Source organism: Haliotis asinina, chromosome 4 (genome assembly GCF_037392515.1).
Source record: "Haliotis asinina isolate JCU_RB_2024 chromosome 4, JCU_Hal_asi_v2, whole genome shotgun sequence".
Taxonomy (NCBI): Eukaryota; Metazoa; Mollusca; class Gastropoda; order Lepetellida; family Haliotidae; genus Haliotis; species Haliotis asinina.
Window position 1 is genome coordinate 7,565,988 of NC_090283.1, and position 144,179 is coordinate 7,710,166.

A 144,179-nucleotide genomic window follows, 5' to 3' on the forward strand; every position below is an offset into this window, starting at 1 on the left:
AAGCCGCACCTCGGGGCGTCTGTGTCCTCGTAGTGCCAGTGTGGTGGAGTGCAAGTTGACGGAGTAGTCTCCCTTGCGTCATTCATCATGTTTTGTTATGTTATTATGATATTGGATATTTATATAACGCATATACCCATGCAACTAGTGCTTGCTCAAGACGCTAATATTTGATGTTTGATCAACATTTTCAACATACATTGACAGTGTTTCTGTAACTGTTCAACTGTTTTTTCAAGGTACACTAACAGTGCACTGTCAGTAGTTAGTGTGGTATACTACAGCGTTCGCGTTAACGCAGAAACCTGCATTTTTCACGCAAACATTATTTTCTTCAAACAATATCTTGCGCGTGTGTCTTTCACGCATAGATTCTGAAAAAGTCCATTGAACTGTAGCATATCCTGATCGCCAAACGCAGGTCTCAGTGTTATCTTGAGAAATGAAATTAATCACTGTTGCATGGCTTACAGCCGACATACCTGCACTTGACTGTGGGCAGTAGGTCAGTCTAAGGTGATCCTATTCTACAGGCTGAAGAGGAACGTCATAATAATTCAGCTGATCAATCGTGTTTAACGAAGTTCAAACATAACGTGAGTAAGTTGGGTTTTACACTGCATTTAGCGGGTTGTCAGTCCAGATTTGAGGAGGTCATCATGCGACGATGTCGTATTGGCCATACAATATATACACATAAGTATTTGCTTAAAGGTGAGGATCCTCCGTTTTGTATCACCTGTGATGGAAGAATCACAGTCAAGCATATCCTGCTTGACTGTGTCGAGTATTCCATCACAAGGGATCAGTATTTTAATTCACGAACTCTGAAGGATCTTTTTAATATCACAAGCTCTCATTTAATTATTGCATTTTTAAAAGAATTAGATTTATTAAATGAATTGTAAATAGATAAATATTTTATTATTGGAAGTTTTAAATTCAGAACTGTGCTTGTTAGTGGCTTTATCCTCAAAGGGGGTTGAAGTACTGTAAAACTATTGTCCCCCTGAGAGGGTACGTAAGTCCACAAACATTCAAAGTAAATTCAAACTTTCACGTTTTTAATCGTAGCATAAGTGTGTTTTTATTTGCATGGCTAGATTTCCCACATTGCTGACGGCTGAGGAGATGATGTAAATCCAGCTAGGGTCCATGCAGGTAGCAAAGGTACAGTAAGTCCCCATGGTCCCTAGTATGGTGATCTACTTTCAGTTGTTGGCAATCTATAGCCCATTTTTATCTTGTATTGTCCTCTATAGATAAATTGTTTTAGGTATAGTTACTAGTTTTATATTCTCATCTGTGATATTCTAGTTGTCTTACTGTCCCTCGTTGACAGGTTTTATAATAGATATATATACTTCATTTCAGTATTAAATGTTCTCGTCACGATATGGCTGAGATATTGCCGATGTGACGTTAAATATTACCTCACTCACTCACTGCATTTAGCAATAGCCCAGCAAAGCCGGGCCACTGGGAATGGGCTTCACTCATTTCATGTATGTAGGGGATCGAACCCGTGCCTTTGCATGTACGCTCCTCAGATATAAGGCTCTGTGACAATAATGGTACTTATATAAATAAGTAACACTTGTGGTGGGCAGTGAATCAATTGTTCGTTGCATTTACCCTCTGACTACAATGCATCTTGAACAAGGACACCGGACACTATTCCTTCCCACCACATGCTGGAGATAGCAAATTAAAACATGTTGGAGTGAGCGATATATTTCAGCCATATCGTGACGGGAACAAAACACTGAAATGGAATACATGTGTATTATAAAGACCTGTCAACAAAGGACAGTAAAACAACTAGAATATCACAGAAAAGAATGTAAAACTAGTAACTATACCTAAACCAATTTATCTGCAGAGGACATTACAATATAAAAATGGGCTATAGATTGCTAACAACTGAAGGTAGATCATTATACTAGGGGCCATGAGGCTTGCAGTACTTTGGCGTCCTACATGGACTGAAACATGTTGAAGAAACGGCAATCTTTTTTTAGTTTAAGTAGCTGATACATATTTCATTTGTGTGTGTGTGTGTGTTTGTGTGTGTGTCTGTGTGTGTGTCTGTGTGTCTGTGTGTGTGTCTGTGTGTCTGTGTGTGTGTCTCTGTCTGTGTGTGTCTGTGTGTGTGTCTGTGTGTGTCTGTGTGTGTGTCTGTGTGTCTGTGTGTGTGTCTGTCTGTGTGTCTGTGTGTGTGTCTGTGTGTCTGTGTGTGTGTCTGTGTCTGTGTGTGTGTGTACGTGGGATGCTAATAATATGCAGTATAATTCAGTTCAAATGAGGATGATTACTACTTAAATCATTCCCAGTATTGATGCGTGCACAAAACATAAATAAGACACATGTCTTGAAACCTATGTACCAAGCAGGATCTGGGATTTGTGTGTGGGTGTGAGTGGAAATAACATTTACCTATTTCGGTGCCAAGTATCCGATGAATCACAATGTGCGAGTTATAGAGATCACACCCTTCATAAGAGGGTGTCTTCTTCACGGTAAAGCACGACGTTTCTGGGCTACATATTGACACTTCTTCTGGTGATTAAAGACCGGAGTACAAAACATATTATTACATACCAGAATTTACAAGAAGCCAGAGACGTACATAACAGAAGTATAAATAACAAACCTCACTCACTCCATTGACTTGCGACCCACTAGTCAATCTTGGCTACCAATGTACACGAATCGCGTAAACGAAATAATAGACGCAATGAACCCAAGAGATTAATAGAGATCAAAGTGTATACCTCTCTAGAGCCTGTCACAATTTCATCATTGTTTGTATCCACTGTCTCCACTATTATCATCGTTTCATCGGCCTATTGTGATTCATTGAATCTATACTCTTCTACACAAAGAAACGCACAATGAAAATTGCAATTTCACGTAGCAATGAATAGAAAAGTGATTCATTTTACGAAAGGTTTTGCTCTGTTTATGAGTCCCATGATGTTTATGTCTTGAAACATCACAACAAAACGCACCATCAAACGCATTTAACAGCATGATTTTAAATTTCGGCGTGTGGTGTCACAGAATACACAATTCACATGTAATGCACGTGAAAGGGATCAAATAGTGTCAATGATGGGTATGAAAGATTAACTGTTGTCTGTCGATTATTCACTGTATCTGGATTACTGTTGACGAACGCAAAATGCTGCGTCTAAGTGAAGCCAGCCTTCATATCACCATTGGTAAAATTAACTGGACATCAAAACTGAAAAATTTATAGTATACAATGGGTTTTGGGTACGTATCGGAAACTCAATTCATACCCAATGTAAACCTTTTTGTTTCACAGCTAGAGCCCGAAACATATATTTACAGGAATGACATTTCTCGCTGTCTACTGGCCCTAAAACCCTTTTATATTCTCAATCAATTTAAACCACTTTTCGGTATATATCTGCGTTTTTATAGCTGTCAATAAATTCCGTATTCCTTTAGCTAAATTCAGGTGCAGTTCACACCAACTGAATATAGAAATGGGTAGATATACAAAAACATCAAAAAGCATAAGATTGTGTGAAACGTGTTCCTGTAACAAAGTGGAAAATGAGTATCATTTCTTGCTTACATGCACTGCTTACGATGACCTACATAACCGTTTTATTCCCGCTGATGTTTTCACTCATCCAACCGTGTGTAAATTCAACCGACTAATGTATAATGGTACTCCCATGGTCTTACGAAATCTTGCCATGTTTATATTTGACGCTAATGATCGGCGTCACCGCAGCTTGAAGGCTGCAAACTTATCTGTATCATGGGCCGATGGCCAAGATTCACATGAATAAAGAAAGAAAGGGATAAATATTTCAATGTCAAAACTCTTAAGGATCTTTTAACCCCTGTTAGTACTCATTAATTTTTGTTTTATTTTAAAAAAAAATGATTTCATGAATGAATTTTGATTGACATGGTATGTAGATAGATGTATTTTTATGATTGGTAGTTTAGATTAGTAACTTGAATTGTTAGTGGCTATACCCTCAAAGGGGGTTGAAGTATTGTAAAAATATTTTCCTCCTGAGCGGTTACGTAAGTCCCAAAACGTTCAAAGTCAATGTAAACTTACCAGGATTTTTAAGCGTAGTATTGTTGCTATTTTAGTTTTGGCTAAAATTTCTTACAATCGTTGAGGGGATGGTGTAAATCCAAATAGGGTCCATGCAGGTAGCAAAGGTACTGTAAGTCCCCAGGGTCCTAGTGTGGTGATCTACCTTCTGTTGTTGGCGATGTATAGCCTGTTTTTATATTGTAATGTCCATATAATGATATCGGTTTTAACTTTCCACGCTAGTTTTAATGCTAATTGTGATATTCTAGTTGTTTTACTGTCCTTCGTCGACAGGTTTTATAATATACATATAGTCGTTTTCAGTTTTGAATGTGCTCATCACGGTATTGCTGGAATATTGCCGATGTGACGTTAAACATTAACTCAATCACTCATTCTTTCCCTAGTTTTTGCCTGGTCCTTGTTATGGTTGCCCAATAAACCGCATGGTTTTGTGAGGTCGGTGTTGTGTTCTGGCGCTGTTTGAACTTTTTGTCTGTATGCCACGATATGTCGCGTATGTCACGATATGTCGCATTGAGCGTTATAGTGACACTCTTAGTTCTATTATTTCTGAGAATATATCATTTTAGTAATGACACCTAGTGTATATTGGCACTTGAAAAGATTATCAGTGCTAAATCATTAGTGTCTTGTAGCACATTACGTAATCACGCATTTTGAGTTTGCTTAGTGCTGCATTCACCAGTTTCCGCCCCACTTCACCATTTGTAACTACTGATAATACACTATTAGACCTCACAAATGACCCCGTACATACGTGGGAACACCCTGCCGAGCCTTTCGTTTTATAAATGAGGGAAACCAGTTATTGTCTACAACTTTAAATTTCCTCATGCGAATCCTATTTTCATTGAGATATCATTACGTCTGACGATGCACTGGAAAGACCAGTAGCGCGGCTGCGTTTTCAAAATAGCGTGTACTCGTCTTTTCCATATGAATGATTACATTATAGGCTAAAACCCCTGTCCCCAACATGGACGTGCTGAATTTATTAAACTCTTCGAACGTTTAACAATTGACTCGTGTCGAGAAGGTGTTTTGATGGACACGATCGCTCTATGACACCTATGTTAAACATGCGGTTTTACTTCACGTCACGGTCAGTATGTTTTGCACTCAGATCTACCTGCAACAACCAGGGATAATCTACATCAGGGATAGGTCACTCGCTCGCTTTTGTACCAATTAACGGGAGCTCCAGCGCCCACAGTCACCTGGTTCGTTCTATTTAACAGAACTTCAGCCAGTTTATTGTATCGTTCGGAATTTTACAGACCCGTGAAGGTCCCGGAGTAGAATAGGCCATGCTTGCCATCAAAGGCGATTATGCTTGTCGTAAGACGCGACTAACAGGATCGGAGGGTCAGGCTCGCTGACATGTTTGACACATGTCATCGGGTCCCAAATGAGCAGACCGACGCTCATGTTGTTGATCACTGGATCATATGGATGGAATATTGCTGGGTAAGACGTAAAAATAAACTCACTCACTCACGGAATTTTACGATGAATAAATTATAGTACGAATTAACAGCAAGTATGATGTGTGAATGAAAGAAAGAAAAAATGAAAGAAAGAAGTATATATGTGAATGAATGAAAGAATAAATGATTCTCCACGTCGATCTAAAAAACTAAGCGTTGTAAACACCTTTCCAGTTTTGTCAAATCATAAGATCAACACACTTCATATACACCCTAACATTTCTTTCAACTAAAGGTATGTTTTCCTTCTAAAGATTAAACGATTGCGTGAAAGAAATTTACATTGAAACAAAGTAGTCTATCTTCGCGGTGAATCGAGAATGGAAGCCAGTGGGCTATAACATATACACCGAAATTTACTACAGATCTACTGTACTAATACTGACAGTAATAATGAAATAATTAGACTTAAACTGAAGTGCTGAACTGAGCTGAGTTTGCTTCTCTTCCACATGTAGGTTTTCAGTTGTCATAATAAACCGGGCTCAATGTTAGATACTACGCGTCCGCTATATTGACTACACTGGTTACGTAATGACCCGCTTCATACGTTCAAGGGCGTTTCGGAGAGTTTCTTCTTCCTTTGTATATTATATAGTCTCTCTGCAACAATTCATCTCATCGTCTCATCTTATCGCACTCTTCTTAATGCAAGTGCTAACTTTACATAACGTGAGCCCACCTGCTGTGATTTTTATCCAGAAACAAATTGTGCACCATCATTTAATACCATAGTAAATACGTTCACCAACTTTTAAGTGCTTTTCACGGGAGTGATGCATCACTGCGGATCGCTGAGGCGTTCCAGTCGCAAAGCAGATTGTAAATACATTAGTTGTACAAAGCCAGTTTTTAACCAACATGGCAAAGAGAGGCTTGATATTAGCACAGTCAACGGTGACGCTACGGATGTGAACAGAAACTGTCCATGTTGAAGTGAAACTTAGGTAAGCAGGCTTATGCTATTAGTTTTCATATTGAAACCAACGAAATCGGCAATTATATGACTTATGATACTTATGAAACGTCTACTATAACACTAGCCGGTTGCACTGCACAAAAGGTCTACAGTTACAACCTTGGTTGATGGCATATTGGTCTGTGCTAAGCTGTCAGTTTTTATGAGGATCATTACAGACACACAACTGTAACTCTCTAGCCTATGACTACCTAGAGAATAACTGTACTTGATGTTATCTGTATAAATTTACACATATTGAAAGTATTATATTTATGCAATAGTCAATATCTATGACGTCAAATCTCCCACTTCATGTTCTACATTATGTTGCGTGGGGCGGTGTTAACATAAGCAGTAATACTTGTTCTCCAATCCAAATTCACTTTAATGGGTAACAATACGTTTAAACCAATGAGAAACCTCACATATTATGACATGGAAAACAGACTGAACTTAACACTATTCCAATATGGCAATGTTTTTCAAGATGATTTAGATAGTGATTCTCATCAAATAAGCTCTTTTCGTCCAAATAGAATTCATTAATTACGGATATTCTGTGTGCATGCGCATACACTCACGTATAATATCCAACTTGATAGGCATTGAAAGTCAGGCCATTTGTAACCGTAATGACAATATCTGTTGGACGACTAAAAGAATGAAAATAAGTTCACTCTTTAAAAAGAATAAACCTGGAACAGTAGCATTTTCCAAGTTATCATATTAGCTTCCACAACCCTAATGAAATAAATGCTGTGTGATGAAATGGATCAGAGAACATTTTAATGACATAAATTCTGCTTCAATGACTCATGTAATGGTAAACATTTACGTGCTGCACACAAATAGTCAGGGTTATTGTCAAATTTGGAATAATCATCTATCTATATACTGACACACTAATAAAATATCAATCGTAAATATACCAATATCCGAAACTTATTTTGACCAGTATATAATCAGTATGTTAGATAACCCATGCCCAAACACGTCAAACTGGTACCGGTAGATTGTTTACCTAACATGTAAAAGATCATCATTTCTTAGTACTTAGTAGGATTACAACAAATTCAAGTGATATGTTTTAATCTCAAATCAATTTGTTAGGTAACAGTAGAATTTGAATCAGCTTCAAACGATTGGTCATTTGCAAACCGAAGCACTTATCTCTCGTGAACAGCATGGGTGGAACATAACGATACATACCACTTTCTATGCTAACAACTCCCTCTGCATTGTATAGGGCGGCAGTTTGATGGGCATCGTTCAGGGTAAACAAGCTCATTGAATGTTGATTGATTCCATCACTTGGAAAATGGAGTGTGTTTCGACTTTGTCATTGTGGAGTTGATTTATAGATAGAATCTGTAAATTAGCTGTCCTATCAGCCTGTTTACAATTTGTTCACCTTGCGCTTCTGTTGGCCCCATCCGACGATGTGCTTCTTGTTAATTTTACCTGTTGTTAATTTGCTGTGTGATACTATGCATATATACGTCCTTTCACCTGGTTGTAGTAACATTACCTTGATACCTTCATTGGAATAAGCATGGAAAGTCCCCTCTATGCATCAAGGAGAAATCGGAATTTGTAAAATTGTACTGTAAAAATGCAGGCAAAAGAGCATTGGATTGCGACTGGCTTTGCATTTTCAATGTAGGTTTTAACATTTTCTAAATAAACAAAAGTCGCAGGTGTCACGACAGAGACATATTTAACACCAGTATATCAAAAGATGAACACACAGATGTCACTTCAAGAATAGCATTAAACAGCAGGCAACTGCAGTTTTGAACATATTTTTCAAACGGTTAAATCAAATACAAGGAAGTGCAGGAATTATCATCTAAGAAACAAAAAGAAGCATAGGTCAACGGAATAAACGATAACACGCTGACTGATTAATTACTGTTATCTTCCAGAGTGGACTTGTCAGAAGGTAGTGTTTATGTGTGTAGATTTACTAATCTACACTGACTACACCCTGTCATAAAGTACCTGTGTAAAAACAACATTTTTCCTCAAACAGGTAACCGACAATGCGTTGATTGACTGCTCATTATTGGCTAACTAAATTACTTTTAAAAGAACGGTGGATGTCATGCAACTGGTTGGCAGGTGTGTGATCTTGGGTGACCAATGAGATTATACACCAATGTGAAACGATATTGAAATGAAATTGAAACGATAGATTTCTTTTCGCATATTAGACTGTTAAAAGACACTTGACATGGACCTTTGACGTTCCTTTACGTGGATATTGATAGATACATACCTCGAACAATGTAATAGCCGGACATTGTTGCAGAAGTTAATCGGTATTATTTGTAATAAATGAGTTTTGTTTTTATTCATTTGTGGCAGTTTCAACATATTGTTTTAGGTTCTTTTTCACAGTAAAGTGTAATGAGACAGACAACATGCACTTAGGGCATGTGTCATGTTATATATTCACTACAAGTATAATGAGATCGTGTACTTTTTATAAAGCTTCAAAATGCATAAAAATGGAATAAACTGAAACGAATTATAAGACAAAATATAAATATGGACATTTATTGTTTTATTCATAACATGTTCTACCACTGGCTGAAGGTTCAACTTTAAAATGTTTTGGTTGTTATCATAAACATGAAGACGGAAATATTATCAAGTGACAAAGATTTCAATCTATACCTTTACTATCAGTTGCGCATGCGGGGGTGCAGCAGAGGTCACGAACCAGTCAAGAATGCTGTTGAAATCATCCCAGAGAAAAAACAATAGCAAAATCAGTCCATTGAAATTGCTCAGGAATAGTGCTCCTTTCAGTGTGTTCTCCATGTGGTTATTTTAGTTTGCCAATCTTGTAGTTTCATGTCACAGGAGATGAGTTATGTGCTAAAGCAGCACACAAACTTCAAAGCGCACTGCTTGTTGACGTCCTGAGCCAAAAAAAAACTTTGGAAAGGTTGGCTTTCTGAGCTGACACATTCTCAAACTACTCAAACTATTGTCATATAAGTGGTAGTAATTCATGAGCATTAAGGGTCAGATTGGTTTTACTTATTTGTGAATTCGGTGCTTTTCATAAACTACAATCTTATTAAGTATTTGTCTCTGGAGGCATCTGTGTTATCAACTTTTCTACTGATTTCTCTATAGATTGTTCAAACCGATCTAAAATGAATAATGTATTGAACATTTAGTCACCTATTATTGTAAAGGACCAAATTACTTAGCTACATTATGAAGTTTTAAAGAAAGAATTCATTTGGGTTGTTGTTTGCCTCAGTCCGCCCTAGTGTGGACAACTTAACCAATTATCTACTAACAAGTTCATGATATTTCGTGAATACACGATGCCGTGGGTGTCGCAATGGCAAGGCTAAAATTTATTCCCTGTCTTATTTGCTCTCTACTTTAATGACCTTGAAACCCTTTTTATGTGAACACATGTAGATGTAATTGGTACTGTATATCGTTTTATTGAGGAACAGCTTAGCATTTACATAAAAGTATTAGGACTATTTTATACAGATGACATTGTTTCGTTACCGGAATGTGCTGAAGAATTACACTTAGCATTGTTTCGTCGTAACTATTCTTTGACATCATATGTTGTCGTCAACGGGTGAGTAATAATGGCTATTATAATACAGAAATAAATCTTTTAGCTTGTGTAAATAACTTTACATTTTTATATGTACTCAAATATGGTGTCCATGTTAAACCTGTTTTCTTTGTTGCTTGTCTCTGAGTCTGGCGCACCGTGTTCGTTCAGCCATAACATTGCATTGCAAGTTTGCAAGTACCAGGAAGGCTACGCTCATTGAACTGAGAAACGTCACGATTTCTAGCCTTCCCTGTCTCTGAACACAAACCCAAATGGGTTGTCTCTCTATTTGTCTACATCTGAATTTACCCGCAGTCTTAAACAACATTTGACTGTTGATTACGCAATGAAAAAACACCTAAATGGTCCATCCCTTAGTTACGAATGAAAAGGCACCAATTACAGAATATATTCAACAACAAGTAGACTATATCTCCATGGAAAGGGTTCACTTTTATGACAAGTAATAAACCCTAGACCTGTCCTCTAAGTCAGTGTGTCCGGTCAACTTTTATTTAATCCACGGTGTAATGTAGGTTTATGTACGTTGTGTTTATTCAAACCGTGACGGGAAAAATATTTGCGCTTCTGTGGATAATACGCACAGCATACGCTTAAAATAGTATTTGGAAAATACTAGGGTCAAATACGTGTATAACAGTCAATGTTAATTGTTGACACTTAGGACAAGAAGGGTGCAGATGAGTGAAGTTATGCTAATGTCAACGGGTTCATATATGGTTGGTGCGTCGACTTCGGATCGGCTCATGGATAGAATGACTGGAGAATTACATACATGCAATACTTTGACGAAGACAAATGATGAATACGTTGAAGAGACGAAGGCATAGTTTAGTTGTTCAGACTTCTTTAGTTGGTTTCACAAGACATGACAAACAAGTATACATGAATGAGGTGAGCGGACTTCCAGCTCAACCCCAGTGATCTCACCTGCGAGCGGCATAATCCTGCTCGCGGTCGTCCCTACAAAGACAGTCGGAATGCTGGCCTCCACACTCACATCTCACTTCTCATCTCTCACGTCCAGTATAGATGTGAGCATACATATATATAGTTTTTAACAACAATAGACAGGCAAAGATTCAACAATGGACAGATAGAGAAGCTAATAGCACTTCCTTCTACAGCTGATGTGATGACAGACACAGCCAAGGGGGATGACCAATAAAGGCCATAAATGTCATATACAGTAATTAATGAAAGTCACAAAGAGGAACAAGGTAGCTGACAAAACAATGTACTCTGCGGTAGTGATAAAGATCAAGATTGCAGAATAATAATAATAACTTAATATCATATAGCCTGGCTACATAGTTTTTGGTCTGTAGAAATATTTGGACATGGCTGTCCTGAAGTAGACACTATAACACTAATATACATACCGATTCCTAGTTGATCGAACAAGGCGACAAACAGGAAACGCTTGTATGTACTTTAAACATGATCCCAACTTCACACATCATATGTAGTAACATTAATTTAAATCACAAATGCATACTATCAAAATACGGCCTATTCCCACACTTCTCATGAATAAGTATGACGTGTTTCACCAGTTCGGCAGGATAGGCTCACTTTTTCACGAACATCTGGTATCAATACGATCTCATAGGAATTCATTGTATTTATAATAGCAGGCACCCGTGGCGAGCCACCTCCTCGTGGTGGGTGCTGGGTAACGCTAATTGTTCGCTGACACACCCGTTGTGGACCCGAGGGAATATTTGGTCCACCAACCCGCTTGCCGTGGGTTGCGGCCCTGTGTCGGTGGAGGAGGGGATCCTGGTGGTTGAGGGCATGGGACCAGGACCAGTGTTCCTATTGCTCAGCACACCACTTCGACCCCAACTTTACCTAGACGGGTGGTTGAATGGGCCCGGTTCAACCAATCGGCTGGTCACGCCAAGCCCTGAGCATTACTTTATGTAATATTTAAAAAAATGTTGATGTTATATTATTTGATGTATATTATTAGGTCTTGGCCGAGTTTTTGACTTTCTGAATTTCAATTTTACAAATTCATGCTTTTGCCTAGAGTCGTATGCCCAGAAGGCGGTGGCTCATGGGCCAATCTGGTGGAATTATTAATCTTTTAATTCTTCTGCTGGAGTATGTCATGCGGGTATCCTTGGTGCTGTAAGCTGGAGGCCCCCTTACTTTAGCATTGTCCTTGTGATACTCCGTGGTGGTTGGGGAGCTCAGATGATGAACCAAATTAAACTATCCATAGCTTATGAAATTCCACCCAAGAAAACAAAATGTTTACTTGAAACTGACCCTGATAATACTGACCACAGGCCGTGTGCATCGACTGAATATTGGTCCGGTTTCCTTGTGATTGAGACTCCTGACAAGACACCTTTATATTTGAACCCCTTTGCTGTATCCAAAGGTATTCAAGTCATTGCTGTGGATGTGAAAAACATTAGACGCCTGCGTTCGGGTGCACTGTTAGTTGAGTGCGAGAAAAAATAGCAATCAACTAACCTGATGAACATGAAATCTTTCGTGGGCATTCCGGTCACGGTCTCTGTTCACAAAACCCTGAACACAAGTAAAGATATTGTCAGAGATCGTGATCGACTGTCTGTTGATATGTCAGAACTTCACATAGCATCTGAAATGAAAGATCAAGGAGTGCTTTATGTCAAGTGTTTTTCAACCCGGAAAAATAATGAAACTATCAAACATGTATCTGTTTTCCTTCTCGTCTCCAAATGCTTAAGCTTCTAAGTCAGTAAAGGCAGGTTACTGTAACACCCAAGTTGAGACATGCATTCCTGATCCGCTCAGATGTTTTAAATGCAGGAAATACGGACACGGTGAATCTACCTGTACATTGTCTGTTGTGTGTGCTCACTGTGGAGAGAAGACACACACAACAGAAGAGTGTGACAGCGATTTAAAGAAACAACACGAACTGCTCAAGCGACCATTCATCTTCGAAACAGTGTCCAATTTGGAAAGAGCAAATGGCAATAAACAGAATAAAGTTTACTCAAATTATCTCCGTTTCTGAGGCAAAAAATGGTGAAGAGATCTGACCTTACAGAAAGTTATGCTACAATAGCAAACACCTCACCTGTGTACAACTCTAAAATAACGAATACCCTGCTATGTCATCAGAGACTGAGGAATCACTTCCTAGTACATCAAAGTCTTCTTCTGATCACAAATCATCATCTCAGTCACACCCAAAGTCTCAATCAACAGCTGATAGTCAGCAAACCGTTACAAGTAAACCTAAGCCTAAGCCTGATGCTTCAAAACACCAAAGTGGCAGAGTCCCTAAAGGGTAATATAATAAAATTCAAATGTTTAATACACGTGAGTCTCTTGAAGAGATGGACGTTTCTGAAAACATCCATTCCAGCGCACATAGCTTGTCGCCCTCCAAAAGAGTGCTGAGTAGATCCCCAATAAATCCACCCCAAAGATAGTTTATTCCAATAGTATTGTGCAGTGGAACTGCAAAGGATTGAGGACTAATTTACATTAATTACAGCTATCAGTCCAAGATTTTACACCTTCAGCAATATGTCTTCTGTAAGGTCAGTCTCCAAGAGACTTATTTAAACAAACAGATACACATGACCTTCGTGATTTTAATGCATATCATTGTTTTTCACCTCCGGGTGATAGGGCCACTGGCGGATCATCCATTCTAATCAGACAAAACGTTATTCAAAGCCATGTTGCACTTATTACTAATATGCAGGCTGTTGCAATGAGAATTACTTTACATGTAGCATTTACGCTATGCTCTCTCTATATTTCGCCGTCTTTGACGTTTGCCAAAACTGATCTTCAAGTTCTATATGACCAACTCTCGAAGTCCTGTATTATAATGGGAGATTCAAATGGGCATAGCCCACTCTGGGGTAGTGTAAGTACAAACGCTAAAGGTAAATTGTTGGAGGACGTTTGCCCTGACAATGACTTATGTATTTATAATGATGGCTCCAGCACATATTTACACCCTGGTAAAGGGACCTATTCTGCTCTTGACTTGTCATTGACAAATTCCGAACTATTAAATGAATTCGAATGGTCAGTCCACGATGACCTCTGTGGAAGTGACCGTTTTCCTACTATATTAAAAGCTGTAACTCCATCTGATGTTCCTCCATCATCAAGACGAAATTTTAAAACGGCTAACTGGGCTTTATATGAAACACTGTGTGCTGAAAAACTTAAACCTGAACGTTTTGTTGACATTCCTCATGCTGTTAAATGTTTTGTCTGATGAACTGAATCCATAGCTGTTGAGTGTATACCAAATTCCTCTGCAGCTCCACATATTCGAAAACCATGGTTCAGCGATGAATGCAAACAAGCTAGGAAGGCAAGGAAAAAAGCAGAACATTATTTGGTGCATAATTTAAATAAATTTAAAATTTTAAATGCTAAAGCGCGGCGTACTTTTAAACAGAGCAAACGCCAATCTTGACAAAATTATGTATTCAAGATAAATTCGAGGACACCCACGTCCAAGGTATTAAACATGGTCCAGAAAATTAAAGGTAAAGGTACTCAGTCTAGTGTTCGTCATCTTAAAAATGGAGATAAATTCCTTATGGATAAATCAGATATCGCAAATAAACTGGGTGAAACCCTCGCTAAACATTCTTCCTCTTGTAATTATACACCTAAATTCCAGCAGTATCAAAATTAACAAGAAAGAAGAACTATTAATTTCAATTCAGATAATGGGGAACATTATAATGAAACGTTTTCTATTCATGAACTCCATACTGCTCTTCATCAAGCTCATGACACAGCTACAGGAGCTGACAGCATACATTTTAGACTTTTGAAGCACTTACCAGAATCCTCAGAAACGCTCTTATATATTTTTGATGATATTTGGACTTCCGGGAAATTTCCTTCTACATGGCGTGACGCTATAGTAGTACCAATACCTAAACCTGGACGTGATCATGCCGATCCGTCCAATTATCGACCTGTTTGACTACCCCTCTGTGTTTGCAAAACCATGGAACGCATGATAAATAATCAACTTGTTTGGTACTTGGAAACTAATAACCTTATAACAGATATACAATGTGGTTTCTGTAAAAACAGAAGTAATGTCGATCACTTAGTGCGTTTAGAATCATTTGTGAAAAATGTGCTGATTAATAAACAACATGCTGTGTCTATCTTTTTTGATCTTGAGGAGGCATATGACACAACCTGGAAATATGGCATCTTTAGAGATTTACATGATTTCGGTTTGCGAGGTCGTTTGCGTGAATTCATAGGTGTCCCACAAGGCGGTATTTTGTCTGTCACACCTTTTAGTATAAAGATAAATAGTTTATCAAACGTTTTAAAGGATTCAATTGATGGATCGTTGTTTGTGGGTGATTTTAATATTTCTTCCCGTGGGAAAATTATGCATACTATTGAATGGCAACTGCAGCTGTGTTTAAACAAAATAAATAAATGGTGTCTTGAAAACGGCTTTACATTTTCTAGATCCAAAACAAATTGTATCCAAGTTTTTAGAAAACATAAGCCACATAAGGACCCAGAACTATCTCTAGATGAGACTCCATCAGAGTGTGCTAAAGAGGCCACGTTCTTGGGCCTAATCTTTGACTCCCACTTAACATTTCTGCGTCATATTAAGTTCCTTAAAACTAAATGCCTGAAGGCTCTTGACTTGTTGAAAGTTGTTTCCAACTCAGTGGGGAGGGGATCAAGAGACCCTCTTACGCCTATATCGATCACTGGTCTGTTCAAAAGTCAAATGTGTGAATTGTTCGGGTTCACACCTATCTTCCTCTAAGGAGTGCATGGTTTGGAAATTTGAAATGGTCATCCAACGCATCAAAACAGAAAAGAATGTCAGTTTTTCAGAAGCAAGAAAGTTAGCTGCTTCAGTTACACCATCTAGCAACACTCCACTACAGGGTAAGTCAACATATGTTGAAGCGCTGAAGCCCTCTACTCGTTCCGTTGATTGTCAAATTGACTTAACCTGGATGACTACACAGACACCTATGTGCGTTAATGATCTCACTTTTGTCGCAAGTGCTGTTGGATGACTTTGCACGTTGTCTTCACTTTATGTTCTCTTTACATTCCACCATCATTCTGTGTTAAGCAATCAGATCCGCAAGAGTTATATGATCAACTACCTAAACCTTGTGCTATCACCGGTGACCTGAACGGCCACAATCCACTTTGGGGTGGTACAGTTACAGACACAAAAGGAAAAGTCCTTGAGGATTTCATCTTGAATAATGATTTATGTATATTCAATGATAATTCTCCTGCTTACCTCCTTCCTGGAACCTTTAAGTTATTCTTCAATAGATCTTTCGGTTACAGACTCAAACTTATTAAATGAATTTGAATGGTCTAAGGTGTGGAATATGGTCCAAAGAATAAAAGGCAAAGGTTCCAAATCCTCTGTTAAACATCTTAAAGAAGGTGATACATTGATAACTGGTAAGGGTGATATTGCTAATAAAATCGGTGAAACTCTTTCCAGAAATTCATCATCATCAAATTATATACCTGAATTTCAGAAATATAAAAGTCGACAAGAAAAACAAAGAATTAATTTTGACTCTAATAACGGTGAAGATTATAATGAAGTATTTTCATTACATGAGCTGCATACTGCTCTCGAGCAAGCTCATGACACTGCCGCTGGTGATGACAACATTCATTACCAATTACTGAAACATTTACCTGAGACATGTCTTTTAACACTTTTGGAAATATTTGACCATATTTGGATTTCAGGAAACTTTCCTCAATCGTGGCACAATGCCATTGTAATCAACATACCAAAGCCTGGCCGGGATCGTACAGATCCATCAAATTACCGCCCTATATCGTTAACCAGTTGCGTTTGTAAAACCATGGAACAAATGGTAAACAATAGATTAGTCTGGTATTTGGAAACGAATAATCTTATCACAGATATTCAATGTGATTTCCGGAAAAACCGAAGTACTATTGATCATTTGGTACGATTAGAATTCTATGTTAAAAATGTTATTGCAAATAAAGAACACGTTGTATCAATTTTCTTCTATCTGGAGAAAGCATATGGAAGTATGGCATTTTGAAGGATTTACATGATTTTGGTTTGAGAGGTCGTTTACCTCATTTTATGTAACAATTTTTAAAAGACAGGCAGTTTCAAGTCCGAGTAGGTTCAACTCTGTCTGACCATTACGATCAGGATCAGGGTGTCCCACAAGGGAGTATTTAGTCTGTTACTTTATTTAGTATTAAAATAAATAGTCTTTCTAAAGTTTTAAATGACGCAGTTAATGGATCACTTTTTGTGGATGATTTTAATGTTTCTTGTCGTGGCAAAAATATGCATGCCATAGAGAGGCAGTTACAATTATGCCTAAAATAAAATCTATAAATGGTGTCTTGAAAAAAGTCCAAAACAAACTGTATACATTTCTGTAGAAAATATAAACCGCATAGAGACCCAGAAGTATGTTTAAATGGCACACCCATCAAAGTTGTAAAGGAAGGCAAGTTCTTGTGACTTATTTTTTACTCTCATCTGACTTTCCTACTACACATTACGTACTTAAAAAATAAATGCCTGAAGGCACTTGACTTACTGAAAGTAGTTTCGAATTCTAAGAGGGGAGGAGACCAAACTACACTCTTACACTTATACAGATCTCTCGTCCGCTCGAAACTTGATTATGGCTCCATTGTATATGGTGGAGCATGTAACAGCAATCTCAAACTATTAGATATTGTCCACCACCAAGGTCTAAGACTTTGTCTTGGAACTTTCAGAACTTCCCCAGTTGACAGTCTCTAAGTCGAGGCCGATGAGCCATCTCTTACCCAACGACGTATCAAATTATCTTTACAGTATCTCACTAAACTATATTCCAATAAGTCCAACCCTGCATTTAACTGTGTTTCTAATACTCTTTATGCGGCTCTATACAATAAAAAGTGTTCTCTTGTTCCGCCGCTTGGTATAAGAATGAAACCTTTCCTCTCTGCTGCTGGAATTGAGCTGGAAAATATATCTCCCTCCCGTCTGATTTCGTCTCCTCCTTGGCAGTTAGTGAGACAAGATGTTGACCTAACACTGACAGCATTTAAAAAATCAGAAACAAATGAATTACAATATAAACAAGAATATAATCAATTAAAAAGTAAATAGTCCAGTTACAAATCCTTATGTACAGATGGGTCCAAGGATGGTGGCGCCGTGGCTTCTGCCACCGTCATTGGATCCAGAATTACTATCGTCCCGATTACCCGACAATAGCTCTATTTTTACTGCAGAAGCAAACGCAATACCAACGGCTCTAAAATATATTCAAAAACACCTTAGACATCAACAATATATAATCTATTCAGACTCTCTTTCTTGCCTTCAGGCGATTAAAAACGTATCATGTAAACATCCACTTTTAATATAAATTATTGAGTTATATAATGATCTTGCTACTGGCCAATACGACATCGTCTTTTGTTGGTTACCCAGTCACGTTGGTATTACCGGGAACAAAATGGCCGATCGTGCTGCGAAGGCAGCACTCAACAAATCTGTGACACCACTTCTTATTCCCTGTTTTGATTATAAAGCTGTTATCAGATCTTACATCCGGGATATAATCCAGAAGAGCTGGGACATTCAAGTAGGTATCAATAAATTACATGAAATAACATCCAATATTGGTAACATCTACTTGGGTTGTCAGTCCAGATTTGAGGAGGTCATCTTACGACGATGCCGTATTGGCCACACCAGGTATACACATCAATATCTATTGATAGGTGAAGATCCTCCTTGTTGTATCCCTTGTGATGAACGAATCACACTCAAGCATGTCTTGCTTGACTGTGTAGAATATTCCATCACAAGGGATAAATATATAATTCACGAACTTTGAAGGATCTTTTTTTAAATAATAGTTCTCATTTAATTATTGCTTTTTAAAAATATTTAGATTTGTTGTCTGAGTTGTAAATAGATAGATATTTTACGAATGGAAGTTTCAATTAGTAACTGACATTGTTAGTGGCAGTATCCTCGAGGGGGGTTAAAGTACAGTGAAATTATTGTCCTCCCGAGTCCCATAACATTCTAAGTAAATTAAAGCTTTCCACTGTTTTACTCGTAGCATACGTGTAGTTTTAATATATGGTTAGATATGACGAAATTGGTAACGGCTGAAGGGATGATGTAAATCCAGCTAGGGTCCATGTAGGTAGCGAAAGTACTGTAAGTCCTATGGTCCCTAGTATGGCGATCTACCTTCAGTTGTTGGTAATCTATAGCCCGTTTTTATATTGTATTGTCCTCAGTAATGACACTGTTTTAGATATCATAACTAGTGTTAAATGAATGCCTGTGATATTTTAGTGATTTTGCTGTTCTTTGTCAACAGTTTTTAGATTGTTCCAAGTATTATTGATATATATCATGGATTTTTTTGTATTGTTCTCGTCACGATATGGCTGCGATATTGCCGATGTGACGATAATTATTAACTCACTCACTCCCTCACCTAACGTTACCGATCCAATTCAAACATTTTCTGATGAACTTAATACTATTGCTGACAAATGTATTTCCAAATCCAGCAATGAGAGAAAGAAGTCAGAAAAGTATTTTTCCGTCGACGTCCATAATTTGAACCATTTTAAAATTTCAAATTCCAAGGCTCGTCGCACTTTCAAGCAACATAAACGACAGTCATGGCAAAATTATGTTTCTAAAATCAACTCACGAACACCAATTTCTAAGGTTTGGATTATGGTGAAGATAATTAAAGGTAGGGGATCCAAATGTAGTGCCCACCATCTAAAGGAGGGTGATACTCTTCTAACTGAAACTTCTGTTATTGCAGATAAAATTGGTGAAACGTTTGCTAAACATTTCTCCTCATCTAACTATTTGCCGGCATTTAAGAAATTTAAAGACCAAGAAGAAAAAAAGAAAATTAATTTTAATTCAGACAATGAGGAGGATTATAATGATTTTTTTTTCCATTCATGAACTCCATACTGCCCTTGGGCAAGCTCATGACACTGCTTCAGGGCCCGATAATATACATTATCAGCTATTTAAATATTTACCTGAATCATCTTCAGAAACACTATTGACTATCTTTGACAACATATGGACTTCTGGCCATTTCCCATCATCATGGAGAAATGCTATTGTCATTCCTATCCCTAAAGCTGGCTGGGATCATACTGATACCGACCAATATCACTTACTAGCTGTGTTTGCAAGACTCTGGAACGCATGATTAATAACCGTTTAGTTTGGTACCTGGAAACCAACAACCTCATCACTAACATTCAGTGTGGTTTTCGCAAAAACCGAAGTACCATCGATCATTTGGTGCGTTTGGAATCTTTTATTAAAAATTCCATCTTGAATAAACAGCATGCTGTATCATTTTTTTTCGACCTTGAAAAGGCATATGATACGACATGGAAGTATGGCATTCTAAAAGATCTCCGTGACTTCGGTATGAGGGGTCATTTACCCCAATTTATATCTCAGTTTTAGAAGACAGACAATTTGAAGTAAGAGTAGGCTCTACCCTGTCTGACCATTACAATCAGGATCAGTGTGTCCCACGAGGAAGTAATTTATCTGTTACCTTGTTTAGCATTAAAGTCAATAGTTTATCAAAAGTCTTAAATGATTCAATCGATGGATCACTCTTTGTGGATGATTTTAACATTTCTTGTCGCGGTAAAAACATGCATACTATTGAAAGGCAGTTGCAGTTATGTTTGAATAAGATGATGAAAGAATCACAGTCAAGCATATCTTACTTGACTGTGTTGAGTATTCCATCACAAGGGACAACTATTTCAAATCAAGAACTATGAAGGATCTTTTTAGCAATAATAGTTCTCATTTAATTATTGCATTTTAAAAAGAATTAGATCTGTTAACTGATTTGTAAGTAGATAGGTATTTTATGATTGGAAGTTTAAATTAGTAACTCAATTTGTTAGTGGCCGTACTCTCAAAGGGGGTTAAAGTACTGTAAAATTATTGTCCTCCTGAGAGGGTATATAAGTCCCGCAATACTTGATGCAAGTTTAAGTTTTCCGGGTTTTTTAATCGTAGTATTTTTGTCATTTTAATGTATGGCGAATTCTCCGCATAAAACTAATGGCTGAAGGGATGGTGTAAATCCAACCAAGATCCATGTAGGTAGCAAAAGTAATGCAAGTCCCCATGGTCCTTAGTAGGGTGATCTACCTTCAATTGCTGGCAATCTATAAGCCATTTTTATATTGTATTGTCCTCTGTAATTGAAATGTTTTACACCTAAACACTAGTTTTACATCTTCTGTGATATTCTAGTTGGTTTTGCTGTCCTTCGTTGACAGGTTTTTATAATGTGCCATTGATTAATGTGTAGTTTTGTAATTAATTGTTCTCGTCACGATATGGCTGGAATATTGCCGATGTGAATTTAAATGTAAATGTAAATTTTAACTCACTCACTCACTCATAGCCTAGTCTTTTCCAAATTATAAATAGCTATCTGTTTCGCTGCGATTAAATAGAGGGTAAAATTCCTGCAACTCTCCATTCCTGAAACAAATAATGGAGCCCACGCCATTGAGGCCACATTAGTCTTAAGGAATGGAGAGTTGCGAGGATATTACCCCACGCAAATTACATTCAAAGTATTGGTAATTTCATAAGCCAAATGTAAGGTAATGGTGTCACAGAAGTGGTACATACTCCATTCATGAAAATTAATGGAGTGAACAAACAACGGGGTGACGTCACAAATGTAATTTAACACCAGTACCTCGTGAACATCCAGGTTTCAATTGGTCTTCCCTGTGAAGATCCAGGTTTGAATTGGTCTTCAGCAACCCATGCATGTAAGAAGCAACTAACAGGATCGGGTGGTTGACACACGACGTCCTTATCCTCATTGCGTCATATGGCCGGATTATTGCTGAGGTATTATACAAGAAACCAGCCAACCATACAACACATTTGCGCGGAAGAGTTGTGTCCCTTGTATAGATAGGCAGACAGACAGATTTATTCAATAAAAAAGGCAATAGGTCCATGATTTACACATATGTGTAACTACTATGAATACTTCTGTCATGATATATATCCCAAACAGACCCGGTATGAAAACAGATTAATAGTGGTGGGCCAGTGTTTGCATACTTAATATAAATACATGAACAGAAATTTGCCATGCAAGGTAGAGGCATTACTGTGAGTCAGAGGTAACTTTAAAAGCTAAGTGCTTATAAATTTATAGTGATTACCCTCAGTATCCACCCGTGTCCTGTCTCTGTCACATTATGTAATTAGACAGGAGTGATACCTGTACACATGAAATGTTTTTATGTCTCTTGGTTGCAAACAAACTACATCCATTTTTCTCGGATGACTGGATCCGAAGAAAACTGGGGCAAACTCTTGTCTGTTTCAAGTAATGCTTTGCACTTGGATGATCTTTCCAACCACGCAGTAGTTCACCATCTCTACTGGACCGAGAACATATATTTACAAAACCCAACATCTCCATATACATTCTTTATGGATAACAACTTCTTCTACTGTACTTGATGCGTCGTTTCAGTATGGATTCACATACCGTTGTCAAACAAAATCATATACATTTAAGGCCGGGCGGGACAACTTAGGAATTGCCAGCGAGTCCTAACTTGACACACAGAAGGGAGCAAGCTACAAAGATATATTTTATATCACTGGAAAGATCTGGAGGAGATGAACACGAAAAGTTCATTTGCCAGTGTGTTCACGTGTTAATAAGCTCACAGATTGGCTCTGAAAATGCATTTCTGCAGAAATTTCTGGCAGAATGTTTTTCTGCAGGAATTCCTAGCAGAAATCTTTTTTCCCGCAGAATTTTTTTCCTGCAGAAATTTCTGGCAGAAATATTTTATGTCACTACCAGAATTATCATATTAACATATTAGAGAGTATAAGTAATGATACTGCTGCGTGAGTGGTAGTTTCATGTTTATTCCAAGTAATAAGCACTTTGCGTGATAAACGGATCTGATATTTTTGTTTCGCTACCAGAATTATCTTAGTTGAATAAGATTAACACAATCGTTAAATAATTTAATATAGACCTTCTTTAAATGATGTCGTTTTCCCTGTTTAAAGCCTATTAGTACCAGTACCAGTTTTGGGATGCATTTTCTAATCCCAATAAGCCTACATTGTTTTTGTATGCGACTTGGGTTGAAGGCGAATAGAGACGAAACCGGACATATACTACATACATACAATAATAACAATGTACGACGTGTGAGCCATAATTTAAATTCATCAACATGCCCTTTTCGGGTATTCAAATTATGGCTCACACGTAAACAGATCTGTATGACCAACTTCCGAAGCACTCTATTATAATGGGAGATTTAAATGGGCTACAAACACTAAAGGTAAATTGTTGGAGGACTTTTGTTCTGACAATGATTTATGTGTTTATAATGATGGTTCCAACACATATATACACCCTGGTACAGGGACTTACTCTGCTCTTGACGTGTCACTCACAAATTCAGAACTACTAAATGAATTTGAATGGTCAGTCCACGATGATCTCTGTGGAAGTGACCATTTTCCTACTGTATTGAAAGCTGTAACTCCATCTGATGTTCCTCCATCATCAAGACGAAATTTTAAAAAGGTTAACTGGGCTTTAGATGAAACACTGTGTGCTGAAAAACTTAAACCTGAACATTTTATTGACGTTCCTGATGCTGTTAAATGCTTTTCTGATCACCTGAACTCCATAGCTGATGAGTGTATACCAAATTCCTCTGCAGTTCCACACATAAGAAAACCATGGTTCAGCGATGAATACAAACAAGCTAGGAAGGCAAGGAAAAAGGCAGAATATTATTTCCGTCGCCATCCCATGGTGCCAAATTTAAATAAATTTAACATTTTAAATGCTAAAGTGTGGCGTACTTTTAAACAGAACAAACGCCAATCTTGACAAAATTATGTATCCAAAATAAATTCTCGGACACCCATGTCTAAGGTATGGAACATGGTCCAGAAAATCAAAGGTAAAGGTACTAAACCTACTGTCCATCATCTTAAACATGGAGATCAATTGCTTACTGATAAATCAGATATTGCTAATAAACTGGGTGAAACCCTTACTAAACACTCTTACTCTTCTAATTATGTACCAAAATTCCAGCAATATCAAAAACAAAAAGGAAAGAAAACTATTAATTTTAATTCTGATAATGGGGAAGATTATAATGAAACGTTTTCTATTCATGAACTGATAACATACATTATCAACTCCTGAAGCACTTACCAGAATCCTGCCTAGAAACTTTCCTAAATATTTCTGATGATATTTGGACATCGGGCAACTTTCCTCCATCATGGCGTGACGCCATAGTAGTACCAATACCTAAACCTGGACGTGATCATACCGATTCATCCAATTATTGTCCGATTTCATTAACAAACTGTGTTTGCAAGACCATGGAACGCATGATAAATAATCGACTTGTTTGGTACTTGGAAACAAATAACCTTATAATTGATATACAGTGTGGTTTCCGCAAAAACAGAAGTACTGACGATCATTTAGTGCGTTTAAAATCATTTGTGAAAAATGCACTAATTAATAAACAACATACTGTGTCTATCTTTTTTGATCTCGAAAAAGCATATGACTCAACCTGGAAATATGGTATTTTAAGAGGCTTACATGACTTCGGCTTGCGAGGTCGTTTACCTCAATTTATAGCCAACTTTTTAAATGATAGACAGTTTCAAGTACGAGTGGGTTCTACCCTGTCTGATCATTACAATCAGGATCAGGGTGTTCCACAAGTCAGTATTTTGTCTGTCACACTTTTTAGCATAAAGATAAATAGTTTATCAAAAGTTTTAAAGGATTCAATTGATGGATCGTTATTTGTGGATGATTTTAATATTTCTTGTCGTGGTAAAATATGCATACAATTGAGCGGCAACTGCAGCTGTGTTTAAACAAAATAAATAAATGGTGTCTTGAAAACGGCTTTAAATTTTCTAAATCCAAAACTAATTGTATACATTTTTGCACAAAATATAAACCACATAAGGACCCAGAACTATCTCTAGATGGCACTCCCATCAAAGTTGTAAAGGACGCCAAGTTCTTGGGCCTAATCTTTGACTCCCATTTAACATTTCTGCCTCATATCAAGTCCCTTAAAACTAAATGCCTGAAGGCTCTTGACTTGTTGAAAGTTGTTTCCAACTCAAAGTGGGGAGGGGATCAAGCGACCCTCTTACACCTATAACGATGACTGGTCCGTTCGAAACTCGATTATGGCGCTTCTTGATTCTGTCCACCATCAAGGCTTAAGACTTTGCCTTGGGTCTTTCAGAACTTCACCTATTGATAGTCTTTACGTTGAGGCTGATGAACCATCTCTTACTCAACGTCGTATAAAATTGTCTTTACAATACATTACTAAATCATATTCTAATGAATCTAACCCTGCATATAACTGTGTGTTCAATCCCCTTTATGAGGATTTGTATAACAAAAAGTCTTCTCTTGTTCCACCTCTTGGTCATAGAATTAAACCATTTCTTTCTTCTGCCGGTATTGAGCTTGAGAGTATATCACCTTCCTGTCTTCTTTCTTCTCCTCCTTGGCAATTGGTTAGACCACAAGTTGACCTAACATTAACATCATTTAAAAAATCAGAAACAAATGACTTGATGGATCCAAGGACGGTGGCACAGTGGCTTGTGCTTGTGTCATTGGATCCAGAACAATATCTTCTAGATTACCAGATAATAGTTCTATTTTTACAGCAGAAGCTAACGCCATATTAACAGTTATCAAATATATTCAAATACACCCTAAACGTAAGCAATATATAATCTATTCCGATTCTTTTTCTTGCCTTCAGGCTATTAAAATATTTCTTGCAAACATCCACTTTTAATAGAAATTATTGAATTGTATAATGATCTTGCGAGTGACTGGGACACCCAAGTAGGCATAAATAAATTACATGAAATAAAACCGTATACTGGTTATACCTACTTGGGTTGTCAGTCCAGATTTGAAGAGGTCATCATGTGACGATGTCGCATTGGCCACACGAATATATACTGAAAGGTGAGGATCCTCCGTTTTGTATCCCTTGTGATGAGACAGTCACGGTCAAGCATATCCTGCTTGACTGTGTTGAATTCTCCGTCACAAGGGATAAATGTCAAAACATTAAGGACCTTTTTACCACTGTTAGTTGTCATTTAATCATTGTTTTTTTTTAAAGGAAATCGATTTCATGGTTGAATTTTGAACAATATGTTTCTGTAGATAGATATATTTTAATTATTGGTTGTTTAGATTAGTAACTAGAATTGTTAGTGGCTGTACCCTCAAAGGAAGTTGAAGCATTGTAAAATTATTGTCCTCCTGAGAGGGTACGTAAGTCCAAAAACATTTGATGTAAATTTAAGTCTACCAGGTTTTTAATTGTAGTATTCGTGTTATTTTAATTTTGACTAGCATTTCATACACTCTCCAGCGGCCGAAGGGATTATGTAAATCCAACTAGGGTCCATGCAGGTAACCAAGGTACTGTAAGTACCCATGGTCCCTAGTATGGTGATCCAGTCGTTGGATATCTATAGTCTGTTTTTATATTGTTTTGTCTAGATAGTGCTATTAGTTTTAACTTTCCACACTAGTTTTAAATTGTAATCGTGATATTCTAGTTGTTTTACTGTCCTTTGACGACAGGTTTATTTATGAAATACATATCTTCCATTTCAGTGTTAAATGTTCTCGTCACGATATGGCTGAAATATTGCCGATGCGACGTTAAGTATTCACTCACTCACTCACTCACTGACTAGTAGAAAGTAGTTTTCATTGTCTAACTTGATGAAAACAAACCATAATCTAAATAATTTTAACGGACTTAACCCATGACAAAAACATTTCAGTATTTAATTGCGAGGCCTGAGTCAGTATAACATTACTTCGACCACAATCTCGCTTCCGAGGAAGAAATTGTTAGTTCATGCAAAATACTTTTGGTCAGCAATGTATAGTAAGTAGACTTGATTTTATAACCCGATGAAAACAAGTCTAAATAGCATTTTCTATCCTGGAAGCGAGGTACGGGCGAACCATCCGATTTAGTATATACCACAGGCTTCCACAACGCTCGCTTCGCACACAGAAACAATCCATTAAGCACAAACAGGGTCCGGTGGAAATGTGTGCATAGCGACACCGTCACCCGACCCCAAGGTATTGACGGTAACACAACAATTCGTTATGTCTTTGTTGACGTCGGAAAATCAGGAAAATGACGAGCTTCATACACGTTTTCTATACAACCAATTGATAATCGCTCCTCCCATGACGTCACTGCAGCGCTCTTGCGGCAGAGTTACGGAAACTGTCTCTGGTTCCGTTGGCGGGCAAGAGGGTTCATGACCGAGAAGGCTAAAATTGTAACGGTTTTCGGTTCAGTGAGCGTAGCCCTCGCCGTACTTCCAATGCAATGTTATGACTGAATGAACACAGCGCGCCCCACTCGAAGGTTCTGATATATTACAACGAAAACAGGATTAACGTGGACGCTCTTCAATTTGAGCACATATGAAAATGGCAAGTTGAAAATAAAGTTGTTTACATGTCGTCATTATCCGTGGTATCACATTCACTGAATGTAAAAAGTTCAGAGACGTAGTCTGTGTAGGCGATGTCCCCGATTATGTTGTTTACATTATTGTCCATCAGGGTTTAGAGTCCTGAATCAATGTTCATGGAGCACCTTTTCCTGGGTAGGCTCGCAACAGTTGCATCTTCCTCCTCTTCCTTCCGGCACCAGTGGCGAGCCACCTCCTCGTAGTGGGTGCTGGGTAATGCCAAGAGCTCGCCGACACCCCCGTAGTGGACCCGGGGGGATATTTGGTCCACCAACCCGTTTGCCGTGGGTTGCGGCCCGTGTCGGCGGAGGAGGGGATCCTGGTGGTTGAGGGCAATAGGGGCCTGCAATCGTGTTCCTGTTGCTCAATACACCACTTTGGCCCTGATTTCGCCTAGACGGGTGGTCGAATGGGCCCGGTTCGACCAATCGGCTGGTCATGCCAAGCCCTGTGCGTGGATTATGTAAATGTACAAATTTGATTTTATATTGTTTCAATTTAGGTCTTGGCTTTTCACTCATATAACACTTGTAAATTTGCAAAGTGATGTTATTAACTTTACCTAGAGTCTTATGCCCAGAAGGCGGTGGCTCATGGGCCAATCTGGTAGATCGATTAATTTTCTATTAATCTTCTGCTGGAGTATACCATTTCAGTATCCTTGGTGCTACCAGTCAGAGACCCACTGGTGTATAGCATTGTCCATATGATACTCGGTGGAGGGTGGGGAGCTGGGATGGTGAACTTTCTATTATTAACCATGGCTCAACCAAAAAAACATAAACGAGCACTAGATGAGTGTTTGTCCTCTGATGAGGAAAATATCACAAACAGATATCCAGATACATGGAGTAGATTCTTGGTTGTATCTTCGACTGATGGTGAACCACTCAAGCTAAATCCGTTTGCCACATCAAAAGCAATTTATGGACTTGTGGGTGATGTCCAAGCTGTCAGAAAAATTAGATCAGGGTTTCTCCTCATAGAGTGTAAAACAGCAAAACAATCAGCTGCCCTCATAGCCACAAAACAGCTTGCAAATACTGAAGTTTCAGTTTCTCTTCACAAGTCTCTGAACAGTAGCAAAGGCATCTTGAGGGACAGGGACCGCTGGCTTGCCCACATGAGTGAAAAGGAAATAGTTACTGAACTGCAACACCAAGGAGTCACTCATGTTAAAAGATTCACGTTTAAGAAAAATGGAGAAACTTTGAATACCAACACCTACTTAATTTCTTTTTCTCAACCCCAACACCCAAAGTACATAAAAGCTGGATATTGTAACATCGAAGTGGAACAGTATATTCCAAACCCACTTCGTTGTTACAAGTGTCAAAAGTTTGGTCACGGTGCCCAATCCTGCAGAAATCGTGCAACATGCTATAGATGTGGTAAAGATGATCATGAAGGTTCTGACTGTTTGTCTTCTCCAAAATGTGTCAATTGTCTTGGAGATCATATGTCTTCGTCAAAGTCATGCCATGTTTGGAAACGTGAATATGAAATTGTCAAAATCAAAATCCAAAAGAATGTCACATATCATGAGGCAAAACGTTTAGTTAATGTAGCCTCCCCTCAGTCATCAGGTGTACCATATTCTACAGTTGTTGCTCGCCCCAATACTAAGTCTGTTCTGTCAGTTGCATGTCAGACAGATATCACCTGGGTTGAAGCTGACAAACACACTTTAATTGCATCAGATTCTACTGTTGATAAACACCATGCAACATCAGTTTCCCAGACTGAATCACAAACAATATCTCCTATTGTGACAAATCCTTGTCAAAAAGTGGATTACAGACAAAAAACTGATCGAGTACCAAAGGGATCACGTGATCCTGTTCAAATCTATAACAAGTTTCAACTTTTAGAAGACATGGACGTCTCTCCTCATCCCCGTGCGCGAAATAGAAGCAGTTCGCCTCGGAAGGGGAAAAGTCGGTCCCCAGTACTACCACCTGCTATAAAATGAACAATAACTCCTTAATCCAGTGGAATTGCAGAGGACTTAGGACCAATTAGGACAGGATTATAAACCATCAGCATTTAGTTTTCAAGAAACGTACCTGAAACAAAATGATAAGTTCGAATTGCGCAAATACCATTCTTATCATTCTTTTTCACCCCCTGGTGACAAAGCCACTGGTGGATCTTCCATATTGGTGAGACATGGTATAATTCATAGCCCTGTTCCTCTTTAAACCAATCTTCAGGCTGTTGCTGTTCGTCTTACTTTACATATAACCCTTACTCTTTGTTCCTTGTATATCTCCCCTTCTTCCATTCTCCATCAGAATGATCTCCAAGATTTGTATGACCAATTACCAAAACCCTGTATCATAATGGGTGATCTCAATGGTCATAACCCATTATGGGGAAGTCCTGATACCAACAGTAAAGGGAAAGTTCTTGAAGAGTTTATATCTGATAATAATTTATGTATACTCAATGATGGCTCTGACACATATTTACATCCTGGAACGGGAAAATATTCTTCCTTAGACCTGTCACTCACTGATTCAAACGTTTATAATGAGTTTGAATGGTCAGTCCATAATGATCTTTGTGGTAGTGACCATTTTCCAACAGTACTTACAGCAATTAACCCTACCGATGATCCGCCTGTAACAAGATGGAATTTTTCAAAGGCCAATTGGCCATTATTTCAGGTCACCTCCCTTAAGGAACTTAAACCAGACCTTTTCATGGATGTACCTGATCCAATTAAAATGTTCTCAGACAAACTGAAACATATAGCTGATGAAACTATTCCTAAGTCCTCTGTAAATCCGCACATCCGTAAACCATGGTTTAATGATGAATGCAAACAGGCTAGGAAAAACAGGAAGAAAGCAGAGAAATATTTTCGTCTTCATCCCACTGTTCATAACTTAAATAATGTAAAAATCAGTTACGCTAAAGCTCGACGAACGTTTAAACACATTAAACGTCATACTTGGAAAAATTTCGTTTCCAAAATAAATTCCCGTACTCCTATGTCAAGGGTATGGAATATGATCCAAAAAATTAAAGGCAAGGGTTCCAAATCCAGTAGTATTCAGCATCTCAAAAATGATAATAACATACTAACTGAAAAATCTGATATTGCAAACAAGTTGGGTGAAACTTTGGCTCAACATTCGTCCTCCTCAAATTATCATCCACAATTCCAGACTTATCAAACACACCAAGAGAAGAAACCAGTGAATTTTAAATCTGATAATGGTGAAGATTATAATGAGGTATTTTCATTACATGAACTTCATACTGCGCTATCACAGGCTCACGACACTGCAACAGGACCTGATGATATCCATTACCAACTCTTAAAACACTTGCCTGAATCCTGTCTCGAAACGTTACTTGGCATTTTTGACTATATTTGGACAACTCAACATTTTCCTTCTTCATGGCGAAAAGCCACAGTTGTTCCTATTCCAAAGCCTGGGAGGGATCATACAGATCCATCAAATTACCGACCTATTTCCTTAACTAGCTGCGTTTGCAAAACCATGGAGCGAATGGTAAATAATCGCTTAGTCTGGTTTTTGAAACCAACAATCTGATTACTGATATACATTGTGGTTTTCGTAAAAACCGATGCACAATTGACCACTTGGTTCGTTTGGAATCATTTGTTAAAAATTCTTTCATTAAAAAGCAACATGCAGTATCAATCTTTTTTGATCTTGAAAAAGCATATGATACTACTTGGAAGCATGGTATTTTGAAAGATTTACATTCTTTTGGGTTGAGAGGTCGCTTGCCTCAGTTTATATCTAATTTTTTAAATGACAGACAGTTTCAAGTACGTGTGGGAACAACCCTCTCAGACTACTTTCATCAAGATCAGGGTGTTCCACAAGGCAGTATTTTGTCTGTGACTTTATTTAGTATTAAAATCAATAGTCTTTCTAAGGTTTTAAGTGATTCAGTAGATGGATCACTATTTGTGGATGATTTTAATGTTTCTTGTAGAGGTAGAAATCTGCATACAATAGAGAGGCAATTACAAATTTGTCTCAATAAAATTGAAAAATGGTCACTTGAAAACGGGTTTAAATTTTCGATAACAAAAACAAATTGCTTGCATTTCTGCAGAAAGTATAAACCGCATAAAGATCCAGAACTATTTTTAAATGGCACCCCCATCAAAGTAGTAAAGGAGGCCAGGTTCTTGGGTCTTATTTTCGACTCACATCTAACTTTTCTACCCCACATTAAATCCCTTAAAACTAAATGCCTGAAGGCACTTGATCTGTTAAAAGTTGTTTCCAATTCAAAGTGGGGAGGAGACCAAACTACCCTACTCCATTTATACAGATCTCTCATCCGTTCGAAACTTGATTACGGCTCCATCGTTTATGGTGGAGCCTGTAAAAGCAACCTCAAAATACTTGATTCTATCCACCATCAAAGTCTAAGACTATGTCTTGGGTCATTTAGAACTTCTGCTATTGACAGTCTTTACGTCGAGGCCGATGAGCCATCTCTTACTCAACGGCGTATAAAACTCTCCTTACAGTATATAACAAAACTATATTCTAATGAGACCAATCCTGCATTTAATTGTGTTTTTAATCCTCTTTATGAGGATCTATACAATAAAAAGTCTTCTCTTGTTCCACCTCTGGGACTTAGAGTAAAGCCTTTTCTGTCTGCTTGCGCCATTGAGCTAGCCAATATATCTCCTTCCCGTCTACTTTCGTCTCCACCTTGGCAGTTAGTTAGACCCGAAGTTGACCTAACACTGACGAGGTTTAAAAAGTCAGAAACAAATGAATTACAATATAAACAAGAATATAATCAATTAAAAAGTAACTATAATACATACAAATCTTTATTTACAGATGGGTCCAAGGATGGTGGCGCAGTGGCTTGTGCCACTGTCATTGGATCCAGAACAATATCTTACAGATTACCAGATAATAGTTCTATTTTCACAGCAGAAGCAAACGCTATATTAACGGCTCTTAAATATATTGAAAGACATCCTAGACATAAACAGTATATTATCTATTCCGATTCTCTTTCTTGCCTCCAGGCAATTAAAAACCTGTCATGTGAACATCCACTTTTAATAGAAATAATTGAATTATTTAATAATCTTGCAACTGGCCAATACGACATCGTCTTTTGTTGGTTACCCAGCCATGTGGGCATTTCTGGCAATACTATGGCCGATCTTGCTGCCAAGGCAGCACTCAACAAATCTGTGACTCCACTTCTTATCCCATACTCTGATTATAAAACTACAATTAGATCGTATATCCGAGATCTGATGCAAAAGAGGTGGGACACCCAAGTGGGTGTAAATAAATTACATTCAATTAAACCTTATATTGGTTATACCCACTTGGGTTGTCAGTCCAGATTTGAGGAGGTCATTATGAGGCGATGTCGTATTGGCCATACGAGATATACTCATGAATACCTTTTGAAAGGTGAGGATCCTCCATTCTGCATCCCTTGTGATGAAAGAATCACAGTCAAGCATATCTTGCTTGACTGTGTTGAGTATTCCATCACAAGGGATCAGTATTTTAATTCACAAACTATGAAGGATCTTTTTAGCAATATTAGCCCTCATGTAATTATTGCATTTTTAAAGGAATTAGATTTGTTAATTGAACTGTAAATAGATAAATATTTTAAAATTGGAAGATTAAATTAGTAACTCAAATCGTTAGTGGCTGTACCCTCAAAGGGGGTTGAAGTACCGTAAAATAATTGTCCTCCTGAGAGGGTATATAAGTCCAAAAACATTTGAAGTAAATTTAAGATTTCCATCTTTTTAATCGTAGAATAAGTGTGTTTTTACTTTATGGCTAGATTTGTATAAATTGCTAACAGCTGAGGGGATGATGTAAATCCAACTAGGGTCCATGCAGGAAGCAAATGTACTGTAAGTCCCCATGGTCCTTAGTATGGTGATCTGCCTTCAGTTGTTGGCAACCTATAGCCCATTTTTATATTGTACTGTCCTCTGTAGATGCATTGTTTTAGGTCTATTCACTAGTTTTACATTCTACTCTGTGATATTCTAGTTATTTTTACTGTCCTTCGTCGACAGGGATTTACAATGTATGTGCTATTAATTCATTTGTATTATCATAATTACTTGTTCTCGTCGCGATATGGCTGCAATATTGCCGATGTGACGTTAAATATTAACTCACTCACTCACTCCTCTTCCTTCCTCCTCAATGAAGTGAATTCTGACTGTGCATCAGCCACCATGAATATGTGCATGACAGCTCGGCTTATGTTTGCGATGATAGGACAATAGGCCCACAAGGACATAACACCCTCAGACAAAACACCCCTAGACTAAACGCCCCCAGAACAAAAAGTCCTCAAATCTTTCTTGCAGCACATGCTCTTGTACTCTGTCAAAAGCCAAAGCTCCTGAATCTTCCTCCATGTTGACTGGGTAAGATAAAAAAAGAACATCATTGGATGGACACATGGGTACCAAACACAGATCTCAGTGCATTCTTTGGACCTATTTCAAAACCCAAGATCAGGGTGTTCCACAAGGCAGTATTTTGTCTGTGACTTTATTTAGTATTAAAATCAATAGTCTTTCTAAGGTTTTAAGTGATTCAGTAGATGGATCACTATTTGTGGATGATTTTAATGTTTCTTGTAGAGGTAGAAATCTGCATACAATAGAGAGGCAATTACAAATTTGTCTCAATAAAATTGAAAAATGGTCACTTGAAAACGGGTTTAAATTTTCGATAACAAAAACAAATTGCTTGCATTTCTGCAGAAAGTATAAACCGCATAAAGATCCAGAACTATTTTTAAATGGCACCCCCATCAAAGTAGTAAAGGAGGCCAGGTTCTTGGGTCTTATTTTCGACTCACATCTAACTTTTCTACCCCACATTAAATCCCTTAAAACTAAATGCCTGAAGGCACTTGATCTGTTAAAAGTTGTTTCCAATTCAAAGTGGGGAGGAGACCAAACTACCCTACTCCATTTATACAGATCTCTCATCCGTTCGAAACTTGATTACGGCTCCATCGTTTATGGTGGAGCCTGTAAAAGCAACCTCAAAATACTTGATTCTATCCACCATCAAAGTCTAAGACTATGTCTTGGGTCATTTAGAACTTCTGCTATTGACAGTCTTTACGTCGAGGCCGATGAGCCATCTCTTACTCAACGGCGTATAAAACTCTCCTTACAGTATATAACAAAACTATATTCTAATGAGACCAATCCTGCATTTAATTGTGTTTTTAATCCTCTTTATGAGGATCTATACAATAAAAAGTCTTCTCTTGTTCCACCTCTGGGACTTAGAGTAAAGCCTTTTCTGTCTGCTTGCGCCATTGAGCTAGCCAATATATCTCCTTCCCGTCTACTTTCGTCTCCACCTTGGCAGTTAGTTAGACCCGAAGTTGACCTAACACTGACGAGGTTTAAAAAGTCAGAAACAAATGAATTACAATATAAACAAGAATATAATCAATTAAAAAGTAACTATAATACATACAAATCTTTATTTACAGATGGGTCCAAGGATGGTGGCGCAGTGGCTTGTGCCACTGTCATTGGATCCAGAACAATATCTTACAGATTACCAGATAATAGTTCTATTTTCACAGCAGAAGCAAACGCTATATTAACGGCTCTTAAATATATTGAAAGACATCCTAGACATAAACAGTATATTATCTATTCCGATTCTCTTTCTTGCCTCCAGGCAATTAAAAACCTGTCATGTGAACATCCACTTTTAATAGAAATAATTGAATTATTTAATAATCTTGCAACTGGCCAATACGACATCGTCTTTTGTTGGTTACCCAGCCATGTGGGCATTTCTGGCAATACTATGGCCGATCTTGCTGCCAAGGCAGCACTCAACAAATCTGTGACTCCACTTCTTATCCCATACTCTGATTATAAAACTACAATTAGATCGTATATCCGAGATCTGATGCAAAAGAGGTGGGACACCCAAGTGGGTGTAAATAAATTACATTCAATTAAACCTTATATTGGTTATACCCACTTGGGTTGTCAGTCCAGATTTGAGGAGGTCATTATGAGGCGATGTCGTATTGGCCATACGAGATATACTCATGAATACCTTTTGAAAGGTGAGGATCCTCCATTCTGCATCCCTTGTGATGAAAGAATCACAGTCAAGCATATCTTGCTTGACTGTGTTGAGTATTCCATCACAAGGGATCAGTATTTTAATTCACAAACTATGAAGGATCTTTTTAGCAATATTAGCCCTCATGTAATTATTGCATTTTTAAAGGAATTAGATTTGTTAATTGAACTGTAAATAGATAAATATTTTAAAATTGGAAGATTAAATTAGTAACTCAAATCGTTAGTGGCTGTACCCTCAAAGGGGGTTGAAGTACCGTAAAATAATTGTCCTCCTGAGAGGGTATATAAGTCCAAAAACATTTGAAGTAAATTTAAGATTTCCATCTTTTTAATCGTAGAATAAGTGTGTTTTTACTTTATGGCTAGATTTGTATAAATTGCTAACAGCTGAGGGGATGATGTAAATCCAACTAGGGTCCATGCAGGAAGCAAATGTACTGTAAGTCCCCATGGTCCTTAGTATGGTGATCTGCCTTCAGTTGTTGGCAACCTATAGCCCATTTTTATATTGTACTGTCCTCTGTAGATGCATTGTTTTAGGTCTATTCACTAGTTTTACATTCTACTCTGTGATATTCTAGTTATTTTTACTGTCCTTCGTCGACAGGGATTTACAATGTATGTGCTATTAATTCATTTGTATTATCATAATTACTTGTTCTCGTCGCGATATGGCTGCAATATTGCCGATGTGACGTTAAATATTAACTCACTCACTCACTCCTCTTCCTTCCTCCTCAATGAAGTGAATTCTGACTGTGCATCAGCCACCATGAATATGTGCATGACAGCTCGGCTTATGTTTGCGATGATAGGACAATAGGCCCACAAGGACATAACACCCTCAGACAAAACACCCCTAGACTAAACGCCCCCAGAACAAAAAGTCCTCAAATCTTTCTTGCAGCACATGCTCTTGTACTCTGTCAAAAGCCAAAGCTCCTGAATCTTCCTCCATGTTGACTGGGTAAGATAAAAAAAGAACATCATTGGATGGACACATGGGTACCAAACACAGATCTCAGTGCATTCTTTGGACCTATTTCAAAACCCAAGATCAGGGTGTTCCACAAGGCAGTATTTTGTCTGTGACTTTATTTAGTATTAAAATCAATAGTCTTTCTAAGGTTTTAAGTGATTCAGTAGATGGATCACTATTTGTGGATGATTTTAATGTTTCTTGTAGAGGTAGAAATCTGCATACAATAGAGAGGCAATTACAAATTTGTCTCAATAAAATTGAAAAATGGTCACTTGAAAACGGGTTTAAATTTTCGATAACAAAAACAAATTGCTTGCATTTCTGCAGAAAGTATAAACCGCATAAAGATCCAGAACTATTTTTAAATGGCACCCCCATCAAAGTAGTAAAGGAGGCCAGGTTCTTGGGTCTTATTTTCGACTCACATCTAACTTTTCTACCCCACATTAAATCCCTTAAAACTAAATGCCTGAAGGCACTTGATCTGTTAAAAGTTGTTTCCAATTCAAAGTGGGGAGGAGACCAAACTACCCTACTCCATTTATACAGATCTCTCATCCGTTCGAAACTTGATTACGGCTCCATCGTTTATGGTGGAGCCTGTAAAAGCAACCTCAAAATACTTGATTCTATCCACCATCAAAGTCTAAGACTATGTCTTGGGTCATTTAGAACTTCTGCTATTGACAGTCTTTACGTCGAGGCCGATGAGCCATCTCTTACTCAACGGCGTATAAAACTCTCCTTACAGTATATAACAAAACTATATTCTAATGAGACCAATCCTGCATTTAATTGTGTTTTTAATCCTCTTTATGAGGATCTATACAATAAAAAGTCTTCTCTTGTTCCACCTCTGGGACTTAGAGTAAAGCCTTTTCTGTCTGCTTGCGCCATTGAGCTAGCCAATATATCTCCTTCCCGTCTACTTTCGTCTCCACCTTGGCAGTTAGTTAGACCCGAAGTTGACCTAACACTGACGAGGTTTAAAAAGTCAGAAACAAATGAATTACAATATAAACAAGAATATAATCAATTAAAAAGTAACTATAATACATACAAATCTTTATTTACAGATGGGTCCAAGGATGGTGGCGCAGTGGCTTGTGCCACTGTCATTGGATCCAGAACAATATCTTACAGATTACCAGATAATAGTTCTATTTTCACAGCAGAAGCAAACGCTATATTAACGGCTCTTAAATATATTGAAAGACATCCTAGACATAAACAGTATATTATCTATTCCGATTCTCTTTCTTGCCTCCAGGCAATTAAAAACCTGTCATGTGAACATCCACTTTTAATAGAAATAATTGAATTATTTAATAATCTTGCAACTGGCCAATACGACATCGTCTTTTGTTGGTTACCCAGCCATGTGGGCATTTCTGGCAATACTATGGCCGATCTTGCTGCCAAGGCAGCACTCAACAAATCTGTGACTCCACTTCTTATCCCATACTCTGATTATAAAACTACAATTAGATCGTATATCCGAGATCTGATGCAAAAGAGGTGGGACACCCAAGTGGGTGTAAATAAATTACATTCAATTAAACCTTATATTGGTTATACCCACTTGGGTTGTCAGTCCAGATTTGAGGAGGTCATTATGAGGCGATGTCGTATTGGCCATACGAGATATACTCATGAATACCTTTTGAAAGGTGAGGATCCTCCATTCTGCATCCCTTGTGATGAAAGAATCACAGTCAAGCATATCTTGCTTGACTGTGTTGAGTATTCCATCACAAGGGATCAGTATTTTAATTCACAAACTATGAAGGATCTTTTTAGCAATATTAGCCCTCATGTAAGTATTGCATTTTTAAAGGAATTAGATTTGTTAATTGAACTGTAAATAGATAAATATTTTAAAATTGGAAGATTAAATTAGTAACTCAAATCGTTAGTGGCTGTACCCTCAAAGGGGGTTGAAGTACCGTAAAATAATTGTCCTCCTGAGAGGGTATATAAGTCCAAAAACATTTGAAGTAAATTTAAGATTTCCATCTTTTTAATCGTAGAATAAGTGTGTTTTTACTTTATGGCTAGATTTGTATAAATTGCTAACAGCTGAGGGGATGATGTAAATCCAACTAGGGTCCATGCAGGAAGCAAATGTACTGTAAGTCCCCATGGTCCTTAGTATGGTGATCTGCCTTCAGTTGTTGGCAACCTATAGCCCATTTTTATATTGTACTGTCCTCTGTAGATGCATTGTTTTAGGTCTATTCACTAGTTTTACATTCTACTCTGTGACATTCTAGTTATTTTTACTGTCCTTCGTCGACAGGGTTTTACAATGTATGTGCTATTAATTCATTTGTATTATCATAATTACTTGTTCTCGTCACGATATGGCTGCAATATTGCCGATGTGACGTTAAATATTAACTCACTCACTCACTCCTCTTCCTTCCTCCTCAATGAAGTGAATTCTGACTGTGCATCAGCCACCATGAATATGTGCATGACAGCTCGGCTTATGTTTGCGATGATAGGACAATAGGCCCACAAGGACATAACACCCTCAGACAAAACACCCCTAGACTAAACGCCCCCAGAACAAAAAGTCCTCAAATCTTTCTTGCAGCACATGCTCTTGTACTCTGTCAAAAGCCAAAGCTCCTGAATCTTCCTCCATGTTGACTGGGTAAGATAAAAAAAGAACATCATTGGATGGACACATGGGTACCAAACACAGATCTCAGTGCATTCTTTGGACCTATTTCAAAACCCAAGATCAGGGTGTTCCACAAGGCAGTATTTTGTCTGTGACTTTATTTAGTATTAAAATCAATAGTCTTTCTAAGGTTTTAAGTGATTCAGTAGATGGATCACTATTTGTGGATGATTTTAATGTTTCTTGTAGAGGTAGAAATATGCATACAATAGAGAGGCAATTACAAATTTGTCTCAATAAAATTGAAAAATGGTCACTTGAAAACGGGTTTAAATTTTCGATAACAAAAACAAATTGCTTGCATTTCTGCAGAAAGTATAAACCGCATAAAGATCCAGAACTATTTTTAAATGGCACCCCCATCAAAGTAGTAAAGGAGGCCAGGTTCTTGGGTCTTATTTTCGACTCACATCTAACTTTTCTACCCCACATTAAATCCCTTAAAACTAAATGCCTGAAGGCACTTGATCTGTTAAAAGTTGTTTCCAATTCAAAGTGGGGAGGAGACCAAACTACCCTACTCCATTTATACAGATCTCTCATCCGTTCGAAACTTGATTACGGCTCCATCGTTTATGGTGGAGCCTGTAAAAGCAACCTCAAAATACTTGATTCTATCAACCATCAAAGTCTAAGACTATGTCTTGGGTCATTTAGAACTTCTGCTATTGACAGTCTTTACGTCGAGGCCGATGAGTAATCTCTTACTCAACGGCGTATAAAACTCTCCTTACAGTATATAACAAAACTATATTCTAATGAGACCAATCCTGCATTTAATTGTGTTTTTAATCCTCTTTATGAGGATCTATACAATAAAAAGTCTTCTCTTGTTCCACCTCTGGGACTTAGAGTAAAGCCTTTTCTGTCTGCTTGCGCCATTGAGCTAGCCAATATATCTCCTTCCCGTCTACTTTCGTCTCCACCTTGGCAGTTAGTTAGACCCGAAGTTGACCTAACACTGACGAGGTTTAAAAAGTCAGAAACAAATGAATTACAATACAAACAAGAATATAATCAATTAAAAAGTAACTATAATACATACAAATCTTTATTTACAGATGGGTCCAAGGATGGTGGCGCAGTGGCTTGTGCCACTGTCATTGGATCCAGAACAATATCTTACAGATTACCAGATAATAGTTCTATTTTCACAGCAGAAGCAAACGCTATATTAACGGCTCTTAAATATATTGAAAGACATCCTAGACATAAACAGTATATTATCTATTCCGATTCTCTTTCTTGCCTCCAGGCAATTAAAAACCTGTCATGTGAACATCCACTTTTAATAGAAATAATTGAATTATTTAATAATCTTGCAACTGGCCAATACGACATCGTCTTTTGTTGGTTACCCAGCCATGTGGGCATTTCTGGCAATACTATGGCCGATCTTGCTGCCAAGGCAGCACTCAACAAATCTGTGACTCCACTTCTTATCCCATACTCTGATTATAAAACTACAATTAGATCGTATATCCGAGATCTGATGCAAAAGAGGTGGGACACCCAAGTGGGTGTAAATAAATTACATTCAATTAAACCTTATATTGGTTATACCCACTTGGGTTGTCAGTCCAGATTTGAGGAGGTCATTATGAGGCGATGTCGTATTGGCCATACGAGATATACTCATGAATACCTTTTGAAAGGTGAGGATCCTCCATTCTGCATCCCTTGTGATGAAAGAATCACAGTCAAGCATATCTTGCTTGACTGTGTTGAGTATTCCATCACAAGGGATCAGTATTTTAATTCACAAACTATGAAGGATCTTTTTAGCAATATTAGCCCTCATGTAAGTATTGCATTTTTAAAGGAATTAGATTTGTTAATTGAACTGTAAATAGATAAATATTTTAAAATTGGAAGATTAAATTAGTAACTCAAATCGTTAGTGGCTGTACCCTCAAAGGGGGTTGAAGTACCGTAAAATAATTGTCCTCCTGAGAGGGTATATAAGTCCAAAAACATTTGAAGTAAATTTAAGATTTCCATTTTTTTAATCGTAGAATAAGTGTGTTTTTACTTTATGGCTAGATTTGTATAAATTGCTAACAGCTGAGGGGATGATGTAAATCCAACTAGGGTCCATGCAGGAAGCAAATGTACTGTAAGTCCCCATGGTCCTTAGTATGGTGATCTGCCTTCAGTTGTTGGCAACCTATAGCCCATTTTTATATTGTACTGTCCTCTGTAGATGCATTGTTTTAGGTCTATTCACTAGTTTTACATTCTACTCTGTGATATTCTAGTTATTTTTACTGTCCTTCGTCGACAGGGTTTTACAATGTATGTGCTATTAATTCATTTGTATTATCATAATTACTTGTTCTCGTCACGATATGGCTGCAATATTGCCGATGTGACGTTAAATATTAACTCACTCACTCACTCCTCTTCCTTCCTCCTCAATGAAGTGAATTCTGACTGTGCATCAGCCACCATGAATATGTGCATGACAGCTCGGCTTATGTTTGCGATGATAGGACAATAGGCCCACAAGGACATAACACCCTCAGACAAAACACCCCTAGACTAAACGCCCCCAGAACAAAAAGTCCTCAAATCTTTCTTGCAGCACATGCTCTTGTACTCTGTCAAAAGCCAAAGCTCCTGAATCTTCCTCCATGTTGACTGGGTAAGATAAAAAAGAACATCATTGGATGGACACATGGGTACCAAACACAGATCTCAGTGCATTCTTTGGACCTATTTCAAAACCCATGATTGCTTTCGTGGGATCTGCACTATATCCTAATTCCTCACACATGCTCTCTATCACGTGGAACAGTTGCTCATACATGTTCTGTGTCTTTTTGGAGAGAAGGGCATAGACACAGGTGACATGTGCGTCAGACACTTCAGCTCGAATGACGTAAATTTGGCTGTAAAACGTGGGATAAGGAGAAGCAAACATTCATATACCTTGTTGATGATGCAGGAAGAACTCTTAGTGTTTCTGCGGTGGCAAAGATGCTAATCCTCTGCTTTCCAGATTCAGCAGTGGTGTCATAGGTGATGAAGGGTCTGGGGACACTGCCACCTGTGGTATTACAGGGCTCTTCAAACTTCAGGTCCACCAGGGATTGGGGCTCTGGGAGATAAGATGCAGATTTGTGGTGGCGGATATTTCTATTCAGACTGTCAAGTCGACCAACTTTTGCTTTTACTTCATTTGATGCTGAGTGTAGAGCATTTGCAAATATCTTCCCAGACTTAGCAATAGCTACTGGAACACTATAAAACAGTTCATTCTTGAACTTGGTGATGTAGACGTTGGTACTGTCAGATGGATGATTGTGTCCCTTTGTCACAATCGGTTCTTCCATATTCAGGTTTGTGTGGAAATACCTGGACAATCAAATTTTGATCTATTTGAACATTGCCACCTTGTACAACTTCCATTTGAACTCGTCATGGTGTACATATACCCATCTAGCGCTTGTTTGACACCACCTTTATTGTTCCTAATAACCTCCATGATGCAGTGTGATATACTAGACTTTACAGTCTTAATGCCTTATGTGCAGACGGTTGTTACTGTTACGAATTTGCCGTGGCAGGCGATGTAAGAAACTCCTTGTGAACCAGCAAAGCAGAACAAAGACAAGTGTAAAACATTCAAATACTGTATTATTAATAATTAGAGAGCACGTTATACAAAGTCACATGTCAATTTCACAATATCGTTTTCAAATACAATACAAGTGAGACAAAATGTAAGGCTGTGGGTCACAAAATATAATATAACAAACTTACCAAAGTCTTAGTGTGAGAGAGAAACAATTATGCAGAATGTAACACGGCGAGCGGTCTGACAGCAGTTTCAGGCGTTTACAGATGTAGAAAGATATTACTCAAGTTAAACTCTGTGTCTCCCCGTCTCAATATGGCAACTCGCCTTTATATATGTATTCAGTCCTTTCCCGAAAGCCCAGGCCCACACGACCATCGCCAACACTGCAGAAATCTTTAGCAGTCTCCCGGAAGTAACAAACAGAAAACCAAGGTCAGATAATTTCCGGACAGCCTGCTACCAATATCTTAAAAATGCTGACCATCCATCATGCCCAATAATATGATAATTACCCAATTAATAACGAAATATGCAGAAACTACACACTCGTAACAAGGTATGGAAGGTTGATTTCATATTGCATCATTAACTGATGAGCTGCTCCGAACTTTAAAGAAGGGAGCAGGATCTCAGGAAGCACTTAATTAAGTAATAATGGTGCTGACCATCTTAACATGTCACGATGAGCACATTTAGCCGACTTCATTCCATAGTTAAAATAACAACATCATCACTGAGGAGCCCGTAACAGCTGTCAGCAGTGGGAGGAATTGTTCAGCAAACATCATGCTAAGACCGGTCAACTCAAAATAAACACAGAGGGTGTTTTATCCTATGGGTGTTAATTTGCAAGGGCTTTTTTCCTGGGTTGTTTAGCCTAGGGGTGTTTTAGCCTATTGGTGTTATGTCCTTGTAGGCTTATTGTCTGCCCACCCGGTTTGCAACTTAATAATAGCATGGATTTATCTTCCTCCAATGTTTTTTTTATAATTTTTATTATTATTATTATTATTTCTAATTAAATACATTTAAAATGCGAAGACGATTCATGTTTTAAAAGATAGTTCTCTTTAGTGAGTTAATATTTAACGTCACATCGGCAATATCTCCGCCATATTGTGACGAGAACGTTTAATACTGAAGTGAAATATATGGATACTATAAAAACCTGTCAACGAGGGACAGTAAAACAACTAGAATATCACAAATATGATTAAAACTAGTGTGGAAAGTTAAAACGTATATCACTATTCGGACAATACAACATAAAATCAGGTTATAGATTGCCAACACCTGAGGGTAGATCACCATCCTAGAGACCATGGGGACTTACAGTACCTTTGCTACCTGCATGGACCCTAGTTGTATTTACATCATCCCCCCAGCTGTTAGCAGTTTAGTCATATCTAGCCAAAAATTAAAAATACACATATACTACGACTAAAAACAGTGGAAGTCTAAACGTACAGGAAATGTTTTGGGACTTACGTACCCTCTCAGGAGGACAATAATTTTACGGTACTTCAACCCCCTTTGAGGGTACAGCCACTAACAATTCTAGTTACTAATCTAAACTACCATGAATTAAAATACAGCTATCTACAGAACATAATAATCAAAATTCAAAGATGAAATCAATTTCTTTTAAAAATCCAAGAATTAAATGAGAACTTTCGGTGTTGAAAAGATCCTTAATTGTTTTTACATTGAAATATTTATCCCTTATGATGGAGAATTCAACACAGTCAAGAAAGATATGCTTGACCGTGGTTCTCTCATCACAAGGGATGCAAAACGGAGGATCCTCACCTTTCAATAGGTAGGAATGAGTATATCTAGTATGGCCAATACGACATCGCCGCATGATTGCCTCTTCAAATCTGGACTGACAACCCAAGTAGGAATTAGGACATTGTAAACGCAAAAGTAAACCAAAGGGTTTTAGTGTCTGTCCTCGTTTACATCGAACACGGATACAGCAGTGAAGTGTCATCAGCTGGCCGTTTCAGCTGGTTCCCATGGTAGCATCTGGAGTTGCTCATTTGTGACGTCGTTCTAACTTTACGTCATAATATGATTTGAATGACGTCACCACTGTTGATGACACAACAAAACAATTGTTTACGTGTCAATACGCGGTGAATAGTCTTTCAGTTTCCGGGAATCTAACACCATTTAATCATGTTTCAACCAAACAGATTACAGAACACCGGGACTTTTGGTTTACAATAACCAATATACGGTTCTATTTCATGTAATTTATTTATACCTACTTGGGTGTCCCACTTCTTCTGCATTAGATCACGGATATACGTTCTAATGCTAGATTTATAAACGCTGTATGGAATAAGAAGTGGTGTCACAGATTTGTTGAGTGCTGCCTTGGCAGCAAGATCGGCCATTGCGTTACCGGAAATGCCAACGTGGCTGGGTAACCAACAAAAGACGATGTCGTATTTGCCAGTGGCAAGATTAATATACAATTCAATAATTTCAATTAAAAGTGGATGTTTCCAAGAAATATTTTTAATAGCCTGAAGACAAGAAAGAGAGTCGGAATATATTATATACTGTTTACGTTTAGGGTGTCTTTGAATATATTTAAGAGCTGTTAGTATGGCGTTAGCTTCTGCTGTAAAAATAGAACTGTTATCAGGTAAACTAGACGATATTGTTCTGGATCCAACGATAGTGGCACAAGCCACAGCGCCACCATCCTTGGACCCATCTGTAAATAAGGATTTATAATTGCTGTAGTTATGTTTCAGTTGATTATATTCTTGTTTATATTGTAATTCATTTGTTTCTGATTTTTTAAATGTAGTTAGTGTTAGGTCAACTTGTGGCCTAACCAATTGCCATGGGGGAGAGGAAAGAAGACGGAAAGGAGCTATATTGTTCAGCTCAATACCAGCAGCAGCAATAAACGGCTTTATTCTGAGTCCAAGAGGTGGAACAAGAGAAGACTTTTTGCTATACAAATCCTCATAAAGGGGATTGAAGACACAGTTATATGCAGGGTTTGATTCGTTAGAGTATAGTTTTGTGATATATTGTAAAGATAATTTGATACGGCGTTGTACAAGAGATGGTTCATCGGCCTCAACGTAAAGACTGTCAATAGGTGAAGTTTTGGAGGACCCAAGACAAAGTCTTCGACCTTGGTGATGGACAGGATCAAGAAGTTTAAGATTGCTTTTGCAGGCTCCACCATAGACGATGGAGCCATACTCAAGCTTAGAACGAACGAGTGATCGATATAGATGGAGAAGGGTAGCTTGATAGCCTCCCCATTTTGAATTTGAAACCACTTTCAACAAGTCAAGAGCTTTCAGGCATTTAGTTTTAAGTGATTTAATATGTGGTAAAAACGTTAAGTGTGAATCAAAGATTAGACCCAAGAATTTGGCTTCTTTAACAACTTTAATGGGCGTCCCATCTAGAGACAGTTCAGGGTCTTTATGTGGTTTGTATTTAGGACAAAAATGTATGCAGTTAGTTTTCAATTTAGAAAATTTAAAGCCGTTTTCAAGACACCATTTATTAATCTTGTTTAAACACAAGTGCAATTGCCGTTCAATGGTGTGCATATTTTTACCACGACAAGAAATATTAAAATCATCCACAAATAACGATCCATCAATTGAATCATTTAAAACTTTTGATAAACTGTTGATCTTGATGCTAAAAGAGTGACTGTCAAAATACTGCCTTGTGGAACACCCTGATCCTGATTGTAATGATCAGACAGGGTAGAACCCACACGGACCTGGAATTGTCTGTTATTTAAAAACTTGGCTATAAATTGAGGCAAACGACCTCGCAACCCAAAGTCATGTAAATCTCTTAAAATGCCATATTTTCAAGTAGTGTCATATGCTTTTTCAAGATCAAAAAAGATAGACACAGCGTGTTGCTTGTTAATTAGTGCGTTTTTTACAAATGATTCTAAACGCACTAAGTGATCGACAGTACTTCTGTTTTTCCGGAAACCACATTGTATATCTGTGATAAGGTTATTAGTTTCCAAATACCAAACAAGTCGATTATTTATCATGCGTTCCATCGTCTTGCAAACACAGCTAGTTAATGAAATCGGACGATAATTGGACGGATCAGTATGATCACGTCCAGGTTTAGGTATTGGTTTTCAAATTTTTTTTTTATATATACAGAAATAAATGATCACTCACAGAGCTGTCTCTCATTACTTTCACAAATTTGTGAAGATTACTACTTATGCTAATGCTTGGCAAAAACTTATTTATTTATGTAAGTAACATAGAATTATTAGGTGAGCTTCATCCTTAACAACATTAAGCATTTTTCCAAAAATATATATCCATCATTAAACATTCAAGTCAAACATTAACAATAATATATACAATGAAAGCGAGTGGAGTGCTCCTTGTGTATGGTTATGGCATCAAGTAATACAGATCAAACCATATTGGCAGTACAGTTTACAGTGATCATTGAGATCTGATGATAGTAAATGAAGCGCTCATAAATTCCCTTTAAATAATTTTGTCTTTACACACTGAGATAGGCTTGTCTTTTCAGGAGACATTTCATGATGTACAAGGATAAATGTTCACACACAGAGCTATCTTTCATTACTTTTACAAATTTGTCAACATTGCAAAGGCTACTTGTGCTAATGCTTGGCAAAAACATATTTCTCAAATTATTATACAAGTGACATGAAGTAATAAAGTGAACTTCGTCCTCAACGACCATAACATTCAGATTATCATAACAATATTTACAAACTCTCTCTTCTCTCGAAATTCCTCTCCATCGCCCTGTCTCAACTGCTAGTTTGTGATTACCACATCTAAATCTGCTAAGAGCAATTCGTAAACTTCTACTTTTAATATCATACAAATACCTTTCAGGCTCTAACAGCGATTTAATGAGGGAGTAATTTGTGAGTTTACTGGTTTCACTCACAGACAGTGCCCATGTTTGCCTCCAACAATCCTGCAGCCTTTCTTTGACATTTCTAAGGAAAAGATAGGAATCTCCAACACCTTGCTCCAACCATACAACTCCAAAACCTAACATATTCAATAGATGTTTACTTCTTGAGGCCCATGTGGGTCTTCCAGCCTCATCCAACTGATGCAACATCAAGTAACAAGCCTTAGGATATCTGTTGCTGGGCATATACAAGATCTTAAGCCAGTATTTAATGGAGTTGAACATAGTGGTGACATGTAATGGATACCTTCCCAGCTCCCCATACAAGGCTGCTGCTGGAGTGTTAGAGTTAACATAGAGAAGTTTCCTGAGAAACTTACATTGAACATTTTCTATCGCCTTTATGCTTTCAAAACCCCAGACACTTGAGGCATAGCACAAGGTTGGAGAAACCATCCTGTCAAATAAAAACAGAGATTCTTTAATGTTAATCCTTGCCCTTTTTAAAAAGCCAAACAAGACGTAAAGTGCCTTTTCTCCTTGTTGTGCTAAGGTATTCCTTGCTAAGCCCCATGAGAGTTTAGGGGTAAAGAACACACCAAGATACTTATAAGCTGACACTGTTTCTAATGGCGAACCATTATAGTACCACTGTTCCTTTGTTGTCACTACACCACCCCTTCTAAACACCATAACCTTGGTCTTATCCAAATTTACCTTCATCCCATATTGACTACAAAATCTACTTAGGGTGTCTATTTGATGCTGCAGTCTTCTAACGGAGTCTCCAACACTGGCAATGTCATCTGCAAACATTAACAAAGAGATGTTATCTGCCTGCTCATTTACAAATATACCCGTGCAGTCATCAAGTCTATCAGTATCTACTAGCTCATTCATAAAAAGAGTGAATAAAAGGGGACTAATCATACACCCCTGCCTGGTGCCCACCGTGCAATCAAAGTACTCAGACAGTGAAAACTTATGAACGACCACACATGACTTAAGCTGGCTGTACATAGATGAGATAACTGTGAAAAATTTACCTTTCACACCTCGCTGTAATAAAACATATTTCATGAGGTGATGCTGAACGCTATCGAAAGCCTTTGAAAAGTCTATGAATAAACAATAGCAGCGTCCTCTTGACTTGGACAAATATTTCTGAATGAGTGATTGCAGAATAAATATATTGTCAACAGTGCTATAACCATGTCTGTAGCCAGCTTGTTCCTCATACAGCTTCGCTTCATTCTCACACCAGTTAACAAGTCTGTTATTCAATATTTTGGTAAAGGCTTTTCCTATAACCGACAACAAGGAGATTCCCTTATAATTATTCGGTTCTGCTTTTTCTCCCTTCTTGTGGATAGGGAATATTATTGCTTCTGCCCATTGTGATGGGTACACACCGACATCTAGTATCTTATTAAACAACATGTGGATATATGGCATAAGTACATGACAAACAGCTTTCAAATGTTCATTCAAAATTCCATCGGGACCCGGGGCCTTTCCATTTGGCAGATTATAAATCACTGAACAGATTTCCTCAACAGTCACAGTTTTGTCTAACTCTCGAACACTTTCAGTATTAGCACTAAAGTCTGAGTGCTCCTCAACATGCTCATAATCACTGACAAATTTATGTACATAATCACTAAAGTCTGTGTCAGTTTCAAAATTATTGCTGTTGAGTAAAGCTGAAAAATGTTCATACCACTCATCAGGTGTGATTGATTCACTGCCCGACTTTCCTTGTCTGTTATAACGTTTAATGTATTTCCACAAGTCCTGTGTAGTCACACCTCCCTTTCTAAACACTTCCATCACATCCGCTTTGTCCACATTGTTATATCTATCCTTCTTTCCTTTGCATGCATTCTTAAACATGTTTCTAGAAAGTGTATAATTATCTAAATCAATGTCAGAACCAGATATTCTAAACTTGTCTAAACACTTATATTTCTCACTTTTGAGAAATACTTTAGGTATTGGTACTACTATGGCGTCACGCCATGACGGAGGAAAGTTACCCGATGTCCAAATATCATCAAAAGTATTTAGGAGAGTTTCTAGGCAGGATTCTGGTAAGTGCTTCAGGAGTTGATAATGTATGTTATCAGCTCCAGTAGCAGTATCATGAGCTTGATCAAGAGCAGTATGAAGTTCATGAATAGAAAACGTTTCATTATAATCTTCCCCATTATCAGAATTGAAATTAATAGTTTTCTTTTCTTGTTGTTTTTGATACTGCTGGAATTTAGGTAAATAATTAGAAGAGGAAGAGTGTTTAGCAAGGGTTTCGCCCAGTTTATTTGCGATATCTGATTTATCAGTAAGTAACTGATCTCCATGTTTAAGATGATGGACAGTAGATTTAGTGCCTTTACCTTTAATTTTTTGGACCATGTTCCATACCTTGGACATGGGTGTCTGAGAATTTATTTTAGATACATAATTTTGCCAAGATTGGCGTTGGTTCTGTTTAAAAGTACGCCTTGCTTTAGCATTTAAAATTTTAAATTTATTTAAATTATGCACCATACGATGGCGACGGAAATAATGTTCTGCTTTTTTCCTTGCCTTCCTAGCTTGTTTGCACTCATCGTTGAACCATGGTTTTCTTAAGTGTGGAACTACAGAGGACTTTGGTATACACTCATCAGCTATGGAATTCAGTTCATCAGAAAAGCATTTAATAGCATCGGGAACGTCAATAAAACGCCCAGGTTGAAGGTTTTCAGCACACAGTGTTTCATATAAAGCCCAGTTAGCCTTTTTAAAATTCCGCCTTGATGATGGAGGAACATCAGATGGAGTTACAGATTTGAGAATAGTAGGAAAATGGTCACTTCCACAGAGGTCATCGTGGACTGACCATTCGAATTCATTTAGGAGTTCAGAATTTGTGAGTGACAGGTCAAGAGCAGAATAGGTCACTGACCCAGGGTGTAAATATGTGCTGGAACCATCATTATGAATACATAAATCATTGTCAGAACAAAAGTCCTCCAACAATTTACCTTTAGTGTTTATTGTTACACTACCCCAGAGTGGGTTGTGCCCATTTAAATCTCCCATTATAATACAGGGCTTCGGGAGTTGGTCATACAGGGCTTGAAGATCAGTTTTGGCAAACGTTGAAGACGGCGAAATATAGAGAGAGCATAACGTAAACGCTACATGTAAAGTAATTCTCACTGCAACAGCCTGCATATTAGTATTAAGTGAAACAGGGCTTTGAATAACGTTTTGTCTGACTAGAACGGATGACCTGCCAGTGGCTCTATCAACCGGAGGTGAAAAACAATGATATGCATTAAAATGACGAAGGTCAAATGTATCTGTTTGTTTTAAATATATCTCCTGGAGACATATCGCCGAAGGTGTAAAATCTTGGACTAATAGCTGTAATTCATGTAAATTAGTCCTCAATCCTCTGCAGTTCCACTGTACAATATTATTGGAATAAACTATCTTTTGGGGGGGGATTTATTGGGGATCTACCCCGCACTCTTTTGGAGGGCGACAAGCTATGTGCCCTAGAATGGACGTTTTCAGAAACGTCCATGCCTTCAAGAGACCCGTATTTATTGAACAATTGAATTTTATTTTGTGATACTTTTGGAGCTCTACCACTTTGTTGTTTTGAAGCATCAGACTTTGGCTTCGGTTTACTTTTCACTGTTTGTTGACTATCAGCTTTGGATTGAGACTTTGAGTGTGACTGAGATGATGATTTGTGATCAGAAGACCTTGAGGTACTAGGAAGTGATTCCTCCGTCTGTGATGATATAGCAGTGTACAAATGCTGTGGAGAATCGCAATTTACCCAAGTCAAGGTAGTTTGGCAGCCTGTGGTTGACGTTGTTTTAGAGCTAGAACCCGATGATGTTTTTGCTACTGATGCATAACTTTCTATAAGATCAGATCTCTTTACCAGTTTTTTGGCTTCCGAAAAAGAGATGTTTTGAGTGAATTTTATTTTATTGATCTCCATTTGCTCTTTCCAAATAGGACACTGTTTAGAAAAGGACGAATGGTCGCCTGAGCAATTGGTGCATCTTTTATAATCGCTGTCACAATCTTCTGTTGTGTGTGTCTTCTCACCACACTGAGCACACACAACAGACAATGTGCAAGTATTCACACCGTGTCCACATTTCTGGCATTTAAAACATCTTAGCGGGTTGGGGATGTAGGTATCAACTTGTACGTTGCAGTAGCCTGCCTTCACTGATTTCGGAGCATTAGGGCATGAGAAAGTAAATAGATTCGTATTTGTTTTGACGGTTTCATTGTTTCTGCGAGTTGAAAAGCGCTTGACATACAGTACACCTTGATCCTTCATTTGAGATCCTATGTCAAGTTCCGACATGTCATCAAACAATCGATCTCTATCTCTCATGATACCTTTACTTGTATTCAAGGTTTTCTGTGCAGAAACCGTGACGGGAATGCCCACGAAAGATATAATATTTATCAGATTTGTTGCTTGCTGCTTTTTCCCGCACTCGACTAGCAGGGCACCCGAACTTAAGCGTCTTATGTTCTTCACATCCCCAGCAATGCCTTGAATACCTTTGGATACAGCAATGGGGTTCAACTTTAAAGGTGTCTTGTCAGGAGTCTCAATCACAATGAAACGTGGCCAATACTCAATTGATGTAGACGGTCTATGGTCAGTATCAACAGGGTCAATATCAAGTGGACGTTTTGTCTTTTTTTGTTGGAGTTTCATAAGCCATGGTTAGTGTAATACGGTTCATCATCCGAGCTCCCCACCCCCCAATGGAGTATCACAAGGACAATGCTAAAGTAAGCGGGCCTCCAGCTTACAGCACCAAGGATACCCGGATGATATACTCCAGCAGAAGAATTAGAAATAATTAATCTTCCAGATTGGCCCATGAGCCACCGCCTTCTGGGCATAAGACTCTAGGCAAAAGTTCAGAACTTCAAAAATGCAATTTAAAATTCGAAAAGCTCAATGAACAAATAGGCCAAGGCCGAAAGTAAAAATCCAAATAAAATTTGTGCAATGATATATATACTCCATGCACAGGGCTTGGCATGACCAGCCGATTGGTCGAACCGGGCCCATTCGACCACCAGTCTAGGTTAAGTCAGGGCCAAAGTGGTGTGTTGGGCAATGGAAAGCAGTTAAAAGCCCCAGTGCCCTCAACCACCAGGATCCCGTCCTCCACCGACACGGGACGCAACCCACGGCAAACGGGTTGGTGGACCAAATATCCCCCCGGGTCCACTACGGGGGTGTCGGCGAGCTCTTGGCGTTACCCAGCACCCACCACGAGGAGGTGGCTCGCCACGGGTGCCTTCAAAATAAGTGAAGAAGATTATAATAATGTTTTGAAAAGAAATCTCTCTACACTCGACATGGTTTATGCTTCCTGGTACCGTATCTTTAGCTTTGGCGGTACTCCCCTAATTAGCTCTCCTTGGAAAACAGAAGTTTACATTTTAGCCTTCCCGGGACTTCTGAAAAATAGATTTTAGCCTTCCGCGTACTGCACTGGCATTAGTGAAGCAGACGGCCTTTTGACAATTTTTAATCGTTCGGTATGAACTGACCACAGGTTTTTATGAATCAGCTTGGTGTTCAGCTTACGAGTAACCACAAGTCTTTCATATGTGATGGTTAAAAGAGTACAAAAAATGAGTTTATTCGTTCTTTAAGTGCTTATGGATTAGTGGGGTTGGTTCTAAAATTCCACAATTCATAGAAATATAAACATATGCTATGCAAGGTAGAAACATTGCGTGATGTCAATAGATTCACCATATCTTGCGACGCATAGTGTGATTTGACGTAAGGTATAAGCCAATACATATTTTTCTTTCTAAGATTATCATACGTTTCACCAAAAAGCAGTGCATGTAGTTCATCATCAATAAAATATTTTCCCTTACATTTACAAAATAAACAAACCCTGTCCTTAAGTGCTTTCTTTTTTAATCTACCAGTTGCAATAGCAAGACCATAATTTTGGCATCTAAATCTAATCACTGAAGATCGTAAGCAAGAAGGAATATCATCTGACAAACATAATTCTACATTTAAAAGTGATTTGAACTGTCTATAGTAGTTACATTGGAAGGAAGTGTTTAAACTTGAAGTCCATGACTGTTGCAGATTATTTGATAATATTTGTCTGAACAAAGAGATGAAATTGACATCATGGCTTTGTTTGCTTGTGAGCGAAAAATTGTGCCTTTCTCCAGGATAATTTTGGAGTGAATACTTGTCCTAAATATCTACATGAAGAAACACTATCTACTCGTTTTTCTTTAAAATACCATTTTTCATATGATCGAAGTCTACCACCTTTGCAAAATACCATTATTTTGGTTTTATCCGAATTTACCCATATTCCAGTTTGATCACACAATGTTTCTAAAGCATAGATCTTACGGTGCAATTTCACTCAAGAGATGGTTAATGGAAACAAATCACCTGCAAACATGAGAAGACATAGGTTGTAATATGTTTGGGAAGTAAACACACCTCTCCCGCCGGATTCTTGCATTATTTTTATTTCTAATTTGTTAATACAGATTATGAAGATCTATGGACTTACTCACACATGCACAAAGTTTTGAATACATTAACAAAATTATATGGAGATTGTTGCCACCAGTGCCAACTTGGGACAGACTTATATAACTCACCGTCGTCTCACATTTGATATTCTTGAGTTGTAAATTCGTAGAGTTACCATAAACTTGTCCTTAGGCGAAACAGAATCCAAACATATTTCTTGTTACAAACATAGTTTGTTATAAGTTATCGTTGCAAGCTCGTTCCTTTGTTCTCAGCAACAGGCACCCGTGGCGAGCCACCTCTTCATGGTGAGTGCTGGGTAATGCTAAGAGCTCGCCGACACCCCCGTTGTGGACCCGGGGGGATATTTGGTCCACCAACCCGTTTGCCATGGGTTGCGGCCCTGTGTCGGCGGAGGAAGGGATCCTGGTGGTTGAGGGCAATAGGGGCTTGCAAACGTGTTCCTGTTGCTCAATACACCACTTTGGCCCTGACTTCGCCTAGACTGGTGGTTGAATGGGCTCAGTTCGACCAATTGGCTGGTCATGCAGAGCCCTGTGCATGGAGTATATATATCATTGCACAAATTTTATTTGGATTTTCACTTTCGGTCTTGGCCTATTTGTTCATTGAAATTTTCTGATTTTAAAATGCATTTTTGAAGTTCTGAACTTTTGCCTAGAGTCTTATGCCCAGAAATCGGTTCCTCATGGACCAATCTGGTAGATTAATTATTTCAAATTCATCTGCTGGAGTATATCATTCGGGTATCCTTGGTGCTGCAAGCTGGAGGCCTGCTTGCTTTAGTATTGTCCTTGTGATACTCCGTGGTGGGTGGGGAGCTCGGATGATGAACCATATTACACTAACCATGGATATGGCTTATGAAACACCAACAAAAAAAACCGAAACGTCCACTTGATATTGACCCTGTTGATACTGACCATAGACCGTCTTTATCGATTGAGTATTGGCCAGGCTTCATTGTGATTGAGACTCCTGACAAGACACCTTTAAAGTTGAACCTCGTTGCTGTATCCAAAGGTATTCAAGGCATTGCTGGGGATGTGAAGAACATAAGACGCTTACGTTCGGGTGCCCTGCTAGTCGAGTGCGGGAAAAAGCAGCAAGCAACAAATCTGATGAATATTAAATCTTTCGTGGGCATTCCCGTCACGGTTTCTGCACACAAAACCTTGAATACAAGTAAAGGTATCATGAGATAGAGATAGAGATCGATTGTTTGATGACATGTCGGACCTCGATATAGGATCAAGGTGTACTATATTTCAAACGCTTTTCAACTCGCAGAAACAACGAAACCATCAAAACAAATACGTATCTGTTTACTTTCCCATGTTCAAATGCTCCGAAATCAGTGAAGGCAGGCTACTGCAACATACAAGTTGAAACCTACATCCCCAACCCGCTCAGGTGTTTTAAATGCCAGAAATGTGGACACGGTGTGAATACTTGCACATTGTCTGTTGTGTGTGCTCACTGTAGTGAGAAAACACACACAACAGAAGATTGTGACAGTGAATTTAAAAAATGCACCAATTGCTCAGGCAACCATTCTTCATTTTCCAAACAGTGTCCTATTTGGAAAGAGCAAATGGAGATCAATAAAATAAAATTCACTCAAAATATATCTTTTTCTGAGTCCAAAACACTGGTAAAGAGATCTGGTCTTCCAGAAAGTTATGCTACAGTAGCAAAAACATCATCGGGTTCTAGCTCTAAAACAACGTCAACCACAGGCTGCCAAACTACCTTGACTTGGGTAAATTGCAATTCTCCACAGCTTTTGTACCTTGCTATTTCATCACAGACGGAGGAATCACTTCCTAGTACCTCAAAGTCGTCTTCTGATCACAAATCATCATCTCAGTCACATTTAAAGTCTCAATCCAAAGCTGATAGTCAACAAACAGTGAAAAGTAAACCGAAGCCAAAGTCTGATGCTTCAAAACAACAAAGTGGTAGAGCTCCAAAAGGATCACAAAATAAAATTCAATTGTTCAATAAATACGGGTCTCTTGAAGGCATGGACGTTTCTGAAAACGTCCATTCTAGGGCACATAGCTTGTCGCCCTCCAAAAGAGTGCGGGGTAGATCCCCAATAAATCCCCCCAAAAGATGGTTTATTCCAATAATATTGTACAGTGGAACTGCAGAGGATTGAGGACTAATTTACATGAGTTACAGCTATTAGTCCAAGATTTTACACCTTCAGCGATATGTCTCCAAGAGACATATTTAAAACAAACAGATACTTTTGATCTTCGTCAATTCAATGCATATCATTGTTTTTCACCTCCGGGTGATAGGGCCACTGGCGGATCATCCATTCTAGTCAGACAATACGTTATTCAAAGCCTTGTTTCACTCAATACTAATATGCAGGCTGTTGCAGTGAGAATTACTTTACATGTAGCGTTTAAACTGTGCTATCTTTATATTTCACCATCTTCGACGTTTGCCAAAACTGATCTTCAAGCTCTGTATGACCAGCTCCCGAAGCCCTGTATTATAATGGGAGATTTAAATAGGCACAACCCACTCTGGGGTAGTGTAACTACAAACACTAAAGGTACGTTGTTGGAGGACTTTTGTTCTGACAATGATTTATGTATTTATAATGATGGTTCCAACACATATTTACACCCTGGTACAGGGACCTATTCTGCTCTCGACTCGTCCCTCACAACTTCAGAACTACTAAATGAATTCGAATGGTCAGTCCACGATGGCCTCTGTGGAAGTGACCATTTTCCTACTGTATTAAAAGCTGTAACTCCATCCGATGTTCCTCCATCATCAAGACGAAATTTTAAAACGGCTAACTGGGCTTTATATGAAACACTGTGTGCTGAAAAACGATTCAATTGATGGATCGTTATTTGTGGATGATTTTGATATTTCTTGTCAAATATTGCATGCCATTGAACGGCAATTGCAGTTGTGTTTAAACAAGATTAACAAATGGTGTCTTGAAAACGGCTTTAAATTTTCTAAATCAAAAACTAACTGCATACATTTTTGTCGTAAATACAAACCACATAAAGACCCTGAACTGTCTCTAGATGGGACGCCCATTAAAGTTGTTAAAGAAGCCAAATTCTTGGGTCTAATCTTTGACTCACACTTAACGTTTTTACTCACTTAAAACTAAATGCCTGAAAGCACTTGACTTGTTGAAAGTGGTGTCAAAGTCTAAATGGGGAGGGGATCAAGCTACCCTTATCCATCTCTATCGATCACTCGTACATTTTAAAATTGATTATGGCTCCATCGTATATGGTGGAGCCTGCAAAAGCAGCCTTAAACTTCTTGATTCTGTCCACCACCAAGGTCGAAGACTTTGTCTTCGGTATTTCCGAACTTCACCTATTGACAGTCTTTACGTTGAGGCCGATGAACCATCTCTTGCACAACGCCGTATCAGATCATCTTTACAATATATCACAAAACTATACTCTAACGAATGTAACCCAGCCTATAACTGTGTCTTCAATCCTCTTTATGAGGATTTGTATAGCAAAAAGTCTTCTCTTGTTCCATCTCTTGGTCTCAGAATAAAGCTGTTTATTGCTGCTGCTGGTATTGAGCTGGACAACATAGTTTCTTTCCGTCTGCTTTCCTCTCCTCCTTGGCAGTTGGTTAGGCCACAGGTTGACCTAACATTAACTACATTAAAACAATCAGAAACGAATGAATTACAGTATAAACAAGAATATAATCAACTGAAACATAAATATAACAATTACAAATCCTTATTTACAGATGGGTCCAAGGACGGTGGCGCAGTGGCTTGTGCTACTGTCATTGGATCCAGAACAATATCAGATATCTTCTACATTACCAGACAATAGTTCTATTTTTACGGCAGAAGCTAACTCCATATTAACAGCTCCTAAATATATTGAAAGACACCCGAAACGTAAACAGTATATAATATATTCCGACACACTTTCTTGCCTTCAGGCTATTAAAAATATTTCTTGCAAACATCCACTTTTAATTGAAATTGTTGAACTGTGTAATATTCTTGCTACTGGCCAATACGACATCGTCTTTTGTTGGTTACCCAGTCACGTAGGTATTTCTGGGAATGTGATAGCCGATCTTGTTGCAAAAGCAGCACTCAACAAATCTGTGACACCACTTCTTATTCCATATTCAGATTACAAAGCTTGCATTAGAACGTATATCCGTGATCTGATACAGAAGAAGTGGGACACTCAAGTAGGTATCAATAAATTACATGAAATTAAACCGTATATTGGTTACACTTACTTGGGTTGTCAGTCCAGATTTGAGGAGGTCATCATGCGACGATGTCGTATTGGCCACACAAGATATACATATAAATATTTGCTTAAAGGTGAGGATCTTCCGTTTTGTATCCGTTGTGGTGGAAGAATCACAGTCAAGCATATCGTGCTTGACTGTGTTGAGTATTCCATCACAAGGGATCAGTATTTTAATTCACGAACTCTGAAGGATCTTTTAATAACTCAAGCTCTCATTTAATCATTGCACTTTTAAAAGAATTAGATTTATTGACTGAATTGTAAATAGATAAATATTTTATTATTGGAAGTTTAAATTCATAATTGTGCTTGTTAGTGGCTGTATCCTCAAAGGGGGTTGAAGTACTGTAAAACTATTGTCAGCCTGAGAGGGTACGTAAGTCAAACAAACATTTAAAGTAAATTCAAACTTTCCACGTTTGTAATCGTAGCATAAGTGTCATTTTATTTGCATGGCGAGATTTACCAAATTGCTGACGGCTGAGGGGATGATGTAGATCCAGCTAGGGTCCATGCAGGTAGCAAAGGTACTGTAAGTCCTCATCGTCCCTAGTATGGTGATCTACCTTCAGTTGTTAGCAATCTATAGCCCATTTGTATCTTGTATTGTCCTCTATAGATAAATTGTTTTAGGTACAATTACTAGTTTTGTATTCTCATCTGTGATATTCCAGTTGTTTCACTGTCCTGCGTTGACAGGTTTTATAATAGACATATGTTTCATTTCAGTATTAAATGTTCTCGTCACGATATGGCTGAGATATTGTGACGTTAAATATTAACTCAGTCACTCACTCTCAGCAACATTACTTAAGCATCACCCCAAATACGAAACACTGATGACAAGCGTCAGGCTCATATTCCCTGCACCTCTGCCGATAATGACACTCGTCACTATCCCATTCACAACACTTCCCTTGTGACCATATTCCCTGCACATTCTGCTGCTGATGACATTCCCTATGACCATATTCCTAACACGTCTACTCATAAATGTACTCGTCCTGACAATATTTCCAGCACTTCTGTCGATGATAACACTCGTCATGCCAAGGTCTACAGCACTTCTGTCGATGATGACACTTGTGATGACAATATTTGCACAACTTCAGTCGATAATGACACACGTCATGATCATATTCCTTGCACATCTGCCAATAATGACACTCGTCTTACCCATATTCTCTCACTTCTGCTGATGATGACACTTGCTATGCCTGTATTCCCTCACTTCTGTTGAGACCTGTGAAGGTCCGGGATAGAATAGGCCTTCAGCAACCCATGCTTGCCATAAAAGGCGACTAGTGGGATTGAGTGGTCAGACTCGCTGAGTTAGATGACACATGTCATCGGTTAACAATTGCGCAGATCGATGCTCATGCTATTAATCACTCGATTATTTAGAGACAACCGCTATATAGCTGGAACATTTGTGACCCAACTCACTCACTTCTGCTGATGACTCGTCGTGTCAATATTCATAGCACTTCTGCTGATGATGACCCTCGTCATGACAATATTTACAGCACTTCTATCGATGATAACATTTGTCATTCTCTTATTCCTTGTACATCTGGCAATGATCACACTCTCCATGCCGATATTCCCAGCACTTCTGCTGATGATGACACTCCTTGTGCCAATATTCCCAGCATTTCTGCCGATGATAACACTAGACCTTGGCCCTTGAGTTATGGTGATCTACCTTATATAGTCAATTTCCATATTGTTCTGTGTAGTGATGTCTTTTTCATGCTTTTTCATTACATGCTAGTTTTACATGTTTGTCACTGATAGTATTGTTATTTGTTGTCCTTCGTTCACAGGTATTTACATCACCTAAGTATATTTTGATTTGGAGCTCTCATAGTCACGATATAGCTGAAAAAATGCCGATGTGACTTTAAATATTATCTCACCCACTCTCATAATCACCCACACACATATGAAGATCCGAATTCGAAGTAACTCATGCTTGTCAATTTAGAGATCGGGTTGTCCGGTTTACTTGGTGAATGTTTGTAATCGTGTCCCTAATGCACAGATTGATGCACATGCTATTACCCTTCAGTCCATGCATTTCCCAATGTGTTTTGATATTTATCGTTTTCGAGAGAACGCTTCAAATCTATTTTGTTTCGAAATAATGGCCCTGAAGGTACGTATTGTACATGCCAAGTATTTACGTCTGATATGTATTTTTCACACTTTTTCAGCGATGGGCAAACGAAAATGCATTCAGGTGTTGCTAATTCTGTTGATCGGATACTTTGCCTTCTGTAAGTATTTATTAAGTGTAATAACAACAGTTTACTATGATATTGACAATCCTGAAAATGAATTTAATTTATAATTCAATTTAATACAAATGACAATTTCCCTCTGTTATTCCAATTCACACTGAGAAAAGTGCCACATTTATTCATAATATAAATATCCTATTTCTTTATTCAGGCATGTCGGCTCATAAGAGGGTACTGTAAGTCCATGCCGATTAAAAGGTAATGTGTCAACCACCGTTGTTGAATATCTGTTGACCCGTGAAGAGCCAGGTTAGAACGGATCTTCACCAACCCATGTTTGTCGTAAGAGACGGTTAACAGGAATCTGGTGGTCAGGTTCAATGATTTGGTTGACACGCTAATCCATGTTCATGTTGTCAGTCATTGGATCGTCTGATCCAGACTCGACTACATACTAATTGTTGCAATATAGCTGGATTATTGCTAAGTGCGGCGTTAAACAATATCTAAACAAGTAATATAGAACACGGGTCATTACGAACGGCCTAAAAAGTCAGTCAGTGTTGGGAAGGTGTAGATCAAGAGTCAATGCAGGTAGAAAAAGTAGTGTCCCCATGTGGTGTCCCTCCAGTGCGGTGGTAAATGTTTAGTTGATGGCAATCTATAGCCCATTTCCTTATCATATTTTATGTAAGACCAAAATATTTTGACGGATATATGGTAGTTTAAATCTTTATCTGTGCTGGAGTGCTGGGATCGAGCCCACCTGTGATCGGGTGTAAAAATCTTGGAGTCAGCTTTAGGTGCAGACTCTTTCTATGTTGTCACAACTTCTAGTGCACAGTACAAATCCATGTGCACTTTAAAGAACCCAAGAATCCGTTGGTATATGACCAGACGGTGGCCACATGAATATGTCCAATCACCTATGGAGTAGTATAAGGAATAGAGGTTTTGGATCACATCTAAATATTGATTTCATCTGTGGAGGACTGAGTCTAATATTAAGACACTATATGCCTTTGTATCCCGCTTTCCAATCCACCACTTTACGTTTACGTCCTAAAGACAGAAAGATTAAAAACATTAAGTAGGTCCGTTTGTAGCCACAGTCACCAAAGGGAGAATTAGAAAGATGTTTTGTGCATTTTTCCAAATGGGCACTATGTAAGTGCCTTCTCTCTTCATGAGAGTGCCTCGCTCAACTAGACCCTTTTCAGAGATACATCTGATATGATATTGATCCTTGGCTTCACGAAAGGTGCCAGAGTCTCAAGTCCCTTGGTGCATGAAAGTTGCTTGGGGTCTACTGAGGCAATAGCGGGATATGAACTCCCAATGCACAGTTGTGCAACTGTACATCATAAATCGGCACCACAACCAACTGTGCTACTGAGGACCGCTAGCAATTGTCACATTCAAGAACCCTTCTTCCGCCTCTTACTTGTAACAAAGTAAGAGACAAGACCAGAAGTACAAGGAGATCCAAGCAGGACATCTGTCGCGTCATAGGTCCAGTGTGCCATTAGGACAAGATCCAAACTAGCTGGGGTGTGCACTGGACTGCTGCCGAGACTGTGTCTGCGTCTCCATCTACATTTGCCCTTCTGCCTCCCCCTTAAGGCTCGGAGTCCTGGGTTTATATGTACTTCATCTCCCTTGATCAGTCAACTAAGGACCGGGCATAAGTCATCACTTCACCCCTGTTATCTTATGGGTACTTGGTGAGTGAACACATGTTTGTCTCTCTATCTTTCACTACTGTTTTCACAGTTGTATATATGAGGGACTTCTGCTCATTCTGCAATTTAGGAGGGTACTTCAAGAACCCTTTCAAGGGGGGACACCTCACTTTGCCGGCATCTATTGTTCTAGGCTGAGATTTAGTCGACCATGGGAAACAGAAAAACAATGGAGGGATTAACTATAGTCTGTCACAGAAACATCACGACATAACACATATTACAGTTATAACTGAGACATCATATGTCAATACACGTAATATACATTACATATAATAATTTACTTAATGACAGAATATACTATATTTACTGTTATCAATATTTCATGTCATCAGATATCACTTTATTTCATACGTCACTTTATGCCGACACATGCTAATAATGTAATTCATGTATATATATATATATATATGTGTGTGTGTGTGTGTGTGTGTGTGTGTGTGTGTGTGTGTGTGTGTGTGTGTGTGTGTGTGTGTGTGTGTGTGTGTGTGTGTGTGTGTGTGTGTGTGTATGTATGTATATATACAGTGAAGCATCGTTCATCCGGATGGTTGTGTTTTTCAGCAAATTCGTCCGGCATGCGAACCATCCGGACTACTGAATCAAAACCCACGTCTCACCAACAGTTTCTTCCCTTTACCATTACAAAAAAGACACGACTCTGGATTAAACAAATATGCATTTAATCTTTATAAAGCGTATAAAATGACCAATAGCAAGCACAACAATACATGTAAATAGATTCAAGACATTGCAAAGTCTTTTGTGGCTAGTTTTCCAAGTACATAGTTGCATGTGTTTGATTTACCTTTTTCATTGAATTCATGATTTTCTCGAGTGATATCTCATCTCCGACTGTCTCAAAATATGTCACCAGACTTTCCAGATATTTCTTTGCCTCTGTTGAACTCGGTGGCACCGGTGAGGGATCACTTTCCTCCTCCTCTTCCTGACAATCATCAGTTGGTTGAACTATGTCAATGTTTTCACTGTCCGTGAGTGGCTCGCATGATGTTTCACTGTCTCCTTCGGCGACATGTTCTTCTACACTCACAACATCTGATGAAGGAAATTCATTCAGGATGAGTCTCAGTTGTGACAATGCAATGTCATCTTCATTCACAAAATCTGAATCACCATCATGAGATATTACGTTCACATGCCTGTAGCAGTTCCTAATTGTTTTCGCACTGACTTCATCCCAACTGGTTTTCACAAAGAGAAGTGCCTGTATTTGATCGAGTCCTCCCTCAGCACAGGTGATGTAATGCCTGACAAGCGATCTTTTGTAGTAAGCCTTGAAAGTCCAGGTTATTCCTGCATCCATTGGTTGAATGTGTGATGTGGTATTTGATGGCAAGAAATGCATGGTCACATTTTGTAAAATCGAAGACTTGCAGCATTGTCTAGAAGCAAAATCACTTTAAGTCCTCGTGACCGCATCTGCCTGTCAAAATGTTTCAGCCAATCAGAAAAGAGTTCACTGGTCATCCACGCCTTTGAGTTATGTCGGTATCTCAGGCACACTTCTGGATTAAAATCACGTCTGAAACATCACGATCTCCTTGCTTTACCAATCACAAATGGCTTAACTTTCACAGTTCCACTTGCATTCACACACAGCGCCACAGTTATTCTGTCTTTCGAACGTTTCACACCAGACGTGGCTTTAGTTGCTAATGTGTTATTTGGTCCAAATTTGTAAAAAGGTCCCGTTTCATCAATGTTGAAAATTGTTTCGGCATCATGCTCGCTCAAAATTATCTTCTGTTCCTCTCTCACCGCGATGACTGCAGTCTTGTCGGCGCTGGCTGCTTCTGCCTGGAGCACTTGCTTCGATATATAGTGTCGAGATTTGAATCTGGTCTGCCATCTACGAGAGTACACGAAATCTGTAATTGACAACTTGTCACCGCAGTCTGTCGCTTTTAAAATCAACATCTCGTCATTAACAGCTGCATTCTTGCTGGTCATTTCATTCATCCATAAAAAGAGCGCCTCCTCCATTTTCTGATATTTGGCGTTTCGTGCTCGAGACAGGGCTGCGGTGTCTTCAGGAATGGTAAGCCATTTCTCCTTGCTCTTCAAGATGTCCCCGATCGTAGATCTCCCCACTGAGTGTCCAAATATTTCACCAAAGTGTTTACTTAAGAAATCTAAACTTGCTTTAGGATGCTCTTTATACCCTGTAATCTCTCTTTTTGTCAAATGTGGTTATCTCGTTTCGTTTTTGCTTGGTAGGTTGACTCGCCATGTTTGCTTATAGGTGTCAAACAAACTGTGAATGTACAGCATATTCAGTCGGGAAAACTTGTAATGTCTAATTAAAACATCCCGTAATTGACATTTCTCAAAAGTTTAGAGTTCATCATGTCAACTCAATGTTTACTGTTCCCAATGACTGAGGGCAGTTATGTAAACATCGCCCAGGAGGCCCGGGAGGCGCTGTTACGGTTCGTGATAATGATTTACAGTGTGCGGACAGTGAAGCAATTTACTGTTTATTTTACTGATTGACTACAGCTAGTAGGTGTCAGGAAATTATATAGGCATTAATTGGTAACAAGCTGAAATCGTCCGGGAGACGAGACATCCGGATTATTGGCGTCCAGACTAACGAGGCTTCACTGTATATTTCCTTCCGGCCAAGAAGTCATTTCTTTTCACGGTCGATTCTAGAGTCCAGGTTTCTATACTTCCTTCTCTTTGCAGGCGGTCTACCACCTGTTACGGTTAAGAATTGTCATGCCAAAACTATACAAAATCCCCACTGAGCCAGCAAAATATTACAATGAGAAGTCTGAAATTTACAACTATTTGTATTCAGCAAACAAGACCACGATACATAATGTCACAACAGAGGTTTAGTCTTGGTGTGAGAGTGAGAAACAGTTTTACTGAATGTAACACAGCGAACACTTTGAAGAAGGCAGGCAGATATATACTACAGCTAATCTGTGTGTGTCCGTTCTGTCAACACGACAACCAGCCTTTATATACACAGTCACTGATTCGTGAGCGTTCGAACACTTTGCGACCATTGCCACCAACGCAGGATCTTCTTGTAGTCTCCCGGAAGTACATAGAACTAATGAAAACATTTAGTCAAGGGGGGGGGGGGGGGGGGGGGGGGGGGGTAACTCTAAAGTGCTACCTTAAAGCCTGCTCCCTATGTATGAAAAGTACTGAACATTTCTGATACGATATGTGATCGATAATAGCAATCCCTCAAAACATTAAACATTGTGACCCAAATAACAGTTATTACTCAGTCAATAATAGAATTTCCAGAAAATACACTCCCGTTACACACCAGACTGGTCAACTGAATCAGATTGGAAAACTTACAACCTTATTCCGCTTAGATGTACACAGAGTACAGAATTAAGACAGTTCCAAATGAAAATTATTAACAATATCTCAGGCACAAACTGTAATCAACATAAAATGAGGGCCATAGGAAGTCCTGAATTACAAATGTATCTTTGTCGACTCCAGGATGATTGTGAATATCACTATATGTTGTGACCAAGGTGTCATATGTATTGATTGTTGTTGGACACTGTTCATTCTTTGAGAACAGTTCACTGGTGACTCTTGACAACATGAATGAAACAGGCTATAACCTGGAATGCTGTTAGCTGTGACATTTAATCCTTTATAACAACATATAGGGTGCCGGCACAGTGACGTTAAACCTTGAAGAGTCCTTCCCTGGCCATTCTGTGGTCACTCGGTTGTAAATCACTCCTGTCCCTGATCGCTGCTGGCACTTGCCCAGGCTCCATAAGGCTGACTTTGTTACATTCGTCCCCTTTAACCAGAACATTTCCAAGTGGAAATTTTCCCATGAGTTTTCAGGGATCATCTTGCTACCATTTTCCCTTGCGCTGTGCAATTGATTATAGAAATCCACTGTACAAGTGTATGTGCAAGGGTCCATATTCTAGGGTGTCAGCCGCACATATGGCCTCTTAAAGACACCAAACCCATGGGGTGCTGATTGTCCAATATTCATTATTCAGTTCATGCACTGGTTAGATAAGATGATAATAGAGTTCATATACTGTACAGATGCGTGGATACGAAAGTCATGCCACTTGAACAGGCCTATGGCATAAACTCTGGAATCTATATTGCAAAGGTAGATGTGGGATTAAAACCAACCGTTACGTTCACAGTCTTGATTATCTTCCTCTGTAGCCCCGGACACTTTCCCTGTTGACATGATGGACCTAGTTGAGGGCCCTCATGGAATTCCACTGCTTTCATCACCTTCTCCTCCCGGTAGAAGTGGCGCAGAGGCTATCCACTCTCTGTTGGCGTTACGCACACCTCCCGATTCAATCAGTACCATTTCTAACATGGAAGTAACCTAGGTGTATGTTCTGTTGTGCTGTCCCTGCACTCTCCTCCCAGTAGAAGTGGCGCAGAGGCTACCCGATCTCGGTTAGTGTTACTCGCACCTCCGGATTCCATCGGCGCCATCTCTAACATGGAAGCAGTCTGGGTATGTTTTCCCCTCTCTATTCTTTTGACTAGCCATGGTTTGATGAATTTGTTATAACCCACTACGACTATATATTAAGATGTTTACCATCTAAAATGTATTTCTAGTATGACATCTTCCCACTATCCCCTGTGGTATCCATACCCTTAATTATTGGATCAGATAGTTTATTGAAATACTCTCTGCTCCCTTCAGCTTATTTGGCAACCTGGTCAACGTGAAATTTGGAAATTAGAAACTAGTAACCAGTACTATTCATATCTCTAAAATAGCCTCTCACTGCTTCTCTCAGCTGTCTAACCCTGGTTTCTCCTTTAGCTCCTTGTGATTTTGGGACAGCCGTATCAACTACCAGATTAACTCGGCAAGATTGTGCATCTGAATGTTTGCCAGTGTCATAAGATTCTGTCTTGGGTAGAGCTACTGCAAGACGGGTGATTTCTCGTTTGTAACCATTTTGCTTCAAAAGGTCGAAAGTATTTTCGCTACTATGTCAGTACACACCTATCGCTGTCTGCAACCAAATACTGATCATTGATAATAAGATCCTTAATCATATTCATATGTATTCTATATGTCATTTTCAAAGTATTTCTTCAACCGTCTTCTTCTTTTCTTTCAAAATCATAGCTTGCGTCAATGTTGTTTGTGCATTCCTTCAAGTTCTAAATTGTAGTTTACTTGCTTATTGCCCAGTATGTAACTAATCTATCTTCTTTCTACTGCCAACAGACACAACACTGGCTTTTAATAGGGATCATTAATTCTTAATAATTCTCTCGTTCCAGTCTTACAGTTTCAGTTCCATTTGGGCCGACTTGGGCCACACGAATGTTTTAACCTTCTCATGATGTATTCATAGGTGTCCATACTGATCTGTACCACATTGTCCCATTTCAGAGTTGCCCTCATTCCTAATACATCCTTTATCCCATGTGTCATCGTAGCAGCTATTTAGATATGTCACTTGCATTCGATATGATGTGTACTCTTTCAGATCCCCCTCAAGCGTTTGAACCACATTAGAAATTCCCTAAGCCCCAAGTGCTGTGGATAGATCAGCTAACTGATCAGTTATCTGACCTACTAAAGTCTGAAAAACCTTTCCTGGCCTGCTATGGTTATAAAGAGAGTACAAACAACCTAATCAAACCTGTAGAGGTAATGATTTTTTAAAGAATGTCCTCTTTCGGGCACATATAGCATTAAAATGTCCATTTTAAAATGCCTACGACAGTTGTAACCCTATTTCAATAAATGTTTGTTTTGTTTTGTGAGACCACCCATACAGGGCCTCCATTCGGTCCCTTACAGCCAAGATCAGCTAACTCTTGACGTCTACGTCGTACCTCACTTTAAATGCGGAACGAAACAGACAGAATGTGGGAATGTGGGTGGCCATACCCCAAGAAGAACCTTCTTAAAAAAATTCATAACCTCTATAGGTTTCTATAATTCTTTTTCATAAGAAGTCCTCACTGGAATACATATAGCATAAGACAAGATTCCCATCAAACGTGAGTCGGGGAGAGGCATTCTGTCTGCTTCACACACTCTTAGTCACTGCTAAAGCTTACCCGATCAATCCAGGGTAGCAAGAGCCGATCAAAAGGATTTATGTCATATCCAATCAGGTGGAAAGTATTGTCAGACCATCCTATGTCCACCGAGAAATCCCAAACCAGCGAAGTGCAGTGACAGGAATATTAAACAGCGGATGATAGCGTCAGCAATATAACGTATGTTATATGTGATAGCGTATGTCGACACTATAACGTATGTTATATGTGATAGCGTATGTCGACACTATAACGTATGTTATATGTGATAGCGTATGTCGACACTATAACGTATGTTATATGTGATAGCGTATGTCGACACTATAACGTATGTTATATGTGATAGCGTATGTCGACACTATAACGTATGTTATATGTGATAGCGTATGTCGACACTATAACGTATGTTATATGTGATAGCGTATGTCGACACTATAACGTATGTTATATGTGATAGCGTATGTCGACACTATAACGTATGTTATATGTGATAGCGTATGTCGACACTATAACGTATGTTATATGTGATAGCGTATGTCGACACTATAACGTATGTTATATGTGATAGCGTATGTCGACACTATAACGTATGTTATATGTGATAGCGTATGTCGACACTATAACGTATGTTATATGTGATAGCGTATGTCGACACTATAACGTATGTTATATGTGATAGCGTATGTCGACACTATAACGTATGTTATATGTGATAGCGTATGTCGACACTATAACGTATGTTATATGTGATAGCGTATGTCGACACTATAACCAAGGAATTGATACCAGAAAGCCGCCACTAATCAAATATCCATCACCGAATACAAGAATGGTAGCATCCCGTATCACAACACCAAAAGAAAAAGCAATCGTAATGTCGAAAGCTCATTCGGCTAGAGAATTACGATTCTGCCAACTGTTGAGATCTGTCTGGCCAAACCGAGCACGCTTCCGTGAATGTTTGTCCAGATGGTAGTAGCGCATAAACGTACTTGGTCGTCTCCAGACCGCTGCTGAGCAGATCTCAATGGGCAGTGCTGCCGCGTAAGCCTATGATGTGGCCACTGCCCTAACTGAATGACCCATTGGGAATTTGTAAATCTTGTGAATATAACTCACACAAATGGCAAAGACAAGCCACCTAGAAATGGTTTGCTTTTATGCCGGAAAACCAGCTCTCCCACCGCAATAACAACAGAACAGCTGCTTATCTTTCCTGATAGCAGCAGTTAGTTTGATATAAGCCTTGATGGTCTTACGGACATCTAAGACGTGAGCACTTTGATGAGAGATACCGGGCGAGAGAGACTGAAGGAGAGCGTGTAGCTCGATAGGCGCTGTTACGTGAAAGGCGCCTGCGATCTTAGGATGGTAAGACAGTCACAGCAGAACCGCAGACATTGCATGAATGTCCCCTACCCGCCTGCCAGACGTTACCGCCACACGAAAGGCAGCCTTCCAACTTAACAGCTGGAGTGAAAGGGATGACAGCTCGTAAAATATAGGATCCGACAGTCAATCAAGAACGATTGACAAGTCCCACAGGGGACTAATCTGCTGCACAGTCGAACGGATCCTGTCAATGCCTGCTATAAAGCGCTGCACAAGTGGGTGCTGTCCCAAGAGAGCACCATTGACAGGAATATGGAAGGCAGATATAGTAGATAAGTAGCCTCAGGTAGTAGACGTGGCTAACCAGCTTCCAGATGAGACTGTAAAAATTCCAGTACTTCAACCAAAGTTGAAGAAAAGGGAACAAGTATCCCTCTACCGACACACTGGCATGCATAACAGGCCCATCTATCCTCATACTGAACGTTGAACGTTTGTCTAGTCCCTCAGTGAAGCTAAAATTGTGTCTGCAACTGGTGCTGCTCTTCGGCTCGCATGGAGGTGAATCCGGACAGGTACCAGGCTACCCACTGAATCCTGGCAGCAACCAGACTGAGTCCAATTCCAAACGATGTATATACAAAATATCTTGTGATTGTGGAAGAAGGTATATTGAAGAAACGTGCCGACCTTTCAACAAGATCGAAAGCACACAAAACTTCAGTTGAAAAATCTGACCTTAAGTATGCACTCTCAGAACACATTGTTAAAAATCAACACCACTGTATCAACTGGCAACACTCTCAAATCTTGGCGTCCAACGTCAATGGTTGGTGGAAAAGAAAACTTCCTGAGTCAATCATCATTACAAGATTAGTACCGGAGATCAACAGAGATCAAGGGGTTTGCCTCCATGGGAACCCTTGAATGAAGACTAATTTCTATGTACTGTTAATTTGTTTTACTTTACATGCTATACATTTATCAAAAATCTCTGTACATGTCCAAATCAACAATTTTGCATAATTTGGCTGTGCCATTTCTAATTTAATCCAACAACAGTGCTATATATTCATAGCAAGATGTATTCACTATACAGGTCGTGTTCGCTGTGATCATTCGCTCCTGATTCAACTACTAGTATGTTGTCATGGTGTTCCTGTTAGCTACTGACATCATGTTGCTATAGTATTGTGACGTCATAAGTATTGTGATGTCATGGGCAGAGTTAACAGTTAAGCCTTACTGTTCAGTTCAGCTCAACCTGATGAGGGGCTAGGATAGGCCCCGAAACGTCGTAATATAGAGTCAATAAGTTGCAATCCATAAAATTTGTCCTGTATTACTACGCCAACTTCTAAATGCCTTTGAAGAATCAGGTCGAGTTCCTAGTTTATTTGTCTCTTTCGGAAGCATCTGAAAGTAATTTAACCACCTGAATACCGAGTTTTTTTCCAGGCACAATTTTTCGTAAGGTTTGAAAAGGGAACGTTGTGAGATATTTACGCTCGCGTGGTCCTGGATCTGCGTACGACTATAAAATTATGCAGAAATATAGAATATTTAATTTCCTATACGTTGGTATAAATATATCTGCGACTAACTCAGGTAGTTGATAAATAGACACGGCTAAATGTTGTCCAAAACTTTTGTGTCCGTTAAAAAACAGTAAATTTTTTCGTTTTTTATCGTGCACCAATAAAAGCACTCTGCTACCATATTTTTAATGTGTTATCTTTACGGAAAATGTGAGCGAAGAAAATACAGCATGATATCTGAACGACATAAGTATATGTGAACTGGATGTATGTGCTAATGCATAAGGTCATACGCACAACAGAACAAAATGACCCGCAATAAGTGCCAAAAATCTATTTTCTTCTATGACGTCAAACGTCGACAGAGAGGTCATGCACGTATAAAGGTAAGGGGGCATAACTCCGCTATGGTTTACGTAAGGTCACTGTAATTTAGATCACACTGGGAGAATTTGGTGCAGATACGGACGGTATAGTTTCGTTATGTTTTGTTCACGGTGAACTAACCTTTTCCAATACAAAGGCCTCCAATGGGACAGGATACCTTTTGGTAGTTTCACAAATTGACAGAAAAGATGCCAATGCACTACATCAGAAAGCAGATAATAGTGATGTGGGTGGCCCTATACGATACATAATTTAGTTCTGAGAGTCCCATATTCTACTGTTTGTGTAGATGTAATTTGATTAATTTTGCATCATTATTAATGGAGTAACAGCCACATTTTCAAATCTAATGAAATAACTGAAAATAATGCGACATTTTAGTAGACGTCATGGCATGTTTTGTGCATTTTGTGACGTCGGGAAAAGAAGACACTGGTTTGCTGATTAGGATATATGTAACCTAATTCCCACTGAATATGTAAAAGGTCTCGATTTCTGTGACAGAATTCAACACTTTTTAGACAAAACATAACATTAATGGTTTTGCCACTGAAATATTGCCCTGAATATGCCTACAATAAGACTGTTTTACTGCGTATGCTATTGTGAGTAGCATGCGCACCTGCCTGCCATCAATTTAGCGTAAATGAAAATTTCACAACACCTGAATATTCATTGAATGCTTATTTAGGATACTTATGCTTTTGTAATTATTTCACTTCATAAGTATGCAAGGTAAGGTATAAAGAGATTGTTTTTCCAGTATCGAACTATTAGAATATGGACGTAGGGTTTCTCCAAATTAGGACCTGGTGTATATATTTTTAAGTATTGTTTGAGTTAGATATTCTGCCATAAGATATGTTTTAATCAAACTTGAATTGACTTTATTATCTAAAAACTGATAATGAATTATAAAACGTTTTTGACAAACTTGCACCTGTTCAATCAATATTCATAATTTTTTGTCTATAAAAACGATAGAGACCAGTGCAATAAACAAGACAATTCCTTTAAATGTGCGTGGCTGGACATTTCATAAAACGTACAAATCACTTTTATTAATATTATCTGTTTTACCTGCAAGGTTGAATGAAATCACTGTTTATTAACCTGTTCATATGAAAATTCAATATTTATCCCAACGTATTGAATATCGTAGAGCAAAGTTAACTAAAGCACATGTTGCTGTAATGGCTATGTGTGATTTTCCAATACTTGTGTCAAGGCTTAAAATGGGGTATAATACACTTACGGAGTCAATTTCTCATGTAAGTATCATTCAAACAATCAGAAGCTTTCAAAGAATACAAACGCATACCTTATATCAACATATGATATGGTGTTGAACATGGATATATGTAGATAGTGAAATCAGTTTCATGAAAAAAATATCTGATTAATACCCAAAATATACATCAGAATACTGAAAATGCAATCGGAATGATGTGGCCATTGTGTACACTCTAGTTCAACCGACCTTCACCTCAAGAAATTGCCTAATATGTGCAACAATGTTGACGTGTGACATCACTACCGATGACCGATTTCTTTCAAAACTGCCGCTTCGCTGACAAGGGTACACTAAGTTATCACATCGTGTCTCGGGAAATACGGGGTTTTATCAGGGAAATACGGGGTTTTATCAGTCCCGAGTAAGGTTGTATTACAACCATACAACCTTATGAGGGACTGATAAAACCTCGTGTTTCCCGAGACACGGTGTGATAACGCATTTATCTAGCTGAATGTTTTCACTAAATCAAAACAAAACAACACGCATCGAATCGACTTGCTGCCATGTTGACACCAGCTGATCGTTTGACCTCAGTGCACCGCACGTTACTAAAGGCTTCTCGATGCACGCTTTCCTCACTTCGCGTCGTCACCGAGGCGTAGCAGTGTGATATGACTTTCGCAGCGGGAGTATACGACTTTTATACGCCCGCCGGCGGATCGTGATGGATGCACATGGTATTTTATCAGAGTCACGTGGACCAATCAAAACTCGACATTCTTACAAGATAAAGGCTTTTATGAGGACTCTTTCCTTGATTAGGGATCTTTTGTGCATAAATGTGAGATGTAAGTAATCAGAATTATTTGGACTATCTGTGTATTGTTATATGTTTTTATCGTCTACATTGTAAATGAGGGAAGAAGCCAGAAATGCCGACAAGTACCATTGTCGTTCTGCGTGATTTTGCGTCAGTCATGGCGTCACGCTGCATTAAAAGTTTGACAGGTTTATTTTTGAATTATCAAATAATTGCATTGTATCTATTTTAAATTTGCTATTTCTTGCTACGATCTTATGTCCCTGAACATTCTAAGCAATGATTAAACGGCTGGATGCTGGAAAATTTCAAACCTTATGAAAAATTGCGCCTGGAAAAAAACTCGGCATTCAGGTGGTTAACTTACTTCCAGATGCTTCCGAAAGAGACCAATAAAATAGGGTCTCGACTTGATTCTTCAAAGGCATTTAGAAGTTGGCGTAGTAATACAGGACAAAAATTATGGATCGCAACTTATTGAGCCCAGTCCCCTCATCAGGTTGATGATCACAATATTTCTTTGACGTGAATTTAGAAGAGTAATGCTTACAAAAAGTAAGATTAATGGAAGGCAACTTCTTTATTGTGACCTGATTTTCGTTTGATGAATTTGACGTCCATAAATATTGCGTTTAAGAATAAGTTATTTACTTACCAGTTGAGCTGCAGGTTTGATCGACATGTGGCGATGTTATTTTTACTCTAACACACCAGGGAGATTCGTCAACAGTGAGGTATGTACAAGCGGCGAAAATTGTATGATATTGAATTTGGTTGATTGCATATTGTTTTGCGTTAAGCTGTCAGTTTTTATCTATTAGTGAATGAGGATCATAAGACACACACAATCGTAACTCTCAAACCTATGACTACTTAGAGAATAATTGTATTTGATGTTATCTGTGTATATTTATACGTAGTTAAAGTATTATATTTATGCAATAGTCAATATCTATGACGTCAAATCTCGCACTTCATGTTGTACATTATGCTGCGTGGAGCGGTGTTAACACAAGCAGTAATCCTTGTTCTCCGATCCTATTTCACTTTCATAAATATAAATTCGTTTAGACCAATGAAGAACCTCGCATATTGTGACATCGAAGACTGAATTTAACATTATTCTATGGTCAGTGCCGCAATGTTGGTGCAATGGCAGTACTCTGAAGTTTGTTTCATCTTTTTTGAAAATCCTTTCGTTTGTGCAGATAAAAATCTTAAAAAATGAACGAATAATGCCATGCTTCTCTCAGTGTGAGGGAAGATGTTTGTATAGAGATTCTCATCAAATTAGATATTTCCTTTTCGTCCAAACAGAATTTACTAATTACGAATATTTTGGGCATGTGTGTGCTTGTGCGTCATTAAAAAGCAGTCCATTTGTAGCCACAATGACTATATTGGTTAAAACACTAGAAGAACGAAAATAATGTCACACTACAAAATAAACGGGAACAGTGATATTTTCTATGTTATGTATGACACTGAATGAAATAAATGCTGTGTGATGAAATGGATCAGAGAACATTTCAATGACATAAATTCTGCTTTAAGGACTCATGTAATGGTAAACGTTTACATACTGGACAAAAAATAGTCAGGGTTATTTGCAAATTTTGAATAATCATCTATTTATTCACTGGCATTGATAAAGTATCAATCATTAAAAGAAAAATATCCCTAACTTATTTCATCACTATTTATCACTATGCTAGTTCACCCATGCCCAAACACGTCAAACTGGTGACGATAGATTTTGTTCATCTCATATGTAAAAGATCATCATTTCTTAGTACCTGAAATAAAATTACACGAATTTCAAATGTGATGTTTTAATCTGAGATCAATTTGTTAGGTAGCAGTTCACTAGAGTAGAACTCGAATCAACTTCAAAAGATTAGTTAGTTGCAAACTAAGGCACTTATCTCGTATACTGCAGTAGATAGTATGGATACATAATGAAACGTACCACTAAACTCCATGTTTTATTTGCAATGAGCTCCAGTTCGATGTACATCGTTCAGGATTAACAAGCTTATTGAGTGTTGAATGATTCCATCATTTGGACAATGCAGCTGATTTCGACTTTGTCATAGTGGAGTTGATTTACAGACAAAGTCTGTAAGTTAGCTGGTGAGTTTGCATCCTATCAGCTTGTGTACACTGTGTTGATCTTACACTTCTTTTGGCACACAAGATGGGTCTGTATCCCGTCATATATGAATTAGCGAAGACACTGGAAACTAGTAGACAGATTCCAGTTGAAACAGTTATGTGACAAGACCGCGATAAGCGGGAAACATTACACAAGAAGTACCACAGACCGCTCAGCTTCGTGGATTGGATTGACATTGCCCTTATGGCTACCAGTATGGGGCTAGGAGAGAAGGTGTCGGATTGTTGACCACAATCGTAACCGCACCCATAGTGCATGGCATTGAGATAACCCTGTATCAGGGTTGGCGGGGTTAGTGTTTAAGTTCGCATCCCGCAGATTGCATCGTAAGGCATTGAAACACGATGAGATCAGGATCCTGGCGATGCAAAGTTGGATACGATAAGCTAACGTATTTCCACTGCACTCACAGACAACTAAATTTTTGTTTGGTCCTCTTTGAACTCACCAAATACCACAACATTAAACGAGGGATTCTGTCCAAGTCTCGTAAGAGCACCGTCATCAGCGAAGACGAGAAGAAAGTATATAGAACAGGGGAAACAACAAGCCAGACAGACTTTTATCACGAAAACCACATAGATCATAGAAGATACACAATAAACTGTTTTGCTGATATCACCATGACCTAGTGGTAGTGGCACTATCTGCGAGTGTTGACTCGCATAATGACCAGTATATTTAGGGTGCGAACGACAAGTGGTGGATGGGAGGGGAAAGGGGGCTACAAAGGCTTAAAGCGGCTATATCAGACTTGGGCCTCCACAAATAAAGTCAATATTCAGACGTGATCCAAAACCGCTGTTCTATACTACTTGTGGAATTGACAATATGTTTTTTGTCGCCATAATAACAATGGTTTGATTGGCTTCAACTCGACGTGGATTCAACAAGGCTGTATGACAAGAGGGATGATTTAGACACCTGGTGTCACTACCTATTTTTAGTGATCCATATACGAAATTGGCACCGACCTTTTTCTCCTTAACCCAAAATGAACTGTCAACGCGGGTGTTCCTTTGCACTGAGTGTCACACACCATTTACTCATACGTTATGCAATCGTTCTTAAAACTTTCCAGATCTGCATCAGTAAAGCTTTTGAAACTGATTGTGGTGGACATGTAGAGAACATTTCAAACCCACACTCTCTTACTCACTCGGGTGAACATTTGACTTGCTTTTGCATTTGTTTGTGACGGTCTTTTCCCAAACATCTGCGACATTTATCAGAACTACGTGATGTGTTCATATGTTCTACATAGTGTTTCATGTTGCACAGAAGGTCGGAATTGCACAGTACATTTATCATATACTCATGGAAAATGAGAAATAGGGGAACACACGGGGGTACATGTGTTCATGTATTCATATCCAGAACGTCACCCAGAGTGCAATGTTTACCCTGAGAAGACACTTGCATAAGATGAAGGAACACTTGTAACTTGATGTCTTCCCTTATCCGTTTCCATGAGGAGATGATACAGGTAACACGCTATGTGCGATTCCGACTTTATGTAGAGCGTTTCGGTGCTTTTATTCGCAATGAAATAAATACAATCTCCTTCTTCAGCATCACATTTCAAGTGGACGTTCAGGTTGGATATGCTTCAAAGACCAAAGGTACATCTTTATGTACATAATGCCTTAAATTTTCAAACACCATTGAAAAACCATTTAATATGAACTTTATTTGTTATCATTTCAGAAAGTGTCTTTCCAATACAACTTTTAGTTTAGAGAGTGCAGACATCAATAATGACCAGTTACGGGGCAATGCATCTTATTCCTTTCAAAACACACATAAACACCCCACAAAACAACGCACATTACACATTACTTTATGAATAGGAGTATGTGAATGAGTTACCCAGCAGTATTCCACTTGTATGACTGCGCTTTGTGAAAGAATCGAGTGTGGACAAGACAATTTAGTGATCAACAGCATAACCATCAATCTGCGCAGTGGGGATACAATATTTGTCAACCAAGTAAGAGAGATAAATCAGTTCGGTGAATCTCAGTTCTAAAATGAACACCCACGGGTCTTTATGGATAAAAAAATCTTGCTTATCGCCCGGTGCTGAAGATCAAGAAGCCCCGGATCGTTCATGGTATTGTAGTTATAATGGTCACTTATAGTGAATCCGTGAAGGTCGGGGTAGAACAAGCCCTCATCGACCCATACTTGAAATAAAAGGCGACTATGCTTGTCATAAGATGCGACTATGCTTGTCATAAGATGCGACTAACGGGATCGAGTGGTCAGGCTTGCTGACTTGGATGGCACATGTCATCGGTACCCACTTGTCGATCGATGCTGATGCTGTTGCTCACTGGATTGTCTGGTCCAGACTCGATTATTTACAGACCGCCGCCATATAACTAGAATATTGCTGAGTGCGGGGTAAAATTAAACTCACGTACTCACAGTAAATCTGTCTGACGAACCATTACTCCAAGGTTTGTCAATTAAAAAGGCAACATATACTCCTGCAGAAGAGTTAGGGAACTTTCAGTTTGGATAGGAAGTACAAGCTTTAACAAACGTTTCAAAGACATACATCCCATGAACGCACCATCATTTCCCTTTATCACTGCTTATAAACACACAACGCATGGGTTGCGTGTGTAGAACAGTACAACACAGCAGACGGTTGTACACAGTAGCGTGCACTGATTATTATTCTCTATTCAAACGATTTTCAAGGTCGATAGTCACTGTGTATACGTAGACCATTAGTTTTAACTTGCGTTATTACATAGTTGAAAGTGTTTTTTTCTTTTACTTTAAACAGCAAATCGTATTCCACGTGCACATTTCACGTCATATACCAATCATCTTTCAAGAGCGATTACTGTACAAACAACTTTGGTCATAACAACAGTCAAACCTGCACATGTCGTATTTCCCGTATACATATATCTGCTGGGAAATAATGGCAAATGTAATATGACTTATGCCTTGCCGGTTGCCGACAAACCTGTATTATCAGTAGCTCATCCGCACTACATACAACATTATGTATCTTCCCGTACGGGTGCACATGTAAACATTTGAGGTTAAATAATGGGTAACTTGGACTAGTCGTAGATCATACACAATACCAACATGTGTCAACATAGGTTTGTGTACATGCAAACATTTTGCAAAAAAGTAAACAAAGTACATTTTTTTCTGAAATCGTATCACCAAAGGTATGTGACAGAAATATATGGAGGTTGGGGTGTTCGAATCCAGTAGCATACACAACGTTAACGGATGTCTGTTTGAGTGGCAACGATGAAATATTTATGACTGTCCTGAACTGAGCATGCCTGGCAACGGATTTCGGCAACGGATTATTGTTAATGTTTTATTTTATGTTTCAGCCTTGGCAAGGCCTCGATGCTAGAGTGAAGGGGCATTCCTTAAACGTGACATTTAACATAGACAAGCGTACAAAGAAAGTGAGTTAGTGAGGTGACAAATTAAGTAGTCGAAGCACGTGATAAAATACACTGCACCGGAACGACACTGTTCCTCTCAACGGTCTGACTACTTTGTATGCATTTTCCTTGAGTAAGCCCAGCGATGTTTGGTGTTTTCAGTATCTGTGGCAAAATTTAGCGATCACGATGATGATGATTTTTACGAGCGCTTTTCGACATAATGCGTAGTACGCACACACCCATACTGCAGTGCAGTTTAAAGGAGGTGCCAGTTTTACAAAGTCCCATTTTCAATATATTTCGCAGTTCTGGAACTTGCACTTCAGCCACATTCACGCGAAATATATTTGTTGACTAGGACGCTTTATGGATTAATGTTCTTTGATGTGTTTCACACAACGTTTCGAGTTCATTCCAGATCCCTGCATCAGGTGAGGACCTTTTTCTTCAGTTCACCTGATGAAGGAATCTGGAAAGACAGCGAAAGTAAGCATTCCTGGTTGAAGTATTGAAAATGTTTTCTCTGTGAATTATCAGAATTGTCTTTCTTTGCAGATCCTTTCTCAAAGCATTGACGATCCTTCTTTGGTCAAACCAGAAATTACAGTGGTTACAGCTTATTTCAACATCGGCTCCTTCGCCAAAGGCAGTAGCGCTAACATATTTACGTCGGTCAAATATAAGAATTGGATGAAAGTTTTTGGCTACATAAAAAACAGACTTGTCGCATATACCGATTCGCAGGATGTGTACGACCACTTCGTAAACTTGAGACGCAGGTTTCCCAGCAATATGACGAAAGTGTTCCTGATAGACAGATACAACCTTTGGTCTTTCTCTTTGGCTGATAAGATCCGGAGTATCTACAAGCAGCCCAACTATCCAGAGCATCAACCGAACACAGTCAACGAGAACTACTCATGTGCAATGCATGCTAAGTTTGAATTGGTCAACAGAGTTATAGCGGAGGAGCTGTTTCCAACAAAATATTTCTGCTGGCTAGATATTGGACTCTTCCGGAGTATTGCTGATGAAAAGAAGACCTTCAAGCTCCAGATTCCCAAAGAATGGGACCAAAGGAAGGTCGCCTATAGTGCACTATCCTCCTTTAAGAAGGAAGAGACAATCGCAAAGGTTATTAAAAACAATATGGTGTGGGTTGGAGGTGCAATGTTTTTAGGAACAGCCGAAGTGCTTCTCAACTACACAGAAGACTACATGAATACGGTCAAAATGCTGATCAAGCAACGCTTGATGAATACGGATCAGCAGGTTATATATTCCATGTACCTGCCATCCTCACAGGTTAAACCTCGAGTTCAGATACAAACATTCTCCCGCCAGCACAATCCTTATAGTTATTGGTTCTATCTCGGATACCTGTGCAGAGAGACATGGCTAAAAACCCAAACTCCTGTCAATGAAACAGTCCAGTAAATTATAGTCTTTAGCCATGGTTTTATCTGCTGCTCCCCTAAGATGATTGAGTTAGTGAGTGAGTTAATATTTAACGTCACATCGGCAATGTTGCAGTGATATCATGACGAGAACCAATAAGAATATACAAATCAGTTCGCTATAGCCATTGAATACGTTATAGAGAATTCGTTATTCACGACTTTTTATATGATAATATACTTAGGTTAATTCGGGACTTTTAAAACAGTTCGCTATAGCCGTCAGTTTGTTATATCCGTGTTCGTTATAAAGTATTCTACTGTACATAACAGAGAATGTTAAAAAATCTCTCAAACCAAGGACAGTAAAACAACTAGACGAATACAGACAGATATTTAAAACTAGTAATTAAATCTAAAGCAATTTAACTATGGAAGACGATACAATATAAAAACGAGCTATAGACCGCCAACAACTGAAGGTAGATCACCTACCAGGGTCCATGGGGACTTACAGTACCTTGGCTACCGGCTTGGACCGCTCCCCTAAAACGTATTCATACATAAGTCTACAGTCTACAGGTATTTTGGTTGTATTTTTTTGTTGTTGTCCTTGTTGTTCAAAGTCAAAGTCAAAAGAGTTTATTTGTAACGAGGCCGAGGGCCCATACACAAGATGTAACATATATATCGTTGACAAGAGTATACAGGTGAAGTCTAGAGTGTTTCTAAATACATATTTCTTTTTATATATGCATGGTAAATATAATACTGTACACGTTTGATTGTATTCCTCTGAGATGTACATAAGAGACGTACAAATTTATGGATAGAAGGGAATCTCCAGAAGTGTTCTGGAAAAACAGTTATTACGGGTTCATTGTTTAAGTGGCATACAAGTGTGAAATGAGAATCGTCCTCTACAGCGGTCTTACAAATGGGGCAGAGACGTAAACCCGGTTCGATTGATTGCCACACACCCTCATTATATCGAAGTGGCACGACATTGCATCTGAATTTGATATAATATGCAGGTATCCTTCTGGTTCAAATATGAATTTATAGTCTCAATACATCACACATCTATAGTTGTTATTCAAAGTCGAAGTCCACGTTTGAGAAAATTCATTTATCAGCGCATTCTTAAAAACTGTACAAATGAAAATTCATCATGAACAGTTTGGCTAATCCAGATGTACCCAAAGCCATGAGTAAACAGAGTATATTCTATGAACTATATCCAACTCTTTTTTCCAATGTCATCAGAATATCTTAACATATTATACGCTTTCCTGGGTAGTCCATATACTAATATCCTCATCACCAGAGAATCAAAGATTTTAAAATATATTTTCGGGTCAATCACTCCAATCTTGTTTAGTTTGACAATGATTTCTATCAATGCTCTCTTCCCTCGGCTTGTTAGGCCTGCGATGCATTTAGTCATATATAAGTTACTTGAAAACCAGACACCAAAATATTTGTGACTATTTACAGTGGATTTTGCAGTAGATTATAGAATGAATACGTTATCTGTGGTTGAATAACCAGATCGGAAGACCGCCTGTGCTTCTGGAACTTTGTCTGTAAGCTCTGTCCAGACTTGCAGTCTATTATTGAGCACACTAGTGTAGATTTTGCTCAAGACGCTTAACAACGACATGCCCCTGTAGTTGTCGTGGTTGTTTCTATCACCATTTGTATCTATTGGGACATCGATTGAATTTGTCCAGCTTATAGGAAATTCTCCTGACACATTAGGGACATTGAAAAGAGTGTCGAGAAAAGGCATGATTAAGTTGTTTTGATCGTTTCAATCAGCATATTGTGTGTAACAGCTTCCTTACCATTGTCTATATGCTTGATAGCACTACAAATTTCAGACGAGGGAATATGCGAGTCTAGGATAGGATACGCGAATCAACTAAGTGAGGTTCTTCCAGACAACTGAAGTGGTCAATCACTGATGCATCATGTGTTGTAAACAGGCTACTGAAGTGGTGACACCATGCATCATTACTAATATTTGGACGAGGTCGATGCAAAAGAGATATACCTTAAGTATACGCCATTATGAATTTGGGTTATTTGGTGCTTGCTTTAATGCATCAGCTTTATTGCTTTCATGCGTTCAAAATTCCTCTGTTTTGCAATAATTACGTCTATTTTCCCCAGATATATTTGTTTCAAATCGACGCAAGGCTTTGTGAGTGTAGTACTTTTTCTTTTACAAGACCTGTCAAAAATAAAACAATTAAAAACATGCTGTGTGTTACGTTTTTTCATACAGACCGCTGCACCAAGTACTGTTTTTACAAACAAGTCAAGAGCTGGGTCTATATCTGTAACGATTAATCTTACTGCTTCAACAACAGAGTCAGCGGTCTGTTTCATATTGTCGGTGTACACATCCGACTTAGTATGGTTCCGTACAATTCTGTCGGAGCAGTTTATGTCAGTATTGTAATTATTTTTCTTATTATTTTCTAGCTGGTGGCTTTGCTCATGGACTTTGGGTTTTGCCGCTAATGGCATGTGATCTGAGTCTACTCGGAACCCTACATGAAACGATACATCAACCCTACATCAACATTGGCAATGCAATAATCAATTACCGATGAGCCCTGGATAGATATATACGTAAACAACCATTCAGAATATAGAACTTGTACGTATAACAGAGTTCTATTAGCATTTTACCAAATCTATTGCTAGAGTTATCACAAGATTGTCTTTTCTCAAGACTACTATCTCTTCGGTTGTGGTTCAGGTGGTTCATTACCTGGCCCAACCCCGGATGCATCCAGGGGTGTTTCTACACTTTGATCTACACTTAGTCAAATGTATATTTAGGCTCAGGACTGTACATACGACATATAACACCAAAGGTATCCACGGAAGAAAAACCTTGAAATAGCTTCGTCATGAATATTTTCGAAACCTGAAAACCTTTTTTTATGTGATAAGGGATGATATTTATTAATGCCATCATGAACATCTGGGAACATCTGCAGCGTAGAATTTCAGTTAAGACATGACTTGCAAATTGTTTTTGAGATATCATGGACTAAAATCAGCAATTTTAAAATACACTGAAAGACAGGTAGGAAAATTGACGTGTCCTTTTCTCTCTTTTAATTTGAAATGTCTGGGGATATCCAAGTAATGTTGGAAATTCTTCTATGAAACCTTGTGTGACTCAAAATTAGAAAAATAAGATGGGAAAATATACTCATGGAACAATTTAAGGGGACGCATGTTTCTTAGGGCAATTCACAATTTATCTTTACTAACTTCAGCGCTATTATCGTTTTCGTGAAGAGCAGTTCACTCAAACTCACCATAATTCTTTCCATGCACGTGCACTACATGCTCCTAAAGTTACATGCACTTAGATTTACACGTGACATGTAGATGGCCATGACTTTCAGTACAAATGATGCGCTTAGGTCATAGAAAAGTTCACAGCAATCAGAGTCGGATATTGGATCGCAGGGTCGTCCGATCAGGTGCTGAAGAAGAGACTCGCCATCAGTGCTACTTAAAGTTACTGTGAACTAAGGTGGGAATTTGTCGGTGATGACAGACCAGAAGTTCTCATAATGGTGCCTCAGATGGCTACATGATAACATTACGTGTCTCAGTAGGTCAGTATACACGGTGTTGCACAGGTTACATCGTGACTCGGTTTGTGGGGAACTGCTACCCATATGGAAGCTAGGTGAGTATATTGTTTTATGTACTCTCGGTTTCTGGCTCGGATCCAAACTGATGCTGGTCCCGGAACATCATGTAGCATTCTGAATCGTGCAAAGTCTGGGTCATAGTTTGTGCGTTCTCACCATTCAGCGCTGTATTTGGTGGTAATTCTGTGGGTAATTAGTCTCTTCCACAGGTATCTGCTTGGTAAGACGCTGGTTGTCAAGTACCGATTCAGAGTGTCCAGCAGGTTGTACCTCCGTAGAACATATATTATGTGAGGTATGAAGCCCATCTGTTGATTGTTACGGTGAATATATTGGTAGAGTCTTCTGTGGAGGAGCCTCTTTGACAGGTTGTCAGGTGAAAGTGAACATAGTCTGTGAAAAAACATAAGCTGGCGCTTAGAGATCTCTTCTGTAATAGGCATCCAGTTAATCATACTGAGACACATATCAGTTCTTGTCCTTACTTGGAAGCCTTGTAGTGATTTTGCCACATAGTGCCACGTTGTGGAGAGCTGGCGCACATCCTGATGAGAGAGCTGTGTGCTTATTTACTAGCATTACAGAGTTATCATTTCGTACAATCTTCGAAGGAGACTTTAAAAAAGAAACATCGAATTCCTCGACTTTCAGAAAATATTCTATTCTATTCAAAATGTTTTTTTCAAGTCCCTTTTGATCCTAGAGTTTTTTCTTTAGCTTTTGCTTCTAATTCTATTTATAATTCCGCTTTTCTTATGCAGAATGCTCTCCTTTTCAGTCATATTTCCTCTACTTTAATTTCAATTCTTGTAATTTACCCTCAAGATCTACCTTTGTCCATTTATCCTTTTCCTCTAGGTCTTTTTCAGACGTGATTAGTTGATTTGAATAGATATTATCCAGTGATCAGAATCAATACTTTGAAAAATATCTGTATCAGAGACTGAGAACATCAGATTATGGGAAATCGAAAAGAAATCTAAACAAGATTGTTTTAAAGAAGTTGGTTGTCACCAAGTACAACGCCTGTCATGAATCTCGCTCCATGGGTCCATTATCACCATAAGTTCATTTCTAGCTCTAGGATTATCTCTATGCATGCTTGTACTTCAGTGTTTCCTCCTCACTGTCTGATACTAAATACGAGAGGTTGACTGTCCGTCTATTGTAATGGATAAAATGACATTCGTTGTAGCCCCACTGTTGTTTGATTAACTGTTCCTGTTCTTCTGTAAAGTGGACAGTAAAATACATGTGACAGATATCAATGTGAAAATAGGATGCAAATGTAAATAACTGGAATTACAGAAAACAAAACAATATACAAACCGGCTATATTTTGCCAACAGCGGAAGGTTCATCACCATACTAGGGACCATTGGAATTTACAGTACATTTGCTGACTGCATGGACCCTAGCTGGATTTACATCCTCCATTTCTAATTGTTACAATCTAGCCATGAATTAAAGTAACATATGGATAATACACTGCGGAAAAAATAAGGGATCACATGCATGCCCAAGTGTTCTCTTATTTCTTTTCAGGTTTTATCAGAAGCTATGCGAAGTAAAGCTTGTTAAGGAACCTTGGAACACTTGTCCTTTCCCGTGATCCCTTACTTTTTCCCACGAGGTAGTTACGGATATCGGCTGAAAAAATAACACAAACAGTTCTTTTCGTATGTATGCTTGTTGTTTTTAAATGAAGAGATTCCCCTTCTAACATCTGCATCTATCAACTGCTTGATCCATCAGGTGTATTATCGCACTTGACCTCGATAAAAGACATGGTCGTCCGCTGCTGACTTTTAGAGGCGTCTCCTATTCTGGCGGCATAACGCGAAAGTAACGTTATTAGGTGTGAGGAAGGGGAATCTTATCGGAAAGGACGGGGGAAAGTTACAATTTTGTTTGTTGAAACTCACGAATATTCGTTACATTTGCAAAATTTTGATAATTCACAGACTTGGACCACTACCTATTTACCGGTCAATGATGTAAACAACCGCTAAGTATCACGTATCGGCAATCTCGGCAGAAAATGTGTTTACCGCGAGAATAGGAAACCCGTGAGTAGGAGACGGCCCTATATATTACGATTAAAGGTAGTAGTTTGAGTGGGTGAGTTAATATTTTACGTCACATCGGCACTATCTCAGCCATATCGTGACGAGAACATTTAAATGAAATATATTCATGTGGTAAAATCTGTCAACGAAGGACAGTAAAAGTACTAGAATATCACTGCAGCAGGGACAACAATGTGGTTCAGGACTGAGGCAGACTATATAACACTGTACTAATGACTGAGTGACTTAGTGGCTTTGGTTTAACCAGGGATAATCTACAACAGGGATAAGTCACTCGCTAGCTTTCTTTACCATTTGTACTATTTATCATGTGCCTCGTCATGCTCAACACACACAGTGACTTGGCTCCTTCCCAGTGCTACTTCGGCTGTGTTTAGCAGAACTTGAGCCACTTTATTGTAATGAATGAGTTATAGTAAGAAGTAAGAGCAAGAATTATGTGAATGAATGAAAGAAAGAAGAAATAAAAGAAGGTGAATGGGTGAAAGAATAAATGATACACCGCAGCCTTCCCAAAACATGTTAAAGAATGCAAAAGTCTCGAGAACACATGCGTTAACTCCAGATGTTCTTTTTCAAAAATCTACTTTCAGACATATTTGTTAACGTTAATAATCAGTTCCATATGGGGAATGGAATGGACATTAACAGGATGTTAACTGACACTGTCACACATCCCTCAAAAACAGAAACTGTTAAACTGTCACAAGGGGTCCTAAAGACCTTTCCAATTTTGTCAAATAATAAGACCAACAAGAAAGAAAGAAGTTATAGAACTATAACCCTCAAGCAACACAAGCATCAATGGCTGATCAGCTCAGATCGGCGATATGTCATATTTTTCACACACCTGAAATACACCCTAACATTCACTTTTAGATTATAAAACTGTCAGTTTTACTTGCAAACACATTTCACCTGATAGTATATTCCGCCAATAAGAATTAAAGGTGTATGCGAAAGATGTTTTTGAAGAAATAATTTGGAACACTCAAACAACGGCGTGTAGCATTTCAATGACTGATCAGAACAGATTGGCGATATGTCATATTTTTCACACACCTCAGTTACACCCTAACAATTTTTTTAAGTCATAAAACTATTACTATTACTTGCAAATCAAATGAAATTCGTATTTCGGAAAATTGAGGAGAATAGTTTGTAAATTCGTGACTTAGAATACGTTAACAAATGTTCAGATGAACACAAAATAGTAGTTCATGCCATTAAGTCATGATGTCGTCAGGATTTACAGTGCTCACACCAGACAGTGGAGACAACTCAAAGTTGGAAAAACTCTTGGACATGACAAGTTTCTGAAAGCTGTAACTGGTGATTGGAAACAGTCCAGATATGTACAACAATATAAAACCAGCCTGTGCCAGATAAGCTGTGCCATTGAAGACTTCCCATGTGGCATAGAACTCAGACGTCTTGCTGCAAAAGCAACACTACATCACACACATATTCTAAAGGTCCGTATTTAAAGGAAAACAAATGCATTTGCACCATATCATAATGACTAGCATGTGCATGAACTGTAAACTAATTCAATATATCACTGATCATATATACCTCTAATTGTAGTTTAAAAAAGATATTCACTAAAGTTGGAATTTTGCAATATCGAGTTTCTTAAGAAGTGTCTGTGGAATACATTAAACTAGAACAGATGACAAGATTGTATTAATTCTTCAATCTTTAAGCAATTTCACATATTTCTTTGTGATTTGAGATATTATACTTTGAATATATGCCAGCACATTAATGCCCAGTTTTAAAGAAGCTCTCAGTCAGGATGTTATTAAGGTTCGCGCTATACAGAGAAACAAACGCCCCTCTTTGGCTGTAATCATGATAATCCTGCAGTGATGCTGTAATGTCGACTATGAATTGATTAGTGATGACATAACTAAACAACTTTGAAAAATTAAAATTAACACATACATTGTAATCTTTATTATAAATATAATACTAGAAGCTCTTTAGGTAAACACGATGACATGATACAGAGAAAGTGCATAAGGTGGTTGATCTTGGCTTCATGTGCAATAGGTAAAGAATATTGTGCTTTCATTAACATACATATATCTAATTAATAATTACTGTTCATGTTATATCCAAGCTATCTAATGTTGTAGCTTAGCCTGTTTGCATGTGAAATAATACTGTTCTTTATCTTTAAATGAACATTTTTTATCAAGTGTGAATGTTTAGACAACACATTTATCAACCACAGCACGAACTTAACGCGCATGATATCCAGTTTGCACTGTATGAGATCACACACTGTGCTTGTAGGAAATGTTTAGAGACATGTCCATCACAGAAATACATTTTTGTCCCGAAAATCTAAAAGTTGTTTAACAATCTATCATTACCACATTGGTACAGTTCACTATTTGGTATGAGGGAGGAGTGCAGATAAAGTGACAGTCAGGTGTGCGAGAAAGGACGGAGAGGGCACAGCACAGGCTAATTAAGAAATAACGCTCTCAGCACTTGTGCACATGCCTCTCGAACAAACATTTTGAAAAGGCCTCAGACAATCGGTATGATGTTTTTATTATGATCAGCCTTTCATGGAGTATGCTATGTTTAATATTTTTCGAGGTAGATTGCAATTCATCGGTTCGCTTTTGAGCCAAACGGACTAAATATGACTGTGAGCATCGAGTAAAACCTAACAGTTGATGTAACAAATATACACGGAGGCAAAGAAACCCCAAACAGCAAGCGAGACTTGATTTCTTTTTCTTAGTCTCTCAAGACCTGTTTAATACATCTCATGAAACTGATATTGTCCCGAGTTATCAATCAGACCATTCTCCAGTTATACTTATCACAACAGAATAAACTAAGGAAATCCAATACCTCACTCTTGCGCAATGAAGAATACATTAAAATTGTCAAAAATACATTACATGATACTGTACTGGAATATGCAACAAATATTAACAGTGAAGATGAATTGAATACCCTTGTTAAAATGGTATGCAGCAATTGACAATAACTTACTCTTGATTTCTTGAAACATTCTTACACGTCTAAAACACAACTGTGCAGATTCTGATACTTTACGGAATGTACTTACCGAAATAAATAGTAAATAATGATAATTCAACCTACAAAGTTGAAAAAAAAACACTATGTAAAAAGGAAAGCAAAATTTCAGTTCAAAAGATTCACTAAATTTCCCCCAGCACTGGAAGCTGTTCTTTCCTTGAAGAATGATAAAAGCCCAGGAATAGGCGGATACTCCTTTGAATTCCTGATGCTCTTTTGGACAGATAGCGCACATATCCCCTCTATTCAACTGGTGCTTTCTCTGGGCACTGACATATATCTGATCATACTACTGATCACAGTATTATCAGTCTCGGCTCCCTTGGGCGAGTATACAGCTCTCGCTGCCACTAGGCTCAACAAGTTACTTTAGCTGTCTCATGCTATTGAGGTACCCACTTACAGTTGGGTGGACTGGGACACACATTCACAGTACTTTGTCCAAGTTTACTGCACATTGATGTACCCGCAACTGGGTGTTTACACGTATTCATGTGGCCATACACCAAAAGGTGTACAGGGTTGTGTACTGTACTCATGGGGTTTTGACAATACAAAAAGAGTCTGCACACAAAGTTGGCTGCACGGTTTTTACACGCCGTCACAGGTGGGCTCGATTCCGGTCACCTCAACCTCACTGGATCACCATCATGGCTCTTTAGCCAGCTTGCCCACCTCGCCATGGGTTTACATAATATATTTAAGAAACATTTATAAATAATGAATCACCTATTACAACAAACAGGGCAATTATTTCTTGTTTGCACACACCAAAGAGAGACAGAAAATTTCTAAAAATCTGGCGACCTATTTCCTTACTAAACTCTCTCTACAAACAGGATTAAATCAACATTAGATTAGATACAATTGTACATGAGAATCAAACAGAAGTTATACCTGGGAGATGTATGAGTGAAAATATAAGATTTCTCTATGACACTGTCAAAACAAGAAGTTTAAATATACCTGTCCTATTATTACTTATAAACTTTGAAAAAAACTTTGACACATGTTACTCATACGGAGTTTGGAAAACGCTACCAAGCGGAAAGCCATTGACATCGGGAAATAGACGGCCCAGTGCCCAGTGTGAGCAAACCAGGGAGCCTATGTAGAAGGGGAGAAGAAACTCCTCGAAAAGCCGCTGAACGTATGTCTCGGGTCGTTACGTAACCAGTGAAGCCAATATGGTGGCAGCGTAGTATTTAAGATTGAGCACGGTTTATTTTCAACAGCTGATCAAGTTCAATGAGTGTTGTAACAACTGAAATCCAAGATGTAGAAGACAGGTTAACTATTTTGTAACTTCAGTTTAGGTGGAATAATTGGTGTTAGTGTCCGTATTAGGACAGCAGATTTGTAGTCAAGTTTCAAGTCGGTATGTTATAGCTCACCGGCTTCTATTCTCGATTCACCACAACGATAGACTAAATTGTGCCAATAAAAACTTCTTTCACACATTCGTTTCATTTTTAGAAGGAGAACATACCTTTAGTTGAAAGGTATTTGCAAGTAATAGTGACAGTTTCATGACTTAAAAAGGTGTTAGGGTGTAACTGAGGTGTGTGAAAATTTGATATTTCGCCATTGAAATGCTATACGCCGTTGTTTGAGTCTTCCTAGTTACTTCCTCAAAACATCTTTCACATACACCTTTAATTCATATGAGAGGAATATACTATCAGGTGAAATGTGTTTGCAAGTAATAGTGATATTTCCATAATCTAAAAAAGAATGTTAGGGTGTATTTTAGGTGTGAGAAAAATGTAACATATTGCCGATCTGATCTGATTCGCCATTGATGCTTGGGGGTTGTAGTTCCATTACTTCTTTCTTTCTTGTTGATCTTATTAATTGACAAAAGTGGAAAGGTGTTTTAGAACGCTTTGTAGGAGTTTTACATTTTATTTTTGAGGGTAGTGTGACAGTGTCAGTTAACATATTATTAATGTCCATTCCATTCCCCACATGCAATAAGATATCTGAATTAATTATTAATGTAAACAAAAATGTTTCAAAGTAGATTTTTTAAATGGACAGCTGATGTTAACACGTGTTCTCGCGATACTGTTGCGTTCTTTAACATGTTTTGGGAGGGAAGGCCGCGGTGTATCATTTATTCTTTCATTCATTCACATATGTAATTCTTTCTTTTATTCTTTTTCTTTATTTCGTTTATTCATTCACATAATTCTTGCTCTTAATTCTGACTATAATTCATTCATTCATTTTAAAATTCCGACAGATACAATAAACCGGCTGGAGTTCAAGAAACTTGCTGAAGTTCTGTTAAACCAGGGATAATCTACAACCTATATACTCTATATTGTCTCCCTGGTTAAACACTGAAACTGAAGTTGGGACCGAGCCAAGTCACTGTGTGCGTTGGAGCATGACGAGGCACACGTTAATTAGTACAAATGGTAAAGAAAGCAAGCGAGTGACCTATCCCCGTTGTAGAGTATCCCTGGTAAAACATAAAATCAGGGGTGCCTTAGATCTCACAACTTATTATCAATGTCACCAACATCTGCAATACATGATGAAGCAGCATAGTACATGTTGACTGTGGTAAATCAGGCAGATTTCATTCCAGGCGTGGCGGTTTGAGGAAGGGGGCGGGGATGACCGTTCATTAGCGTGGCGGGTTGCAATAGAGCGCCAAACTCAGTGCTGCTCCTCACATGACACGTCACAATGACGTCATGACTCGCACCTTGGCAGGACCAGTGTCGCTGGTCTGGACATTTCCAGGCTGGCGGTGAGATGTGTAGGTTGTGTGTAGCTAAGATACATAGCGTTCACTACATGAACGCTATGCCGCACCTCCATAGGCCGCAATGAAAATTTGTTGTAAACAAACAGCGAGGTGTAGGACACGTGTGTTACTATTTTAGGGAGGGAATCCCTTCACGTCGCGTGATTTAAAATGGCGCCGCTCATGCGATCGATCGACTGAGATGTTTGATGGCTTGCAAATATTTATTTTTGTAATATTTTATAACGAAACTAGGGTGCACATGTAGGTATGAGTACAAAGAAGCCATTCATATAAGTTTTTCGTGCGCAATAGCCGCAACGAGTGCGCGAAAGTGCGACAAATGATTTCCACCATTGCGGCCTATGGAGGTGCGGCATAGCGTTCATGTAGTGAACGCTACGTATCTTAGCTATGTTGTGTGAGGACGGTAGCGGGGTAAGTTTGTTTATCACTGAATTTTCAACCATTAGTTAAAAATATGCGGTTATGAACAGAGCGGGGTGGAAAATACACTATAGAATACAGGCAACAGGTAATTGCATGTTCAAATGTGGTTGGATACCATGGTTAATGTAATAAATCAACAAAACAAGTAGAATATGTACTGCATGAACTTATGACACGCATGAAGGGATAAGTGTTTGGGACTGGCTGCAAGGGACAAAGGAGGATAGTTTTTCACATTTTGACACTTGAATATATTGTCAAGGGAAAATCTGTACTTATCAGGAAAAGGTCAGGGCTAAGTCAGAGAATGTGGTCTGCCATGCCTGTTGGAACCCTGGATTGAGTGTTCGTGTGCATGGTAGCTTCATGAGTAGAAAATACTGTGAAACTTGTGGGGTCGTGGGCAAACTTCTGACACCAATAAACATCCGCCACCATTAAATTTCTCCAGTTTGCTGTATTCATAAACATTTGAAAAAATAATAGATCCAACTTGATAGACTGTTGATAGGCTTTAGAAATGAAATATGCTCACAAGGCCAAAAAATAATAATTTACGTGTACACGTTTTACACTGGACGGCAACTGTAGCATCGCTAATTTGTAACGTACCAATATCTGATTTACAAACACGGCAGTGAGCTGGTAGTGTTAGCTCGTCGGGTTTTCGAGAAAGTTAATTTTTTTCAGTCGTAACACCTTCAGTGTGGAGATGTCGAAGGCAACACAATACAATGTAGAAAACTCCTGTTGTCTGTAATCCTGTAATGATTACGAAAGCAGGGACCCGTAAAGTGCAGGTGTCCCCATCTGTGTTGAATACCACTATAACCTGCTACCAACAAACGTTCAAAGGTTACAAAGGAACCCCCTGTTTTAGTTATTTCCCGATATGGATGTCCTGGGTATGTTGTGTGATATTAAACGGTATATACCATAGTAGAGTCAGTTGGACCTCCGTCGCTCTGTTTTGTATATAACTGTTCCTAATAAATAATAAATGGACGTCCTGGAAAAGGACGTGAACTATGTCCAATTAACTTTTGTATGTAAAACAATACGCCAGTATTCTGACACGTGCATAATCACTACGCCTCCGAGTTGACGGTCCCCATTCTAGTCAGCCCAAGATCAGTAGTGTCAGTAGATATAAGATACTTTGCCAGGGGAGACTGTCGTACTGGAGGCTGGATCTCATACATATAAACATATTACAGTTGACTGGAAGTTTGTTTTGTTATTTCCAGGTCCAGTCACAGAGAAGAATGCAGACAGCCAAGGTAGCGTACAGCATCACATATAAGTTGATATATGATGTCAGTTCAGGTGAATCTGTTAGAAACAATAACACAACAATACCACCATAAATAATAATACCACTGCAAGTCAACATATGTTTATGCTTCCACGTTGTTGTAGTAAGTTGTTTCCTGGGCAATATATAATCCCTGTGTTGAAGTCTATAACATAATATATTCTGTGTTGAAGTGTGTTCTACATGACATATTATGTGTTACAGTCTGGAGGAAGACGGAAGCACTGAGACCTGGACCAACATTGAAGTCTGATGTACCTGGTAGGTGGGAGGGTATTGCAAAGCAGATATGGTAGTCGCTAGTCGGACTGTGTATTCATGGTGTCAGGTTGTCAGATCTGTCTGAAACCTTTGTCCTTCCTAAACACAACACCCGTGTCATCTACTGGAGAACTGCATGGCTTTTTAAAGTTACCCCCTTACAGAAATTAATTTTATGCATTCTTCTAATTGATATATATATGTTATATATTTGTAATCTAACATCATGGATGATAAATGCAATTAAGAAACAACACAATCAATGTAATGTACTATAATGTAATGAATCTGGTGTTTATTCTAACCCTCATGTTTGTCTCCACAGCCATGAGCAAGGACACACGGAAATCTGGGAGCCCCTCAAGACCTGATACACGTGGTGGGTGGAGACAATGTCACGCGTGTAGTTAGTGGGGAGACAACTCTCCACATACTAAAAAAAACGGTGTTAGAGTGAGTGAGTGAGTTACGATTTAACGTCACATCGGCACTATTTCAGCCATATCGTGACGAGAACATTCATCAATGAAAACGACTATTGTGTCCATTATAAAACCTGTCAACGAAGGACAGTAAAACAACTAGGATATCACAATTAGCATTAAAACTAGTGTGGAAAGGTAAAACTGATATCGTTATATGGACAATACAATATAAAAACAGGCTATAGATCGCCAACAACAGAAGGTAGATCACCAGACTAGGGACCATGGGGACTTACAGTACCTTTGCTACCTGCATGGTCCCTAGTTGGATTTACACCATCCCCTCAGCCGCTGGCGATTGTAAGAAATTTTAGCCAAAATTAAAATAACACAAAGACTACACTTGAAAGTCCTGGAGAGTATAAATTGACTTTGGAAATTTTGGGACTTACGTACCCTCTCAGGAGGACAAGTATTTTACAATACTTCAACCCCCGTTGAGGGTACAGCCGCTTATGATCAATGTTCCTTATATATACTACCAACCATTAAAATACAACTATCTACAGAACATATCAATTATAATTCAACAAGGAAATCAATTTCCCTTAAAAATCCAATAATTAAATGAGTATTGACTGTGTTAAAAACATCCGAAAGTGTTTTTACATTGAAATATTTATCCCTTATGATGGAGAATTCACCACAGTCAAGCAGGATATGCTTGACCGTGGTTCTCTCATCACAAGGGATGCAAAATGGTGGATCTTCACCCTTCAACAGGTATGCATGGGTAAACCTTGTATGACCAATACGACATCGTCGCAAAATGACCTCTTCAAATCTGGACTGACAACCCAAGTGGGTATAACCAATGTAAGGTTTTATTTCATGTAATTTATTCATGCCCACTTGGGTGTCCCACTTCTTCTGCATCAGATCGCGGACATAAGATCTAATTGCAGTTTTATAATCACTGTATGGAATAAGAAGTGGTGTCACAGATTTGTTTAGTGCTGCCTTAGCAGCAATGTCGGCCAGTGTATTCCATGAAATACCTACGTGGCTAGGTAACCAACAAAAGACGATGTCGTATTGGCCAGTTGCAAGATCATTATACATTTCAATAATTTCAATTAAAAGTGGATATTTGCACGACAAATGTTTAATAGCCTGAAGGCAAGAAAGAGAGTCGGAATAGATTATATGTTGTTTACGTTTAGGGTGTCTTGGAATATATTTAAGAGCCGTTAGTATGGCGTTTGCTTCAGCTGTAAAAATAGAGCTGTTATCTGGTAGTCTAGAAGATATTGTTCTGGATCCAATGACAGTGGCACAAGCCACTGCACCACCGTCCTTGGACCCATCTGTATATAAGGGTTTGTAATTGCTATATTTAGTTTTTAATTGATTATATTCTTGTTTATATTGTAGTTCATTAGTTTCTGATTTTTTAAATGAAGTCAATGTTAGGTCAACTTGTGGCCTAACCAATTGCCAAAGAGGAGAAGAAAGAAGACGGGAGGGAGCTATGTTTTCCAGCCCAATGCCGGCCGAAGAAAGAAAGGGTTTAATTCTGTGCCCAAGAGGTGGAACAAGAGAAGACTTCTTGTCGTACAAATCCTCATAAAGTGGATTGAACACACAGGTATATGCAGGGTTAGATTCATTAGAATATAATTTAGTCATGGATTGTAAGGATAATTTTATACGACGTTATGTAAGAGATGGTTCATCGGCCTCAACGTAAAGACTGTCAATAGGTGAAGTTCGGAAAGACCCAAGGCAAAGTCTTAGACCTTGATGGTGGACAGAATCTAATAGTTTCAGGTTGCTTTTGCAGGTTCCACCATATACGATGGAGCCATAATCAAGTTTTGAACGGACCAGTGATCGATATAGTTGTAGGAGGGTCGCCTGATCCCCTCCCCACTTTGAGTTGGAAACAACTTTCAACAGATCGAGTGCTTTCAGGCATTTGGTTTTTAGGGATTTAATATGCGGCAAAAAGGTTAAATGGGAATCAAAAACTAGGCCCAAGAACTTGGCCTCCTTTACAACTTTAATGGGAGTGCCACTTAAATATAGTTCAGGGTCTTTATGCGGTTTATATTTCCTACAAAAGTGTAGACAGTTAGTTTTCGACTTTGAGAATTTGAACCCGTTTTCAAGACACCATTTATTTATTTTGTTTAAACACAACTGTAATTGCCGTTCAACAGTATGCATATTTTTACCACAACAGGAAATATTAAAATCATCCACTAAAAGCGATCCATCAATTGAATCATTTAAAACCTTGGATAAACTATTGATCTTAATGCTAAATAAGGTCACCGACAAAATACTGCCCTGGGGAACACCCTGGTCCTGATTATAATGATCAGACAAGGTTGAACCCACACGGACTTGAAATTGCCTGTCTTTTAAAAATTGTGATATAAAAAGAGGCAAACGGCCTCTCAAACCAAAATCATGCAGATCCTTCAAAATGCCATGCTTCCAGGTCGTATCATAAGCCTTTTCAAGATCAAAGAAAATTGATACAGCATGTTGTTTGTTGACTATAGCATTTTTAACGAAGGATTCTAAACGTACCAGATGATCAATGGTACTATGATTTTTTCTGAAACCACATTGAATATTTGTGAGAAGGTTATTGGTTTCAAGATACCAAACAAGTCTATTATTCACCATACGTTCCATGGTTTTGCAAACACAACTAGTTAACGATATTGGTCTATAATTCGACGGATCTGTATGATCCTTACCAGGTTTTGGTATTGGAACTACAATGGCATTTCTCCATGAAGGAGGAAATTTTCCAGACGTCCATATTTGGTCAAATAGATCCAAAAGGGTCATCAAACATGATTCAGGTAAGTGTTTTAGTAGCTGGTAATGTATATTATCATCACCTGTTGCAGTGTCATGAGCTAACGGTGTTAGAACTGTCAGTAAACATTGTAATGATGTAAACATGTAACGTGTTAAAGTATGAACTAGTGCTTGTCATTCCCTGACAGTATGTTGTCAGCCATGCTACATGTATAGATTATGTATCAAGAGTTTTGTATCGTCAGCGTAAGATGTGAACAATGTAGCTGTAAGATAAAGATGTCCGACCTGTGTACAGAGTTTACTTTGTGTTACAGCGACACCGACTCCCGCACGTACAGACGCCCGGGCAGACGCAGACCTCCATGAAGTCTGCTGGAAGGGGAAACTGGTGAAGGTGAAGCGGATCCTGGACACAGGTCGGGCTGACGTCAACAGTAGAGATGGAGTCGGGAGGACGCCGGTGATGGCGGCAGCATGTTGGGGACACAGAGATTCACTTGGCCTGTACAGAAGGAGACAGGAAGCCGGTGGACTTTGTCCTGTCTCTGGATGGGGTGGACGTCAACAGTAGAGGATGGAGCAGCAGGACACCGGTGATGTGGGCAGCACGATTGGGACACAGAGATGTGGTGGAGCTGCTTGTGAGTCAAGGTGCTGATATGTCACTGGTGGACGATGTCGGTAACAACATCCTTCACTGCGCCTGTTATAGAGGAGACAGGAAGACGGTGGAGTTTGTCCTGTGTCTGGACGGGGTGGACGTAAACACCAGGAACAACGGCGGGGAGACAGCCGCCGACGTGGCGAGACTATTGGGACATCGTCAACTGTCGGATCTCCTGGTGCCACGTGGTACACAGTGAAGTGACGGTAGACAATGATGGAGGACATGTCGCTACTGACGCTGTCGTGGTTTGTGCCGTTCACATAATTCTTTATCAAGGTGAGAATATTTGTTATGTTTGAGGAGAAATAAAATTTGTTGAGAACATTTTCAGACATTTTGTTGTTTATGGAACTTTACAGAATCAGGTAAGGATTGTTGACTGTAAATGTTGATGACATGTCGTTGGTATATGAACCCTGCATCTCGTAATGTAGTTCTGTTTTAATTATGTGTCATAATTTCCTCATTAATCGTGAAACAGACAACAACAAAATGTTTTTTTACACCTCGCTGCACTCTGTGACCTCAGACTGAGCGGAGGTTCGCCAGCTGGCGCGGTGCTAAATGCACAGTGACGTCACACTGCTGATGACGTCACGGTGTAGGGTCAAGGTACCGAAGTGGCCAGCTGTTGTCTGTGCCTAGTGTTACATTGCTGCACACTATTGGCTTGGTGCCAGTGTTTCTGTAGCACCTGTACAGAGCAACACAGTCATCCGCAGTTCCTTGTTCTATGGTCAAAGGGGCGGTATGGTATCCTAGTGGCTACATCACGCCGAAGGTTCGATTCCCATGGATACGATGTGTGATGCCTATTACTGATTTTGAAGGCCGTGATACTGTTGGGATATTAATAAGGCCGCCGTAAAACTATACTCACTTAGCGTTTCCTACAGTCTGAAAACAACATGGTATCAAAAGTGTGAAGAAAATCGTGAACCTAAATAGTGAAATAAAAGCTAAGGCACCATTTATCCAACAACTTAAATGAGTTAAAACCAATATTTTCGGGTTTGTTTTCGGTAAAACGTATATTTTCAAATAAACTATCTCTGGAATTTTCTCTGATGCACATTCGTATAAGTTCTGAAACGTTGTGTGAGAATTGCGTTTGCGTGGTGCTAGCTTGCTTGTTTGTTGTTTAATATCGCACACAGCAATATTCCAGCTATACGTTGGTGGATTGTAAATAACTGTGTCTGGACCAGACAATGTCGTGACTGACATCATGAACATCATTCTGTACAGTTGATATCCGTGAAGATCCAGGGTAGAATACCCGTTCATCAACCCATGCATGTCATAAAATGCGACTGCTTGTCGTAACTAACCAGACCAGGTGGTCAGGCTAACTGACGTGCTTGATATATTTCATCGGTTCCCAGTTGAGCAGGTCAATGCTCATGCTGTTGATCACTAGATTGTCTGGTCTAGACTCGATTATTTACAGACCGCCTGCGTCACACTTTCTGATATATTTGATGAAATTGGAACGATGGGCAGTGTCAAATTCATAGATGTTGATATCAATGTTCTGTCGATGATGTAATTTCAAATACACATACTTAACCTGCTTGACAAGTAGACATTGTCAAATGACCGCTTTTTTCTCAGCTTTCATCGTAGAACTTGGTGCGAAGGGTTTTTCATTTGGCATCTTTAGGGAAACGAGTGAAATACTGTCTGATGTTTTTTTGTTTAAACTGTATTGGTATATTTATGTAGATCGTTATGCATTTAAATGTATAAAATAGCTTGATTTTCCTCTTGGACGTCAAACGTCGACATACTGGTATACACACTCACAGTTAACGATTAGGAACATCACTCCGCCGTGTTTTAACGCTAGGTCATTGCAACCCATGTTTATCATATAAATAATTACTAAAAATAAATTCTCGATTACTCACAGACGCCGCCATCTTGATGTAACATTACGTCGTTTAACAACAATTTTCCTCTCCGACATCAAACGTCCACAAATACCACACGCACACACACACACACACTTTATTTTCGTAATGTGTCCACCATGTAAACTATTTCTTATGCTTCCATACTCTCTTGACTGTGAAGATGTATTTTGACCAACGTTGCACCATTATCAACAGAGTACCAGCATCACCGTCACGTGCGCTGCTGCTACTGAGACACCACGTTAGTTGGCATCATGGCTTGTTTTGTGTGTAAGTAACGTCGGAGAAAGACACTATGTGGATTTGGACAATAGCGAATGGCGGGGAATGACAGATGATCTTCACCGTGTTATATTAATTAGGTAATTTTCTGCCAGCTGATTATCGCCAAGGCTCGAAAATCACGAAATTAATATAATATGGGAAAGGTGGTGTTGGGTGTTGTTTTTATTGCACATCTAAAAACGCTAAAATGAAAACAACAGTTTCTCTGTGAGAAAATCTGCGACGTGGGGAATCCCCATATACCAACGCGTGTGATGTGGCTTCATTTCCAAGAATTTCATGGCATTACCGCTATCTTAAACAGGCATTATATTACTCGAGACTACATAGTTCCATAGAAAACAATGGAATTTTCTCAATAGACTTCACTGTTCGTTAAATAGGAGTACATATGTATTTTCTGTGCTTGAATTTTGCATTAATTGCGCAGATGGATGCTCATGTCGTTGATCACTGAATTCTCTGGTCCAGACTGGATTATTTACAGACCACAGCCATACAGCTGAAATATTGCTGAGTGCGGCGTAAAACTTATCTCACTCATTCACTGTAGTTACGGCATTACAAACAATTGCAACATTGCATTATTTGTGTTTTCTACAAGTGTTATTTCCAAATGTTTACATGGAATAATGATGCATTGTAATTTTCCTTCGTCTCTGACGTCATTAGTATCTACGTGAGATAAGCGCATGAATCTCCATTCTGGCTGCATGTCTGAGAGCGTTTGGACGTCGGTCAATCTGACCGTTGTTTTCTACGTTATTAACCTGAACAGTCGAGAGTAGACCAGGCGCATAGCAAGCCAATTTGATTCGTGAAAACTCATTAGGTTGCAAAACGTTATATTTAGAAAGTGAGCCTGCCCAACGTTTTTAGCAGCAATCACCCCAGGTATATTTTGTAATGGTAGTTACCCCATGTAGACACTACTTTACGAGAAACTTCTTTTGCAGACGCTGCAGTCATACTTGGGACAAGTTGGTGTTTTTCTTACCCTGTTGACTGCTTTTACCATGGCTTTGTGTTCAACGTGAACATGTCACGTGGAAATGGTGGGCTTCGCGTTGGGAGGTGTGTGTTACCACCTATGGGGATCTATTGTTGAAAGATGATTCACCGGTTTGAAAACTGTCTGAAATATGGTTTCAATAATAAACAAGCGACAATCATACGTGGACGATGGCCGGCTCAATGGCAGGCGTAGACGAGGCCTGGAAGTCGGCCACTATCACAGATAGCATCATAGATTCAAATAGCTGTTGGATTCAAATTGGTTATTGTTACAGGGGTGTAAGCGCAGTAGCTGGAACAGTAAAATAAATACACGCGCATTACGTGATGAGCGTTTGGACCAAACTGACTTGTTCTAGCTCGGTGTTTCATTTAATGTGCATACCCCTTGTAATACACACCAATAATAGCGAGATGATTCTATGACCTTTTCTTAAAGAATTTTTATCCTAAGGTAAATAAAATTTAAATGTTCAGTTGGCAAGGTAAAAATATGAAGATTCGCAACCTTAATTTCACTTTTTTTCGACTGACTTTTTGGTTTAAAGTGAAATTCATGGGTACGGTTCTACTGCCAACAGACCATACCTGAAGGTAAAGGACTTCCAAAGCGTTACGCACAATGAATGGCAGTACAGATTCCTCACACAATACAACTGGAATACAAATCACACATCTAAAATATAAACTCAATAAAGTCTTGGTATTCCGGTAAACAAAACTATTTATTGACTGACGATTGTTGACAGCACATTACATACTATAAGACCGGACTGCGACCTTATAGAAAACTCTGGAATAAATCCCATAGTGTTACAACGGAACATAACATCAAGAAAGGGCAGGTATCTCTAAGCATAGTTCTTCAACTTAATCTTAGCAGGTAAAATTCCGTAGCCTTATTTCAAGGTGCGAGTTCATATCCACACTAATACCACCGTCTCATCGAACTTGCGACCTCCCTGCGACAGGTTTTTGCCTCTCTGTCGCATTCACTTGCGCACATTCGCACTGAGATCGTCGTTTGGTCTTGGGAAGCTCAGCATACTCGCCGACACGATCTCCTTCACTAGCACTCGCTCGACCTCAGTCGCATGGGAATCTGCGGGTGTATGAAACGGTTCCATACACTCACAGAACTTTTGCGACAGTTACGGAAGACATTGTCGCCCCACTGGACTGAACTTCCAATAAGACATTTCCCATAGTCTTCTGGTCGCAAGTCAGTCGCAGAAACTGTGGTGTTGCTCTCAACCGCAGTCGTGGCTGCTCGCATGGAAAATCGCCAATACTGTCGTACCACAGTATGACCATATTGACGTACCACAGTATGACCATATTGACGTACCACAGTATGACCATATTGACGTACCACAGTATGACCATATTGACGTACCACAGTATGACCATATTGACGTACCACAGTATGACCATATTGCGACGACTAGACCACCGATCACATCCCTCTCAACTCGGTCTCAACTCGCTCGTGCAAGAAATGACTCGTGAACAATTTTTGGTCGTAGTGGGATCGCACAGCTGGCCTGGTGTAATCGGAAGTCAAAAAGTGTCACAATCGATCGCAAAATCTCCGGCTGAGATCGAACTGGTCGCAGTGATCGCGTTGAGCCCTATACCGATTGCGACTTGGTGGAACAGGAACCTGAGCGCTTTAAACTTTTGTGACCCATATAAACTAAACCATAATTGATAAATTGACCAAAAAAACACAACCAAATAAAAGGGAACAAAAAAAAATCCACATTAAAAAGGAAGAATGTTAGAGATCCACAACAACGGATGATGTAACATATCTACAACAATGAAGGATGTAACAGATCTACAACAATGGAGGATGTAACAGATCTAGAACAATGAAGGATGTAACAGATCTATAACAATGGAGGATGTAACAGATCTAGAACAATGAAGGATGTAATAGGTCCACAACGATGGGGGATCTGACAGATATACGACAATGTAGGATGTGACTGATCCACAACAATGGATGATGCCACAGACCTATAACAATGGAGGATATGACAGATCCACAACAAAGGAGGATGTGCCAGATCTACGACAATGTAGGATGTGACAGATCCAGAATAATGGATGATGTGACAGGTTCACACAAATGACGGTATGACAGATCCACTTCAATGGAGGATGTAACAGAACCACAACAACAAAGAATGTAATGTCGGTTTCCTTACGTTTGATTACATCGCTGAATCTGTATTGTTCTGCCGGTTATACCAGTCGCGCCACCTGTTCATGATCAATGTTCATGATGTCAGTCACTTGGCTGCCCTTTACTTCACTGCATATAGGTGGAAGGTTGCTGAGAGCAGCGTTTGAAATACACGGTAGAACAATGTTACGGTCACTGTGTGTACCACTACGTACGTTATCCCAGTCAACCATCACCAAGGGTCATAAGCTGCCTTACTTTCGGCATTTGGTTATGCAACGTGAACACTATACCGTGCGTGTCTCGCTGCTCTCATGAGAACCTTGTATATGTCCATTACAAGACACTAGCCATTTTAGTTTCTGTATAACCTTCACGGATGTGGAGTGACTGATAGAGACCGGTCTGTTCGGAAGAATGAGTGAGTGAGCGCATGAGTTTTACGCCGCGGCTGATCGTAGCTTGATCAGTCACAACTGACCCGCAGTAAACAAACCAGTGACTGATAGCTAGAACAAGCTTAAGGAACTCCTGTATGTCAGGACACAATGGCATGATGTAAACCGTGAAACGTATTATCAGGGCATGTGACAGGTAATGTCAGGTCCAGGCATCAAAGTGTCAGAGCACAGTGACACATACTGAAAAGTGCAAAATGACACGCAATGCCACAGCACAGTGACACGTGAAGTCAGGACAAAGTGGCATGTACTACCAGTCACTAAGCCAAGCCACGTAAATACACCGTAACGATGTCGTTGACCAGTAGTGCATAGATCCCGGGAGGGCAAAAATACACGTAATGGAATAAAACTTGTGTGTTGTGGAATGAGATCCTGCAGGAGTAAATGGATACCTGGATACCAGGATACCCAGATACCAGGATACCAAGATGCCAGTGTAGCGGGATGTCGGACACCAAGATACTATGATACCAGGTTAACAGGATACCAGCATACGATGGTACCAGGATATCAGGATACAAGAATACCAGGGCCCTTATTCTTGAAACGTTCGTAGCCCTAAGAATTCTTAACTTTGATCGTAGTAAATGTGTTAAGAATGGACTTAAGAAGTTCGTAGGGCTACGAACGTTTCGAGAATAGCTAGTCAGAGGTTACAAGGATGCCATGATGCAAGGACTTATCATGGAAGCTAATGTGAAACCGATAGGATTCACCTGTGAATAGATTGGCTACGGTATTTACACATGCAGGAGGAGGTATCTGGATTTGTGTTGCTTAACTTCGCTCTTTCCAATATCCCAGGTATATGGAGGTTTTCTGTAAGAAACTGAGTTTGAACCAGGCAATCCAGTAATCAACCCATGAGCATTGACTACGTAAATGGGATACCATGACACGTGTCAACCATTTCAGCAAGCCTGGTCTGACGATACAGTAAATCGCAGCTTATTACGACAAGCAGTGATTTGTTGAAGAGAAATTGTGACCCGCATCTTCAAGGCATTGGGTTATCTGAACAGAATGGCTAACAATTTGGGGCACTAAAGAGTGCAGTTTATCAATATAGTACCGACTAGCACTTGTCTTATTCCATTAGTACTCCGTGGGTAAACAAAACGTAGAAATCATGTGGGTCCGATATCGCGTGGTCCAGCCAAGAGCAGTACTGGTGCTGGAAGGTGGATACGGGACCTCAGGTGCACTGACTGTTTTAATCTCTCATTTGTAACTGACTTGATCTGTCTCTGGCGATACGTTAGCTGTTTTAATCTGCTGTTTTGCTAACGTGGTATATTACTGACTGTGTGTTAACTTTTATTGAGAGCTGTTTGTTTTCTTCTGTATTGTGTGGGCAGCTGCGTCTTTCGAAAGAATTCAAAAATAGGGAAACAAACTGAAAAAAATACTATTTTAAGATACACATTAAACTTTATTCTTCCTGTTTTTCTCTTTAGGATATTTTTAACTTGAGTGCACTTCCGTTGCAAGACTTGTCACCATCCCTGCACATCCCATTTATACACATTCACCTGCTGTTAATTAACTTCATGATTTCACTGGTGCCCTATACCTGTGTTATACTGCAAAACCTTGTTCCTTTATCAGCTTCAAGACGATTACATCCTAATCTTGTCAAAGCACGCCAAGTCACGTACGAAAAAAGAAGTCATGAGTTGTTTCTTAACATGACGTCAGTATTAGCGATTATGTGACAATACCTATATTCTACATCTCATGGCTGTGAGCAGTGCGAGGACTGTTACGCCCTCACTCATGCTTCATAAAGAGGAGGAGCTACACGAGACTTTCCCCTAAGGAATAGGGGACCTCTGACATGATGAACGTCATGCTGCCGGTGCTGGTTGGGTCACCCCATGTCAGTACGTCAGATATATTATAGTTCCTTACATTCATCCATGTGTTTATGTTATTCTAAGTCGGCATTCATTCATTGCTTTGTTATTTAACTCTTACTGATGTTACTTAAGATGTTTTCTGATTCGGCGATGTTCTGTATGTCCCATCATCGGACAGTTTTACAATTTTATAATATGGAGAATTTCGGTTTACCGGCGGCACATGCTCCTTTTGATGAAGAGTGTGTGCGTGTTCTGACACATGAGAACTATTGGATGCGTTGATAATGTAGGCACAATTTTCAGATTAAATATGACAAAAATATTATATGATAGATTTTCAGTGAGCCTTCATTCCAAATGAGAACAAATTTTTGGCAGCTGCTGCAATATACCTTGGCAGCAGAGAAACATAATCATGGTAAATACTTTGCCTCGGATAATTGATGGTCGCAAAAGCTCGCAACTAAACTGCCCGAAAGCGACTGTTAGAGGTACACCTTCTGAAATGTCCGAAAATGTAAGTAGGAGTTCCAGCAAGATTAACGCACTTTCCCAATTCCTGCAGGCCACTTGTTAAATCTCATCCTTTTGAGAGAAGATGACTGTTCTCTGACAGAGGGCATAGAGCATCAAAGTGCGCATTTTCAAAACGTGATTTCATGATGGTAAAAACATTAACGGTGTGGACGTATTGGTTATTGATGCATAATGTTTAACGCATCCTAGGTAACTGAGAAATAAAACAGAAAGTTATACATTTATGGCATTGGTAATGCTTTGGTGTTGCATGTGCGTGTGCGTGTGCGTGTGCGTGTGCGTGTGCGTGTATAGATATATTTAAGGCTTCGTTTGAGCATATATCGTATCTAATTAGTGTTCTGTAAGTCAATCCCTTCATAAGCAGTCATATGTAGGGCAACTCCATGCCCGTGAGCCTGATGCTACAGGCGTCTCATACTTACCATGTGTTCATGAGGATGTCTAAAGTTACATCTGTGAGTAACCATATTATACTCAGACTGCTTCCTTTCTCTCTGTGTTGTTTAACAGCACAATATTCCAGCTATATGGCGGCGAAAATGCGAAAAGATGTCAGCGAGTCTGACTACACTATCCCGTTAGCAGGCGTACATGACAAGTGCGAGTTAGTGGGTGAGTGAGTGTAATTCTAAGCCGCTTTAGCAATATTCCAGCACCATTTTGGCGGGGACACCAAAGATTTAAAGCAAGTCTAACCCGGATTTTTTCGTAAGCAGCGAAAAGTGTCAGTATTACATTACATCCAGTGGAAGCTGTATAAACAGGTACTCATTGGGACTGAAGAAATAATCCGGTTTAGATAATGCGCTGGATTGTAGAACTGATAATAAATGTACAAGCCATAGATGGGTCTGAGTTCTATGCCAGTGTTGACAACTTGCTGCATTGGGCAGATGCTGGTTTTGAGAGCTTCCACTGTATAACATGATTCTCACCCATGTGTGTTTCATGTCTTTGGAAATGTGAATACTCCAGGTGAGCCATCGGACTCTAAGACAAGAAAAGTACGCAAATATCAGGGATTAAGAATGCTGGGATATCGCTGTGTATATGGTTGTATTTCCGTCATCTGGGGTATCTTTGGTTGTATACGATACCTGGAGTATCTGTGGTTGTATACGTTACCCGGGGTATATATGGTTATATACGTTACCTCGGGTATATATGGTTGTAGACGTCACCTGGGATTATATGTGGTTGTATACGTCACCTGGAATATATGTGGTAGTATACGTTACTTGGGGTATATGTCGTTGCATACGTTACCTTGGATATATGTGGTTGTATACGTCACCTGGGATATATGTGGTAGTACACGTTACTTGGGATATATGTGGTTGTATATGTTACCTGGAGGATGTTTGTATTTACAGAGAGACTCGGATTGTCGTAGTGTAGCATGTGCCGCGGTACCTATAAAAAACCCTTGTGATACTGGTACGAGATGTATGTGAAACTGGTGCAATATGTATGTGATACTGGCACGAAATGAATAAGATACCACTACGAGATGAATGTGATACTGGTACAACATGTATGTCATACTGATACGACATGTGTGTTACTGGTACAATATATATTTGATACTGGTACTAAAGGTATTACATATTGGTACGACATGTATGTGATACTGGTACATGTATGTGATACTGCTACAATGTGTATGTGATACTGGTATGACATGTATATGATACTGATACGAGATGAATGTGACACTGATACGACGTGTGTGTGACACTGCTCCAACGTGTATGTGAGACTGGTGCGACCTGTGTAATACAGGTGAAACATGTATGTAATACTGGTACCACATGTATGCGATACTGGTACGACATGTATGTGATACTGATACGACATGTATGTGATACTGGTACGACATTATATGACACTGATACGCGATGAATGTGATACTGATATGAGATATATGTGATACTGGTGCAACATGTATGTGATACTGGTACGATATGTATGTGATACTGGTACAACATGTATTTAATACTGTACGACATGTATTTGATACTGGTACGACATTATATGATACTGGTACGCGATGAATGTGATACTGATATGAGATATATGTGATACTGGTGCAACATGTATGTGATACTGGTGCAACGTGTATGTGATACTGGTACGAGGTGTTCGTGATACTGGTGCAACATGTATGTGATACTGATAGGATATGTGTGTGTTACTGGTACGAGATGTATGTGATACTGGTACAACATGTGTGTTAAACTGGCGCGAAATGAATATGATACTAGTACGAGATGAAAGTTATACTGGTACAACATGTATTTGATACTGGTGCAACATGTATGTGATACTGGTGCAACGTTTATGTGATACTGGTACGAGGTGTTCGTGATACTGGTGCAACATGTATGTGATACTGATAGGACACGTGTGTGTTACTGGTACGGGATGTATGTGATACCGATACAACATTTATGTGATAGTGACACGACATGAATGTGATACTAGTACAACATGGTTTTGATACTGTACAACATGTATGTGATACAGGTACGACATATATGTGATACTGATAGGACACGTGTGTGTTACTGGTACGGGATGTATGTGATACTGGTACAACATGTGTTTGATACTGTACAACATGTATTTGATACTGTACAACATACATTACAATGTAATATGGCAGTTGTGGACAAACAATGGGTTCATCGTCAGTTACAAATCCCCAAGAAAATCTATCGACTAATTCCAAGCAGCTTAGCAAGTAATGAGTGTCCTGTAGAGTATTGGAATGTATGTACTGTATGTCCAGACACTTACTGCATGGTCTAGAATAATGCAATGGGTATGTGTGGATCGCCCACGACTGATGGATGAACTAACAGACACCCATAACTTACTACTGACGTGCTGCAAGCAGGTTGTCGGTATTTGCGTCCGATGCGTACATTGCGTAGCGCGTAACCCTAAATGCGTACGAACTAGCTACTGTCGTCCATAAGTCCAATGCCCGCCTATGCAGCAAAATATATAAGTTATACATGGATACGTTATTCTTGAGGCCTCCACATCCATGTCATGTGATACTGGGCAAGGTATATGGCGTCATGGAATCGCATAACAGGTAATGACAATGGCGATCACATGAAGCCGTCTTCATCACTGAAACCCCCCCCCCCCCCCCCCCCCCCCACCCCCCGGTTGCAAGTTCTTGGTACTTTCAAAGATGTGAGGTCATAACACAGTGGTCACGTCTGAACGACCCAGCATCAGACCGGGACTACAAATCGGAAAGGTGAAAGTCGGGTGTTAACACAGGGATAAACAAAGGAGTACTTCCATAACCAATGGAAATTCTTCAGTACAATCTCGGTCATTATTGTGATGGTAGAACAAGTTTTAAATCAATAAACTGTGGTTAAGAATGCAATTTTGGAAACTGTGCAGTAAACCTTGAGAAAGCCGATTCTTGATTGACTAATGCCTCCGATTCATTGGTCGGTCAACTTTCGCTGATGGCTTTTCCGACGCTTAGCAGAACTATGACCAGTTTTTAAGGAAAATGGACGCGAAACAGGACCAAAACACGATTCACCTTACACCATGCAATGCACACACCCAAGTTTGTTTTACACGAGCCTGTGAAACCATCTCCTCTGTTTCAGAATCTGTTCCAAGGATGGTGGCTCCGCCAGTCCTCACCGGACCGCAAATCATAGGTGACAACTTCCGGTTCGCTGGTGGCATCTCGATCCCGCGCGGGATTCAAAACATAGCCTTCAATATCACGTGGTTATTTTAAGGAGGTAACATCCCAACTCTCCCAGCACAGGTCCTCACAGGAGGTCAGAGAACCGCTTTTCTGTACCAAGATGCTTGGAGAGGGAATATCGGAAAGAGGGTGAGGTTTTGAGAGATACACGCGAGTGTTGTAGAAAGATCTGACTGTCATTCAAAATCATTTCTTGAAAATGTAAGGAACGTGTATTTTCGTGGTTATGGGGAGGAAGGCCAGTGCCAATATGCTGTTAATAGCTATTTTCTAGAAACAACCGTAATTTAAACGTCACTTCACTCATCTCGTCAACATGGTATTAAAGCATTACATCATCTCAGAAATATTCATGGTCTATGTGTTTCTGCATGTGGACATTTGGCATTCCCAAACGTCATAAACACCATCATGTCCATACATTTTGACAAATAATCTAAAGTCATTCCTAAACCATATCATGTTCTCAGTCTTCAGTGTTTGTTCTAGGCCACGCCCTTGCGTCATTCGCTCAATGAACGTTTATTTTGCGCACTTTGAAAAAAAACTATATTTGGCGCACTCGAGACATGAAACAACTCGAGACATAAAAAAGGTGAAGTTGTTGCAACGGAATTTAGGCATATACTTGATAAAATAAGTCTCGATAATTTTCCGGTGTGATGTCCCCCATATTTCAGCTCCATAGCATACTATAGGAACTACTGTGTTTTCATACAATTTAAAAAAGGTCACAGTAGCTGAATGTGTCAAAATTATACTGGTAACGATATGATAACTGACGTCTTTGCTTGAGATGCAGAACAATTTAATGTCTTAGTGCACGAACATTTAGGCGTGAATACAATTCCCAGATATCTGTAATGGTTTATAACTTTTATTTCTTTCCCTTTAAAATGCCACTTTTCACAGTTCCCCAGTGGGCCACCATTTCGAACACTACTATTTTTGTTTTATCTAAGTTAATTTTCATTCCAGTTTTATCACAACATTCTTCAAGAACATCGATTTTCTTTTGTATTAGCCGAGTAGTATCTGCTGTCATTGATACGTCGTCGGCGAAGAGTAGTGCATATAATTTGGAATTTCAGAAATATAGATTTTAGAAATGTGAATACAGGATGGCATTGACATAATCAGACCAGGACGCCTAAACGACATGCCAAATCTACAGATCACATAACATCAGTCAAAGCAGAGCATTTGAAAAATGACAGTCATTTTCGTTCAGTCGGGTAATGCCAGTTCTTAATTATCTGGATTGTTTTATTCAAAATTATAAACTGAACACGTGTTGCACTTAATAATGTCCTCAACAGTTGTGTATCTCCTCTTAAGAAGAACACCTAGTTGGGTATTTTTTTGAAAAAAAAGGACGTAGTGGACTACGTTCCCAGTAAACAAGGAGACGGTATGGCGTCAGTCTGTAAAACACTCTGCAGTATTCCAGCTATATGGCGTCAGTCTTGTAAGACACTCAGCAGTGTTCCAGCTATATGGCGTCAGTCTGTAAAAGATCGAGTCTGGACCAGTCTATCCAGTGATCAGCATCGACCCAGGCAATCAGCATACAATGTGTCAACCAGGTCAGGTCAGCGAGCCTGACACCTGATCTGGTTAGTCGCCTCTTAGGACAAGCATGGGTTACTTAAGGTACTTAATGGACCCTGCATCACAGACGATAAAGGAATCAACGTACACGAGAGACTAGATCACATGTCAATATATGTCAAGGAGACATCACTCATCACCTGCACGTGGTCTCCTCCAGCAGCTCTGTGGCCAGTGTCCACCAAACCTATCTAAACATAGAAAGACAATGAACACGTCCTGTGTTATGTTTAATGTCTGACACCATCTCTTACAGAACGTCGGACTGACCACAAGACGTTACCGTGGAATGTTTAATACATATAAGCACACAGAGGTGAATACAAGAGTGTACGTGTCTCACATCCCGAACTTATAGGTGTATAGGTGGCTTGTATACTGTATACATGACAGTATGAGACTCGTGTAATATCAGACAGATCATCATACAAGAGATACAAAGGTGTGGTGATACGGTAGTCTGTATACCGTATATAAGACAGTGTTAGAAACATTTGATATCATCACACAACACACAAGAGATACAAAGGTGTCGTGATACGGTGGTCTGTATACCGTATACATGATAGTATTAAAAGCATGTAATATCATCACACAACCTCACAAGAGATAGAAACATGTCTGGTTACCGTATACTCGACAGTATGAGATTTGTGCATCTATCTCCAAATAATACAAGCTCGGGATGTTCATTCAATTGTTTATTGCTGGAACTTTATCTGATCACGTACCGTTCCTGATCTCATTTACTGGTCGGTATAATTTAAGTACCAAACTTTGACGAAAAAGTCAATGGTTTTGGGGATTCAACACACAATTTAACGGATATTGTTTGACCTGACAGAAACCCCTACGAAATACTGTATTTTAACCTACAGCCTCCCTCGTTCTGTAAAGATGTCGCATCCTTTCTGAAACACCACAAAATCTCATGGAAACAAGTAAACACGCTAAGTAATTTCAGACTGTCATAAGAAAACATATATATATATATTCACATACCGCTTCAACGTCAGAGTTGGTTCACAGGGTCGAACGATTTCTTCAATATCGATGTATTTACCGGCATCGAGAATATATTACGTACTGTCAATACTATACAAACCTACACAAATTTGAAATGTCCCTGCCACAACCGGAACGATTATCTCTGTCGATTTCACAAATTCGCACACCGGGTTTGTACGCGACTGTACATTATGACATTCATCTGCTGTTCACTATGTTATGAGTAAACATGCTATCCTTTCTACATCTTGGACACCTCTCAAGATTCAGACGGAGTGGAGTCGGTCATCAATTGTCGTCAACACAATGGCTTTGAGGTGAACAGTGAGTCAGTAAGGACCAACCCCGCTCCGCACAATATTCATCACATATATAATTGAAAATTAAACGAAACTTACCTAGAAGTTGAAGGTTGATTGAGATTATATGAAACCAATCACTAGCAGGGGGGATCACAGGCTATATAACAACGTCGAAATGCCGCTAAAGGACGCCATATAGTTCGTTCTGAAAACAGATAAACACTGGGAGTTGCGAGATGATATTGATCAGTACTGATATCGTGACAGCTAGTTAGAAGTAATTTACAATTTCTGGGAAGTGTGGTGTGGCTTGGAAATAGTGATCACAATGCATGACTCAGATCGGCATTACGCTACGTAAGCCGTGTTGTTAGCAGGAAATAAGTAGTAATTCCACAGCATACGGTCTAGGGTTAGTTACATGTACATTTTCACTCAGTTCAAATTATGAACATTGATAAAGGACGCGTTCAATCGTGCAGTTACGGTTGGTCGAGTTTTTGTTGGTGTATAGTTGGGAGTAGGTAGATTTTGCTGCATGCAAAGTGTTTCCCAGAACATTGATACTCGATATAATATTATCATAGAGGGCATAGATATAAAGACGTCACTCATGTGAAACCTGGTTTTGACCAGGATATATTCAAGATGACCATGACTCTTACTCAGGTTATCCCCTGAACATGAGAAAGGCCTGCACAAATAATCAAAACCGTGACTTAAGTTATGATTAAAGCATGCTTCACCATAACGCTGTAGACTGAGGTGAGACATCATGCTTCATAACAACACTTGCCGACATGAAGACTGAGGTGAGACGTCATCCTCCACTACAACACTTGTCGACATGTAGACTGAGGTAAGACGTCATACTCCACTACAACACTGTTGACATGTAGACTGACTGTAGACTGACACACTTAATACCAACACGGTCGACATGTAGACTGACATGAGATATCATACCTCACCTTTACACTTGTCGATGTGTTGACAAAGGTGAGGCGCCATCTTTCACCACAACACTGTCGACGTGTAGACTGCGGTGAGACGTCATGCCTCGGTATACCACTGTCGACATGTAGAGTTAGGTAACTGACTTCAACGCCCAATTTACGCAGAGCGCACACTTACTTGCAAGTGGCAAGCATTCACAGTTACATCACTAAGTTACTACACCGAAACACTGGAAACACTGTTTAGACATTTTATGTAAAAGAAGTCGATGTGGAACCAACATGCAAATGTTGTGCAAATTACACTTCTGGCCAGTACGCGTAGGTTTTCCTATCACCATCTAATGTGTGAGAATATCAAGATAACAATAATACATGTATTTGTAATGGATGAATCCAAACCACGGCAGACTCAAATCTGATTTATTAAATGTGATAATTATTACCCCGCATAACAAAACCTGTCTGTACGGCGCTAGAAGGTTAATAGTCACATGACTTATCTCACCAGGTACTCGTTTTCAGCTAGGTGAATAAAGGCAATTTTGAACAAATTCACTTGCGAGATCACATGTGTCATGTGCTTCGTTTTGGGGCAGGTCGAAAGTCCTACAATCTCTCAGGAGTCAATCACCCATCCGAGCACCGTCCGCGGCCAACGTGAAATAACGATAAGTATGCTGCAATATGTGCGTGTAAAACTGATCACCAAATTTGGTGTTCTACAAGAGTTATATCTCAGGTCGTTTTACAACAGTCACATGTCAATGTATACATATTTTCTTATTGTGCGCCGTGAATCTCATAGTGTGAAGTAGTTCCAGCTTCTGACACCAGATATGGCATCAGCTGTCCATGATATGTGAAGGCGTCATTGTGAAATATGGCAAGACGAATCAGCTATCCTTGCCTTGTGAAGGCAGCATTATGAAAAGAAGAATGATTATTTTTAGACATCTTAACAATCCCGCCTGAGAATTACTTTAATATGAGACAAATGAAGTATGATCAACTTGTCATCATACACGTATTAACCGTTGACCGCGCTGTTCATGGCCAAGATAAAGACATGGTTGAAATAACCTAATCACTGCGATGATGACGTTTATGATTGAATGATATTGAATACTCTGCTAGCGACAAGAACACTGGCGACATGAAGACTGAAGTGAGAAATCATAGCACGGTGGTCGACAGTATAAATGAGCATATGACACATCGGTCATGCCACTTGCTCGTGGCCAGTGAATTATCATTCATATTAACACCAGCGGTATATTAAGAGTTGATTTCCATATTGGAACATTGCAGCATATTTACAAAATCGAACTGGATGCAAAACCAACCAACAACGGGGGATTATCTATCGTTTGTAACCGTTAGTATATTCATATCATAATGACGTTCGTTTGTAAAAATGTTTTGACCCTTTGGGGCACCATACATTGACCAGACAGCTGATGAAATCACTGAAAAAATACACTGCTTGAAGTTTTGTGCTATATCACATGGGTTAGATACTTGCTACGGTCAGTCTGGCAGGTTTCTTCATCAACCGACCACTAACACGGCTGATGTTTTGACCAGTCGATGATGGCTGACTGATGCAGTGTGGTTGGAGTGTGTCTGGAGTTCGAGTCTCTGTTGCTATGGCTGTCCTCCTGCTAAGGTGTTGACTGTATTTCGCGTGTCTCTGACTGGCTGTCTGCTTTTTTCAATATGTCTCTCCTGTTCCTTCTGTTTAGTTGGTTGTGGTTCTCTACCACATTAGAACGTGGATCAGCACATTTCTGTGCCACTGTACCAGGTCTCCATTCTTTCCTTTCTCTAATTCCCAGTGTCTCTCCTTCCTGTAGTTCTGACAGCAGCTTTTTACCTCTGTCAAAGTACATTTTTTGCTCCGTCAGTCTCTGTCCTAGTTCTTCTCTCACTCTTGTATTCAGAAGTGATGGTTTAATGGATAGTGTTGTATTTGTGCGTCTTCCCATCAACAGCTGTGTTGGTGGACCAGCATTACCAACTGGAGTATTCCGAAGGTTTACCAAGTCTCTCCCATCCAGCATTGACGTCTTGAACACTGTCTACATGGTCTGCACTGTTCTATCTGCTAAACCATTGCTCTGTGGGCGACGAGGTGTTGGGCTCATATTTGCGTGAACGTCTTGAATGTATTGTTCCTGGTTGAGTGCAGATATGTCTGATTCTAGTCTCTGGGGAACTTCTTGGTGAAATAACGGTTCTCCCGGTTGCTGTTTTCTGTAGCGACAACAGACAATACCATGCCCCTAATCTGTGCACTCATACGAGGCCAGTATAACACTTGTCCTGCCCTACTCAAACATTTCTCTGTCCCGAAGTGACCCTGTTGAATCTGTCTTAGCATTTCTTTCCTCATGTTTTCTGCCACAATGATGCTGTCACCTTTCAACATCAGTCAATCTTGAAAACTGATCTGTTCCCTGTAATACCAGTATGACTTCAAATCCCAATCCACTCTGTTTCTCTGGCCATCCTGTCATTACAGTTTCCTTCAGTTTCTCTGACAGGTCATTCTCAGTTTGTGTTCTCATTTTCTTCAGTTTGGTTGCAGATACAGGTAAGGTACTCACTGTATCACTACAAATTCATCCTCACGTGTGTCTTCTAGGTGTGCTGTACTCAGTTTGTCTGGAATGTACATCATCTAAAAGCGGAATCTTGATTAGACTCTCCAGTGGTTTGTGATCCGTTTCTAAGGTTACCACTTTACCATAGATATAATGATATTCTCCACAACGACTGTTCGGTTATCCCACTTAGTTGGAGTCCCAGCTTTTGTTAAGGAACTATTATCTTCCATCCTCTGTAGTTCCGTCTCGACCTTGTCCCTGAGAGCAAATGGAATCTTGGTTGTAGCATGTATTACTGGAGTAAACTCTGGAACTCTGTGATGACAAACTCCCTTCACTACTTGGCCCATCCTTCCCCGTTGATCGCACGAGTATTGGTTTCATCAGCTTCATTTCCATATATGTTTCTAGTCCTAAAATGGGTACTACATCTTCGTCCGCTATGATGAACTTCAGAGTGTACAGGTGAGAGTCGTGTTCCACCAGCAGTAAAGTGCTACCCAGAGTTTATGTCCAAAATATTATACTAGCTTAGTTTTAGGTTTGGTAATATCCTCCTAGAGACTTATACAGCTGCTTGTACAGCACATTACCCTGAACTCCTGTATCCAATTTCAGCTTCATTGGTGTGTCAGTTTCCATTCTTTATTTCCTGCATCCTGTTCACCTACACTGAACACAGAGAATGTCCCTTCACTTGATTTATATGTTTGATCGGATTCCTTACATTCCTTCTCCTTGTATTGACACACCTTTTTCACGTGATTAATGTCAGTATCAATCTGCTATGGAGCCAGGCAGTCTAATTCAAGTGGTAGCACTGATCATGATGAAAGAGGGCGTGTTTAGCCAGGCAAGCAAAGGCTTTATAATGATGCAGCATTTCAGCGCTTCATAAGAGGATAATGCCGTCACCGTATGTAGAATTAAATGTATATTTTGGAGCATTGACGTTCATCCATTTTGTTTCACATAGGACCAAACGTTATTTATTCGATTACACTTCCCCCTTAAACAACTCCATCTGCATGGGATGGGAATATTACATTCCTCAAATTAAATAATGATACTTACAATTTTGTACAGATATGTAAACTCAAATATTTTTAAGGGTTGCACAATGTTTCTGGAATGTTTTAGAAGACCATGCTTGACCAAACACAACCAACAATGATTTTGAACGGTTTATCAATGAGGATTGGCATTATGTGCGTGGATGTCATGCAGTACGAATATCACGCACAGTGATTGGTTCGTACGTGCAAAGCATGGGTACAGCATGTGACCTTAAAAGACCCAAATGAATCTTACAATTTCGTCCACGATCTTTGCAAGTACTGTGAATTTGGACGATTTCAAGCTGGCGAGTCATAGAGCGAGGTGACAAGAATCTTCAAAGTTCATCCCAGCACGATAAGGGGATCGATTTCGTCAAACAAATTCGACAAATGACCGTCCAAGATCAGGAAGTCCTAGAATCACCACAATGACCCGAGTTCGGTACATCCGGGTAACCAACCTACGTCGACGCCCGGGACGCAGAACGAGACCAGTCTGGAGCCCGAAGAGAATCTGATCAGACAATCAGGAACCGCCTACGAGAAGTAGGAAAACATGCGAAACGTCCACAATTTGCCCCCTCCTTGACACCATTACCTCGACGTCGACGAGTGACATGGTGTATCGCGGTGCTGGCGAACTGGAAGCGTATATGGTTTAGCGATGAATCCTGTTATCTCCTCAGACGACGTCATGAACGTTTTGCTCCTAACTGCATCAGACAGGTGGGCAGACTCGGTAGAGAGAGAGAGTGTTATGGTGTGTGGAGCGACCTCATAAACCCGCATATAGGAACATGTGCTTATCCAAGGCAATCTGAAGGCCAATCGACAGATCAACCAGATTTCCCTCTGCACGTCCTTCACCTTGTTGACCGTCAAATGAATGCAAGTTGACTCCACATCCCTGCCACCACATAGCTGAACATCGCCATTGATAACATTTGTGTGACGTGTAACATTCAATGCGGGCATCCCCGTGATCCCTTGCTGCTGATCTGTTTTAACGCAAGAGCATGTCGATCTCCAGGTAACAATCACATTCAAAACAAGGACCCTGGACACATCGTTAACGTCAGTTTCAACTATAAATAGGTTATCACGCAAGTGTGTTTGGTAGCGGTTGATATCGTTCATTAGGAATAATCATTGTAACACGTCACAATTTAATTCTGGACTCACAAAAGTCCAGAAACTCTCAGCACTGTGGCCACTCTCTCACAAGGGATTTCGCAAAATTAAACAGGCAGCTGTTATGCATGTGTGCTAAGGATGAAAAAATGAAAAAAAATTTTTTCGAAAACTCAAAATTTAAACTGGCTGGCCCATGGGCACGCCCATGGGCGAACAATGGCCAATGGGTAGGCCCATGGGCGAAGGTGTTTAATTTCATCCAGAATAAATGTTTTGGAGGTTGTAAATGAATGAAAAAATGTTAATAAGTATCATGACACAAATTTCAGCTTGTTGTGACTTGACTCTGCTAACTGACAGCGATTTTAAAAAATCTGGCCCATGGGTGAAAAACATATTGGCCCATGGACGAGAATAATTAATTCCATTGAAACTACATGTTTTCCAGGCTTTGCAGCTTTTCAATGAATGAACGTGTATCTATTATTGTCTTGACACGAAATTAAGCTTATTTTGACTTAATTCGGCTAATTTAGAGTGATTTTTCAAAACGCCTCGCCCATGGGCGAAAACCATTTGGCCCATGGGTGAGAATATTTACTTTTACTCAAAATTCACCTTTTCCCATGTTTTGGAGGTTGTGAATGGATGAAAGTATGTTCATAAGTATCATGTCACAAAATTCAACTCATTTTGAATTAATTCCGTTAATTTAGAGCTATTTAACAAAATCTCACCCATGGGCGAAAAACATTTTGGCCAATGGGTGAGAATATTTCCTTTTACCCCCAAGCCCATCTTTTCCAATATTTGGAGGATGTAAATGAATGAAAGTACATTTATGAGTATCATGACAGAAATTTCAACTCATTTTGACTTAATTCCTCTAAATGAGAGCAATTTTGAAAACTCTCGCCCATGGGAGAAAGACATTTTGGCCCATGGGCGAGAGTATTTGCCTTCACTCAAAATACATCTTTTCCTGTGGATTGGAGGTTGTAAATGAATGAGGATATATTTATGAGTATCATGGCACAAAATCCAACTCATTAGGACTTAATTCTGCTAATTTGTAACAAGTACAAGAATCTGGACTTCCACTTAAATTTTCATAGCTTTTTTTATTGTCTTGGGGGTTGTAAATTTATGAATGAAAGTGTGTTTATAAGTATCACGACAAAAAAATGAAATCATTCCGGTCTTAATTCGACTAATCTCGCTCGTGGACGAAAATATTTTCGTTTGCTTGTTTTCTTTATTTTGCAAACATATGGTTTAAAAATAGATGCAATTCGAATGAAAATTCAGTTTAATTTCGTGAGTTTAGTTTTATGTCGCACTCAGCAATATCCCAACAATATGGCGGCGGTTTGTAGATAATCGAGTTTGGATCAGACAATCCAGTGATCAACAGCATGAGCATCGACCTGCACAATTGGGAACTGATGAAATGTGTCAACCAAGTCAGCGAGCCTGACCACCCGATCCCGTTAGTCGCCTCTTACGACACGCATAGTCACCTTTTATGGCAAGCATGGGTTGTTGAAGCCCTTTACTTCCAGCAACATATACAGTACACTTAGAATGCTAAGCCTTGAGATTCTTTTGAATTTAGGTATTCTATAAATATAACAAAATTCAACCTATATCTATGAAGTTGAAGTTATTTGTGAAAGCCCTAATCAAGAGTGACCAAACTGCAAAGACTATGCTGGGACACATTAATAAACGGTGTTGTGAGATCTTTAAACTGTATTGAAATATGTCTTGTCAGTTCCACTGACATTCACCAAATGTACCCACCTAGTAGTTTTAAGTGTACCTACCCAGTTTAGCATGTTTCGTTTTAATAGAGTGGTCTCTATTTTTAGTAATTCCCGTTTGCCCGTCCCGGCTTTTCTTCGTCCGAGGTTTTATGGGGTATTCTCCTATTTGTCAGACCAGAAATAATCTACAACAGGGGTAGGTCACTCCCTTGTTTTCTTTACCATTTGTACTAATTAGTATGCGCCTCCTCATGCTCCAATGCACACAGTGACCTGATTCGTCTCCATCGCAACTTAGGCTGCGTTTAACAGTACTTCAGCCAGTTTACTGTATCAGTCGAAATCTTACAATGAATGAATGAATGAATGAATGAATGAATGAATGAATGAATGAATGAAGAGCAAGAAGTATATGTGAATGAATGAAAGAAATGATAAAAGAAAGAAGTGCATATGTGAATGAATGAAAGAATAAATGATACACCACGGCCATTCCTTCCAAAACATGCTAAAAAACGCAAAACTATCGTTAGATCACATGTGTTAACATCAACTTGTTATTGTCTAACTGGTCAGACGTAACAATTGTCAGACAGGTTAAAACAACAAACTATCTGGTTGACTGCACAGCTGCCTGTTGACGTAGTCTACCCACATCACCTACTTTTCCTGCGTAACCTTCATCTACATCACCATCCTTAATATATTGAGCAGAGAGCACAGAAGGCCCTATAGCTGTAACCACTGAACCGTGGCGTCTCTCTGCTCCCAAGTTCCCAAGTGGGGGTGTCCTTCTCTACCTCTTCCATTATAACAGACATGTACTTTTGTACTGTGAGTACTTTGTAACTGAACGAAATGAATTCTTCTCCACCCTCATTGACCAGCTGGATGTTGACAGTTATGTTAAAATTGAACTTTTGGATGAAAATGAAATGCTTGCATTATTCTGGGGAGCGGCTCAAACATTACCTGGACCACTGACCACTTGGGACAATGTGTCACTATTATTTTGTAAATATGTATTTCATCTCAAGAATGTGTTGGACAGTCCTCTCTTTTCTGTGCAGCAATAACCGGCAGTCTGTGTACGTATGTTATTGAATAGTTATTTACACAGCTTATGACGTTAGCATTCATATTTCTATTCTAGCATTCATATTCTATATCTTAACAGTATGTGTTTGCTCTGAGTAACATCAGAGATGCTGTAAATCTTCGGATGTAAATTCTGGAGGAAATAAAGAAATTCATTCATTCGTTCATTCATTCATCACCACCCTTAATATATTGAGCAGAGAGCGCAGAAGGCCCTGTAGCTGTAACCACTGAACCGTGGCGTCTCTCTGCTCCCAAGTTCCCAAGTGGGTGTGTCCTTCTCTACCTCTACCTTCCATTAATCTTTAAAACATCTAACAAGCTCAACGCATGCATCTTTTTATTAAAATGTGATGTTATACATAATCATAAGAGTATTTGTATGTATTATTCAGTTGATAAATTATTATTTTATTATATGTATATATATATATATATATATATATATATATATGTATGACACGCTGGACAGGTCTAGGGCATTTTGTGTTAATTTACCATTCCCATTTTCATAATGCTTAAAAAAGACACTCATTAATCTATCACAGAGTTTTGTCATTCCTTCACTCCAACATGGTTGCTAAATCCCCTATGATCATAGTATATCGACTCTGCCATACCCAATTCACCTTATCCTGAGAAATCAACCAGTCATGACATACCCACATCGCATAATTAATTTTCCGTACCTATCGAGTAAAAAAATACATAAATTGGGAGGGCGCCTTGTTAACTAATGGGAGTGAGCCTTGTAGGGAGTACCCTCACTCTCACAAACCCACATATTGAGGAGAAGCGGCCGTGTTTGTCGGGGATTTTTCTGGCTTTGCTAAATAAATCGTACATAAACATGTACAATATTTTGCTTTGATTCTGTAACTACCCACATTGTGACATTGAGACCATTTTGATTTATTGAGTAAAATACGATTGAATAGTTTTGAGTTTGAATCTTGCCACTTTAGCGCTCTATCTTTTTAAATGGGGCGTGCATACTAATATTTAGGTGGTTTTTAGTATTCCATCTATTTGTTTAAATTAATTGATTTATCTGTTTTTGCTTTGTTTGGGGTTTTTTATTGCTAGTGGCCCAGCGAGTGAGTGTGCTTTGATACCTGTACATTTATTCTGACGTTTGACGAGCGGGACATAAACAAGAACATATATGGAGCCCCTGCATCAATACGTATTAAAGTGTTTGAAACATTATTCTAGACCAGTATTTGTACACAACTGATGAAATGTACCTGAAAGATCAAGGTTCATAAGAACTACAGGGCACATTTCTCCTACCCCATTTAAGAATGTTCATTTCTGATTGGTTCACGTGGCCTTGCGATCATTAGGTTTTACCCCGCCACGTGGGAAAAGCCTGCATCCACGGCAGTCAGTGAACTGTAAAGCAGTGGTTCGAATCGACTATAGTTAGTACCATGTTAATATAATACATGGTTTCAGCTTCTTTTGATGCTCTATTTACATAAAGTGATATTTAAACATCCGTTATGGTAAATACGGTGTAGCAATGTGATGAAGAGTATGCGGGTTTTCTTCATCCCATTTCATCCACCGATGAGAATGGTGGTATCCTCTTTTGGTTCACACCCGGATTGTCGATTGTTTAATCAAATACACAACAGGACTGTCGAAAAGCAGTGGAGTGTGACAGTGCTCAACACTGTTCTAATGACACTCGGAGCGTCGACGACCTTGGAGAACTTGTACCCGAGAATAGCAGGACCTGTCTCTACGCTAATTAACGAGCTAAAACACATACACAAAGACATCGGTGAAAGAATGAGCTGTGGAACCAATTCCTGAATGATAGTCGTCGCACGAACAGTAGTCGAGAAAGTTGGCGTCATCGTGAATCGAGGGTCTGTGAGCATGTAAACTGCATATTGTGACACAGTGGCCACAATAAAGAATAAAGAAGAACTTGACAGATGGCTTCAGCGTCTCAACGAGCAGCTCCAAAGACAAGAGATTTCCGTAATGAACTGTGCTCACCAGACTGTCTGCCTCGCTCATAGTGACCACATTACTGTACTTTATAACGTATTTGGTTTTCCTTCATGTCCGGAGCGTCGAACTCCATAGTGTTGACACCTGATTACCTCCTTACGTAATACCCGAAACATCGAATTTACAAAAATTTCAATTCAATTTTAGACAGCTCAGGCAAGTCGTTTGTTTGAGGAGTAAGAGGATTAGGAGGCATGGTCGACTAGATTTCTTTGTTTAACTAATCCCACACGGCCTTCACCAATAGAGGGAATGATTTCTGTTCAGTTATGACATTGCTGTTCTCCACATGTCTCTATTTTCTCCACACATCTCCATGTTGTTGTATATTTGTGTGTTTTGTAACTCTGATTGGGACTGGTGAACAAGCTTTACTGTACCTCACCCATACAGCATATAATACAAAATATAAATGAAGCATGTGTCGTCATCCATATGAACTATCATATAATAACATATGCATACATATCATTACATCAAATACAACAATCATATAGGTAAGCATGAAAAATAGAGTTATGGTTTGTTGTGTCTGACTAGCTCTTTGTAGAAACACTGAACATTTGTGAGAAAGTTTTTAACAAGTCAATTAGTTTCCTGTTAAAAAATTAAAAATCAAGCTTTGTGTTTTATGATAAAATCGTGGACGGATTCAACTATTTTCTGGTTTTCACAGTGAATAAGTTCTTTTCCGTTCACCGAAGTCATCATAGACCACAGTGAGAAAAGGTCGATCTTCAAGCAGTAAGGAAGACCATGATAGCGTATGGAGTACGTGTGTCTTGGTCATCTCCTCCGTTACCCCCTCCCGAATCCACACCCCACCAGGGCGTGTAGGACTTGTCTCGGTGGAAAAAAAGGGACTCCTGTAACTCCATATACCCCTAATCACAATGCTATAATTTGTCGTTTTTGTGTATCCGGTTTTGTGTATTCTGTAATATTGTATGGTACTGGTGAAGTGTTAATCAAAGCAATATTTTGCTTGCTAAACGAACCACATTCTTTGAGAATCAAAATATGTTTTAAGCACATTTCCAAAATTGAAATGCAGCATGCACACAATAACTAAATTGGAAGGAATGTCGTGCCGGACAAGGTTTTCCAGAGCACATGCACATAAATGTCAATGTCTTTCAAAGACTACTATGTGCAGGTCTTGCAAAAGGACAAAGCAGGTATGCTTGACAAAGTTCTTGCAAAGGGGGTTTATACACAACACCAAAACCAACTGGTCAGCTCGACGCCTTATAAAACAATCAATTCGAGATTTCCTTTGAATGTGAGATATTTGGCTGCGCGTCTTGCGCAATCAGTCTTTTTCATCCATGTACACTCACGAACACCTGTTCATTTCAAAACTGGTGTCCCCTAATGACCTAATGTGATCCATGGATGAATTTTGTATATGACAAGTAAAATACACTTGAAAGCGGCAGCTGTTTTACTCCAATAAACAAGACCAGCGGACGAGACATGACTTTTTCGGCGCAAATTGTCGTAGGCGCTTTGCGGAAATTACGTAAGTGAACGCGGAAGAAACAGAAGTGTCATCGTTCCGCTCAGTTTCCATTGTCTTTGCGAGTTATGCTGAGATACTCAGCAAACTGAGATAAAAGTAAAAATGATGAAAAAGTGGAAATCAGTGTATGGATTAGAACTTGAAAATCACTCATGAAGTCTCTGACAAAGTAATATCTGTTCAATTCATGATCATTTGGAAAAAAACACGGAAGTTCTATGGATGTACAACTTCTTATAAGGTAAGCAGCATTTCGGCGTAGCTGTTAAACTCGTTATCAAGAAAGGCATATCTTACAGGTAGTCCTGTAAGTTAAACCTTTGTTTTGGGTCGTGGTCAAAATCGTTTGGTGTAGTGACAACGGTGTTGTTTTATGGGATTAGATTACGGATTATACGGATTTTCTATAAAAAAAAGTAAAATGTGTGTCCTCAGGAAACGAAATAAGACACGTGTACAGGAATGTAAGTGAATCGATGTTGGCGAGTTCAATCAGTGACTTCAGTTAATAAAATGGGCTTTCAGTTCACTCCTTCCATTAGTAATGAGTTATTTAGTTTCTTGATAAAATTGCCTGCAAGGTGAATACTGAAAATGACAGTTTTCAGGATTATTTTAACAACTTCAGTTATGGCAAATGCGCTGCTATGCTTCACATTTCGTCTTACTTATTTTACGGGAAGATACCTTTGTGTAAACAGCTATATGTTCATTTTGAGAACTGGTAAAAAGGGAGAATATATCTCGTGAAAAGGAATTTTGAAAGACTGCAGATCAACAGTTCCAGTTTTCTCAACAACATAATTTCTAAAATACTTAGAGACCACAATCACGACATCCAAAGTAAATCTTTTCGAGTGAAGCAAAAATAGTGAAAATTTATTTTAAAAAAATAGAAAAGTAAATGCAAAGTCAATCTTGATTACATTACTATTCCTCATAGCCCGATATAATGATTACACATTAATAGTATGGATACGTTAATCTATAGTTTAAACCAATCTCCTCAAGTAATCGGGACTGGATTGGCAAGCATAAACATACATATCAATGCCGCTCCATACCAATAATATAATTACATAACACACATGATAACAACACTTCATGTTCCGCTCGTCAAACGTCAGAATAAATTTACAGTTATCAAAGCAGACTAACAGGTCCGCTAGCAGTAAAAAACAAAACAAAACAAAACAAAAACAAATAAATTAATAAATCCAAATGAATAGATGGAATACTAAAAACCACCAAAATATGCACGCCCCCTTTAAACAGGTAGAGTGCAAAAGTGGCAAACCGGTAAAATATGCCAAGATTCAAACTCAAAACTATACAATCGTATTTTACTCGATAAATCAGAATGGTCTCAATGTCATAATGTGGGTAGTTACAGAATCGAAGCAAAATATTGTACATATATGTATCATGAAATAATAATTTATCAACTGAATAATACATAAAAAATACTCTTATCCATGCGTTGAGCTTGTTAGATGTTTTAAAGATTAATGGAATAGGTAGAAAAGGACACCCCCACTTGGGAACATGGGAGCAGAGAGACGCCACGGTTCAGTGGTTACAGCTATAGGGCCTTCTGTGCTCTCTGCTCAATATATTAAGGATGGTGATGTAGATGAAGGTTACGCAGGAAAAGTAGGTGATGTGGGTAGACTACGTCAACAGGCAGCTGTGCAGTCAACCAGATAGTTTGTTGTTTTAACCTGTCTGACAATTGTTACGTCTGACCAGTTAGACAATAACAAGCTGATGTTAACACATGTGATCTAACGATAGTTTTGCGTTCTTTAGCATGTTTTGGAAGGAATGGCTGTGGTGTATCATTTATTCTTTCATTCATTCACATATGTACTTCTTTCTTTTATTATATCTTTCTCATTCATTCACATATGCACTTCTTTCTTTTATCATTTCTTTCATTCATTCACATATACTTGTTGCTCTTCATTCATTCATTCATTCATTCATTCATTCATTCATTCATTCATTCATTCATTCATTCATTGTAAGATTTCGACTGATACAGTAAACTGGCTGAAGTACTGTTAAACGCAGCCTAAGTTGCGATGGAGACGAATCAGGTCACTGTGTGCATTGGAGCATGAGGAGGCGCATACTAATTAGTACAAATGGTAAAGAAAACAAGGGAGTGACCTACCCCTGTTGTAGATTATTTCTGGTCTGACAAATAGGAGAATACCCCATAAAACCTCGGACGAAGAAAAGCCGGGACGGGCAAACGGGAATTACTAAAAATAGAGACCACACTATTAAACTGGGTAGGTACACTTAAAACTACTAGGTGGGTACATTTGGTGAATGTCAGTGGAATTGACAAGACATATTTCAATACAGTTTAAAGATCTCACAACACCGTTTATTAATGTGTCCCAGCATAGTCTTTTGCAGTTTGGTCACTCTTGATTAGGGCTTTCACAAATAACTTCAACTTCATAGATATAGGTTGAATTTTGTTATATTTATAGAATACCTAAATTCAAAAGAATCTCAAGGCTTAGCATTCTAAGTGTACTGTTATATGTTGCTGGAAGTAAAGCTCTGTGTTCGGGACCCGTGAAGATCTGGAGTAGAAGAGGGCTTCAACAACCCATGCTTGCCATGAAAGGCGACTATGCTTGTCGTAAGAGTTGACTAACGGGATCGGGTGGTCAGACTCGCTGACGTTTGCTGACACATGTCATCAGTTCCCAATTGTGCAGGTCGATGCTCATGCTGTTGATCACTGGATTGTCTGATCCAAACTCGATTATCTACAAACCGCCGCCATATTGTTGGGATATTGCTGAGTGCGACATAAAACTAAACTCACGAAATTAAACTGAATTTTCATTCGAATTGCATCTATTTTTAAACCATATGTTTGCAAAATAAAGAAAACAAGCAAACGAAAATATTTTCGTCCACGAGCGAGATTAGTCGAATTAAGACCGGAATGATTTCATTTTTTTGTCGTGATACTTATAAACACACTTTCATTCATAAATTTACAACCCCCAAGACAATAAAAAAAGCTATGAAAATTTAAGTGGAAGTCCAGATTCTTGTACTTGTTACAAATTAGCAGAATTAAGTCAAAATGAGTTGGATTTTGTGCCATGATACATATAAATATATCCTCATTCATTTAAAACCTCCAAAACACAGGAAAAGATGTATTTTGAGTAAAAGTGATTATTCTGGCATATTTTTAAAAATCTTCCTGAGTTCGCAAAATTAAGTCAAAATCAGTTGAATTTTGTGCCATGATACTCATAATGGCACTTTCATTCATTTACATCCTCCAAAACATTAGAAAAGATGTATTTCGAGTGAAAAGGAAATATTTTCGCTCATGGGCCCAATGTTTTTCGCCCATGGGCGAGATGTTTTTGAAAATCGGTCTTAATTAGCAGAATTAAGTCCTAATGAGTTGGATTTTGTGCCATGATACTCATAAATATATCCTCATTCATTTACAACCTCCAATCCACAGGAAAAGATGTATTTTGAGTGAAGGCAAATACTCTCGCCCATGGGCCAAAATGTCTTTCTCCCATGGGCGAGAGTTTTCAAAATTGCTCTCATTTAGAGGAATTAAGTCAAAATGAGTTGAAATTTCTGTCATGATACTCATAAATGTACTTTCATTCATTTACATCCTCTAAATATTGGAAAAGATGGGTTTGGGGGTAAAAGGAAATATTCTCACCCATGGGCCAAAATGTTTTTCGCCCATGGGTGAGATTTTGTTAAATAGCTCTAAATTAACGGAATTAATTCAAAATGGGTTGAATTTTGTGACATGATACTTATGAACATACTTTCATCCATTCACAACCTCCAAAACATGGGAAAAGGTGAATTTTGAGTAAAAGTAAATATTCTCACCCATGGGCCAAATGGTTTTCGCCCATGGGCGAGGCGTTTTGAAAAATCACTCTAAATTAGCCGAATTAAGTCAAAATAAGCTTAATTTCGTGTCAAGACAATAATAGATACACGTTCATTCATTGAAAAGCTGCAAAGCCTGGAAAAAAACATGTAGTTTCAATGAAATTAATTATTCTCGTCCATGGGCCAATATGTTTTTCACCCATGGGCCAGATTTTTTAAAATCGCTGTCAGTTAGCAGAGTCAAGTCACAACAAGCTGAAATTTGTGTCATGATACTTATCAACATTTTTTCATTCATTTACAACCTCCAAAACATTTATTCTGGATGAAATTAAACACTTTCGCCCATGGGCCTGCCCATGGGCCTACCCATTGGCCACTGTTCGCCCATGGGCGTGCCCATGGGCCAGCGAGTTTAAATTTTGAGTTTTCGAAAAAAATTTTTTTCATTTTTTCATCCTTAGCACATATACATAACATCTGTATGTTTAATTTTGCGAAATCCCTTGTGAGAGAGTGGCCACAGTGCTGAGAGTTTCTGGACTTTTGTGAGTCCAGAATTAAATTGTGACGTGTTTTGTATTGACCGATCCTTGGCGCGCTTATTACATAGTATTTATTCCTAATGCAAGACAGTAACCACCCCAATACAAACCACTTCATCAAAATACGATTAATAGTTGCATATGTATTATTATCTTTTATTCATTAGACAACTATATCTTCAGTACTGCATGATGTTGTCGGCCTGCTGTTTATGCATTGCCATGTTTGCTTTAAACGGGACACATTGGGTAGTTTTGAACCTGTTGTGACACGTCACGTGAGGCGGTCTATATATGCAGATCGCACTGGAGGACTGAGTCATGCAGCATGCATTTACAAAAAATGATATATTCTCCCACGCATGCAAACCTCTTTGCTGATTACACTGGCTCCAAGACCCGGATGAAGGCATTCCCCGACTGACAGGTTGGAGCGGTCTACCCTGTACTACAGGTTGTGTGCAGCCTGACTGGAGGGTGGGAGCAACGTTACATGTATAGCAAGGTAAGGTGGTTATATATCTTCGTGTTTCACATTGAATGTACAGCAAAGGTGTGCCGCTCACATGATTTCTGGTTTCAAATAGCAGGGTCTGTGACAGGAACGTTTACTTCAATAAATGTACAGAAATTTAGTGTAAATATGGGGAAAGGAGCGAGCTTGTTAAGCATTTTCCCCTATATACACAGGCACCAATATACCTCTCATTTGCCATTGCGTTTGAAGTGTATGTTTATATATATTCGTCCTGCATGTCTAGACGCACACACAGCAACACGCTAGATATATCCATATTGCAGTCTTTATTGACGGGCATTAGTGCGAATACTGAGGTCATGCATTCTTCTGAACAAGATACTTACCTGTGTTTGGTCCGTTTAGTTTCAAGCAAACAAGATCAGGAGAGGCAGAGATTAGTCCAGAATGGTGAAGCATAATTTTTAAGTCCTAGAACGGTATACTATATATGTAATTAATGATAAAGATTACTGCTCAGAACGAATATACAGATATACAGATAATACAAGAAGCATACTTGAGATGAACCCTAACTGTTGAGTCTGAGAATACAAATCTCAATAGTACGTGACGTAAGTGAAATAAGGGAAGACCAAGCACACGTCACCTTGCTAACATTTGTTACGACGCAAATTGTAATAACGCGGTAAAATGTAATAAACTACGGCAAACTGTAATAACACCGCAGCAAATTGTAATATCACGGCAAATTGTAATAAAAAATGCGGCAAAAATGTAATAAATGTCCTGCGGTAAATTGTAATAAACTGCGGCAAATTGTAATAACAGCCGCGGTAAATTGTAATAACATCTCTCATTCCTTGTAATTTCCAAAGAAAGTCGAATTCCAAGTAGTAATTGTAATAACAACTTATATTCATTTTTAATTCCTGAGTAACTGGAACTCTGATTTCAATGTCCTCAGTGCCCATTTAATTGGGAGATAACGGGAATATTCGTCTCTATTTCTATCATTTATACCCAGTAACAGGTACATGTGTAATTGAATGTTCGTGAATTTGAATTAGACAGGGTAGAATCGCCATGATATAATATTTATTTGTTATGTTACAAGGGAACATACATAAACTAAAAACGTGAGGTATTTGGACATAGCGAGTCGACTTCAAAACTTTGAATCCATAAACGCATATATGACATTTTCAATGAACAAAATTAAAGTTCCTTTGTTTGTTCCATATTACAGTCGTCAGCTCAGTGTACATTCATGTAAAAAGAACTAAAACAGACAACAGTTACTGAAGGTTCTTCTCATCTGGTTGATAACTGTTCTGATGGCTATGTAGTATGATGTAGAAACTTCCATGTGTGTCAATAGTATTCCAGTGAAGGTTTCAGTTTTATATATTGTCTTACCCAATCACTTGTAGGCAATTAAGATATTGTCACTAATCAGTGTCACCGCTCATTGTTTAATCGGGATTGCCCATCCTTGTGTATATGGGGATGTAATTATGCAAGTGAGATGAAAGGTGTGATTTACAAATTTACGCCACTAACGGATCAAAGGATAAGTTAGCTACTAATTACACACAGAAAGAAAATGCATTTATGCCCTGTTTTGGGTTATCACCATTTTATCACTCACAGGTGAATAAGTTTTATTTGGTATACATTGTATACGTACGGTGCGGACATCACTTAAGTAGGTCGTAGGACGAGTAGAAAGGTCCTTCGCCCACATACTGAGACTCTGTTCGCATGATGAATTATGTAATCCGTTTCAAACACCTCTTCTCTAGAAACCACTAGAATCGAATCGATATGCATGCATTATCCTTATACTGATTGCTGATAAATAAGTACTGTTTGAATATTTTGTCACTTGTTTATATGTTTACAGGCATATGCATTTTCATATGGCTCCGGCCTTCAAATTAGCTCCCGGAGCTAATCGGGAGCCAATCCATTCATAACTTGTGTACTGTCATGAATAAACATATGTTAAAATCCCCTAAAATATATATTGTAACTCTGGTATGTTGTGTTTGTAAGTGCCACGTTTGATGTGTTTTGAGAGAAGACAGACAGAGCATGATTAAATCAACATGGTGCCAATTTAAATGAAATAATTAGTATATGTGGTACGACTTTGATAGTTAAGTATATGCTCATCCAGCGTCTCTCGAGCTTTATCGTTCTGTTCTAGCACTCACTTAGTGTCGGAATAGAAACTGAATTTCACTAATTTTACAGTAACTGTGTATCAATCAGTCACCCATCGGTGACCTATTTATTGGCGGAAACAGGATTATAAAGGGTAGAGGTTACCAAGCATTTATTTGTTTGAAGTTTAAAAGAGTTCATGACAAAGAGACTACATGGACAAAGGTCCAAATGAAACCATAAACACGGGAGTACCATTTCCTGGTGAGTATTTCTTTTACCGACTCGAATCATTTATGAGGTCATAATTGATGTAAGTAGCTAAATCTCCCCGGGATATAACAAGGAAGAATTATCATGATTGCAAGGGTAAAAATCAGTTGACAAAGTGTATGGATAATACTTACCGAATATGTTGTAAACATGTTATATTTAAAATACGTTGAACAAGGATTGGCAAACAAGCCGCAGTATCCTATCGGAATACCTTTCCATTACATTAATGCATGAAAACAACAAATTTTGAATGATATAGAGCATAATAGGTGAACAAGCAACTTGCATATTTAACACCATGAATCATTAAAAAATCTATGAGCTTTTTTATATAAGTATGGACAGATTTCACGGTTTATGAGTTTGAATTTCCTTTTAAAGGCAGAATATAAATTATATCCATGCACACAAACTACACGTGACATGTGATGTTGGAATCATTAAGACAAGTAATGAAGTACCACGGAAGCAGGATGGATCTACTGAAAGGTAGCTTCAAGCATGTAAACATTCACATCACTGCAACAAAGTCTGAGGCGTTTGATCAAATGTATCAAACTTAAGTATTTTTGATGACAGTAATACACTTTTTAGCTGATCTGTCGTTTCAATATCGTACATATTCTCGTGCAAATCATTCATTTGTCGTATTGTATCCGAGAAAAAAAGGAATTCCGACGACATATTATAGTTTGATACATGTATATTATATACTCACAATGTATGTCTTGGGCATTAGTTGTTAAGCAAAATCACCTTTAAGTGAAAATGATGGCAACAGTTAACCCCAAACTAGCTCAAAAATGGTTAACTGGATCGCAAATGCATGCATGTAAAATGATGGTAAATTGACATTTCTGTAGCCAACTAAGCTATACCGCGTATAAATCATACAGGTCTCTTGTATGATTTATACAGCATTTATTCATAATAAACAAAATACATTAGAACTACATCACAAACGAGCAAAACGGATTGGCAAACAGGCCGAACAAGTGAGATTTGTGCACAATATCATCTTGCAAAACCAAAAACAAACAAAACGAAAAATTCGAATATGAATATTCTGTATCATACATTTACATATCTTTGTCAATTAGCACTCAATTTAGCATCAGAACAACACATATCTCTGTTTTTATCAACGTTGTTTATTCAAGAAATATAAACATAACATAAATGTGGATTTGGACAAGAAACCGAAGTCTTACATCAGACAGGCTCCATCAAATGTAACACAATACAGTTAATATTGTATTTCAAAGTAGAGAAGCAATTATTTTCACGAATGAAGCAACTATTTTCACGAATGAATGAATGAATGAATGAATTGTAATTCTCTCGCTCTCCCACTGTGAGATATCTAACAAGCTGTAATGGGCGAAAGAACGACAATGACTGAAACAACCTAATCATTTGGGACAGGTGAAATATAATTGCAAGAAGCCATTGACATCAGGAGACGCCAACCAATCATGAATCGCGACCTGGGAGTCAACCTGTCAAGTACATGGGACTTACTGTTTTGATCATCGTTGTCTGTACTTTCCATTTGTTTGTTCTGGTCTCAATTAGTCAATCCCTCTTGCGTTTATCTAAAAGTGGTATTACCCGCTACCTTCCACTTGGCTCATCTATTCCCTTTAGGTTAACCCCGTCTTGAAGACGTCCAATGTTCAACATTAATTTATGGCTTCTATTCAGCACTCATTAACTATTAAATGCTGACCTCTTTTTGGCCCGTTGTGTAGCCTGCATCTTTCTTGTCGTTTAGACCTTTGTTCCTCTTACATATAGGTTGCTGTCACAAATATGTTCTTTATCTCGCTGTTATGTAAGCGTAGAGTGAGTTCACGTTTGCGTGTGACCTAGATCACTGGAATTCAGTCTTGATTTTTAAAGACCCTTATTTCTCACAGACAACAGTTGTCTTAGGTAGTTTTTGGGCTTCACCATATTTTCTTCATGCAAATAGACTTGGTCAGATAGGCCAGCAACTCTTGCAGGCTTATTTGATTGCCGCCAAGCTGGTTAACATGGTACATAGCTTAAGTCAAGGAAAAGAGACAATGTGCGTGAAAACAAATACATACAAAATAGCCAGATAATGATCTGTCGATCAGGAGTGAATGACATCAACCCACAAAAAGAAGAACTTTCTTTAGAGATTAGAAGGAATGGGAGATGTTATTACAATTTGCCGCACTTTGGTACAAGTTATAGTACCCGACTTCGAGTGTGGACTTAAGTAGTCTGTATCTTTTATTTTTTTTAACATATGAGTGGTGGAAAAATGGGACCGTGATGAAGACGAACACATTTTATTCCAGACATATGGTTACCTGTACCCAAGGTTGACATCTGAAACCCCCACATATATGTCGTGTAATTCGTCTAGAATTTTTTTCTCCTCACTTTGTTCTACAATCGCAGTTTGTAACTTCACACCGAGTGAATTAAACATCGTCCCCATATACAAAGAACACACATCGACTACACCCGAATATGTCATTCCTTTGCTCAGAAGCCCATGAATGTTATTCTGATCTGGCTCTTTATTAGTGTCCATTAATGGATGATATCCAACAATTCTATTCTTTACGATGACTGGTTTACTCCTATCATACAATCTCACATAATCAGCAAATTGAGATGAATTCGGTAGCTCTTGTATTTTCAACCTGAGGATTGGATTTTCTAACACAGCTCCACCTTTCAGAGTAGTTTGAATTTGTGTAAACAGAGGTAGATCATAACTCTCGATTCCATTTTGTGGTGAGCTCTTTGTTGCAATTTCTACCTCAATTGCTCTACAGCTTTAAATAATGGGGATTCTCGGTTATCTTGTGTAAATTTCATGATTGAAATCGATAGCCCATGAGGGCAGTTCGCTTTAGTCATAATTTTATTCTCTTGAACTTCATCTGTGAATCTGAGCTTCAGCAGTTTCTTATTAAAATATATTTTTACATATCTCGCTTCCATCGTTGTTAATGCATTTCTATCCCAATCGTACGTTATTAAATCCGGGAAAATTTTATTCTCAATCGCTGTTTCACAAGCGGTAATAAAATCAATTACGTGCGTCGTCATGGTGTACTCATAAAAGTATAAATGTTTAAATGTGATATGGACTCACACGATCGATAAGGTCGATGCGCCTGACTGAGCACAGTGTACACTGTGTTTTTAAATGGAGGGCGGTGATACGGTGGCTTGAAGTCGGCTAACACGGGGTGTGCAGGACTCCCCAACTATATTGATTTCAGCGAAACAGTTTAATGTGTAGCTTCTGCTATGCCATTGGTTTTCTTAATAAATGACTGTTGTGCTTGTTGTATCCCTTTTATATATATTTCTTTCTCGTCATCACTTATAGAAGATTTATGAACCTTTGACCTAATCTCCTCCTTCTTTTTGTTGTATTTCTCTAGTTTGCCTAGGATCAAATGAAACTCCTCTTCTGAGATTTCATTGTCTTTGAGAGCGGTTGAAACATGATCTTCTATTGTGTTTAACCTTGATACAACAAGTATTCTAATTTCATCGTGTTTCTTTGCTTTATGATTCAATTTGCGAGATACAAATTTAAACAACGATCCAACTTCCTGTCACTACGGCTGCTAAATCAAGTCCTAACACCACCGGTGCGGCTACGACTGTTGTCAACAAACCAACTCCTTCTGCTCCTAATCTCATGCTAGTTGCCATTAGGGTGGTATCAGCACCAGCTATGTAGTTTAAAGTTCTATTGAATTTCTTATGTAGTGATGCCCGAATATCATGCTCTTTTTCTACTCGATTTTGTATTTCACGTATTTGTTTAAGTCGAAATCCATCTACACTTCCCTTTATATTTCCATCTTCATCTATGGCTGGGTACAGCCCCATTCTATTTGTCTATAATATAGTTTATGAATTATTTTTAATTATCTGCCATTTAATTTTTAAATGATATATTTAAAACCTATAAAGTTTACAATATCGTTCAGGTAAATGGGTGAGATATTAATAGGTGTGTTTTCTTCCATAATATGAACCCCATCGAGGCTTATTGATGGTTGATAACCGTGTTTTATTATGATTCGGCAACGTTTATTCTCATGCCTTTTAAACCAAATTATTCTAAGACCATCTAAAAGTAATCTTGGCTCGGGAATCTCTGCTAGATATACGCCTGTAATTAGTGTTGTGTGTGGTTTCATACCATATGAATCCGAAAAATAATCACGTTGGTAATCGTATATAATGTGGATGACTAAACTGGCATTTAAGTTGACTGGGGCTAACATGTTGCCAGTATGGCCTGGTATTCGTAACAGTTGTACAGTATTTTCTTTAAAGGGATAAAAGGACGTGAGAAGGACACCGTTGTTAGTAATTTCGGAAGCGAAATCATTTTGATTAAAAAGCATGTAAGGGTTGGTTAGTGTTATTTTAATTAACCATTTAAGCTCTGTAAATCTGTGAGTGGTATTCGTTCGTATACGTCGTTTTTAAAGTGTAGGAGGTATGGGATGGCTTCCTCACCAGGTGAATTAAAATCCTCTATGCCTCCTAGATCACCGAGTGTTATATTGTATGCAATTGTTTATATAATACTTTAGAAAAAAATTTCCAAATTTTTTTTCTGGTAATGACTCATGTATGAACTTCATACCAATAAAATTGATGTGCTCGGTCAGGAAAATCTTGGCTAGAGATATAGTGTTTCCCACTGTCACTGTGACACCTTGCAGACTCTTGTGTGTGTTGCCTCCCACCCGCATGTAAATTGAACAAATACTATCCTTGTGTCTTTCAGTCTACCGGAGTTTGATTCCTTTAACTATCTCAATATCGCTTTGCCGTGGTTCACCTAGGAAGACTGGTATTGCCAACGTGGTACCATCCACCAGGTTTTCTAGGAGGGTAGTCACACCATCGAATTCAGACACCAACTGTAATACCGCGTTCTCTCCGGGTTTACACGACAGCATAAAGGCTGGTCTATTCGAGATTGGTCTTTGTTATGTTTACGACTTTGTTTATGTAGTGGTCTTTGTTTTCTAAAAACGTATTCTGTTTTCTGAAAACGTATGGTGAAAATAGTGTTTTGTTGAGAAGCCAGTTAAATTGAGATGGTAACATCATCCACTTGTCGTCGTCAGTGTGTATTAAATGGTATGGTTTGTTTTGTTGAAGGATTGTTGGTCCGTCAAAGTCGTCGAAATCGAGCAATTTATCACCGAATGATGGGTATATTCTCCATTCACCAGCGTTGTCTTGAAATATATCGTATCGTTTGTTGTTTTCAGATCCTGTGTATCTAGGTTAAAAGAACTAGATCCACCGGTGGTTGGAACGTCAACTCGTTTGTATATGCTATTCATAAGTTAAAAGCATATATTTTACCATCTGTTCCTATATCATCAAACCCTCTAGTATCACCTAGGTCTAATAAACTTGTATTAACGGATCTTTTTATTCGTATTCCTGGCCCTTGGTTACTGGCCATTTTGTATGTGTAGTGTTACGCTTAGGTATCCTATATTTACAGACTTGAGTATTACTTTTTGTATCTAAAAATGATATTTTTAATTCAGAAATATTACCATTTGACATGTTTTTATACTGACGCGTCGAAAATGACTCGGTGCGGCCCTCATTGCATTTTTCTGTTTTAACCGGGACAGCCCTGAACAACGTGGAACGAGATGAACGCGTAACTCATGGTATGGCATTAGATCTGGTAATTTCAAACCAGTGACGGTAGAACTATTTCGCTTGTTGACATTCCCAGCATGATAGCCAACGGTCGATTGTGTCTCAGTGTGTTTGGTCCATTGATGTTGTCTAACACCACTGTTCCATTTGAGTTATTTATATTAAGTTCAGCTCCTAAGGGTTTGAAAATTTCTTCACTGAGAGAACACACACTGTAGTAACCTTCAGTTATTTCAAATTTACGTCCTTCGACGAAGAACTTATTGTTATTATTTTTTTTGTTGATGTTTGTCATCACGGGTAATGTGTTATATCGCATAGCGCTATTTCGAGTTGACCAGACGTGTTATCAATAGCATGTATAAGCAGAACGGTCTCACCGTTCGTTATATGTACATATTATAATATTAATTATACATATAATAATATGTGTAAACCCAAGGTACATTACCCCGAAAACGACAACATAAATGCCTCCGACTTCACACATATGAAAATCATGGTTGTTGCAGATGGTTCGTACTTCAAAACCAAGTTTATAGATGTGTTTAGAAAGTACAAGTTATTGGTCACGGGTGTGAAATCTGTCCACGCATGGTTTAACAACCCGATGCAGTTTTGGCAGAACCAACTCATTTTCGTTATATGTTGCGCTACGACTGGGTGTGGCGTGACGCTGACAGACACTAGGCGTGATGCCTTGAGTAAATCTGTTTTCACTTTTCACGTATACTACCAGATCAGGCGTAGCCTCAAAGAGATCAGCGCCCCGCTTCCATAGGATAAGGCGTAGAATGTAACTAACAACCCGTAGGATAAGAATGAAGATTTTATGGATATCAACTTCTTTATGAGAGAACACAACGTTTCGGAGTTGATGCTTACTCCTTCATCAGGTGATTGAGAAAGGGATACAGAGGTGTATTTATATGTACAGGTAAAACAATAACAAAGTAACAAGTGGAATGAGTTAACGAAAGCTAGTATAAACAAGCACTGATAGGAAGCCGATAGTTAAGATAACAATGATGGAAGCCAATGGTAATGCATTACAGTTGATTGGATATGTTTACATAACATGATTGGGGATAAGATGATTGGGGATAAGGATGGAAGCCAATGGTGATACATTACGCATGATAGGATGATGTACATAACACACGATAGGGGGTGAGCATGTTTACATGAGGGTTGGTGATGTACAAACACAAGTATGTACTCGGGTAGATAGACTATACATGAATTACATAGATAGAATGTACACAGGTAGATGAGATTAATTTATCAATAAGTCCCAGGCACTTGGTAGGTACACTCCTTGGTCGCGGTTGATGGCTGGTTTCTGTCTCCGGATCTCGATGGCCTCTTGCAGTTTCCTTTGGCGCCAGTTGTTGTTGTTGGTAGATAGTATCCTAGTGTCCTCCCATCGAATTGAGTGTTCAGGGTTCTTGAGAATATGTTCAGAGATGGCCGATTTCTGGTCGAGTTTCCTGACTGAGGTCTGATGTTCCTTCATTCTGGTGTTGATTGGTCTCAGCGTTTCTCCAATGTATAGGTCGCCACAGTTGCAAGGGATCTGGTAGATGCATCCTCTCGGGTTAGGGTGTTCACAGCTGGGTCCTTTACCGTTGGCTTTTAGGTAGGTCTTGATGGTCTTGCCACTGGAGAAGGTGACATCGATGCTGGCTTTGGTCTTGATGAGGCGTGATATTTGATGACTGATGGGGCCAAAGTAGGGTATGGTTACTCTGATGGGTGATGGAGAAGGTTTGGGGCGGGGTTCTCGGTCCTTAAGGGTCTTGTTGATGGTGGCTGTGACGAGCTGGGGAGGGTACCCGTTGAGTGTGGTGAATGTCTTTCTGAGGTGGTCCAGTTCATTGTTTAGGGCATCGGGGTGGCAGAGGGCTTTGGCACGTCTGGTAAGGGTGGCGATGATAGCTTGCTTGATCTGAGGGTGGTGGCAGGAGTTGTAGTGGATGTACTGGTCGGTGTGCGTCGGCTTGCGGTATACTGAGGTTCTAAGTCCATCGTCTGTGGTGTGGAGGGATACATCAAGGAAGGGCAGGTGTTGGTTGGTCTCAGTCTCCATGGTGAACTTGATTCTTGGATGTTGGTCGTTGAGGTGGTTGAGGAGCTCATTGGGGTCGTTGTCATAGGCGATGGTGGTGAAGGTGTCGTCGACTTTGCGGTACCAACAGAGGGGCTGGAACGGAGCTGTGGAGAGGGCTGCTTCCTCGAAGGAGGTCATGAAGATTTCTGTAATGAGAGGAGAAAGAGGTGAGCCCATGGGGAGACCGTGGATCTGCTTGTATATCTTACCATTGAATGTGAAGTAGGAGGTGTCAAAGCAGCTGCGGGCGAGGTTGATGATGCTGTCTATGGTGAGCTGGGTGTCCAAGTCATCTATCCGGTTGGCTAACTTGCTGCGAAGGATGTCCAGGGCTTCAACAAAGACATTCAAAGACTTAACCCGTAGGATAGACTTATGCAAGGATCTGTAATGAATTCGGTATTAACCCGAGGTCAACCAGCAACACATCGATTATAAAACAGCACTGACTGTTGGAGGTGTCGCGGTCGGATTGTGTCTTATATGGTTTATAATTCAATAGTGAATTTGATTATAAATTCCTTAACTGTAAGATTTTGACCAAGCCACGTGACGGTTTTACTCAGTGGGCTGAGCAACCACCAGACGATGCTTCCTTGAATACCCGGAAGGACTTCTGCGACCTCATCAGCGAGTTTAGCCAGGTTCTCCCCGAGTGATTTCAGATGTTTTGTATCCAGTCTCTGACGTCTCCACCACTTGGGGTTGTTGGGGAACCCACCACAGAGCCCCCTCCAGGAACCTAAACTACAATGGTTGATATAATCAAACCCAATGCTGTCAGAACGCTGGCAATAGTGATACCTTGCCCACGGAATAAAATTCTAATCCTGTTGGCTAATGTTGCATCCTCGTTCAGTATTCTATCGATGGTTTCCCGAATGCGATTGATCTGAGTTCGAAGCTGTTCACGATTCGAGGAAGCGGATTCTAATCGCGTGCGTCTCTTGTCTTCTAAATTACTAATTCGTTCCGTCATACCACGCTTCATATCATCGTCTTCCGTTTCACTGAGTTTAGCTTTTTCACGAGGGATATGCTCGTCGAGTTCGTTCAGTTTCCCCATGTTGTTCTCCGCGTACGTGTTTCAAGGGGAGATAACTTGTGTTTCCGTTTCCGGTGTACGCGTGCGGGTCTGGATGACGTCACTACCGGTTCCGTCCCATGCGTGCGTGTGCGTGCGCACGACGATGACGTGCGTTACGGTGTGCGAGCGCATGACGTCATGGATGACGTCGCATCCGGTGGGATCTCGCGCAATCGCGCGAGAGGAGACGTGTTTCAAGATGGTGGCGGCGGCCGCAGACGGACAGTCGTAAATGCGATGACCTTCGTTTTTACAGTTGTAACACGTGTCGTTATCGTGCTTGTTGGTACTGCCGTTGTTGGTCTTCTTTGGGTATATGTAATGACGATGCCCTTGAACACCACACTCGGTACAGGTCACCTTGGTCCAGTGCAGATAACTGTGGTCATCTGTTTTGCACAGACGGCAACGAAAGGACACAGAGGAAGCGGCGACGGCGACTGCGACGGCGACGGCAACGGCAACGGCGGGAGACGTCTGCATGCTTCAAGCTTCAGTCAGCAACTGACGAGGAAAGCTTGTAAACCTCGGGTTTATATTGAGTCGACCACACTGGCGCGAACCGCCAATCGGCGTCACTGGCCTCATGTGACGCGACGTCATAGGTATGTGTGACGTCATGGGCCTGCCCCTTGGAAACAAAATCACTCCATGAACTCCAGGTGCATTCCACGAACTCATGGTTGGCTGACACTGCCCGACACTGGCCGACACTGACCAACACTGCCCAGCACTGGCTCACACTGCTCAACCTACGGTGACGTCATAGGGTGACGCGTATATAAAGCCAGCTCCGCGTGAGTCTTGTCAGTTCTCATCATGCCGTCAACGACCACGAACAACAATGAACTTAAAGCAGAAGAAAAGGAAGAGAAGCCCATGCCCTACCAACTGGAGCACCCAAAAGAATGCTGAAGAAGTTCCGGACAGCCACCCATCGGTTCAAGCTCCAGCTCAATGCAGCTTGGCGACAGCGTCTCCAACCTGAACATTTACCCGTCGTTCTCCGAGAACAGTTTGATGCTGTTTTGTTAGAGCTGAGAGACCGTGTGAACGGCCATGATGGTGATCGGGTCGGTTTGAGTTTAGAACACCCCGCTCTGGATTCCGACATCCGAATCCCGTTACGTCGCATGGACGAGCTCCAGAGAGAGAACATTTTGGCTCAGGTAGGAAAAGTTCAACAAAGCAACCATGAGTTGAACATCGATGACAGCATGGACATTTTTTTGCTCCACGTTGACGATCCCGAATGCATGGGCGAGGGATACGGGCGACCCAGACACATTGTTGGCTTAAACACTTTCCTAGAAAGGAAACAATGGATCGTTCAAATCAAGAATGAAAACGATCCACTCTGTTTTGCTCGTGCCCTCATGGTGGCCAGCCACCATGTTCACAAACCGGATCCCGCAACGAAGGAATGGGCGAAGGAATGGAAGTACCTATGCGACCATCGTAAACCAGCTCAACTGAAAGCAGTCAAGGCCTTATTTCATCAACTGAAGATCCCCGAAGGTCCGTGTACAGGACATGCCACGTGGGGGCAGTTTAGTCAACGTTTGGCACCTTATTATCAAGTCAAAATCTACTCCCAAGATGTCATGAATCGTCTCCTGTACAAGAGCGAGGTGCCTCAACCGATCAAGATCCTGCACTTGTATTACCACCACCAACATTATGACGTCATCACGTCCATGACGGCTTTCACAGGTTGTCCCTACTACTGCGAAACCTGTGACCAAGGATACAGCAACCCGCAAGATCATCGCTGCACCC

General features: G+C 39.1%; 2 protein-coding genes and 1 long non-coding RNA gene across 4 annotated transcripts in view; 2 read left to right on the forward strand and 1 right to left on the reverse strand.

Annotated features, from left to right (window-relative positions):
• The first annotated feature begins 6,469 nt into the window (after positions 1–6,469).
• Positions 6,470–83,710, forward strand: LOC137281239 (uncharacterized). 2 transcript variants are annotated; one of them, XM_067812382.1, is made up of 5 exons: positions 6,470–6,548; positions 61,291–61,353; positions 78,191–78,240; positions 79,990–80,067; positions 80,605–83,710. In XM_067812382.1, exons 2-5 carry the CDS (start codon positions 61,293–61,295, stop codon positions 81,484–81,486), a joined length of 1,071 nt encoding a protein of 356 aa, XP_067668483.1. In that variant the 5' UTR covers positions 6,470–6,548; positions 61,291–61,292; the 3' UTR covers positions 81,487–83,710. The 2 variants fall into 2 exon arrangements, with proteins under 2 accessions (XP_067668483.1, XP_067668484.1); XM_067812383.1 differs by lacking the exon at positions 6,470–6,548 and adding an exon at positions 61,529–61,575 and having other exon boundaries at positions 61,289–61,353.
• A 29,665-nt stretch (positions 83,711–113,375) lies between these two features.
• On the reverse strand, positions 113,376–115,001 carry LOC137282520 (uncharacterized). The gene is made up of 3 exons (XR_010956821.1): positions 114,921–115,001; positions 114,046–114,154; positions 113,376–113,550 (listed from the first exon to the last, which is right to left on the reverse strand). It is a non-coding gene; the product is annotated as an uncharacterized lncRNA (long non-coding RNA).
• Positions 115,002–143,308: 28,307 nt separating this feature from the next.
• The window catches only part of LOC137280726 (uncharacterized), a 1,960-nt gene continuing 1,089 nt past the window's right edge, over positions 143,309–144,179 (forward strand). Inside the window, exon 1 of the mRNA XM_067811948.1 lies at positions 143,309–144,179. This exon is cut by the window's right edge and continues 407 nt beyond it. Coding sequence (XP_067668049.1) covers positions 143,309–144,179 — 871 coding nt within the window.

Coding starts and splice junctions, on each gene's coding strand:
- LOC137281239 (XM_067812382.1), top strand. CDS start 61,293: ATGGGCAAACGAAAATGCATTCAGGTGTTGCTAATTCTGTTGATCGGA. Junction 61,354..78,190: donor GATCGGATACTTTGCCTTCT/GTAAGTATTTAT, acceptor CTCCTTCTTCAG/CATCACATTTCAAGTGGACG. Junction 78,241..79,989: donor ATATGCTTCAAAGACCAAAG/GTACATCTTTAT, acceptor TTTATGTTTCAG/CCTTGGCAAGGCCTCGATGC.